General features: G+C 51.0%; 2 protein-coding genes across 3 annotated transcripts; one reads left to right on the top strand and one right to left on the bottom strand.

Moving 5' to 3' along the window:
* Positions 1-11,596: 11,596 nt before the first annotated feature.
* Positions 11,597-71,020, bottom strand: LOC147092805 (serine/threonine-protein phosphatase 2A 56 kDa regulatory subunit beta isoform-like). Its single transcript, XM_085975689.1, has 3 exons — positions 69,293-71,020; positions 27,241-27,437; positions 11,597-11,689 (listed from the first exon to the last, which is right to left on the bottom strand). Exons 1-3 carry the CDS (start codon positions 69,462-69,464, stop codon positions 11,597-11,599), a joined length of 462 nt encoding a protein of 153 aa, XP_085831815.1. The 5' UTR covers positions 69,465-71,020.
* A 14,952-nt stretch (positions 71,021-85,972) lies between these two features.
* On the top strand, positions 85,973-101,901 carry LOC147092804 (uncharacterized). 2 transcript variants are annotated; one of them, XM_085976053.1, is made up of 2 exons: positions 85,973-86,056; positions 98,074-101,901. In XM_085976053.1, exon 2 carries the CDS (start codon positions 98,094-98,096, stop codon positions 98,946-98,948), a length of 855 nt encoding a protein of 284 aa, XP_085832179.1. In that variant the 5' UTR covers positions 85,973-86,056; positions 98,074-98,093; the 3' UTR covers positions 98,949-101,901. The 2 variants fall into 2 exon arrangements, with proteins under 2 accessions (XP_085832179.1, XP_085832180.1); XM_085976054.1 differs by lacking the exon at positions 85,973-86,056 and adding an exon at positions 87,751-87,921.
* The last annotated feature ends 31,382 nt before the right edge of the window (positions 101,902-133,283 follow it).

Raw genomic sequence — 133,283 nt, 5'->3', positions numbered from 1 at the left:
CACACCCCCCCTACCCAGATCACCCCCACACCCCCCCTACCCAGATCACCCCCCACACCCCCCTACCCAGATCACCCCACACCCCCCTACCCAGATCACCCCCACACCCCCCCTACCCAGATCACCCCCACACCCCCCCTACCCAGATCACCCCACACCCCCCCTACCCAGATCACACACACACCCCTACCCAGATCACACACACACACACACAAGGTTGCAGCAAGCAAACCAAGAACCCAGCAGAATACTTGAAACATAATAAACATCGTACTTAGCATCGGCGTCCTGGTTGTTGCGAGTCTGACATGAAATAATCCTTTCACCGCTGGACCTGTGCTACACTGTAATCTCATTCCCTGCTGACTGCAAGGGGTTCTGTATGCAATGAATTAAGCAGTTGCAGAGATGGCTTCGTTATAATCAGGTTATAACAGTTCTGCGGCCTTTGACACGGTTGACAACTCCATCCTCCTCCATACGCCTCTCCACCGTTGTCCAGCTGGGTGGGACTGCACTCACCTGGTTCCATTCTTATCTATCTAATCCTAGCCAGAGAATCACCTGCAATGGCTTCTCTTCCCGCTCCCACATCGGTACCTCCGGTGTCCCCCAAGGATCTATCCTTGGCCCCCTCCCATTTCTCATCTACATGCTGCCCCTCGGCGACATCATCCAAAAACACAGCGTCAGTTTCCACATGTACGCTGACAATACCCAGCTCTACCTCACCACCACTTCTCTACGGGCTCTAAATTGTCAGACTGCTTGTCCAACATCCAGTTCTGGATGAGCAGAAATTTCCTCCAACTAAATATTGGGAAGACTGAAGCCATGGTCATCGGTCCTCGCCACAAACTCCGTTCCCCAGCCACTGACTCCATCCCTCTCCCTAACATCTGCCTGAGGCTGAACCAGACTGTTTGCAACCATGGGATCCTATTTGACCCTGATATGAGCTTCCGACCCCGTATCCGCGCCATCACCAAGAGCACCTCAGTAACATCGCCCGTCTCCGCCCTTGCCTCAGCTCATCCGCTGCTGAAACCCTCATCCATGCCTTTGTTACCTCGAGACTCGACTATTCCAACGCACTCCTGGCCGGCCTACCATCTTCCACACTCCATAAACTCTGCTGCCCCCGTGTCCTAACTCGCACCGAGTCCCGTTCACCCATCACCCACTGTGCTCGCTGACCCGTGTCCTAACTCGCACCGAGTCCCGTTCACCCATCGCCCCCTGTGCTCACTGCCCCGTGTCCTAACTCGCACCGAGTCCCGTTCACCCATCACCCCTGTGCTCACTGCCCCGTGTCCTAACTCGCACCAAGTCCCGCTCACCCATCACCCACTGTGCTCGCTGACCTATATTGGTTCCCAGTCCGGCAATGCTTCGATTTTAAAATTCTCAACCAAGTGTTCAAATCTCGACACGGCCTCGCCCCTCCCTATCTCTGTAACCTCCCCCAACCCTCGGAGATCTCTGCGCTCCTCCAATTCCGGCCTCTTGCGCATCCCCCGATTTTAATCGCTGCACCATTGGCGGCCGTGCCTCCAGCTGCCTGGGCCCTAAGCTCTGGAATTCCCTCCCTAAACCTCTCCTCCTCTCTCTCCTCCTTGAAGACGCTCCTTAAAACCCACCTCTCTGACCAAGCTTTGGGTCACCTGCCCTAATACCTCATGCGGCTCATATTAAATTTTGCTTCAAACGCTCCTGTGAAATTCATTGGAATGTCAAGGGCGCTCAATAAATGCAAGTTGTTGTACAATTTGCGAATAACAGTCATAAAGTGAGGTTATTCACAGCCCTAAATGTCAAGGTAGGGGGCGTTCGGAGGCTGGGGCAAGGCATATTATTGGGACAGTGTAGAGGGAGCTTTACTCTGTATCTAACCCGTGCTGTACCTGCCCTGGGAGTGTTTGATGGGACAGTGTAGAGGGAGCTTTACTCTGTATCTAACCCGTGCTGTACCTGCCCTGGGAGTGTTTGATGGGACAGTGCAGAGGGAGCTTTACTCTGTATCTAACCTGTGCTGTACCTGCCCTGGGAGTGTTTGATGGGACAGTGTAGAGGGAGCTTTACTCTGTATCTAACCCGTGCTGTACCTGCCCTGGGAGTGTTTGATGGGACAGTGTAGAGGGAGCTTTACTCTGTATCTAACCCGTGCTGTACCTGCCCTGGGAGTGTTTGATGGGACAGTGTAGAGGGAGCTTTACTCTGTATCTAACCCGTGTTGTACCTGCCCTGGGAGTGTTTGACGGGACAGTGTAGAGGGAGCTTTACTCTGTATCTAACACGTGCTGTACCTGCCCTGGGAGTGTTTGCTGGGACAGTGTAGAGGGAGCTTTACTCTGTATCTAACCCGTGCTGTACCTGCCCTGGGAGTGTTTGCTGGGACAGTGTAGAGGTTATGACAGGGAGCCGCTGATATAGTAATGCGATGAGCAGGCAGAGGTGCCACAGAATGACAGCGTACGAGCTCTCCCACAGGCCCCACACACATTCCCCACTAGACCCTCGGTCTCACTTGTACACCCAGCACCCCCCGGGTTCCATTGACGACCCTTCCCCCACCCCCCTTCTCCTGAGCAGGATTCCGACTACAGCTGCTTTGTGCCGAGCCGTGATGGCAGCAGGAGGAGCTGAAAATTAATATCCATTAGAAACCTCTCAGGGCCGGGGAACTCCCTGCTGACTGCCTGCGGCTGGAGTCTGGAACCGTGCTGGCGAGTCCCACCCGCTCGCTGCATTAGGAGCGACGCACCAAGACCTCAACCCCTACCTCCAGGCGTGCAGACACGTGGCCGTCTCCCCTCCCCCCAGGCATTGCTGGTACAGTGTGCACAGGCCCAGCCTCTGCTGTAACAGCTGCTCGCCCCCCTCATCCCCAGGGAGCCTTGTCGAAAGCATAGGGCACAGGAGGGGGGGGTGGGTGCAGGCCTGGGCCTAAACTCAGTGATAGCCCCCTGACCGGCTCCAGCAACACTTCTTTAAACCACAAAATGTAGCCGGTGGGATTTGAAGAACGCACCGTGTTCCTCGGCCTTTACTGCAAGGGGGATGGAGTATAAAAGCAAGGAAGTCCTGCTACTGCGTACAGTTTTGGTCTCCTTATTTAAGGAAGGATATACTTGCATTGGAGGCAGTACAGAAACGATTCACACGGTTAATTCCAGAGATGAGGGGGTTGACTTATGAAGAAAGGTTGAGCAGGTTGGGCCTATACTCATTGGAATTTAGAAGAATGAGAGGTGATCTTGTTAAAACATATAAGATACTGAGAGGGCTCGACAAGGTAGATGCAGAGAGGATGTTTCCCCTCGTGGGGAAATCTAGAACTCAGGGCACAGTCTCAGAATAAAGGGTCGCCCTTTTAGAACTGAGATGAGGAGGAATTTCTTCTCTCAGAGGGTCGGAAGTCTGTGGAATTCTCTGCCCCAGAGAGCCGTGGAGGCTGGGTCATTAAATACATTTAAGGTGGAGATAGACAGATTTTTGCAAGATAAGGGAGTGAAGGGTTATGGGGAGCGGGCAGGGAAGTGGCTTTGAGCCCAAGATCAGCCATGATCTTATTGAATGGCGGAGCAGGCTCGAGGGGCCTATTCCTGCTCCTATTTCTTATGATCCTTGTCAGAGCATTGCGGCCTTTAAAATGTAAATAAATACACCGCTTTCTATAGATTTGTTCTTGGGATGTGGGGGACACGGGCAAGGCTGACATTTATCGCCCATCCCTCGGAACTCTTGGGGCATTAAGAGTCAACCATATACAGTGGGACTGGAGTCACGTATAGGCCAAGACCAGGTCAGGACATAAATGACCCGGTTGGGGTGGTTAACAACAATTTCAAAATGAAATGGGCTTCAATAAGAGTAGATCGGGAGAAACTGTTTCCATTGGCAGGAGGGTCGGTAACCAGAGGGCACAGATTGAAGATAATTGGCAAAAGAACCAGAGGGGAGATGAGGAGAGATTTTTTTTTTTACGCAGCGGGTTGTTGTGATCTGGAACGCGCTGCCTGAAAGGGCGGTGGAAGCAGATTCAATAATAACTTTCAAAAGGGAATAACTTGAAAAGGAGAAATTTGCAGGGCTACGGGGAAAGAGCAGGGGGGAGTGGGACTAATCGGAGAGCCCTTTCAAAGAGCCGGCACAGGCACGATGGGCCAAATGGCCTCCTTCTCTGCTGTGTGATTCTATGAATTATTAAATTTAATTATATTTCTTAACTTTGCATCTCGTGACCGCTGGGCTGCTCGTCTACACGACCACACCAAGTAGAGAGAAAGGATCTCAGCTCCAAAAATCAAGTAGTAGAATCAGTTTGGGTGGAGCTAAGAAACAGCAAGGGGCAGAAAACATTGGTGGGAGTTGTTTATAGGCCCCCAAACAGTAGTTGTAATGTAGGGCAGAGTATAAATCAGGAAATTAGAGGCGCATGTAACAAGGGTAATACAGTAATCATGGGGGACTTTAATCTACACATAGACTGGGCAAACCAAATTTGCAGTAATAGTGTGGAGGACAAATTAATGGAATGTATGCAAGATAGTTTTCTAGATCAGTATGTTGAGGAACCAACTAGGGAACAGGCTATTTTATATCTAGTATTGTGCAACGAGAAAGGGTTAATTAATAACCTTGTAGTAAAGGGGCCTTTAGAGAAGAGTGACCATAATATGATAGAATTTTATATTGAGTTTGAAAGTGATTTCATTAAATCCGAAGCTAGGATCTTAAATAAAGCAAACTACGTAGGTATGAGGGGCGAGTTGGCTAAGGTAGATTGGGAAACTACATTAAAAAGGTATGACGGTAGACAAGCATTTAAAGAATACATAATTTACAACAAATATACATTCCTTTAAGGCACAAAAACCCCACAGGAAAAGTGGTCCAACCTTGGCTAACAAGAGAAGTTAAAGATAGTATTAGATCAAAGGAAGAGGCTTATAATGTTGTCAAAAAGAGTAGTAAGCCCGAGGAGTGGGAGGATTTTAGAATTCAGCAAAGGAGGACCAAGAAATTGATAAAGAAAGGGAAAATAGAATGAGAGTAAACTAGCGAGACACATAAAAACAGATTGTAAAAGCTTCTATAGGTATGTAAAAAGGAAAAGATTAGCCAAAGTAAATGTGGGTCCCTTACAGGCTGAGACAGGAGAAATTATAATGGGGAATAAGGAAATGGCAGAGAAAATAAACAAATACTTTGTATCGGTCTTCACGGAAGAAGATGCAAAAAACTTCCCAGAAATAGTGGAGAACCAAGGGTCTAGCAAGAATGAGGAACTGAAAGAAATTAGTATTAGTAAAAAAATCATACTGGAGAAATTAATGGGACTGAAAGCCAATAAATCCCCATGACCTGATGGCCTACATCCTAGGGTTTTGAAAAAGGCGGCTATAGAGATAGTGGATGTATTGGCTGTCATTTTCCAAAATTCCATAGATTCTCGAACAGTTCCCGCGGATTGAAAGGTAGCAAATGTAACCCCACTATTTAAGAATGGAGGGAGAGAGAAAACAGGGAACTACAGACCAGTTAGCCTGGCATCAGTAGTAGGGAAAGTGCTAGAATCTATTATTAAGGACATGGTAACAGGGCACTTAGAAAATAATAATGGGATTGGGCAGAGTCAACACGGATTTATGGAAGGGAAATCGTGTTTGACAAATTGTTTTTTGAGGTTTGAGGTTGTATGTTGAATGTTGAAATGTCTTAATCTAAATGTACACTCTCGGGAGCCGCAAGCCTACATTTCGTTGTACTGCACTTGTGCACTAACAATGACAATAAAGTTGATTATTATTATAACCAATGGATGTGGTGTATTTGGATTTTCAGAAGGCATTCGATAAGGTGCCACACAATAGGTAATTAAAATGAGTGCTCAGGAAATTGGGGGTAATATACTTGCATGGATTGAGGATTGGTTAATGGACAGAAAACAGAGAGAAGGAATAATCGTGTCATTTTTGGGTTGGCAGGCTGTAACTAGTTGGGTACCGCAAGGATCAGTGCTTGGACCTCAGCTATTCACAATCTACGTCACTGATTTGGATGAGGGGACCAAATGTAATATATCCAAGTTTGCCGAAGATACAAAGCGGGGTGGGAATGTAAGTTGTGAGGAGGATGCAAAGAGGCTTCAAGGGGATATAGACAGGCTAAGTGAGTGGGCAAGAACATGGCAAATGGAATATAATGTGGAGAAATGAGAAGTTATCTACTTTGGTAGGAAAAATAGAAAAGCAAAGTATTTTTCAAATGGTGAGAGATTGGGAAATGTTGGTGTTCAGAGGGACCTGGGTGTCACAGAATCACAGAAACCCCACAGTGCAGATAGAGGCCATTCGGCCCATCGAGCCTGCACCGACACATATCCCACCCGATCCCCGTAACCCCTACACCAACACATATCCCACTCTATCCCCGTAACCCCACGTATTTAATCCCCCTAACACTAAGGGTCAATTTATCATAGCCAATCAACCTAACCCGCACATCTTTGGACTGTGGGAGGAAACCGGAGCACCCGGAGGAAACCCACGCAAACACGGGGAGAATGTGCAAACTCCACACAGACAGTCACCTGAGGCCAGGTTTGAACCCGGGTCCCTGGCGCTGTGAGGCAACAGTGCTAACCACTATGCCACCGTGCTGCCCTTGTCCTTGTACACAAATCACAGAGTTAACATGCGGGTACAGCAAGCAATCAGAAAAGCGAATAAAAGAAAGACTTGCATTTCTATCGCGCCTTTCACGACCACTGGATGTCTCAAAGCGCTTTACAGCCAATGAAGTAATTTTGAAGTGTGGTCACTGTTGTAATGTGGGAAACGCGGCAGCCAATTTGCGCACAGCAAGCACCCACAAACAGCAATGTGATAATGAGCAGATAAACTGTTTTAGTGATGTTGGTTGAGGGATAAATATTGGCCCCAGGACACCGGGGAGAACTCCCCTGCTCTTCTTCGAAATAGTGCCGTGGGATCTTTTACGTACACCTGAAAGGGCAGATGGGATCTCGGTTTAACATTTCATCCGAAAGCCGGCACCTCTGACAGTGGAGTGACAGCCTAGATTTATGTGCTCAAGTCCCTGGAGTCAGACTTCAACCCACAAACTTCTGACTCCGGGACGAGTGTGCTACCCACTGAGCCACAGCTGACACTGCAAATGGTATGTTGGCCTTTATTACAAGAGGATTTGAGTATAAGAGTAAAGACGTCTTACTGCAATTATATAGGGCCCTGGTGAGACCACACCTGGAGTACTGTGTACAGTTTTAGTCTCCTTACCTAAGGAAGGATACACTTGCCATAGAGGGAGTGCAACGAAGGCTCACCAGGCTGGTTCCTGGGATGGGGGGATGGTCCTATGAGGAGAGATTGAGTAGACTAGGCCTATATTCTCTAGAGTTTAGAAGAATGAGAGGTGATCTCATTGAAACATATAAAATTCTTACAGGGCTTGACAGGGTAGATGCAGTGAAGATGTTTCCATTGGCTGAGCAGTCTAGAACCAGGGATCATAGTCTCAGAATAAGGGGTTGGCCATTTAGGACTGAGTTGAGGAGGAATTTCTTCACTCAGAGGGTGGTGAACCTGTGGAATTCTCGACCCCAGAGGGCTGTGGAGGCTCAGTCGTTGAGTATATTCAAGATAAAGATCGATAGATTTTTGGATATTAAGGGAATCAAGGGATATGGGGATAGTGCAGGAAAGTGGAGTTGAGGTAGAAGATCAGCCATGATCTCATTGAATGGTGGAGCAGGCTCGAGGGGCCGAATGGTCCTATTTCTTATGTTCTTATATTACACCCACTGTGTCAAACATAATTCTAATTTTTGATCAAATAATGATTCACAACTCATCTGATAGCCGCAGACTCCTCCCAGGTTCAAATTCCAATGGACGTCTCACTAAACCACCCAACAATGATTTTCTAAGTGTGCAATCAAAGTTTTTAAGAAGCAGTCTTTGATTTCAGATAAATTATGTGTCCATACAACAGGTTACATTCCCACCAGCTTTCATTCTATTCCTAAACCTCCCCTCAGAGACTGGTCTTCATGGTATCGCTTGCCCCAGTCAGAAGGTCGTGGGTTCGAACCCCACTCCAGAGATTTGAGCCCATAATCCAGGCTGACACTCGCAGTGCAGGACTGAGGGAGTGCTGCACTGTCGGAGGTGCCGTCTTTTGGATGAGACGTTAAACCGAGGCCCCATCTGCCCTCTCAGGTGGACGTAAATGATCCCATGGCCACTATTGGAGAACCAGTGGATGTGGTGTATTTGGATTTTCAGAAGCATTCGATAAGGTGCCACAGAAGAGGTTATTAAACAAATTTAGGACTCATGGGATTAGGGGTAATATACTAACATGGATTGAGGATTGGTTAACGGACAGAAAACAGAGAGTAGGAATAAACGGGTCATTTTCGGGTTGGCAGGCTGTAACTAGTGGGGTACGGCAAGGATCAGTGCTTGGACCGCAGCTATTCACGATCTAAATCAATGATTTGGATGATGGGACCAAAATGTAATATATCCAAGTTTCCTGATGATACAAAGCTGGGTGAGAATGTAAGTTGTGAGGAGGATGCAAAGAGGCTTCAAGGGGATATAGATAAGCTAAGTGAGTGGGCAAGAACATGGCAAATGGAATATAATGTGGAGAAATGTAAAGTTATCCACTTTGGTAGGAAAAATCGAAAAGCAGAGTATTTTTAAATGGTGAGAGATTGGGAAATGTTGGTGTTCAGAGGGACCTGGGTGTCCTTGTACACGAATCACAGAAAATTAACATGCAGGTACAGTAAGTAATTAGGAAAGCAAATGGTATGTTGGCCTTTATTACAAGAGGATTTGAGTATAAGAGTAAAGACATCTTACTGCAATTATATAGGGCCCTGGTGAGACCACACCTGGAGTATTGGGTACAGTTTTGGTCTCCTTACCTAAGGAAGGATATACTTGCCATAGAGGGAGTGCAACGAAGGTTCACCAGACTGGTTCCTGGGATGAGGGGATTGTCCTATGAGGAGAGATTGAGTAGACTAGGCCTATATTCTCTAGAGTTTAGAAGAATGAGAGGTGATCTCATTGAAACATACAAAATTCTTACAGGGCTTGACAGGGTAGATGCAGGGAGGATGTTTCCCCCTGACTGGGGAGCCTAGAACCAGGGGTCACAGTCTCAGGATAAGGGGTCAGCCATTTAGGACTGAGATGAGGAGGAATTTCTTCACTCAGAGGGTGGTGAATCTTTGGAATTCTCTACCCCAGAGGGCTGTGGAGGCTCAGTCATTGAGTATATTCAAGACAGAGATCGATAAATCTTTGAATATTAAGGGAATCAAGGGATATGGGGACAGGGCGGGAAAGTGGAGTTGAGGTAGAAGATCAGCCATGATCTTATTGAATGGCGGAACAGGCTCGAGGGGCCGAATGGCCGACTCCTGCTCCTATTTCTTATGTTCTTATGTAAGAGCAGGGCGAGGAGTTCTCCCCGGTGTCGGAGGGGCAGTACTGAGGGAGCACCGCACTGTCGGAGGGGCAGTACTGAGGGAGCGCCGCACTGTCGGAGGGGCAGTACTGAGGGAGCGCCGCACTGTCGGAGGTCCAGTGCTGAGGGAGCGCCGCACTGTCGGAGGGGCGGTGCTGAGGGAGCGCCGCACTGTCGGAGGGGCGGTACTGAGGGAGCGCCGCACTGTCGGAGGGACGGTACTGAGGGAGCTCCGCACTGTCGGAGGGGCGGTACTGAGGGAGCGCCGCACTGTCGGAGGGGCGGTACTGAGGGAGCGCCGCACTGTCGGAGGGGCAGTGCTGAGGGAGCACCGCACTGTCGGAGGGGCAGTACTGAGGGAGCGCCGCACTGTCGGAGGGGCAGTGCTGAGGGAGCACCGCACTGTCGGAGGGGCAGTACTGAGGGAGCGCCGCACTGTCGGAGGGGCAGTGCTGAGGGAGCGCCGCACTGTCGGAGGGGCAGTACTGAGGGAGCGCCACACTGTCGGAGGGGCAGTGCTGAGGGAGCGCCGCACTGTCGGAGGGGCAGTACTGAGGGAGCGCCGCACTGTCGGAGGGGCAGTGCTGAGGGAGCGCCGCACTGTCGGAGGGGCAGTACTGAGGGAGCGCCACACTGTTGGAGGGGCAGTGCTGAGGGAGCGCCGCACTGTCGGAGGGGCAGTACTGAGGGAGCGCTGCACTGTCGGAGGGGCAGTGCTGAGGGAGCGCTGCACTGTCGGAGGGGCAGTTTGTCAGAGGAGATGTTTAACCGAGGCCCCGTCTGCCCTCTGAGGTGGATGTAAAAGATCCCATGGTACTATTTTGAAGAAGAGCAGGGGGAGTTCTCCCCGGTGTCCTGGGACAAATATTCATCGCTCAACCAACATCACAAAAACAGATGATCTGGTCATTATCACATTGCTGTTTGTGGGATCTTGCTGTGCGCAAACTGGCTGCCGCGTTTCCTACATTACAACAGTGACTACACTTCCAAAAAAAACGCGCTTAATTGGCCATAAAGCGCTTTGGGATGTCCTGAGGTGGTGTAAATGAGAGTTTTCTTTCTTTCTCTGCCCCTGTACCTCAGAGTGTAGGATTCCAGCTGCTTTGGGCACCAGCTGCTCAGAAAGAAACGCAATTTATTTTTAAACTCCAAAAAAAAAAATCAGCCGTGAAATTAAAGAGTCGTGTGAAATTAAGCATATGGCAGCCTGTTTAACATAAACTTGAAGATTCACCGACGGGCGAAATGCTCCCAAGATCCACGGTGCCCGTTAGATTGAGGGGGGCTCACGGCCCAGAGCCGCGCCCACAGCATGAGACCGAGGCGAAGGAGAGAGCGGGAAGGGTGACGTCAAGCTTGGTCACCGAGGCCGATGTTAAGGAGGGTCTTAAAAGGAGACAGAAGGTGGAGGGGTTGAGGGAGGGAATGCCAGGGCGTGGGGGCCTCCCTCGGTCGGCAAAAGTGAGAAGGGAAAGGAGGAATGCCGCGTCGAAGTGGAATACAGCTCTGCGTGGGGCTTGTAGGCCTCAAAGAGGTCACAGAGATCGGGAGGGGCGAGGCCATGGAGGGATTTAAACCCGATGAGAATTTTAAATTCGAGGCATTGCCGGACTGGGACCCAATGTAGGTCAGCGAGCACAGGTGTGCCGGGTGAAGGGGGGTCGGTGCGAGTTAGGACACGGGTCAGCAGAGTTTTGGATGAGCTCAAGTTTATGGGAGGTGGGAGGCCGGCCAGGAGTGCGTTGGAATAGTTGAGGCTGGAGGTGACAAAAGCACGGATGAGGGTTTCAACAGCAGAGGGGCTGAGGCGGGGTCGGAGACGGGCGATATTATCAAGGTGGAAGTAGGCGGTCTTGGTGATGGAGAGCATATGGGTACGGAAGCTCAGGGTCGAATCGGATGCCGAGGTTTTCAGTCGGTCTGGTTCATCCCGAGACTGTGGCCAGGGAGGGGTAGGGAGGGCGGGGAGATCGAATCGGCGGTGAGGCAACAGAGTTTGCGGCGGGGACCGATGGCAATGCCTTTGGCCTTCCCAATGCTGAACTGGAGGAAATCGCAGCTCATCCAAGACTGGATGATGTCAGTCTAACATCACAGAGGCAATGGAGGCTTCGAGAAAGGTGGTGAAGTGGTAAAGTTGGGTTTTCTCCATGTACACGTGGAACCTGACCCCCTTAAGGATACGAACATACATACAAATTAGGAGCAGGAGTCGGCCACTCGGCCCCTCGAGCCTGCTCCGCCTTTCAGTAAGATCATGGCTGATCCGATTACTCCACATTCCCGCCTACCCCCGATAACCTTTCACCCCCTTGCTCACCAAGAATCTATCTACCTCTGCCTTAAAAATATTCAAAGACTCCGCTTCCACCGCCCTCTGAGGAAGAGAGTTCCAAAGACTCACGACCCTCTCCTCATCTCTCTCTTAAATGGGCGACCCCTTATTTTTAAACAGTGACCCCTAGTTCTAGATTCTCCCACAAGAGGAAACATCCTCTCCACATCCACCCTGTCAAGACTCCTCAAGATCTTATATGTTTCAATCAATCACCTCTTATTCTTCTAAACGCCAAGAAAAGAAGGGATGAGGGTGTTTTTTTTTTTTTTTGAGGGGAAGATAATGCAGATTTGAAGGGGAGGGGGCAGTACCCGAGGAGAGGAAACAGTTTACAAAATCAGCTGGCGTGGGGGGGCCAGGAAGGGAAGTTGGGTAGAACAACAGAAGACACTGGAAAAACTCAGCAGGCCAGGCAACATCCGTGGAGAGAGAAATAGAGTCAACGTGTCGGGTCGAAACCCTTCGTCAGGACTGAGAGAAAAGGCAGGAAATGAAACAAAAGGCAGTTTGGGGGCTGGGAAATGGGGGAGGGGATGAAAGAAGAGACATGAAGAGATATTCAAGGCGAGACGAGATGGTAATAGGACAGGTAAAGAAACAAACAATGGCTCTCGATGAAGTGTGAAATGCACTGGCAGAGTGAGAGACAGCTGCCATGTGGGAAGTTGGGTGGTCAGCAGTGTCGTGGGAATGGGGTCACGGAGCAGGAGGTGGGTCTCGTGGATGAGATGAGCTCGGAGAGGGCTGTGGGGGGGGGGGGGGGGGGAGAGAAACTAGGAGGTAGAGGAACTGAGGGTGGCTTGGAGGAAGGGCAATAGGAAGGGGGAGGGGAAATAGCAGAGGCTTCTGTCTTGGTGAGGAAGACGTCCGTGAGCTCGTCACGCTTGTTGTAGGGGCGAGGATGGAGAGGGCAGGTGAGACAGGTTAAGGAGATGGATGGTAGCACAGAAGAGAAGCCGAGGGTTATATTTGCTTTCCAAGGTGATAAGATCATAAGAAATAGGGGCAGGAGTAGGCCATGATACACCAGCATCATACTTAGAGTCATAGAGTTATACAGCACAGAAAGAGGCCCTTCGGCCCATCGCGTCCACGCCGGCCATCAAGCCCTGTCTATTCTAATCCCATTTTCCAGCACTTGGTCCGTAGCCTTGTATGCTATGGCCTTTCAAGTGCTCATCCAAATGCTTCTTGAATGTTGTGAGGGTTCCTGCCTCTACCACCCTTTCAGGCAGCGAGTTCCAGATTCCAACCACCCTCTGGGTGAAAAAGTTTTTCCTCAAATCCCCTCTAAACCTCCTGCCCCTTACCTTGAATCTATGCCCCCTGGTTATTGACCCCTCTACTAAGGGGAAAAGTTCCTTTCTATCTACCCTATCTATGCCCCTCATAATTTTGTACACCTCAATCAGGTCCCCCCTCAGCCTTCTCTGCTCCAAGGAAAACAACCCCAGCCTGTCCAGTCTCTCTTCATAGCTGAAGCGCTCCAGCCCAGGTAACATCCTGGTGAATCTCCTCTGCACCCTCTCCAAAGCAATCACATCCTTCCTATAGTGTGGCGACCAGAACTGCACACAGTATTCCAGCTGTGGCCTAACTAGCATTTTGTACAGCTCCATCATAACCTCCCTGCTCTTATATTCTATGCCTCGGCTAATGAAGGCAAGTATCCCATATGCCTTCTTGACCACCTTATCTACCTGTCCTGCTGCCTTCAGGGATCTATGTACATGCACACCAAGGTCCCTCTGATCCTCCCTAGGGTCCTACCATTCATTGTGTATTCCCTTGCCTCGTTAGACCTCCCAAAATGCTTCACCTCACACATACTTGGAATCATAGAATCTTACAGCACAGGAGGCCATTCGGCCCATCGTGCCTGTGCCGGCTCTTTGAAAGAGTTCTCCAATTAGTCCCACCCCCCATCCCCCCCCACCGCCCCCCTGCTCTTTCCCCGTAGCCCTGCAAACTTTTTCCCTTCAGGTATTTCTCCAATTTCCTTTGTGAAAGTTATTATTGAATCTGCTTCCACCGCCCTTTTAGGCAGCACATTCCAGATCACAACTCACTGCGTAAAAAAAATTCTCATCTCTCCCCCTCTGGTTCTTTTGCCAATTATCTTCAACCTGTGCCCTCTGGTTACCGACCCTCCTGCCACTGGAAACAGTTTCTCCTTATTTACTCGATCAAAACCCTTCATGATTTTGAACACCGCGATCAAATCTCCTCTTGTTCTTCTTAGAGCAGAGAAAGCCAACAACAATAACTTGTATTTATATAGCGTCTTCAACATAGTAAACATCTCAAGGCGCTTCACAGGAGCGTTAGAAGACAAAAAATTTGACATCGAGCCACATAAGGAGAAATTAGGGCAGATGACCAAAAGCTTGGTCAAAGAGGTAGGTTTTAAGGAGCGTCTTAAAGCAGGAAAGAGAGGTAAAGATGTGCAGAGGTTTAGGGAGGGAATTCCAGAGCTTAGGGCCCAGGCAACAGAAGGCACGGCCGCCAATGGTGGAGCGATTATAATCAGGAATGCTCAAGAGGCTGGAATTAGAGGAGCGCAGATATCTCGGGGGGGGGGGTTGTGTGGCTGAAGTAGATTACAGGGATCGGGAGGGGCGAGGGCCATGGAGGGATTTGAAAACAAGGATGAGAATTTTGAAATCGAGGTGTTGCTTAACCGGGAACCAGTGTAGGTCAGCGAGCCCAGGGGGTGAGGGGTGAACGGGACTTGGTGCGAGTTAGGACACAGGCAGCAGAGTTTTGTATGACCTCAAGTTTATGTAACAATCCCAATTCATAGAATCATAGAAATTTCCGACACCGAAGGAGGCCATTCAGCCCATCGTGTCTGTGCCGGCCGAAAAGGAGCGATCCACCCTAATCCCACTTTCCTGCTCTTGGTCCGTAGCCCTGTAGGTTACAAGTGCATATCCAAGTACTTTTTAAATGTGATGAGGGTTTCTGCCTCTCCCACCCTTTCAGGCAGTGAGTTCCAGACCCCCACCACCCACTGGGTGAAAAAAGTTCTCCTCAACTCCCCTCTAAACCTCCGACCGATTATTTTAAATCTATGCCTCCTGGTTTTTGACCCTCTCTGCCAAGGGAAATAGGTCCTTCCTATCCACTCTATCTAGGCCCCTCGTAATTTTATACACCTCAATTAGGTCTCCCCTCGGCCTCCTCTGTTCCAAAGAAAACAACCCCAGCCTCTCCAAAATAACAACAGAAAATGCTGGAAAAACTCAGCAGGCCAGGCAACATCCGTGGAGAGAAAATAGAGTCAACGTTTCGGGTCTAACCTTTCCTCAAAACTGGAAAGGAAATGAAACATCTATTTGCTCTCCACGGATGTTGCCTGGCCTGCTGAGTTTTTCCAGCATTTTCTGTTGTTATTTCGGATTTCCAGCATCCGCAGTATTTTGCTATCATCCCAGCCTATCCAATCTTTCCTCATAGCTAAAATTCTCCAGTCTTGGCAACATGCTCGTTAATCTCCTCTGCACCCTCTCTAGTGCGAACACATCTTTCCTGTAATGTGACGACCAGAACTACATGCAGTACTCTAGCTGCGGCCTAACTAGTGTTTTATACAGTTCCAGCATAACCTCCCTGCTCTTATAATCCATGCCTCGGCTAATAAAGGAAAGTATCCCGTACACCTTCTTAACCACCTTATCTACCTGTCCTGCTACCTTCAGGGATCTGTGGACACGCACTCCAAGGTCCCTCTGTTCCCCTACACTTCTCAGTATCCTACCAGTTATTGTGTATTCCCTTGCCTTGTTAGCCCTCCCCAAATGCATTACCTCACACTTCTCTGGATTGAATTCCATTTGCCACTTTTCTGCCCACCTGACCAGTCCACTGATATCTTCCTGCATTCTACAGCTTTCTTCCTCACCATCAGCCACACAGTCAATTTTTGTATTATCTGCAAACTTTTTAATTATGCCCCCTACATTGAAGTCTAAATCATTGATATACACCACAAAAAGCAAGGGACCTAGTACTGAGCCCTGCGGAACAGCCTTCCAGTCACAAAAACACCCGTCGACCATTACCCTTTGCTTCCTGCCACTGAGCCAATTTTGGATCCCATGGGCTTTTACTTTCGTGGCCAGTCTGCCATGTGGGGCCTTATCAAAAGCCTTGCTAAAATCCATGTAGACTACATCAAACGTACTACCCTCATCGACCCTCCTTGTTACCTCCTCAAAAAATTCAATCAAGTTGGCCAGACATGACCTTCCCTTAACAAATCCGTGCCGACTGTCCTTGATTAATCCGTGCCTTTCTAAACGACGATTCATACTGCCCCCTCAGAATTTTTTCCAACAATTAGACTTGGCATTCAGCCCTGCCAGATATTTGAGCCCTGGATTCCTCCTGCAGCCTGAAACAACAACAATTAACCACCACCCCCGCCCCCCCTTCCCCAGTCAACCAGCCCTAGAGCGGTGGTTGGATGCAGCCTTGCCAGACACCTACCACAGACCAAGAGAGAAAGGAGAGGAGGACAGAGGAAACAGGGAGCGAGAGCAAGCGGAAACGCTTTTGGATGGATTGCTATCTCCAATCCCCTCTCCTAGGAACATAGATTACGTCTGTGACAAGTGTCTGCTGCTACAGAAACTCCAGCTCCGTGTTGATGAGCTGGAGTCGGAGCTTCAGACACTGCGACACATCAGGGAGGTGGAGAAGTACCTGGACTCTGTGTATCAGGAGGTGGTCACACCTATGAAGTTAAGTAATTCAGATGTAGCCCATGGTCAGGGACAGGACGGTGTGACTACGAGTGAGGCAGGTATGGGGATCCAGGAGGTAGAGCTGGAGGAGCCGCAGCCCTTGCTCTTGTCCAACAGGTTCGAGGTTCTTACTCCCTGTGGGGACAGGAGCAGGGACTGCAGGGAGGATGAGCAACCTGGCCACAGCACCGTGGAACGGGGGGCCATTCAAGAGGGGGGAGTAAATAGAAATGTTGTAGTGGTAGGGGATAGTATTATTAGGGGGATAGATAGAGTTCTCTGCAGCCGAGAGCGAGAGTCCCGAAGGCTGTGTTGCCTACCCGGTGCCAGGGTTAAGGACATCTCCTCTGGGCTGGAAAGAAACTTGCAGTGGGAGGGGGTGGATCCAGTTGTCGTGGTCCATGTTGGTACAAACGACGTAGATAGGACTAGGAAGCCGGTTCTGTTAAAGGAGTATGAGCAGCTAGGGGTCAAATTAAAAAACAGAAGCTCAAGGGTAATAATCTCTGGACTATTACCTGAGCCACGAGCGAATTTGGCTAGGACAAATAAAATTAGAGAGTTAAATGCGTGGCTCAAAGACTGGTGTGGGAGAAATGGGTTTTGCTTCCTGGGACACTGGCACCAGCACTGGGGCAGGAGGGAGCTGTTCCGTTGGGACGGGCTTCACTTGGCCAGTGCTGGGACTAGAGTCCTGGCGGATCATATAACTAGGGCTGTAGAGAGGGCTTTAAACTAACTAGTGTGGGGGAGGTTCCTAGAGAGCAAATAATAAAAATGACAAGAGAGAAGGTCATAGACTTAGGTAGCAGTGGGGAAATTAAAAACCAGAGCGTGTCAGGAAGGGGCAGAAGGTATGGAGTAAAAGGTAAAGTAATAAAAAGGGCAAAAGCAGGAACTAAGTGTCACAAAACATCTTTGAAAGTTCTCTATCTGAATGCACGTAGCATTCGTAACAAAATAGACGAGTTAATGGCAGAAATAACTACATATGGGTATGATCTTGTGGCCATTACAGAAACATGGCTGCAGGGTGACAATGCCTGGGAATTAAACATACCAGGTTATTTAACGATCAGGAAGGAGAGGTGGGGTGGCTATGTTAATAAAGGAAGGAATCACTGTAATACAGAGAAATGATATTGGGTCAAAAGATCAGGATAATGAAACAGTTTGGGTGGAGGTAAGGAATAATAAGGGGAAAAAAACACTAGTGGGCGTAGTCTATAGGCCTCCGAACAGTGGCAACTCTGTTGGACGGAGTATCAATCAGGAAATAGTTGAGGCTTGTAATAAGGGAATATCTATAATTATGGGGGATTTTAACTATCATATTAATTGGACAAATCAAATTGGGCAGGGCTGCCTTGAGGATGAGTTCATTGAGTGTATTAGGGATGGGTTTCTTGAGCAGTATATAACTGAACCGACCAGGGGGCAAGCAACCTTAGATCTGGTTCTGTGTAACGAGACAGGATTAATTAAAAATGTCCTAGTAAAGGATCCCCTTGGAATGAGTGACCATAACATGGTTGAATTCCATATTCAATTAGAGGGTGAGAAGGTTGGATCTCAAACAAGCGTGCTAAGCTTGAATAAAGGAGATTATGAAGGTATGAGAGCGGAATTGAGTAGAGTGGATTGGGAAAATAGATTAAAGGGTAAGACGATACATGATCAGTGGTGTACATTTAAGGAGTTATTTTACAACTTCCAAAAAATATATATTCCACCGAGAAGAAAAGGGTGTAAAAGAAAAGACAGCCATCCGTGGCTAAGTAAAGAAATTAAGGATAGTATTCAACTAAAAACAAGGGCATATAAAGGTAGCCAAATCTAGTGGGAGGATAGAGGATTGGGAAAACTTTAAAAGACAGCAAAAAATAACAAAAAGATTGATTAAGAAAGGGAAGATAGATTATGAAAGTAAATTAGCAAAAAATATAAAAACAGATAGTAAGAGTTTTTATAGTTATATAAAAAGAAAAAGGGTGGCTAAAGTAAATGTTGGTCCCTTAGAGGATGAGACCGGGAAATTAATGGTGGGAAATATGGAGATGGCAAAAACACTGAATGGATATTTTGTATCAGTCTTTACAGTAGAGGACACTAAGAATATCCCAACACTGGACAAACAGGGGGCTATTGGGGGGGGGGGGGGGGGGGGGGGGGGGAGGAGGAGCTAAACACGATCAAAATCACTAAGGATATGGTACTCGGTAAAATAATGGGACTCAAGGCGGATAAATCACCTGGACCTGATGGCTTACATCCTAGGGGCTTGAGGGAAGTGGCGGTAGGGATTGTGGATGCATTGGTAATAATTTTCCAAAACTCCCTGGACTCAGCAAAGGTCCCGGCAGACTGGAAAACTGCTAATCTAACACCCTTATTTAAAAAGGGCAGTAGACGGAAGGCTGGTAACTATGGACTGGTTAGCCTAACATCTGTGGTAGGTAAAATTTTGGAGTCCATTATTAAGGAGACAGTAACAGGACATTTGGATAATCATAATTTAATAGGACAAAGTCAGAATGGTTTTATGAAAGGGAAGTCATGTTTGACAAATTTGCTGGAGTTCTTTGAGGAAGTAACATATAGGGTGGATAAAGGGGAACCAGTGGACGTAGTGTATTTAGACTTCCAAAAGGCATTTGACAAGGTGTCACACAAAAGATTATTGCTTAAGATAAAAAATCACAGGATTGGGGGTAATATTCTGGCATGGATAGAGGATTGGCTATCTAACAGAAGGCAGAGAGTTGGGATAAATGGTTCATTCTCAGACTGGCAATCAGTAACTAGTGGTGTTCCGCAGGGGTCAGTGCTGGGTCCCCAACTCTTTACAATCTATATTAATGATTTGGAGGAGGGGACCGAGTGTAACATATCAAAGTTTGCAGATGATACTAAGATGGGAGGGAAAGTAGTGAGTGAGGAGGACACAAAAAACCTGCAAGGGGACATAGACAGGCTAAGTAAGTGGGCAGAGATTTGGCAGATGGAATACAATACTGGAAAGTGTGAGGTTATGCACTTTGGCAGGAAAAATCGTAGAGCAAGTTATTATCTTAATGGCAAGAAACTGGAAAGTACTGAAGTACAAAGGGATCTGGGGGTCCTGGTGCACGAAACTCAAAAGGTTAGTATGCAGGTGCAGCAAGTGATTAAGAAGGCCAATGGAATGTTGGCTTTCATTGCTAGGGGGATAGAATATAAAAATAGGGAGGTATTGCTTCAGTTGTACAAGGTATTGGTGAGACCGCACCTGGAATACTGCATACAGTTTTGGTGTCCATACTTAAGAAAGGACATACTTGCTCTCGAGTCAGTACAAAGGTGGTTCACTCGGTTAATCCCGTGGATGAGGGGATGGACATATGAGGAGAGGTTGAGTAGATTGGGACTCTACTCATTGGAGTTCAGAAGAATGAGAGGCGATCTTATTGAAACATATAAGATTGTGAAGGGGTTGGATCGGGTGGATGCGGGGAGGATGTTCCCGATGATGGGTGAAACTAGAACTAGGGGGCATAGTCTTGGAATAAGGGGCTGCTCTTTCAAAACTGAGATGAGGAGGAACTACTTCACTCAGAGGGTGGTAGGTCCATGGAATATGCTGCCCCAAAAAGCTGTAGAAGCTACATCATTACATAAATTTAAAACAGAAATAGACAGTTTCCTAGAAGTAAAGAGAATTAAGGGTTACGGGGAGCGGGCAGGAATTTGGACATGAGTCTAGGTTCGGATCGGTCATGGCCCTGTGGGTAGCGGAGCGGGCCCAGGGGCCGTGTAGCCTGATCCTGCTCCTATTTCGTGTGTCTAATTCTGTTAGGTTCAGGAGATGGTTCTGTGATAGTGGATTGGCGGTTAGGATCAGATCAGCCATGATCTTATTGAATGGCGGAGCAGGCTCGACGGGCCGATTGGCCTACTCCTGCTCCTATTTCTTATGTTCTTATGTTCTTAAACAGGAGGAGGCCATTCAGCCCCTTGAGCCTGCTCCGCCATTCAATAAGATCATGGCGGATTCTTGACCTCAACTCCACTTTCCTGCCCGATCCCCATATCCCTTGATTCCCTTAATATCCAAAAATCATCCACTGAGCCTCCACAGCCCTCTGGGGTAGAGAATTCCAAAGATTCACCACCCTCTGAGTGAAGAAATTTCTCCTCCTCTCAGTCCTAAATGGCCAATCACTTATTCTGAGATTGCGACCCCTAGTTCTGGACTCTCCAGCCAGGGGAAACATCCTTCCTGCATCTGCCCTGTCAAGCCCCTTAAGAATTTTATATGTTTCAATGAGATCACCTCTCATTCTTCTAGACTCTAGGGAATAAAGCCCTAGTCTACTCCATCTCTCCTCATCTCAGCAATCGGTCTAGTGAAGCTTCGTTGCACTCCCTCTAAGGCAAGTATATCCTTCCTTAGGTAAGGAGACCAAAAGTGTGCACAATACTCCAGGTGTGGTCTCACCAGGGCCCTATATAATTGCAGTAAGACTTCTTTACTCTTGTACCCCAATCCCTTGGATTAATCAACAGGCCGCTGACTGAACCAAGCAAACACTGGGCGGCATTCTGACTTTGGGCAATAGTTGCAAAACTGTCGCGGTCGGATCAGCCGCCCATTATACATCTCCCCTGATATCAGCTCCATTGACTTCCCAATCGGGAGAAATGTGCAACGGGTGACTGGACCGAGAGAAGATGTTTCCACTTGTGGGGGGGGCGGGGTGGGGAAAGAGTCTAAAACTAGAGGCCATCAATATAAGATAGTCACCAAGGAATCCAATAGTGAATTCAGGAGAAACTTCTTTACCCAGAGAGTGGTGAGAATGTGGAACTCGCTACCACAGGGAGTGGTTGAGGCGAATAGCAGAGATGCATTTCTTCTCCTCTTCTTAGGCTGTCCCTCGGAACCGAGGATGACTTGCTTCCACACTAAAAATGAGTTCGCAGGTGACTGATGAGTCCAATGCGGGACCTACAGTCTCTGTCACAGGTGGGGCAGATGGTGGTTGAAGGGGCGGGTGGGTGGGGTGCTTGGGTTGACGTGCGCTCCTTCCGCTGCCTGCGCTTAGCTTCCGCTTGCTCCCCGGCGAAGAGACTCGAGGTGTTCGGCGCCTTCCCGGATGCTTCTCCTCCACTTTGTGCGGTCTTGGGCCAGGGATTCCCAGGTGTCGGTGGTGGGGATGTTGCACTTTTTCCAAGGAGGCTTTGAGGGTGTCCGTGAAGCGTTTCCTCTGCCCACCTGGGGCTCTCTTGCCGTGCCGGAGCGCCGAGCAGAGCGCTTGTTTTGGGGAGTCTCGTATCAGGCATGCGGACAATGTGGCCCATCCATCGGAGCTGATCGAGCGTGGTCAAAGCTTCGATGCTGGGGAAGGGGAAGCTGGATAAACACATGAGGGAGAAAGGAATAGAAGGAGATGTTGATGGGGTGAGATGAAGAGGGGCGGAGGAGGCTCGAGTGGAGCATAAACACCGGCACGGACCAGTTGGGCCGAATGGCCTGTTTCTGTGCTGTGAATTCCATGTAAGACTACGTAAGGAGATCACGTGGGACATCAATATTCTGGTGCTCGACACTGATTGGTCGCCGAGTCGACCAAGTCTCTTTCACCTTCCTCCTCTGCTATTTCAGCCCCATTCACAGAGTGTGCTGCTCGCTTCGCCTTCCTGTGCAGTAGTCGACATGTTGGTATTCGTCTAGGAATGGAGGCAGCTCCCACCCAAATACCTTCGCTCAATCAGAACGTCCAACCGTGGCAGCAAATCATTGAGCACGACACCCACCACCCGCCATTCCCCGGGCACAAATACACGCAGTGCCCCACCCAGCAGAAACTAGTTCTAAAACAGCACAGGACACCTACCCGGTTGGTTTGACTTCATTCCTTGAATACCTGTCCCAAACAACAACTCCCCATTTCTACAGCACCTTGAACGTAGTAAAACGTCCCACGGTGCTTCACAGGAGCGATTAGCAAATAAAATTTGACACCGAGCCACATAAGGAGATATTAGGGCAGGTGATCAAAAGCTTGGTCAAAGAGGTAGGTTTTAAGGAGCATCTTAAAGGAGGAGAGAGAGGGGCGGAGAGATTTAGGGAGGGAATTCCAGAGCTTAGGGCCCAGGCAGCTGATGGCACGGCCGCCAATGGTGGAGCGATTAAAATCGGGGGATGCTCAAGAGGCCGGAATTGGAGGAGCGCAGAGATCTCGGAGGGTTGCGAGGCTGGAAGAGGTTACAAGGATAGGGAGGGGCGAGGGCCATGGAGGGATTTGAAAACAAGGATGAGTATTTTAAAATCGAGGCGTTGTTGGACCGGGAGGCCAATGTAGGTCAGTAAGCACAGGGGGTGATGGGTGAACGGGACTCGTTGCGAGTTAGGACACGGGGCAGCCGAGTTTCGGATGAGCTGAAGTTTATGGAGGATGGAAGATGGGAGGCCGGTCAGGAGAGTGTTGGAATAGTCGAGTCTGGAGGGTACATGGATGAGGGTTTCAGCAGCAGATGAGCTGAGGCAGGGCGGAGATGCGTGATGTCGACAATCAAAGCTAAACTGAACATTAATCCATTCCTTCTCTGCTTAAAAAAAGTCACTGCCCACGAGTTTAATGGCTGGAGGGACGGCGTATGGAGGGCGCACATCATTCAAAGAATGAAGACAATCCTACCAGGGAGGTATCCCATCTTCTCCTACGCTCCGTACACGGCAAGAGCATGTCAGCCGTTGCTCAGTGGGTAGCAGCCTCGCCTCTGAGTCAGAAGGTTGTGGGTTCGAGTCCCATTCCAGAGACCAGAGCAGAAAATCCAGGCAGACACTCCCAGTGCAGTACTGAGGGAGCGCCGCACCGTCGGAGGGGCAGGGCTGAGGGGGCGCCGCACCGTCGGAGGGGCAGGGCTGAGGGAGCGCCGCACCGTCGGAGGGGCAGGGCTGAGGGAGCGCCGCACCGTCGGAGGGGCAGGGCTGAGGGAGCGCCGCACCGTCGGAGGGGCAGGGCTGAGGGAGCGCCGCACCGTCGGAGGGGCAGGGCTGAGGGAGCGCCGCACCGTCGGAGGGGCAGGGCTGAGGGAGCGCCGCACCGTCGGAGGGGCAGGGCTGAGGGAGCGCCGCACCGTCGGAGGGGCAGGGCTGAGGGAGCGCCGCACCGTCGGAGGGGCAGGGCTGAGGGAGCGCCGCACCGTCGGAGGGGCAGGGCTGAGGGAGCGCCGCACCGTCGGAGGGGCAGGGCTGAGGGAGCGCCGCACCGTCGGAGGGGCAGGGCTGAGGGAGCGCCGCACCGTCGGAGGGGCAGGGCTGTCGGAGGTGCCGGCTTTCGAATGAGATGTTAAACCGAGGCCCCGTCTTTCCTCTCGGGTGGACGTAAAAGATCCCAAGGCCACTATTGGAAGAAGAGCAGGCGGAGTTCTCTCCGGTATCCTGGGGCCAATATTTATCCCTCAATCAACATCACAAAAGCTGATGATTTGGCCATTATCACATTGCTATTTGTGGGAGCTTGCTGTGCGCAAATTAGCTGCCATGTTTCCTACATTACAACACTTCAAAAAAAGTACTTCATTGGCTGTAAAGCGCTTTGGGACTTCCTGAGGTGGTGAAAGGCGCAGGAGAAATGCTAGTCTTTCTTTTCTTTTATCAGTTAGAATCAGAGTGGAAGCAGCCAATGGAAAGGAAGGAATGAGCCTTTGCCCAGCTCCCGGCAGTGTTGGATGCGCTCAGCTATCCAGCGCTGGGTCACCGGTTTGCCTCAAGTCACCGCACCGTGGGAAGTCCCGTCGGGCCTGGCCTACTCTTAGTCAGGACTCGCTTGCCCACATTAATGCAGCCATCGTCCAAGGTGGGGGAGTTGGGGAACCACCCTGCCCGAATGCAAAACTGAGATACGGCTGATCCACGGTGCGGGGATGTGAGGGAAAACTTTTTTTTAAATTTTTTTTATATAAACGCAGCGAGTGGTGAGGACCTGGAACTGGCAGCCGACGGAAGTGGTGGAAGCAGAGACACTCAATGTTTCCAAGGGGAGACTGGACAGGCACTTGAGGGAAATAAACTTGCCGGGCTACGGGGATAGAGCGGGGGAATGGGACTGACTGGATCGCTCTACAGAGAGCCGGCACCGACTGGATGGGCCGAATGGCCTCCTCCTGTGCCGTTATGACTCTATGATCCATGGCGAGGGGGGTAGGGGCTGAAGTCCACCACCGCTGTCAGCCAAAATGGACACCTGCGCTACACGTTTCCATGCAAAAATAGAATCCTAGACTCATACAGCGCCAGAGGCCGCCAGAGGCCCATCGGGCCTGTGCCGGCTCTTTGCGTCAGTCCCACTCCTCCCTGCTCTTTCCCCGTAGCCCTGCAAATTTTTCCTTTTCAAGTATTTAATCAATTCCCCTTTTGAAAGTTACTATTGAATCTGCTTCCACCGCCCTTTCAGGCAGCGCGCTCCAGATCACAACAACTCGCTGCGTAAAAAATAATTCTCATCTCCCCCTCTGGTTCTTTTGCCAATTATCTTAAATCTGTGTCCTCTGGTTAACGACCCTCCTGCCAGTGGAAACAGTTTCTCCTTATTCACTCGAAACAAACCCTCAAATTTGAAGAGGTTCAAGCTCTGGGTCCTAGCTGGGATGTAGTGCGGGCCTCACCGGGCCCGGCTTCCAACAGGACACCAACGTGCTGATCATCGGGGCCACCCAGGCACAAATGGGCAGAGAAAGGCTGAACCAGGAATGTGGGGACTCTCCTAGAACTGGGAATTGGGACAGGACTCGGCGACTTACCTCATTGTACAAATGTTTAGTGACCGACGAGCAACGGGAACGAGAGGCCCCGATTGGCCAGTGCCAGTAACCATGTGACACCTTGAAGAGGACCAATGATCGACCGCTTCCTCCCATGAGGGGATCTCCCTAGCGAGGCAGTTATGACCCCGTCTGTGCGCCCAAGAGCCTCCGGCTTGCCAGCCCCAGTGAGAGGCGATTTACTTGTACTTCTTGCAATTACTCTATTCGCTGCTCACGATGCGGTCTCCTCTACACTGGGGAGACCAAACACAGATTGGGCGACCAGCATGGTGGCATAGTGGTTAGCACTGTTGCCTCACAGCGCCAGGGACCCGGGTTCGAATCCGGCCTCGGGTGACTGTCTGTGTGGAGTTTGCACATTCTCCCCGTGTTTGCGTGGGTTTCCTCCGGGTGCTCCGGTTTCCTCCCACAGTCCAAAGATGTGCGGGTTAGGTTGATTGGCTATGATAAATTGACCCTTAGTGTCAGGGGGATTAAATACGTGGGGTTACGGGGATAGGGTGGGATGTGTGTTGGTGTAGGGGTTACGGGGATCGGGTGGGATATGTGTCGGTGCAGGCTCGATGGGCCGAAATGGCCTCTATCTGCACTGTGGGGTTTCTGTGATTCTGTGAACACCTCCGGTCAGTCCGTAAGGGGGCCCCCCGAGCTTCCGGTCGCCTGTCACTTTAATTCTCCGCTCCGCTCCCACTCTGACCTCTCCGTCCTCGGCCTCTTGCATTGTTCCAATGAAGCTCACCGTAAGCTCGAGGAACAGCACCTCATCTTTCGATCAGGCGCCTTCTGGACTCAACATCGAGTTCAACACTTTCAAACTATAACCCCTGCCCCCATTTTTCATGCTGTATGATTTTGCCATCCCCATTTGCAACATTTGATCTTTCCTGCCTCTTACAAAAGCACAGTATATTCCTTCAATTCCTTCCTCCCCCCTGTCTCTGCACCTGCTTAATATCTGTTACATCTCCAGCTTTTTCCAGTTCTGATGAAGGGTCCCAGACCTGAAACGTTAACTCTGTTTCTCTCCCCACGGAAGCTGCCTGGCCTGCTGAGTATTTTTCAGCGTTTTCTGTTAATATAACTTGGGCTTTGTCCTATTTTTCGAATCGTGGAGAGAAACCTTTGCGTCCAGACTCGGGTGGTCTGTCTCCCCCAGCAGAAACCTAGGCGCTGACGGCCCATCATTTTCACCCCCCCCCCGCCCCCACCTCCCCACAATCTCAGTCTCGCTTCCTCCTACTGGCTTCTAAAACCCCTCCATCACTTCCGAATCTACCCCAGTGACGCTTGTGTGCCATAGAAACACAGAAGATAGGAGCAGGAGTCGGCCATTCGGCCCCTCAAGCCATTTAATGAGATCATGGCTGATCATCCAAATTCAGTACCCTGTCCCCGCTTTCTCCCCATATCCCTTGATTCCGTTAGCCTTAAGAAATATATCTAAGTCCTTCTTGAATATATTTAATAAGTTGGCCTCAACCACCTTCGAGAATTCCACAGGTTCACCACTCTCTGGATGAAGAAATTCCTCCTCATTTCTGTCCTAAAAGGCTTACCCCTTATCCTTAGACTGTGACCCCTGGTTCTGGACTCCCCCGCCATCAGGAACATCCTTCTGTCTAGTCCTGTTAGAATTTTATAAGTTTCAATGAGATCCCCTCTCATTCTTCTGAACTCCAGCGAATATAAAACCAATCGACCCAATCTCTCCCGGTGGGCCTCGGTTCTTCATCTGACTGACCAGGCGGCCTGCTGTTCCCCACCCCCCTCCCTCAAAACTCCCGTCCAGTGCGATCGCACGACTGGCGCCTCTCGAGACGCACTCACCATTTTCATGATCTCTGGATAGATGGGCTCGATCAGCAGCCCCCGGCCCGTGGCGATGCATTCCACCAGCTCGTTCAGGGCCGCCCGCTTGATCTCCTTGCCTTTCAAGTCAGCGACGCAGTCCATGAAATCGAAAACAACGCAACATTGTTGGAGCTTCTTGCAGAAGAGGTCGTGTAGCTCAGAGACTGGGGCATCTGGAGAGAGGCAGAGGGGCAGAAAGAGAGTGGGTGAGGAACCGGACGACCGTGCGATACAAGATACTGGCTTCTTCAAGCCCATTGGGTCTCATGAGAAACACACACACACACACCGGTGCCCCCCACCACCCCCCCCGCACCATGTACCCGATAGGTCGAGTGAGCAGAGGCCAGAAGCACCGGCGCCAAACCATTCCTCGGTCAACCCCATTGAATCCTACCAAAAACCTGAAAGTCGTGACACTGACCCAAGAAAATGGGAAGCGGGAGACGTGGAGAATTCTCGCTCCCTGCCCGCCCGATTCTCCAGCACCGACGGGCTCGCCTACCCCCCGCCCCCCCGAGTTTAGACGAGCGGTCAGCCGTTATGTTCTTGGCTAGCCGAGAACAGAAAGGACCCGTAACCATTTCAGATCTCGCCAGTTCTTGGGTGATTTGCATCCAGGAGCGCTGGTAGGAGAGAATTCTTCCCGTGTTCGATCACACTCACTGAAGTTGAGCTACAAGCCACGATCTGTGTTTAGAGCAGAGATAACGGGCCCCCCTGTATAAAAACCCTGCATCTTCAAACCTACAGCCCATCACCGGCTGCAGCTAAGTCTAGGGCAACTGCGGTGGGTTTTTTTTTTTTTTTTTACATAGAACGTATAGCACAGAAACAGGCCAGTTGGCCCAACCAGTCCATGCCGGCCTTTATGCTCCACTCTTTCTCTGACAGCACAACTGAAAGTTATTCACAAATATTTTGCCGCAAGATCTTGGCCCCTTTCTCTGTTAAAACAAGCACCTCGCAAAACAATGGGGTGCCAAATCTGCCCTCAGACCATAACTAGTTTATCAGCAGGGTCACGAGGGGGTGGAGAGAGAAAACGAGAGACCCGCCCAGAGAAATTCTAGCCCCACCTCCTTTATACCACAGCCCCGCCCCAGAGGTAATAGCTCCTCCTCTTTTATACCACAGCCCCGCCCCTAGAGGTGATGGCTCCTCCTTTATACCACAGCCCCGCCCCTAGAGGTGATAGCTCCTCCTCCTTTATACCACAGCCCCGCCCCTAGAGGTGTTAGCTCCTCCTCCTTTATACCACAGCCACGCCCCTAGAGGTGTTAGCTCCTCCTCCTTTATAACAGCCCCACCCCTAGAGGTGAGAGAGGCAAACCCAGCCCAAGGGACAGGGAAAGCCCTTCCAGCCAAGGTTTAAGTGGACCATTGCTCCTGTTGTCCAGGGTCACCGCCCCGTTTGGCCAGAGGAAGGCATGTCCTATGCTGGCCAGAGTGACCAGTGCTGTACAGCTGGCCTTCTTGGCTCTCTCCACACCTCCATCTCCACCCCCACCCCATCCCCATCCCCCTCAACCTCAGCAGCTCCTCGTGTCTGGGGTCGCGTTCCACGACGCTTGGGGAGGGGCGGAAATACAGATTCCTACATTACACAACGGATGCAGAGTTCGAGTTCCTTACTGGGATCGGGGCTATTCATGATTTCGCCGTCTGTCACTGAAACATCAGCAAAAACCCCGCAGATTTCTCCCGGAAACCTCTCATCGCTGTGGCCAACTGTCATCCGAGCAAAGAGAGTCTTTTAATCACAGGGCCGCTCCCTCTCCACACCCCTCCCTCCATCACAGCCACTCCCTCTCCACGCCCCGCCTCTCCACGCACTCCCCTTAATCAGAGCCACTCCCTCTCCACGCCCCTCCTCTCCACGCACTCCCCTTCCCTTAATGAGAGCCACTCCCTCTCCACGCCCCTCCTCTCCACGCACTCCCCTTCCCTTAATGAGAGCCACTCCCTCTCCACGCCCCTCCTCTCCACGCACTCCCCTTCCCTTAATCAGAGCCACTCCCTCTTCACACCCTTCCCCTCCCCCTCCGTTAATCACAGAGCTACTCCCTCTCCACGCACTCCCCCTCCCTTAATCAGAGCCACTCCCTCTCTATGCACTCCCCCTCCCCTTCACTCCCCCTCACCACACCCACCCTCTCCACACACTCCCCCTCACCTCCACGCACTCCCACCCACCCCCTTCACAACTCCCCCTTCCTCCCCTCACCCCCACGCTTTCCTCTCCGCACACGGCCCCTCCCTTCCCTCCCAATCTCACGGGCAATTCGCACCCCACTCTCCAAACAAACCCCCCACTCCCCCTCTTCCCCACCCAGTCCGGACAACACCGCACCTCTTCCCCCTCACAACACGACCTTCCCTCTCCCCCGAACTCATGGACAATTCCCCCCTCTCTCTCCACACTGCCCTCCCCACCCCCTCCCCCCCAATCTCACGGGCAATTCCCCCCTCCCTCTCCCCAAACTCACAGGTAACGACCCCCCTCTCTCCTCGAGGCCCCTCCCTCCCTCGACCTCTCAACTCCTGCTCCCCCACTTCTGTGACGTCACAATTTGAACCCCGGCCACACAGCCTGACTCACAGTGGGGGCAGTCACAGCTCGGGCTCACTCGCAAGGCGCTGCCACACCTCTCTTCACACACACACACATCCTGAGGCTCGCTGCAGAGAAACACTTGGCAGCACCAATAGAATTAAAGAGATCTAGACAGATTTTACAGGTGCTTCTAACAAGGAAACGAGGGATTTAGGGAGGAACGAATGAGTCAGATAATTGTGGGTGCGAGTCACACTCCAGAGAGCTGAGTCAATAATCTAGGCCGTCACTCCCAGTGCTATATGGAGGGAGCGCCGCACCGTCGGAGGGGCGGCACTGAGGGAGCGCCGCACCGTCGGAGGGGCGGCACTGAGGGAGCGCCGCACCGTCGGAGGGGCGGCACTGAGGGAGCGCCGCACCGTCGGAGGGGCGGCACTGAGGGAGCGCCGCACCGTCGGAGGGGCGGCACTGAGGGAGCGCCGCACCGTCGGAGGGGCGGCACTGAGGGAGCGCCGCACCGTCGGAGGGGCGGCACTGAGGGAGCGCCGCACCGTCGGAGGGGCGGCACTGAGGGAGCGCCGCACCGTCGGAGGGGCGGCACTGAGGGAGCGCCGCACCGTCGGAGGGGCGGCACTGAGGGAGCGCCGCACCGTCGGAGGGGCGGCACTGAGGGAGCGCCGCACCGTCGGAGGGGCGGCACTGAGGGAGCGCCGCACTGTCAGAGGTGCCGTCTTTCAAATGAGACGTTAAACTGAGGCCCCGTCTGCCCTCTCAGGTGGACGTAGAAGATCCCAGGGCCACTATTGGAAGAAGAGCAGGGGGAGTTCTCCCGGGTGTCCTGGCTTAATATTTATCCCTCAACCAACATCACTCAAACAGATGATCTGGTCATTATCACATTGCTTTTTGTGGGAGCTTGCTGTGCACAAATTGGCTGCCGTGTTTCCTACATTACAACAGTGACCGCACTTCAAAAAGTAGTTCATTGGCTGTGAAATGCGGTGGTCGCGAAAGGCGCTGTAGAAATAAGTCTTTCTTGAATGTCACTTCCTAAAACACCGATGCTGGGAAACGGGAGCCAGACCTTGTGCTTTGGTGGAAGGGGGGGGTCCCGCCCTCTGGGAACTTGGGTGGGGGGGGGGGGGGGTCCCGCCCTCTGGGAACTCGGCCAGGACCCACCCAGGACAGATTTCCCATGGAAGGGCGATGGGGGAAGGAACGCTGTGGGCACCGAGGACCCACAGGACTTGCAGGAAGTAGTACCAACCTCAACTCTCACATCCGCACACACTTCCTGCCAATTTGTCCCATTATAATTCCGTGTCACAACTTAGAATGGAGATTTCCTATGTAATCGCGTCACACTGCAATTACACCCAGTTTCCCACTTTCTCCCCACGTTGCTACATTGCCTCCGAGAGAAGCTTACCCTCTTTGTAACAATTGTCCCGAGAGACACCTTATCCACCTTCCGAAAATCCACACACACCAACACCTACTGCATTCCCTCCATCTGTCCAATTGGTCAGTCCATCAAAAAAAAAGTTGCACAGAAGGGGGCCATTCGACCTCGATAGCAGAGCTCTCCAATCAGTCCCACACCCCCGCCCCTGCTCTTTCCCCAGAGACCTGCAAACTTTTCCTCTTCGTGTGTTTATCCAATTCCCCTCTTGAAAGTTACTAGTGAATCTGCTTCCACCGCCCTTTCAGGCAGCGCGTTCCAGATCACAACAACTCGCTGCGTAAAAAAATAATTCTCCTCATCTCCCCCTCTGGTTCTTTTGCCAATTATCTTCAATCTGTGTCCTCTGGTTACCGACCCTCCTGCCACTGGAAACAGTTCCTCCCGATCTACTCTATCAAAACCCCTCATGATTTTCTCGATTAAATCTCCCCTTAACCTTCTCTGCTCCAAGGAGAACAATCCCAGCTTCTCCAGTCTCTCCACACAACTGAAGCCCCTCATCCCCCTGGAACCATTCTAGTAAATCTCCTCCGCCCCCTCTCGAAAGCAAACATGACTTGCCTTTAACAAATCCTCGATTATCCCGTACATCTCGCTAAGCTGATCTTGAATTCTGGCTTCGCAGTGTTTGTCCACAAGGAATGTTAGACTAATTGGTGCTACACTGGCTATGCTCCAGTACCAACACAAGTTTGCATAGTTAATGAAGATTGAAAGCTTGTGACCAGAGCCTGGGATTTCTCCTCTCTGACCTCGATCAACAGCCAACAACAACTTGTATTTATATAGCACCTTTAACGTAGTAAAACGTTCCAAGGCGCTTCACAGCAGTATTAGAAAACAAAAAAATGACACCGAACCACATAGGGAGAAATTAGAGCAGGTGACCAAAAGCTTGGTCAGAGGGGTCGGTTTTAAGGAGCGCCTTAAAGGAGGAGAGAGGTGGAGAGAGGTTTAGGGAGGGAATTCCAGAGCTTAGGGCCCAGGCAGCTGAAGGCACGGCCGCCAATGGTGGAGCGATTAAAATCAGGGATGCTCAAGAGGGCAGAATTAGAGCAGATATCTCAGGGGGTTGTAGGGCTGGACGGGATTACAGAGATAGGGAGGGGGGGTGGTGAGGGCCATGCAGGGATTTGAAAACAAGGATGAGAATTTTAAAATCGAGGCGTTGCTTAACCGGGCGCCAATGTTGGTCAGCGAGCCCAGGGGGTGATGGGTGAACGGGACTTGGTGCGAGTTAGGACACGGGCGGCAGAATTTTGGATTACCTCTAGTTTACGTAGGGTGGAATGTGGGAGGCCAGCCAGGAGTGCGTTGGAATAACCAAGTCCAGAGTACAGGCGTCAGGGCCCAGTGACTGATCCACCTGGAGTCTGGTTACTATTTTCAGAACCAGTTTCTTTACTCCAGTTCTCTCCATCAGTTGTTCCATTTCCTTCTCGACTACACCAACTTTCTCACTTCCAGCATCATTTGGAAACACGTAGACAGAAGATCATAGAAACACAGCACAGGAGGCCATTCGGCCCATCGTGCCTGTGCCAGCTCTTTGAAATTAGTTCCACTCCCCCCCTGCTCTTTCCCCAGAGCCCTGAAAATTTTTCCTCTTCCAAGTATTTATCCAATTACCTTTTGAAAGTTACTATTAAATCTGCTTCCACTGCCGTTTCAGGCAGCGCGTTCCAGATCACAACAACTCGCTGCGTAAATAAATTTCTCATCTCCCCGCTGGTTCTCGAGACAATTATCTTTTATCGGTGTCCTCTGGTTATCGACCCTCCTGTCACTTTCTCCTTATTTACTCTATCAATAGACTTCATGATTTTAAACACCTCTATTAAACTCACCTTGACCTCCTCTGCTCCGAGGAGAACTTAATATTTACTGGATTATATTTCTGTATCTTAGTTATTCATTTGTTTATCTGAAACATAGGAACAGCAGGAGGCCATTCAGCCCCTCGAGCCTGTTCCACCATTCAATTAGATCACGGCTGATCTGCACCTTAACTCCATCTACCGGCCTTGGTTCTGTATCCCATAATACCCTTACCCAACAAAAATCCATCAATCTCAGTCCTGAGATTTTCCATTGACCCCCCAGCCTCAACAGCTTTTTTTGGGGGGGGGGGGGGGGAAAGAGTTCCAGATTTCCACTACCCTTTGTGTGACGAAATGCTTCCCGACATCACCCCTGAACGGCCTGGCTCTAATTTTAAGGTGACGCCCCCTTGTTCTGGGTTCCCCCCACCAGAGGAAATAGTTTCCCTCTCCATCTACCCTATCGAATCCTCGATCAGATCATCCCTCAACCTTCTCTCCTCGAGGGAATACAGGCCCAGTCTGTGCATCCTGTCCTCGTAATTTTACCCTTTTAGCCCCCGGTATCATTCTGGTGAATCTGCACTGCTCCCTCTCCAAGGCCAGTATATCCTTGCTGAGGTGTGGAGCCCAGGACTGAACGCAGTGGCTCCAGACGGGCTCTGACCAGAGCTCTGTACAACTGGAACACAACCTCCTCCGCATTGTATGATTTTACAGGAACGACAGGCGACTGGAGTCCACAGGCCCAGGATTTGTCATATATGACGATTGAATGAATCAGAGGCTCATCATTCCGGCTGAGATGATGGAGCTCACCATACAGGGAATCATAGAACGATACAGCACGGAAGGGGGCCATTCGGCCCACTGCACCCATATTTTGGGTTGCTGGGCTAGTTTTCTAGTTTCTCCTCTCACCTCCTTTGATGGTTACGGCTGGTGTGCGGATCTGCAGGTTAGAAGTTGGGAGTAGACAGGGCCTGGTTCGACGGGGCCGTCCGGGTAACCGCACAAGGGCCCTCCATCGGTCACTAGCCATGACCGCTACTGCAAACCCCCTCCCTGCACAGTGCTGGTTCAATCCAAACGACGTCAGGGCAGTGGGGGGGGGGGGGGGCGATTGGCATCAATGCTACACAGCTGGGACGGTTCCAGGTGACCTCCGAACAGCCCTGGGACTGGGGGGAGGGAGGGAAGCTGGTCTCAGCTGAGGAAGCCTTCCATGCACGTTGGGCGGTATGCGATAGAAAGGAATGCAGCAGATACCCAGTAACCTCCTCGGAATAACAACAGAAAATGCTGGAAAAACTCAGCAGGCCAGGCAACATCCGTGGAGAGAAAATAGAGCCGACGTTTCGGGTCTAACCCTTTTTCAAAACTGGAAAGGAAATTAAATAGATCGAAAGGCAGGGCTGGGAGAGAACAAAAGAAATGAAGAGACATTAAGAGGTATTCAAAATGAGACGAGATGGTGATAGGACTAGTGGAGACAAAAGACGGCTCTAGATTAGGTGTGAAATGTTCTGGCAGAATGGGAGACAGCTGCCATGTGGGAGAGAGAAAAAAAGGGGTTGGGGGGGGGGGGGGGGGGCGGGGCGGAAGGGAAAAGGGCCAAAACAAAGATGTGGATAAAATATAAGCAAAAATGTAATGGGGGCCGAGGTTATGATCTGAAATTGTTGAACTCTATGTTGAGTCCGGAAGGCTGTAAAGTGCCTAATTGGAAGAGGAGGTGCTGTTCCTCGAGTTTACGCTGAGCTTCCGTGGAACAACCTCCTCGGAAACTGAGTTCACGCCAACCGGCTTCACAGCCTGACCCGAGATCGCGCTCACACTGAGCTGGCGTAGGGGGTGGAGCAGGGGGTGGGGGGAAGAGAAAGAGAGAAACCGATACCCTCAGCGCATCACAGCGGGCTCCACCAGAGAACCTGCTCACTGAGATTTAAGGGTCCCAATCCTCCCGGGTCTCTCCTCGCTGGTTGGTTATAGCACGGAGGGACGGGCGTTTCTACAAGCTCAGGACGTCCCAAAGCGTTTCACAGCCACCGAAGTACTTTTTTTGAAACGCAGTCACTGTTGATGATGTAGGAAACGCGGCCGCCCAATCCGTGCACAGCAAGATCCCACACGCAGCAATGCGATAATGACCAGATCACCTGAAATTTAAGGCACAGGAGGAGGCCATTCGGCCCATCGTGTCCGTGCCAGCCGACAAAGAGCTATCCGTCCTAATCCCACTTCCCAGCTCTTGGTCCGTAGCCCTGCAGGTTACGGCACTTCAAGTACATATCCAAGTACTTTTTAAATGTGATGAGGGTTCCTGCCTCTCCCACCCTTTCAGGCAGTGAGTTCTAGACCCCCACCACCCTCTGGGTGAAAAGATTTCTCCTCAACTCCCCTCTAATCCTTCTACCAATTACTTTAAATCTCTGCCCCCTGGTTATTGACCCTCTCTGCTAAGAGAAATAGGGCCTTCCTATCCACTCTATCTAGGCCCCTTATAATTTTATACACCTCAATTAAATCTCCCCTCAGCCTCCTCTGTTCCAAAGAAAACAACCCCAACCTGTCCAATCTTTCCTCATAGCTAAAATTCTCCAGCCCAGGCAACATCCTTGTAAATCTCCTCTGCACCCTCTCTAGTGCGATCACATCCTTCCTGTAATGTGGTGACCAGAACTGCACGCAGTACTCTAGCTGCGGCCTAACTAGTGTTTTATACAGTTCAAGCATAACCTCCCTGCTCTTATATTCTGTGCCTCAGCTGATAAAGGCAAGTTTAGCGATGATGGTTGAGGGATAAATACCCGGCCCAGGACACTGGGGCGAACTCTCCTACTCTCCTTCCAATAGTGGCCGTGGGATCTTTTACGTCCACCTCAGAGTGGCAGACGGGGGCCTCAGTTTATCCGAAAGACGGCAGCTCCGATAGTGCGGCGCTCCCCCACAGTACTACGCTGGGAGCGCCGGCCTGGAATTTTGTGCTCAAGTCTCCCTCGAATCCACACCGACCTTCTGACTCAAGAGGGGACAGCGTGATACCCACCCGAGTCACGGTAAGCCAAATGCTAACCCCCCTCGGGCTCGGGGGGTCCCACAGCCCAGGCTGCTTACAGGGAGCTGGGAGAGAGCGGAGAGAAAAGGTCACGAGTATCTGGTTCTAGTTACTGCAAGTGAACACATGCGAATAAATTTTTAAACATGAGAGAGAGAATGAGAATCTTCACTTTCCTGCCACACTGTATCTAAGGGAGAAACACACAGTGCTCCTATTTTAAGCCACAGTTCCCTCTGGAGTCATGCCTGGATCTGAAATCCAAGCTTCCTCTCTCCCCCATTTCACCGTGGGCTGTGATTAAATTCAAGCTGGTCACTGTGTACACTGGCCAATCCCAGCGAAGGCTCCTCTCACCGCTGAGACCTTCAAACTTTGACCCCCTCCCCCCTGGTCTCTCTCCCCACATGCACACACACTCTCTCTCTCATCTCTTATGATGCAGTCCCACACTAACAGTAAGGTTAACTTACAGAACGGTTCAGCATTAGGTTTCAGACATGGCCCACTGGTTCAGTGCGTAGATGCACCCGCCCCCACCCCGCCTCCAGCGTGGGACTGAGGGCACATCCAAATCTCTGCCGCCCCGTGTCCTAACTCGCACCGAGTCCCGTTCACCCATCACCCCGTGTGCTCACTGACCTACAGTGGCTCCTGGTCAAACGACGTCTCGATTTTAAAATTCTCATCCTCGTTTTCAAATCCATCAATGGCCTCGCCCCTCCCCATCTCTGTAACCTCCTCCAGCCCCACAATCCTCCGAGATCTCTGCGCCCCTCCAATTCCGGCCTCTTGAGCATCCCTGATTATAATCGCTCCACCATTGGCGGCCGTGCCTTCAGCTGCCTGGGCCCCGAGCTCTGGAATTCCCTCCCTAAACCTCTCTCCGCCTCCTTGAAGACGCTCCTTAAAAACAAGCTCTTCGACCAAGCTTTTCGTCACCTGTCCCAATATCTCCGGATGTGGCTCGGCGTCAAATTTTGTTCGATAGTCGCTCCCGTGAAGCACCTTGGCACGTTTTACTATGTTAAAGGTGCTGTATAAACAAGTTCAGACTCACGTCAACGGGACGCATTGTGCAATCAGGCCAGCTGACGTTAGAGAGAACCGCGGGATGTAGATAGTTGTATCGTCATGACCCACCCCAACAGATCCCCCCCCAACCTCCTCCCCCCCCACTCAAACAGGCCCCCTCAACCTGCTACGAGGAGCCAAATGCCAGTGTGAGGGTCTGCCCAGCTCCACCCACCGTCACATTACCTCTAGCAGCCTGCTTGGGTGCTGGACGCAGTGGGGGGGGCGGGGGTGCTGCAGGAGTGGGGCTCATCGTCCAACAGGGACAAAGGCAAACCATTCCCTCACACTCAGTACCAAGCCACTCGACTTAGAAATACTTGCTGGCCTTCTAATCGAGAATCAGACAGGACGTTAAGGATCCAGGCCTAATATTACTACAATCAGTTTCTTGCTCCACCCATTATCCTGTGACGATGGGCGGGCAGACAGACGGGAGGACACAGACAGGCCGAGGGGGGGGGGGGGGGGACACAGACAGGCCAAGGGGGGGGGGGGGGGGGACACAGACAGGCCGAGAAGGGGGGGGGGGGACACAGACAGACCGAGGGGGGTGGGGGGACACAGACAGACCGAGAGGGGGGGGGGGGGGGGGGAGACACAAACAGACCGAGGGGGGGGGGGGGGAGAAAGAGAACACAGACAGGCCGAGGGGGGGGGGGGGGGGAACACAGACAGACCGAGAGGGGGGGGGGGAGGGGAGGGACACAGACAGACCGAGAGAGGGGGGGGGGGGGGACACAGACAGACCGAGAAGGGGGGGGGGGGGACACAGACAGACCGAGAGGGGGGGGGGGGGGACACAGACAGACCGAGAGGCGGTGGGGGACACAGACCGACCGAGAAGTGGGGGGGGGGGGACACAGACAGACCGAGAGGGTGGGGTTGGGACACACAGACAGACCGATCTCGACCCATCGGCAGTCTGTGTTTTCTCATCGATTTAGCACGTGAACTGCTCCCACCCAACACACTGATGAATATTTGATGGAAGTGAATATGAATCAGGATATAAATGTTGCATAACCTCTGGGGCGTTTGAACCAAAAACAGCAATTCAGAGTCTCGCGAGGTCAGGATCTCAACTCCAATCCATCTCGAGGGATACACAACCAACTGACTTAGGCTCAGCGACACAGCTGGAGTTTGAGTTTTCAAAAACTCTTCACTTAAAATCTGGTTGGGCGCTGGAACATAACATTGCACAGTGGGTTGCGGAGTGGTCCTACGGGTGGGTGATGTAATTAACCCAGCAACGCGAGCCCGTGCAGTAAGTGCTACACCAGGCTGGACACAGAACCCTGACCCGTGCAGTCAGTGCTACACCGGGCTGGACACAGAACCCTGACCCGTGCAGTCAGTGCTACACTGGGCTGGACACAGAACCCTGACCCGTGCAGTCAGTGTGACACCGGGCTGGACACAGAACCCTGGCCTGTGCAGTCAGTGCTACACCGGGCTGGACACAGAACCCTGACCCTCTGCAGTCAGTGCTACACCGGTCCGGACACAGAACCCTGACCCTGTGCAGTCAGTGCTACACTGGGCTGGACACAGAACCCTGACCCGTGCAGTCAGTGCTACACTGGGCTGGACACAGAACCCTGACCCTCTGCAGTCAGTGCTACACCGGTCCGGACACAGAACCCTGACCCTGTGCAGTCAGTGCTACACTGGGCTGGACACAGAACCCTGACCCTGTGCAGTCAGTGCTACACTGGGCTGGACACAGAACCCTGACCCTCTGCAGTCAGTGCTACACCGGTCCGGACACAGAACCCTGACCCTGTGCAGTCAGTGCTACACTGGGCTGGACACAGAACCCTGACCCGTGCAGTCAGTGCTACACTGGGCTGGACACAGAACCCTGACCCGAGCAGTCAGTGCTACACTGGGCTGGACACAGAACCCTGACCCGTGCAGTCAGTGCTACACTGGGCTGGACACAGAACCCTGACCCTGTGCAGTCAGTGCTACAGCGGGCTGGACACAGAACCCTGACCCTGTGCAGTCAGTGCTACACCGGGCTGGACACAGAACCCTGACCCTGTGCAGTCAGTGCTGCACCGGGCTGGACACAGAACCCTGACCCGTGCAGTCAGTGCTACACTGGGCTGCACACAGAACCCTGACCCGAGCAGACAGTGCTACACCGGACTGGACACAGAACCCTGACCCGAGCAGTCAGTGCTTCACCGGGCTGGACACAGAACCCTGACCCTGTGCAGTCAGTGCTACACTGGGCTGGACACAGAACCCTGACCCTGTGCAGTCAGTGCTACACTGGGCTGGACACAGAACCCTGACCCGTGCAGTCAGTGCTACACCAGGCTGGACACAGAACCCTGACCCTGTGCAGTCAGTGCTACACCGGGCTGGACACAGAACCCTGACCCTGTGCAGTCAGTGTGACACTGGGCTGGACACAGAACCCTGACCCGTGCAGTCAGTGCGACACTGGGCTGGACACAGAACCCTGACCCTGTGCGACACCGGGCTGGACACAGAACCCTGACCCTGTGCAGTCAGTGCTACACCGTGCTGGACACAGAACCCTGACCCTGTGCAGTCAGTGCTACACTGGGCTGGACACAGAACCCTGACCCGTGCAGTCAGTGCTACACCAGGCTGGACACAGAACCCTGACCCTGTGCAGTCAGTGCTACACCGGGCTGGACACAGAACCCTGACCCTGTGCAGTCAGTGTGACACTGGGCTGGACACAGAACCCTGACCCGTACAGTCAGTGCTACACCGGGCTGGACACAGAACCCTGACCCTGTGCAGTCAGTGCTACATCGGGCTGGACGCAGAACCCTGACCCTGTGCAGTCAGTGTGACACCGGACTGGACACAGAACCCTGACCCTGTGCAGTCAGTGCTACACCGGGCTGGACACAGAACCCTGACCCTGTGCAGTCAGTGTGACACTGGGCTGGACACAGAACCCTGACCCGTACAGTCAGTGCTACACTGGGCTGGACACAGAACCCTGACCCTGTGCAGTCAGTGCTACACTGGGCTGGACACAGAACCCTGACCTGTACAGTCAGTGCTACACTGGGCTGGACACAGAACCCTGACCCTGTGCAGTCAGTGCTACACTGGGCCGGACACAGAACCCTGACCCTGTGCAGTCAGTGCTACACCGGGCTGGACACAGAACCCTGACCCTGTGCAGTCAGTGCTACACTGGGCTGGACACAGAACCCTGACCCGTGCAGTCAGTGCTACACTGGGCTGGACACAGAACCCTGACCCTGTGCAGTCAGTGCGACACCGGGCTGGACACAGAACCCTGACCCGTGCAGTCAGTGCTACACCGGGCTGGACACAGAACCCTGACCCTGTGCAGTCAGTGCTACATCGGGCTGGACGCAGAACCCTGACCCTGTGCAGTCAGTGCGACACTGGGCTGGACACAGAACCCTGACCCTGTGCAGTCAGTGCTACACCGGGCTGGACACAGAACCCTGACCCTGTGCAGTCAGTGCTACACCGGGCTGGACACAGATCCCTGACCCGTGCAGTCAGTGCTACACCGGGCTGGACACAGATCCCTGACCCGTGCAGTCAGTGCTACACCGGGCTGGACACAGAACCCTGACCCCTGCAGTCAGTGCGACACTGGGCTGGACACAGAACCCTGACCCGTGCAGTCAGTGCTACACTGGGCTGGACACAGAACCCTGACCCGTGCAGTCAGTGCTACACCGGGCTGGACACAGAACCCTGACCCGTGCAGTCAGTGCTACACTGGGCTGGACACAGAACCCTGACCCGTGCAGTCAGTGCTACACCGGGCTGGACACAGAACCCTGACCCGTGCAGTCAGTGCTACACCGGACTGGACACAGAACCCTGACCCGTGCAGTCAGTGCTACACCGGGCTGGACACAGAACCCTGACCCCTGCAGTCAGTGCGACACTGGGCTGGACACAGAACCCTGACCCGTGCAGTCAGTGCTACACTGGGCTGGACACAGAACCCTGACCCTGTGCAGTCAGTGCTACACCGGGCTGGACACAGAACCCTGACCCGTGCAGTCAGTGCTACACTGGGCTGGACACAGAACCCTGACCCGTGCAGTCAGTGCTACACCGGGCTGGACACAGAACCCTGACCCGTGCAGTCAGTGCTACACCGGACTGGACACAGAACCCTGACCCGTGCAGTCAGTGCTACACCGGGCTGGACACAGAACCCTGACCCCTGCAGTCAGTGCGACACTGGGCTGGACACAGAACCCTGACCCGTGCAGTCAGTGCTACACTGGGCTGGACACAGAACCCTGACCCTGTGCAGTCAGTGCTACACCGGGCTGGACACAGAACCCTCAGAACCAGCGGCAGTACCAGAAGAAAGGATACCGCACAGAAGGAGGCCATTCCGGTCCAACGTGCCTGTGCCGGCTCTTTGAAAGAGCTCTCCAATTACTCCCACTCCCCCCTGTTCTTTCCCCGTAGCCCTGCAAATTTCTCCCCATCAAGTATTTACCCAATTCCTCTTTTGAAAGTTACTATTGAATCTGCTTCCACCGCCCTTTCAGGCAGCGCATTCCAAATCGTAAAAGTTCTCGTCTCGCCTACGGTTCTTTTGCCAATTGAGTTGAAAGTTTATTTAAGTACAAGTCTCAGAATAGGACAATTATGAAGAATGGGAAGAGTACCAGAGGGGGAGCAGATTTATATTGTACATTATCGATCCGCAATATATTGAAAATTTAACATCTGCGGCCACTTCCCATCAACTTTTTTCCTTAACCCGCCACACGGACGATGGAAACTCCCTCTGTAAACATGTCACACATGTACAAGAGGTGATCAGAAAGGCGACTGGAATCGAGGGGCCTGGAACACAAAGGGGAGGGCGTTGTGCTCCAGTTGTACAGAGCTCTGGTTAGACCCCATGTGCGTCCAGTCCTGGGCTCCGCACCTCAGCAAGGATATACTGGCCTCGGAGAGGGTGCAGCGCAGATTCACCAGAATGATACCGGGGTCTAAAAAGGTTAAATTCCGAGGACAGGTTGCACAGACTGGGCTTGTATTCCCGAGTATAGAAGTTTAATGGGTGATCTAATCGAGGTGTTTAAAATGTTAGAAGAATTCGATAGGGTCAATAGAGAGAAACGATTTCCTCTGGTGGGGCGGGGGGGCGCGGGGGGAGTCCAGAACAAGGAGGCATCACCTTAAAATTAGAGCCAGGCCGTTCAGGGGTGATGTCAGGAAGCACTTCCTCACACAAAGGGTGGTGGAAATCTGGAACTCGCTCCCCCCAAAAAGATGTGGATGCTGGGGGGTCAATACTTCTTTGTTGGGTAAGGGTATCGAGGGATGTGGGCAAAGGGATTGGAGGTACAGATCAGCCAGGATCTGATTCAAATGAGGAACAGACTCAAGGGGCTGAGTGGCCGAGGCCTGTTCCTCAGTGGTAGCACTCGGAGTCAAGAAATAGAAGACAGACAGCATTCCTGCAGCACCTTTCATGACCTCAGGACAACCCAAAGCGCTTTATAGCCAATGAAGTACTTTTTGAATTGTAGTCACTGTTGTAATGCAGGAAACACAGCAGCCAATTGGCACACAGCAAGCTCCCACAAACAGCAATGCGATAAGGAACAGATGCTCTGTTTTTAGTGATGTTGATAGAGGGATAAATATTGGCCGAGGACACCGGGGAGAACTCCCCTGCTTTTCTTCATAATAGAAGGTTGTGGGTTCGCGCCCCACTCCAGAGACTTGAGCCCATAATCCAAGCCAACACTCCCAGTGCCACTACTATGGGAGCGCCGCACTGTCGGAGGGGGCGGCACGGAGGGAGCGCCGCACTGTCGGAGGGGGCGGCACGGAGGGAGCGCCGCACTGTCGGAGGGGGCGGCACGGAGGGAGCGCCGCACTGTCGGAGGGGGCGGCACGGAGGGAGCGCCGCACTGTCGGAGGGGGCGGCACGGAGGGAGCGCCGCACTGTCAGAGGTGTCGTCTTTCGGATGAGACGCTAAACCGAGTCTGCTCCCTCAGACCCCACGGGCACTATTGGAAGAAGAGCAGGGGAGTTCCCCCCGGTGTCCTGGGGGCCAATATTTATCCCTCAACCAACATCACTGAAAAACAGATGATCTGGTCATTATCACATTGCTGTTTGTGGGAGCTTGCTCAGCGCAAATTGGCTGCCGCGCTTCCTACATTACAACAGTGACCGCACTTCAAAATTACTTCATTGGCTGTAAAGTGCTTTGGGACGTCCTGAGGTGGTGAAAGACGCTGTAGAAATGCAAGTCTTTCTTTTTAACTTCGGGCAGCAAACTGAAGCAGTTTGTGACGACAATGGGACACTTAGCAACTCCTTTCTTGCTGGTCACAAGGTTAAAATTGGTGACTGAAGGCGGCTCCTGCAAGCTGTCGCGAATGTATACTGTGGTCTGGCTGGCTGGAGTCATGGGATATGCAGCTCCTGTGGGGCAAGGTGTATCTGAAAATGCTAACTTGTGTTGGCGCCGTGCTGCTCGAAGCAGCACCCTGGCAGGTCTCGGACTATCGCTCATTTTCTGCAATCTCAGGTGAGTCAAAGTGACTGGAACAGAACGTCAGTGAAACGGGATCAAGAGGGAAAGGGGTGGGAGGGAGGGAGGGGTAGGCCCTGGTACAAATGGGGTTGGATGGATTACATAGGATATACGGCACAAACAGGCCATTCGGCCCAACCAGTCCATGCCGGCGTTTATGCTCCACTCGAGCCTCCTCCCGTCTTTCCTCATCTAAATCTATCAGCGTAACCCTCTATTCCCTTCTCCCTCATGTACTTGTCCAGCCTCCCCTTAAATGCATCGATACTATTCACCTCAACCACTCCCTGTGGTCGCGAGTTCCACATTCTCACCACTCTCTGGGTAAAGAAGTTTCTTCTGAATTCCCTATTGGATTTCACAGAATCACAGAAACCCCACAGTGCAGATAGAGGCCATTTCGGCCCATCGAGCCTGCACCGACACATATCCCACCCGATCCCCGTAACCCCTACACCAACACATATCCCACCCTATCCCTGTAACCCCACGTATTTAATCCCCCTAACACTAAGGGTCAATTTATCATAGTCAATCAACCTAACCCGCACATCTTTGGACTGTGGGAGGAAACCGGAGCACCCGGAGGAAACCCACGCAAACATGGGGAGAATGTGCAAACTCCACACAGACAGTTGCCCGAGGCCAGATTTGAACCCGGGTCTCTGGCGCTGTGAGGCAACAGTGCTAACCACTATGCCACCATGCTTTCTTGGTGACTATCTTATATTGATGGCCCCTAGTTTTGCTCTTCCCCACGAGTGGAAACATTCTCTCTGTATCCACTCTATCAAAACCTTTCATAATTTTAAAGACCTCGATTAGGTCACCCCTCAGCCTTCTTTTTTCAAGAGAAAAGAGACCCAGCCTGTTCATCCTTTCCTGATATGTAAACCCTCGCATTTCTGGTATCATCCTTGTAAATCTTCTCTGCACCCTCTCCAGTGCCTCTATATCCTTTTTATAATATGGCGACCAGAACTGTATGCAGTACTCCAAGTGTGGTCTAACCAAGGTTCGATACAGGTTTAGCATAACTTCCCTACTTTTCAATTCTATCCCTCTAGAAAAAAACCCTAGTGCTTGGTTTGCATTTTTAATGGCCTTGCTAACCTGTGTCGCAACTTTTAGCGATCTGTGTCTTTGTACTCCGAGATCCCTTTGTTCCTCTACCCCACCTAGACTCGCACCCTCCAAGTAATAAGTGACCTCCCTATTCTTCCTACCAAAATGTAATACCTCACATTTATCTGTGTTGAACTTCATTTGCCAATTATATGCCCATTCTGGGAAGGGGTGAACAGGACACTTGTGCGGGGCATCATCGGGAGTGATTTCCACCATTGGGAGGAGATCCGACGAATTCTAGTCTTAAACTGCTCACTAGTTTAAGCATTAATGAGGTGAGGATGACGTGTTCAGCATCCAACAATCTACAAACGAGAAATAACAACAGAAAATGCTGGAAAAACTCAGCAGGTCAGGCAACATCCGTGGAGAGAAATTTGAGTTGACGTTTCGGGTCGAACCCTTCTTCAAAACTACAAACCTACAAACGAGGCTGCTTGGTCAGCAAGGGGTTAACACCCAGCACCGTCCCCTGTTTGAAGGGATTTTATTTATATAAATACAGTTCATACAATTTATGCAGTGTTCGAAAGTGGGTCACACCCAGCGAGTCTGGGCTGGAGAATTGAAGAGAATAGAATACCCTGTTCTGGGTGCACTGGTGGGCGGGATTGGGGCGCGTGGGGTTACACCCCCCTCCTGTGTCACTATCTCCCCTTTCCTTCACCCCGATCCTGGTGGGACTCCGCACTGACAGGGGAGGAGGTGAAGGGCAGCTTGCTAAACACTCATCAAGGCTCCCAGCCATCATGCAACCCCTAGGCACGGCAAGCGTCAGCATCCCTTCTGGGCTGGGGGAGCGCAGGATGGACGGAGGCCCTGTGGAAAGGCCCCGTTATTGGGGCTGGTCAGACTCATCGCACGATTGGTCGGTCCTAGACTCCCACAGGCTGTGGCGAGTCAGCTTGAACTGTTCAAATATTCACATTTTACACACGGGTTCTCTTCTAAATGAGGCGTTTGATTAGAAGCTGGAGTCTCATCTACATATTTCAGGAGAATTTGGGAGTTCGTATTGAACTGAATGTACTAATTGCTTGGACTGTGATTCAGGGCAGGTACCAAAACAGCACGGGTTATATACAGAGTAAAGCTCCCTCTACACTGCCCCATCAAACACTCCCAGGGCAGGTACAGCACGGGTTAGATACAGAGTAAAGCTCCCTCTACACTGCCCCATCAAACACTCCCAGGGCAGGTACAGCACGGGTTAGATACAGAGTAAAGCTCCCTCTACACTGTCCCATCAAACACTCCCAGGGCAGGTACAGCACGGGTTAGATACAGAGTAAAGCTCCCTCTACCCTCTGTCCCATCAAACACTCCCAGGGCAGGTACAGCACGGGTTAGATACAGAGTAAAGTTCCCTCTACACTGTCCCATCAAACACTCCCAGGGCAGGTACAGCACAGGTTAGATACAGAGTAAAGTTCCCTCTACACTGTCCCATCAAACACTCCCAGGGCAGGTACAGCACGGGCTAGATACAGAGTAAAGCTTCCTCTACACTGTCCCATCAAACACAAGCTGTACCAGGTCCATGAGTGTTTGAGGCTGAAATAGACAAGGGTTCCAGTCTTCAGCTGTACATTTTCACTATGCCTTAAATAAACCGGTCATACTATAATTACACCCCTGTGCCAGTGACGGAGTTGCGGGTTAGTCATTGGCGGGAGATCTAACTGGAGCATAACATAGGGAGCTTCCATTATAAAATGAGGACATAATTTATGATGGAAAAGGTTGACAGGAAGGGCACAGAGATGCAAGATTAAATTGTTGATCATTGATCAGCTTGGAGTCTAGACGGGAACTTGGACAGTATAAGGATACTGACCGAAGGAAATGGCAGCAGGAGTGGTCGGTTCTAACTTGGTACCCAACAGCCCGCTAACAAACTTACATTCTCAGAAATCGCACATTGCAAAGCTGTACAGCTCCGTGATTCCGTCGACTGGTTAGTCACGGGGTGGGGGAGGAGGAGGAGTAGCGGGAGATGAGCAATCCTCCAATTTTTCTTGGGGAATTTCACCCTGCCCCCTAGAAATCCTGGCGTTCCAGAGGCACTGGAGAGGGTGCAGAGAAGATTTACAAGGATGATACCAGAAATGCGAGGGTATACCTATCAGGAAAGGATGAACAGGCTGGGCCTCTTTTCTCTTGAAGAGAGAAGGCTAAGGGGTGACCTAAGAGAGGTCTTTAAAATGATGAAAGGTTTTGATAGAGTGGATACAGAGAGTGTTTCTGCTTGTGGGGAAGAGCAGAACTAGAGGCCATCAATATAAGATCGCCACCAAGAAATCCAACAGGGAATTCAGGAGAAACTTCTTTAGCCAGAGAGTGGTGAGAATGTGGAACTCGCTCCCACAGGGAGTGGTGGAGGCGAATAGCGTAGATGCATTTAAACACGAGGGAGAAAGGAATAGAAGGATATGCTGATGGGGTGAGATGAAGAGGAGTGGGAGGACGCTCGTGTGGGGCAAACACACCGGCACGGACCAGTTGGGCCGAATGGCCTGTTTCTGTGCTGTGAATTCTGTGTAAAAACATCTTTCATTCTTACACCACTCGAGTCTCACCTCCCTTCACGTCAGCTGAATCTCCCGCAAGCATCTCAGAGATGGAGAGGTGGGTAAGGGGGGGGGTGGTGGGGGGGGGAGTCTGCATCCAGTGACAGCGTGAACTGCTCTGGTCTTACTTGGTGTTTCATGGAGCAAGTGTCAATTTAAAAGGTGAGGTGGCGATGTTAACGAGACATGGTTTAGCAGCAGCCTGCTGAAGACACCAGCATTGACCCGAGCCGCAGCAGCAAGTTAACCCCGATATCAACATTTGGAGCTGATGTCAAGAGCCCTTGGCTCAGTAACGGTCTCTCCACCGACCATTCAAATCGCTGGCGGGGTCAGTAACTCCTTCAATACCCACCCACCCCCCCCCACCCCCACTGTGACATCACCAGTAATCAGCATTTAAAGAGACGGGGAGAGACAGAACAAAACCAACATAATGTGTGTCGGATATTAAAATGGTCCCTGATGGCAGGAATACCCCAGGTGTCAGCTTGGCTTGGTCAGTTGCACTCGCCTGAGTCAGAAGGCCGTGGGTTCGAGCCCCACTCCAGAGACTTGAGCCCATAATCCAGGCCGACACTCCCAGTGCAGTACTGAGGGAGCGCCGCACTGTCGGAGGGGCAGTACTGAGGGAGAACTGCACTGTCGGAGGGGCAGTACTGAGGGAGAACTGCACTGTCGGAGGGGCAGTACTGAGGGAGAACTGCACTGTCGGAGGGGCAGTACTGAGGGAGCCCCGCACTGTCGGAGGGGCAGTACTGAGGGAGAACTGCACTGTCGGAGGGGCAGTACTGAGGGAGCGCCGCACTGTCGGAGGGGCAGTACGGAGGGAGCGCCGCACTGTCAGAGGGGCAGTACTGAGGGAGCGCCGCACTGTCGGAGGGGCAGTACTGAGGGAGAACTGCACTGTCGGAGGGGCAGTACTGAGGGAGCCCCGCACTGTCGGAGGGGCAGTACTGAGGGAGAACTGCACTGTCGGAGGGGCAGTACTGAGGGAGCGCCGCACTGTCGGAGGGGCAGTACTGAGGGAGCGCCGCACTGTCGGAGGGGCAGTACGGAGGGAGCGCCGCACTGTCAGAGGGGCAGTACTGAGGGAGCGCCGCACTGTCGGAGGGGCAGTACTGAGGGAGAGCTGCACTGTTCAAAAAAAGTACTTCATTGGCTGCGAAGTGCTTTGGGATGTCCCGAGGTGGTGAAACACTGAAATGCAAGACTTTCTTTTTACCCAATTGGGGTGGGGGGGGGGGGGGAAGTCACCGCAGTCTCAGGCTCTGAACCACGAAGTCACTGCTCCTCACTGGGGCGCGAAGGTAACGTCACCACCGCGAGCGCCTGTTGGCCTGAACTTTCCCTCTCTCTCCTGGGCCGTGATTGGGACCTCCCCGCGGTGGCCCACCATCCCAGTGACTCGGTGCCCCTCCCTCTCTAAAGCTTCAATATCCTTCCTCTAGCGTGGAGCCCGAAATTGCCCACACTACTCCAACTGAGATCTTTTTAAGGGTCATCATTCCCTCAGCTTCTATTTTTTTTCAATTAGTTTATGGGATGAGGGTGTCGTTGGCAAGGCCCAGCATTTATTGCCCATCCCTAGTTGCCCTTGAGAAGGTGGTGGTGAGCCTCCTTCTTGAACCGCTGCAGTCCATGTGGTGAAGGTGCTCCCACAGTGCTATTAGGGAGGGAGTTCCAGGATTTTGACCCAGCGACGATGAAGGATCGGCCGATATATTTCTAAGTTAGGATGGTGTGTGACTGGGAGGGGAACTTGGAGGTGGTGGTGTTCCCATGCGCATGCTGCCCTTGTCCTTCCAGGTGGAAGAGATCGCAGCTTTGGGAGGTGCTGCCAAAGAAGCCTTGGCGAGTTGCTGCAGTTCCTCTTGTAGATGGTACTCACTGCAGCCACGGTACACCGGTGGTGGAGGGAATGAATGTTTAAGGTGGTGGATGGGGGGCCGATCAAGCGGGCTGCTTTGTCCTGAATGGTGTCAAGCTTCTTGAGTGTTGTTGGAGCTGCACTCATCCTGGCAAGTGGAGAGTATTCCATCACACTCCTTACTTGTGCTTTGTAGATGGTGGAAAGGCTTTGAGTCGTCGGGAGGTGAGACACTTGCCACAGAATACCCAGCCTCTGACCTGCTCTTGTTGCCACAGTATTTATGTGGCTGGTCCAGTTAAGTTTCTGGTCAATGGTGACCCCCAAGATGTTGATAGTGGGGCATTCGGCGATGGTAATGCCATTGAATGTCAAGGGGAGGTGGTTAGACTCTCGCTTGTTGGAGATAGTCATCGCCTGGCACTTCTGTGGCGCGAATGTTGCCTGCCACTTATCAGCCCAAGCCTGAACGTTGTCCAGGTCTTGTTCCATGCGGGCATGGACTGCTTCATTATCTGTGGAGTTGTGAATAGCACTGAACATTGTGCAGTCATCAGCGAACATCCCCATTGCTGACCTTATGTTGGAGGAACGGTCATTGATGAAGCAGCTGAAGATGGTTGGGCCTAGGACACTGCCCTGAGGAACTCCTGCAGCGATGTCCTGGTGCTGTGATAATTGACCTTCAACCACCACAACCATCTTCCTTTGTGCTCCAGCCAGTGGAGCATTTTCCCCCCGATTCCCATTGACTTCAGTTTTACTAGGGCTCCTTGATACCACACTCAGTCAAATGCTGCCTTGATGTCAAGGCAGTCACTCTCACCTCACCTCTGGAATTCAGCTCCTTTGTCCAAGGCTGTAATGAGGTCGGGAGCAAAGTGGTCTTGGCGGAACCCAAACTGGGCATCAATGAGCTGGTTATTGGTGAGTAAGTGCCGCTTGATAGCACTGCCGATGACACCTTCCATCACTTTGCTAATGATTGGGAGTAGACTGATGGGGCGGTAATTGGCCGGACTGGGTTTGTCCTGCTTTTTGTGGACAGGGCATACCTGGGCAGTTTTCCACATTGTCGGATAGATGCCAGTGTTATAGCTGTACTGGAACAGCTTGGCTAGAGGCGCGGCTAGTTCTGGAGCACAAGTCTTCAGCACGATAGCAGGGATGGTGTTGGGGCCCATAGCCTTGGCTGTATCCAGTGCGCTCAGCCATTTCTCGATATCACGTGCAGCGAATCGAACTGGCTGAAGGTTGGCTTCTGTGATGGTGGGGATCTCTGGAGTAGGCCGATTTGGATCATCCACTCGGCACTTCTGGCTGAAGTTGGCTGCAAACGCTTCAGCCTTGTCTTTTGCACTTACATGCTGGGCTCCACCATCATTGAAGATGCGGATATTCATGGAGCCTCCTCCTCCAGTTAGTTGTTTAATGGTCCACCACCATTCACGACTGGATGTGGCAGGACTGCAGAGCTTTGATCTGATCCGTTGATTGTGGGATCGCTTAGCCCTGTCTATAGCATGTAGTCCTGCGTTGCAGCTTCCCCAGGTTGGCACCTCATTTTTAGGCACGTCTCTTGTGATTAAACCTAGAATTCCATTAGCTTTTTTTTTATAAATATCGCCTGATCAACCCGAGATGCTGCCTTTAACATCCTTTCCCCCCAAATCTCTCTGCTTCAGAGTATAATTACTGATGTTATGTTTTACCAATATGCATCACCTCACTCTTACTGACATTGAATTCCATCTGCAACTTTCAAATCATCATCCCTTCAGTCTTCTAAAGCAGCAACCATACCTGCAAATTTTTACACCAATCCTTCTAGATCCAAATCATTGATGTATACACAGTGATGAGTATGAGGAGAGATTGGGTCGACGAGGCCTGTATTCACTAGTGTTTGGAAGAATGAGAGGGGATCTCATTGAAACGTATAAAATTCTGACAGGGCTAGACAGACTGGACGCAGGGAGGATGTTTCCCCTGGCTGGGGGGTCTGGAACAAGAGGTCACAGTCTCAGGGTACAGGGTAGGACATTTAGGACTGAGATGAGGAGAAATTTCTTCACTCAGAGGGTGGTGACCCTGTGGAATTCTCTACCACAGGAGGCTGTGGAGGCCAAGTCACTGAATATATTTAACAAGGAGATAGATAGATTTCTAGACACAAAAGGCATCAAGGGGTATGGGGAGAGAGCGGGAATATGGTATTGAGATAGAGGATCAGCCATGATCATATTGAATGGCGGAGCAGGTTCGAAGGGCTGAATGGCCGACTCCTGCTTTCTATGCTTCTAGGAACGGAAGTGGCCCCAGAACTGAACCCTGTGGGACACCACTACACACTTCCAAACACTCAAACTGCCCTCAGCTCCAACTCTCTTTCCTCTCTCTTCTAAACATTTTTTAATCTAGTTTGCTAACCTCCCCCTTAATCTTCTCTAATAATCTCCTGTGTGATACCTTGTCAAAAGCTTTCCTAAAGTCCATGTACACCACATCCACCGCATTCCCCCCATCCACCAAGTCTACTTACATCCTCAAAGAATTGAGAGAGGTTTGTTGAGCACGATCGCCCGTTTTGAAATCCGTAGTGGTTACTTCCAACTAGTTTCTCTTTATCTAGATTTCTTGGACTTGGGGGTCCAGCGCACAATTTAGAATCTGCAGACGACATGAAACTTGGAAGTGCGCTCCTCCAATTCTGGCCTCCTGTCCATCCCCCGATTATAAATCGCTCAACCATTGGCGGCCGTGCCTTCTGTTGCCTGGGCCCTAAGCTCTGGAATTCCCTCCCTAAACCTCTCCGCCTCTCTTTCCTCCTTTAAGACGCTCCTTAAAACCGACCTCTTTGGCCAAGCTTTTGGTCACCTGCCCTAATTTATCCTTATGTGGCTCGGTGTCAAATTTTTTGTCTTACAACACTCCCGTGCAGCACCTTGGGACGTTTTACTACGTTAAAGGCGCTATATAAATACAAGTTGTTGTTGTTACGAGGAAGTTAGTACAGTAATAGACTTCAAGAGAACACAGACAGGCTGGTGGAATGGGCAGACACATGGCAAATGACATTCAAAGCAGAAAAAAGTGTGAGGTGATACTTTTAGGTAGAAAGAATGAGACAATATAAGCGAAATGGTACAATTTTACAGGGGTGCTAGAACAGAGAGATCTGGGGGTGTTTGTGTACAAATCATTGAAGGTTAACAAAGCAGTTAATAAAGCAGATGGAATCTTGGGCTTTATAAATAGAGGCAGAGTACACAAAGGCCAGGAAATTATGCTAAACCTTTATAAAACACTAGTTCGGCCCCAGCTGGAGTAGTGTGTCCAATTCTGGGCACTAATCTTTAGGAAGGACATGAAGGCTTTGGAGAGGGTGCAGAAGAGATTTACTAGAATGGTTCCAGGGATGAGGAATTACACTTATGTGGATAGACTGGAGAAGCTGGGGTTGTTCTCCATGGAGCAGAGAAGGCTAAGAGGAGATTGACCAGAATGGTCCCAGGGATGAGGAACTTCAGTTACGTGGAGAGACTGGAGAAACTGGGGTTGTTCTCCATGGAGCAGAGAAGGCTAAGAGGAGATTGACCAGAATGGTCCCAGGGATGAGGGGTTTCAATTGTGTGGAGAGACTGGAGAAACGGGGGTTGTTCTCCATGGAGCAGAGAAGGCTAAGAGGAGATTGACCAGAATGGTCCCAGGGATGAGGGACTTCAGTTATGTGGATAGACTGGAGAAGCTGGGGTTGTTCTCCTTGGAGTAGAGAAGGTTAAGGGGAGATTTGATAGAGGTGTTTAAAATCATCAGGGGTTCAGATAGAGTAAATAAAGAGAAACTGTTTCTAGTGGCTGAAGGGTCGATAACCAGAGGACACAGGTTTAAAGTGATTGGAAAGAGCCAGAGGCGACATGAGGAAAAACTTATTCACGCAGCGAGTTGTTGTGATCTGGAATTCACTGCCTGATAGGGCGGTGGATACAGATTCAATAGTAGCCTTCAAAAGGGAATTGGATAAATACTTGAAGGAGAAAAAAATTGCAGGGATATGGGGAAAGAGCGGGGGAGTGGGACTGATTAGATTGCTCTTTGAAAGAGCTGGCGCAGACTCGATGGGCCGAATGACCTCCTTCTGTGCTGACTCTATACCTGGTACTCTCCTCTTTACAGACTGTAAACTTTTCCCTACCACAGATGTTAAGATAACTGGTTGGTAATGACCCAGAAATAACTCTCAGCTTATCCTCAATCACGAAGATCCAGCTCCGCGCCACCTCGCCTGCCAACCCACCATCGCCACCTCGCACGGCATCGTAGCGTCACTCTGCGGGTTCCGGAGTTCAGAGGTTGCACAGTATGCGAGTCCCGGAACTTCCAGCGCTGCCGTGCACTCCCACAGGGGGGTCTGACCGGGGCTGCGCTCACCAGGCAGTCGAGCAGACAGAAACACCTCCTAGGTTAGAGCTGAATATTCAGGGCGACACTAACCTGAATCTGACACATACGACAGCTGGGGCCTCAGCAACAGCTTCCAAAAATAAAAGAGAGTGTCACTGCGAGTGAGGCGGGAGCTGCCAGGAGGGACCTTCCTCTCACGGAATTAAAATCACAGGAAGCCACAACTTGCGCTAAAACCCACACCGACGGGGCGGAAGGGCCCCTGTCTGCAGGGTCCTGTCTTTCGGCAGTGTCGGGAAAAGGGGGAGCAAGAGCAGAGAAAAACTGCCCATAGTATTCAGCTAGGCCACAGAAAGGGGGGAAGAGAGAGAGAGCAATCACTGTTGTCTGTACCTGCCCTGGGAGTGTGTGATGGGACAGTGTAGAGGGAGCTTTACTCAGTATCTAACCCGTGCTGTACCTGCCCTGGGAGTGTTTGATGGGACAGTGTAGAGGGAGCTTTACTCTGTATCTAACCCATGCTGTACCTGCCCTGGGAGTGTTTGATGGGACAGTGCAGAGGGAGCTTTACTCAGTATCTAACCCGTGCTGTACCTGCCCTGGGAGTGTTTGATAGGACAGTGTAGAGTGTTTGATGGGACTCTTGAGAGGTGCCGAGCTCACGGAGCGCAGCCAGCACTCCGCGGGTGGGCTGCAGAGGGGGCAGGTGCTGGCAGGCGGCCAGCAACAAAAAGGAACGCCCAGCACCAACCCTTTAATTTGTGCTGCCCCAGCCGCAGGTAGGCCCCCCCCGACCCCGTTGGACATAGCGTCCGGCGGTAAGTCGGGGGTGCTACCGAAGATTGCGGCCGGGGCGATGACGTCATCGCTGGCGGCACAGCGCCACGGGGCGCTAATGGTTACCAGCGCCGCTAATCTCCCGCCAAATTTTGCGGGGGGCGTTGGCAGCGACGCGCCCAGCCAATAGTTGCTTTGCGCCCCATTAGGGCGTTAACGGGAGGCACAAATCAGCCGAATTTTTCGGCCATAGAGTCATAACGGCACAGAAGGAAGCCATTTGGCCCATCGAGTCCGTGCCGGCTCTCTGTGGAGCGATCCTGTCAGTCCCATTCCCCCGCTCTATCCCTGTAGCCCTGCAAGTTTATTTCCCTCAAGTGCCTATCCAGTCTCCCCGTGAAAACATTCAGTGTCTCCGCTTCCACCACTTCCGTCGGCAGCGAGTTCCAGGTCCTCACCACTCGCTGCGTAAAAAAGTTTTTCCTCACATCCCCCCTGTATCTCTTGCCCAAAACCTTAAATCTGTGTCCCCTAGTCCTTGTATCATTAACTAGTGGGAACAGCCTTTCCCCGTCTAGCCTATCCAAACCCAGCAGCAGAATTGTATTCCACCACAATCTGTAACCTCATGGCCCTGCATATCCCTCACTCTACCATTACCACCAAGCCAGGGGACCAACCGTGGTTCAACAAGGAGTGTAGAAGAGCATGCCAGGAGCAGCACCAGGCGTACCTAAAAATAAGGTGCCAACCTGGGGAAGCTGCAACACAGGACTACATGCATGCTAAAAAGCGGTAGCAGCATGCTATAGAGAAGGCTAAGCGACCCCACAATCAACGGATCAGATCAAAGCTCTGCAGTCCTGCCACATCCAGTCGTGAATGGTGGTGGACTATTAAACAACTAACTGGAGGAGGAGGCTCCATGAATATCCCCATCCTCAATGATGGTGGTGCCCAGCACGTGAGTGCAAAAGACAAGGCTGAAGCGTTTGCAACCAACTTCAGCCACAAGTGCAGAGTGGATGATCCATATCGGCCTACTCCCGAGGTCCCCACCATCACAGAAACCAGTCTTCAGCCAATTCTATTCACTCCACGTGATATCAAGAAACGGCTGAGCGCACTGGATACAGCAAAGGCTATGGGCCCCGACAACATCCCGACTTGTGCTCCAGAACTAGCCGCGCCTCGAGCCAAGCTGTTCCAGTGCAGCTACAACACTGGCATCTATCCGACAATGTGGAAAACTGCCCAGGTATGTTCTGTCCACAAAAAGCAGGACAAATCCAACCCGGCCAATTACCACCCCATCAGTCTACTCTCAATCATCAGCAAAGTGATGGAAGGTGTCATCGACAGTGGTATCAAGCGGCACTTACTCACCAATAACCTGCTCACTGATGCCCAGTTTGGGTTCTGCCAAGACCACTCAGCTCCCGATCTCATTACAGCCTTGGTCCAAACATGGAGCTGAATTCCAGAGGTGAGGTGAGAGTGACTGCCCTCGACATCAAGGCAGCATTTAACCGAGTCTGGCATCAAGGAGCCCTAGTACAACTGAAATCAAGGGGAATCAGGGGGAAAACGCTCCACTGGCTGGAGTCATACCTAGCACAAAGGAAGATGGTTGTGGTGGTTGAAGGTCAATCATCACAGCCCCAGGACATCGCTGCAGGAGTTCCTCAGGGCAGTGTCCTAGGCCCAACCATCTTCAGCTGCTTCATCAATGACCTTCCCTCCAACATAAAGTCAGAAATGGGGATGTTCGCTGATGACTGCACAATGTTCAGTGCTATTCACAACTCCACAGATAATGAAGCAGTCCATGTTTGCATGCAACAAGACCTGGATGACGTTCAGGCTTGGGCTGATAAGTGGCAGGTAACATTCGCGCCACAGAAGTGCCAGGCAATGACTATCTCCAACAAGCGAGAGTATAACCACCTCCCCTTGACATTCAACGGCATTACCATCGCCAAATCCCCCACCATCAACATCCTGGGGGTCACCATTAACCAGAAACTTAACTGGACCAGCCACATGAATACTGTGGCAACAAGAGCAGGCCAGAGGCTAGGTATTCTGCGGCGAGTGTCTCACCTCCTGACTCCCCAAAGCCTTTCCACCATCTACAAAGCACAAGTCAGGAGTGTGATGGAATACTCTCCACTTGCCTGGATGAGTGCAGCTCCAACAACACTCAAGAAGCTCGACACCATCCAGGACAAAGCAACCCGCTTGATTGGCACCCCATCCACCACCTTAAACATTCACTCCCTCCACCACCGGCGCACCGTGGCTGCAGTGTGTACCAGCTACAAGATGCACTGCAGCAACTCGCCAAGGCTTCTTCGGCAGCACCTCCCAAACCCGCGACCTCTTCCACCTAGGACAAAGGCAGCAGACGCATGGGAACACCACCACCTCCAAGTTCCCCTCCAAGTCACTCACCATCCTGACTTAGAAGTATATTGCCGATCCTTCATTGTCGCTGGGTCAAAATCCTGGAACTCCCTCCCTAACAGCTCTGTGGGAGTACCATCACCACACGGACTGCAGCGGTTCAAGGCGGCGGCTCACCACCACCTTCTCAAGGGCAACTAGGGATGGGCAATAAATGCTGGGCCTTGCCAGCGACGCCCTGATCCCATAAAAGAATAAAAAAAAAAAAAATCTTGTACACCTCTATTAAATCACTCCCTCAGATTTTTGTGCTCAAGTCTCGGGAGTGGGGCTCGAACCCACGACCTTCGGACTCAGAGGCGAGAGTACTCCCCACTGAGCCACACAGATGCGACAGTGTAGAGGCTGTAGGAGTGCCTGGGGTAGGGCTGGCCCCAGCCTACAGGAGATAATAGTGACACAGTCAACACATTCAACCGGAGTGGGGTCTCAGCTGGTTGCCCACAGGATCTGTGGTCACCCGCAGGAGTGTTTTAGAGATAAGAAATTGGAAGTGAGCGCGAGCTGTGCTGCACTAATGGAAAGAAGGAAGATAAATAACTCAGTAAATAATGGGAGCGCAATGTAGGTCAGCTGCACGCAGTCACCTGCTGCCCAGAAACCGCAGCTGACTGCACAACTTAGAGATAGGAAAAAGGGATCTGTGCCGGTTCCCAGCTTGACCAATCCCAAACTATTCCCACTGCCCCACTCTCTCTCAAGAGCCCTGTATCAATCCCAAAGTAATGCCACTACCCCACTCTCGTCCCATAGCCCCGTATCAATCCCAAACAAAGCCCACTGCCCCGCTCTCTCCCCATAGCCCTGTATCAATCCCAAACTAATCCCACTGCCCCGCTCTCTCCCCATAGCCCTGTATCAATCCCAAACTAATCCCACTGCCCCGCTCTCTCCCCATAGCCCTGTATCAATCCCAAACAAAGCCCACTGCCCCGCTCTCTCCCCATAGCCCTGTATCAATCCCAAAGAAATCCCACTGCCCCACCCTCTCCCCATAGTCCTGTATCAATCCCAAACTAATCCCACTGCCCCGCTCTCGCCCCATAGCAATCCCAAACAAAGCCCACTGCCCCGCTCTCTCCCCATAGCCCTGTATCAATCCCAAACTAATCCCACTGCCCCGCTCTCTCCCCATAGCCCTGTATCAATCCCAAACTAATCCCACTGCCCTGCTCTCTCCCCATAGCCCTGTATCAATCCCAAACTAATCCCACTGCCCTGCTCTCTCCCCATAGCCCTGTATCAATCCCAAACTAATCCCACTGCCCTGCTCTCTCCCCATAGATCTGTATCAATCCCAAATTAATCCCACTGCCCCGCTCTCTCCCCATAGCCCTATATCAATCCCAAACTAATCTCACTGCTTCGCTCTCTCCCCATAGCCCTGTATCAATCCCAAAGAAATCCCACTGCCCCACCCTCTCCCCATAGCCCTGTATCAATCCCAAACTAATTCCACTGCCACACTCTCCTCCCCATAGATCTGTATCAATCCCAAACCAATCCCATAGCCCTGCATCAATCCAAACTGATTCTGCTGCCGGGCTCTCCTGCCATAGCCCTGTATCAAATCCAAACTAATCCCACTGCCCCGCTCTCTCCCCTTAGCCCTGTCTCAATCTCAAACTAATCCCACTGCCCCGCTCTCTCCCCAAAGGCCTGTATCAATCCCAAACTAATCCCACTGCCCCGCTCTCTCCCCATAGCCCTGTATCAATCCCAAACAAAGCCCACTGCCCCGCTCTCTCCCCATAGCCCTGTATCAATCCCAAAGAAATCCCACTGCCCCACCCTCTCCCCATAGTCCTGTATCAATCCCAAACTAATCCCACTGCCCCGCTCTCGCCCCATAGCAATCCCAAACAAAGCCCACTGCCCCGCTCTCTCCCCATAGCCCTGTATCAATCCCAAACTAATCCCACTGCCCTGCTCTCTCCCCATAGCCCTGTATCAATCCCAAACTAATCCCACTGCCCTGCTCTCTCCCCATAGATCTGTATCAATCCCAAATTAATCCCACTGCCCCGCTCTCTCCCCATAGCCCTATATCAATCCCAAACTAATCTCACTGCTTCGCTCTCTCCCCATAGCCCTGTATCAATCCCAAAGAAATCCCACTGCCCCACCCTCTCCCCATAGCCCTGTATCAATCCCAAACTAATTCCACTGCCCCGCTCTCTCCCCTTAGCCCTGTCTCAATCTCAAACTAATCCCACTGCCCCGCTCTCTCCCCAAAGGCCTGTATCAATCCCAAACTAATCCCACTGCCCCGCTCTCTCCCCAAAGGCCTGTATCAATCCCAAACTAATCCCACTGCCCCGCTCTCTCCCCTTAGCCCTGTCTCAATCTCAAACTAAGCCCACTGCCCCGCTCTCTCCCCATAGTCCTGTATCAAATCCAAACTAATCCCACTGCCCCGCTCTCTCCCCATAGCCCTGTCTCAATCTCAAACTAATCCCACTGCCCTGCTCTCTCCCCATAGCCCTGTCTCAATCTCAAACTAAGCCCACTGCCCCGCTCTCTCCCCATAGCCCTGTATCAAATCCAAACTAATCCCACTGCCCCGCTCTCTCCCCAAAGGCCTGTATCAATCCCAAACTAATCCCACTGCCACACTCTCCTCCCCATAGATCTGTATCAATCCCAAACTAATCCCACTGCCCCGCTCTCTCTCCCACCATAGCCCTGTATCAATCCCAAACTAATCCCACTATCTGCTCTCTCCCCATAGTCCTGTATCAATCCCAAACTAATCCCACTATCTGCTCTCTCCCCATAGTCCTGTATCAATCCCAAACTAATCCCACTGCCCCGTTCTCTCCCCATAGCCCTGTATCAATCCCAAACTAATCCCACTGCCCCGCTCTCTCCCCATAGCCCTGTATCAATCCCAAACTAATCTCAGTGCCCCGCTCTCTCCTCATAGCCCTGTATCAACCCCAAACTAATCCCACTGCCCCGTTCTCTCCCCATAGCCCTGTATCAATCCCAAACTAATCTCAGTGCCCCGCTCTCTCCTCATAGCCCTGTATCAACCCCAAACTAACCCCACTGCCCCGCTCTCTCCGAAGTCCTGTATTTTCCTCTGGTAATGGTCTCTGCCTCACCCAGTGTCTGTCACAAATCATTCCGTGCTCCAACAGCCCTCTGTGTAAAGCAAGTTCCTCTAACCTCTCTCCTCACTCTCAGTGAGAATTCTAAACTGATGATCCCTCGTCACTGACTCCCCAAACTGAGGCAATAATCTTTCCCTGTTCATCCCATCAAAACCATTCATCATTTAAAAAATCTCTATTAAATCTCCTCTGAACCATCTCTGCTCTAGTGGGAACAGTCCCAGTATCTCAAGTCTCTCCTCATAACTGCAGACTCCCATCCCTGGTACTATCCTGATGAATCTACACTGTACGCTCTCTATGTCTTTAACACCCCTTTTATAATGGCGGTCAAAACTTCACCCAGTGTGCTAACTGATCAACTAATGTTTAGTACAACAATTTGTATTTATATTGCGCCTTTAATGTAGTAAAACGTCCCAAACGCTTCAGAGGAATGTTATCAAACAAAATTGACACCGAGCCACATAAGGAGATATTAGGACAGGTGACCAAAAGCTTGGTCAAAGAGGTCGGTTTTAAGGAGGATCTTAAAGAAGGAGGCGGAGAGGTTTAGGGAGGGAATTCCAGAGCTCAGGGCCCAGGCGGCTGAAGGCACAGCCGCCAATGGTGGAGCGATGGAAATCGGGGGATGCTCAAGAGGCCAGAATTAGAGGAGCGCAGAGATCTCAGGTTGGGGGGTGGGGGAGGTTTGTAGGGCTGGAGGAGATTACAAAGATAGGGAGGACACGGAGGGATTATAGGGGATAGGTCAGAGCGGTGCAGTGTGGTGTCACACGAACACAAGGCCATCAGCCGGTGGAGACCGTGCAGCAGAAACAACACCAGCATCTTCACCATGCACTGAACACGCTGCGTCTCAGAAAGACCCCAGTCCGAGAGCAGTACTGGACTGCGAGCTATACGGTCACTTATCGAAACGTATAAAATTCTGTCAGGCCTGGACAGACTAGATGCAGGAAGGATGTTTCTGATGGCCGGGGAGTCCAGAACCAGGGGTCATAGTCTAAGGATAAGGGGCAAGCCATTTAGGACTGAAATGAGGAGGAAATTCTTCACCCAGAGAGTGGTGAACCTGTGGAATTCTCTGCCACAGAGGGCGGTGGAGGCCAGTTCATTAAGTATATTCAAGAAAGAGTTGGATATATTTCTTAAGGCTAAAGGGATCAAGGGATATGGGGAGAAGGCAGGGACAGGGTACTAAATTTGGATGATCAGCCATGATCTCATTGAATGGCGGAGCAGGCTCGAAGGGCCGAATGGCCTACTCCTGCTCCTATCTTCTATGTATCTATGCACAGCATCAAGATGCCAGTGTCTGGGATCGATTTCTCCTGGGCTCGAACCGTAGATCAGTTTCATAGAATGATACAGCACAGGAGGAGGCCATTTGGCCCATCGTGCCTATGCCGGCTCTTTGAAAGAGCTCTCCAATTAGTCCCACTCCCCCCCTGCTCTTTCCCCACAGCCCTGCACATTTCTCCTTTTCAAGTATTTATCCAATTCCCCTTTTGAAAGTTACTATTGAATCTGCTCCCACCGCCCTTTCAAGTAGCGCGTTCCAGATCACAACACGCTGCGTAAAAACATTCTCCTCGTCTCTCCTCTTATTTTTGCCAATTATCTTAAATCTGTGCCCTCTGGTTACCAACCCTCCTGCCAGTGGAAACAGTCTCTCCTTATTTACTCCAAAACCCTTCACAATTTTGAACACCTCTATTAAATCTCCCCATAACCTTCTCTGCTCTAAGGAGAACGATCCCAGCTTCTCTAATCTCTCCACGTAACTGAAGTCCCTCATCCCTGGAATTATTCTGGTAAATCTCCTCTGCACCCTCTCCAAGGCCTTGACATCCTTCCTAAAGTGTGGTGCCCAGAATTGGACACAATACTTAAGCTGGGGCCCAAGCAGTGATTGATGAAGGTTGAGCATAACTTCCTTGCCTCTATTCATATAAAAATCAAACCTACGGGGGATCCTGGGATTTAACAGTTTGTTCCCGTCAGGATCTACACCACTCAACATTCCAGGAGACGGTTAATGCCAGTCACACCAGGCACTTCCAATACAGCCCACGCAACCAAACTTATTACAAGAGGATTTGAGTACAAGAGTAAAGACGTCTTGCTGCAGTTGTACAGGGTCTTGGTGAGACCACACCTTGAGTATTGTGTGCAGTTTTGGTCGCCTTATCTGAGGAAGGACGTTCTTGCCATGGAGGGAGTGCAGCGAAGATTCACCAGACCGATACCTGGGATGGCAGGAATGACGTATGAAGAGAGATTGAGTCCAGAACCAAGGGTCACAGTCTAAGGATAAGGGGTAAGCCATTTAGGACTGAGATGAGGAGGAATTTCTTCACCCAGAGAGTGGTGAACCTGTGGAATTCTCTACCACACAAGGCAGTTGAGTCCAATGCATTAAATATATTCAAGAAGGAGTTAGATATATTTCTTAAGGCTAAAGGGATCAAGGGATATGGGGAGAAAGCAGGGACAGGGTACTGAGTTTGGATGATCAGCCATGATCTCATTAAATGGCGGAGCAGGCTCCAGGGGCCGAATGGCCTACTACTGCTTCTATCTTCTCTGTTTCTAAGGAAGGATATACTTGCCATAGAGGGAGTGCAACGAAGGTTCACCAGACTGATTCCTGGGATGGGGGGATTGTCCTATGAGGAGAGATTGAGTAGACTAGGCCTATATTCTCTAGCGTTTAGAAGAATGAGAGGTGATCTCGTTGAAACATACAAAATTCTTACAGGGTAGATGCAGGGAGGATGTTTCCCCCTGGCTGGGGAGTCTAGAACCAGGGGTCACAGTCTCAGGATAAGGGGTCGGCCATTTAGGACTGAGATGAGGAGGAATTTCTTCACTCAGAGGGTGGTGAATCTTTGGAATTCTCTACCCCAGAGGGCTGTGGAGGCTCAGTCGTTGAGTATATTCAAGACTGAGATCGATAGATTTTGGGTACTAAGGGAGTCAAGGGATATGGGAATAGTGCAGGAAAGTGGAGATGAGGTAGAAGATCAACCATGATCTTACTGAATGGCGGAGCAAGCTCGAGGGGCCGAATGGCTGACTCCTGCTCCTAGTTCTTATGTTCAAACTGGTTTATTCCCAGAACCACTCACAAACAAACAGCAACAGCAATCTCTTCAACCAACACAGTGGCTGTGAACCAAATCATGGAGGAGTTTGACAAACAGGTCACACGGTCAAATTCCTGCCAATGTTTGAAAGATCTGCGAGCAATGATTAAACAACAAGCTTCTTGGAAAGGGAGTAACCGCCCGATTCTTACAGGCTAGTCATACCTAGCCTGAGTGTCACACACTTAGACTGTGCACAGTTTCCAAATTACAAAAAGGATAGAGGAACTGAAGAAGGTGCAAAAATAGATTCACAAGGATGATACCAGGACTGAGAGTTTATACCGATCAGGAAAGATTGAACAGGCTGGGGCTCTTTTCTCTAGTAAAGAGAAGGCTGAGGGGTGACCTGATAGAAGTCTTTAAAATTATGAAAGGGTTCGACAGGGTAGATGTAGGGAAGATTTTTCCACTTGTGGGATGGACCAGAACTAGGGGTCATGAATGTAAGATAGTCACTAATAAATCCAACAGGGAATTCAGGAGAAACTTCTTTACCCAGAGAGTGGTGAGAATGTGGAACTCGCTACCACAGGGAGTGGTTGAGGCGAATAGTATAGATGCATTTAGGAGGAAGCTGGATAAACACATGAGGGAGAAAGGATTAGAAGGATATGTTGATGGGGTAAGATGAAGAGGGGTGGGAGGAGGCTGGTGTGGAGCAGAAACACCGGCACGGAGCGGTTGGGCCGAATGGCCTGTTTCTGTGCCGTAGACTCGATGCAAGTCACCCTGCGAGACTGAGGAACTTGACCCGGACAACCAGCCAGCTCCACAAGACGCACACACAAGGGGCACGCCAATGGCCAGCTGTGGTGTCAGGCCAGTGTTGCCCATGCTCGAACTCTTCGGATTGGGCGACGACATTGTGGAATCGCCTGGCGTTCCAAGGCCTGGCCATGTTCAGTGATTACAAACACTGTGTATCCGGATCAACTGGCATTGGAGCGACTACCTTCCGACGTACCATACGCAGAATCAGAAGGATAGAGGCTAATCTTCCAGCACGCAGTTGCAGGAGTCACTTGAGGGTGATTTCTATTTAAAAGCAGTTTTTAATCTAAGAAACACAGAGAGGAAATCCTTAAACTTTGGCCAAAAATACTCCACTTTTTTTTTTTTTTTTAAAAACAGCAGCGTCACAACAACATCTTGTATTCATACAGCGCATTTAACGTAGCAGAACGTCCCAAGGCGCTTCACAGGAGCGTTATCAAACAAAACTGGACACCGAGCCACATAAGGAGATATTATGGTGACCAAAAGCTGGGTCAAAGAGGTCGGTTTTAAGGAGCATTTTAAAAGGAGGAGAGAGGCGGAGAGGTTTAGGGAGGGAACCACTAAATATAAGAAGAGTATATATAAAATATATGAATGTATATTTATACACTCAGGGATATATCTGTTTATACACTGTATGGATAGATCTGTATTTTTATGTACAAGCATGAATGTTTTTCGATGCTTTGGCAACATAAGATGTAACTTGTCATGCCAATAAAGCGATTTGAATTGAATTGAATTGAATTCCAGAGCTTAGGGCCCAGGCAGCTGAAGGCACGGCCGCCAATGGTGTGATGAAAGGAAATGGAGTGGATTTGCAAGAGGCCAGAATTGGAGCAACAGAGATAGGGGCGGAGGGGTTCGAAGACACGAGAAGCCATTTAAATTGGAGGCGCTCACAACCGACGTGCTCTGTGCGCTGCGCTGCCTCCTTGCGCGGCCTGCCTCCTCCAGTGCGCGGGCCCGTTCAAATCTCAGCGAATGCCCGGTAGCACCAACGTGAAAGCCGTTGAGGGGCCTGCAGATGACTTCGCGGCTACCCGGCTTAACGGGAACATTGCTCACAACATGCAATTGCCAACTGATGCCCATATTATTGGGTTAAAGACACACAGGGTACAGGCAAAGCCCCACAGGGATGGACACCCGCCCACCAGTGCTGCATCTACCAGATCAAGGCAGGACTGGCATTGCTCTTTCAGCACGTCATAAGCTATCTATTCCCACCTCGGGTCCCTACGTTCCTGTTAATATGGACCGCGCCCCCCCCCCCCCACCCCCCCTTACGATGCTCTTCTAGTGACGGTTTGACTCCGACGCCCCCGCCTCGCTTCTGAATTCATTGACCCAAAACTTGGGAGTCATCTCAGTCGCTCGCTGCATCCTTTGATTAGCACAGATTAATCAGAGTGTGCAGCGAAGATTCACCAGGCCGATACCTGGGATGGCAGGAATGACCTATGAGGAGAGATTGGGTCGATTGGGCTTATACTCGCCGGAGTTTAGAAGAATGAGAGGGGGTCTCATTGAAGCTTATAAAATTCTAACAGGACTAGACGGACTAGATGCAGGAAGGATGTTCCCGATGGCGGGGGAGTCCAGAACCAGGAGACACAGTCTAAGGATAAGGGGTAAGCCATTTAGGACTGAGATGAGGAGGGATTTCTTCACCCAGAGAGTGGTGAACCTGTGGAATTCTCTACCACACAAGGCAGTTGAGGCCAATTCATTAAATATATTCAAGAAGGAGTTAGATATATTTCTTAAGGCTAAAGGGATCAAGGGATATGGGGAGAAGGCAGGGACAGGGTACTGAATTTGGATGATCAGCCATGACCTCATTAAATGGCGGAGCAGGCTCGAGGGGCTGAATGGCCTACTCCTGCTCCTATCTTCTATGTTTCTATGGTAAGAACAGGCAAGAACATCCTTGCCCTCCCCACGACCATCAAGGCTCCGGATAGTGTGCAGCAGGGCCCAGTCACACCGCCCCATGCTGCTCTCTCTGGGCCCTTGGCCTCAGGATGTGGGACGGGAAGGTTTTGGTAGGGAGGGAGAGGGGCAGACACAAGCTCACGGTAACAACCGTCAGAACAGGTCAGGTGTGGAAGAGAAAAAGAACATGTACAGTTAATAAGAAAGAGGTGAAGAATCATAAGAAGCAGAGAGGGACAGAAAGAGAGGCCATCTCCATGGCCTCAACCTCTCCCTATCTCTGTAACCTCCTCCAGCCCCACAACCTCACAGATCGCTGCGCTCCTCCAATTAGAGTCATAGAGTTTTACAGCACAGAAAGAGGCCCTTCGGCCCATCGTGTCTGCGCCATCAATCCCTGTCCAGTCTAATCCCATTTTCCAGCATTTGGTCCATAGCTTTGTATGCAATGGCATTTCAAGTGCTCATCCAAATGCTTCTTGAATGTTGTGAGGGTTCCTGCCTCTACCACCCTTTCAGGCAGTGAGTTCCAGATTCCAACCACCCTCTGGGTGAAAAAGTTCCTCTTCAAATCCCCTCTAAATCTCCTGCCCCTTACCCTGAATCTATGCCCCCTTGTTATTGACCCCCCTACTAAGGGGAAAAGTTCCTCTTTATCTACCCTATCTATGCCCCTCATCATTTTGCACACCTCAATCAGGTCCCCCCTCAGCCTGCTTTGCTCCAAGGAAAACAACCCCAGCCTGTTTAGCCTTTCTTCATAGCTGAGGCGCTCCATCCCAGGTAACATCCTGGTGAATCTTCTCTGCACCCTCTCCAAAGCAATCACCTCCTTCCTATAGTGAGGCGACCAGAACTGCACACAGTACTCCAGCTGTGGCCTCACCAGCGTTTTGTACAGCTCCATCATAACCTCCCTGCTCTTATATTCTATGCCTCGGCTAATGAAGGCAAGTATCCCATATGCCTTTTTAACCACCTTATCTACCTGTTCCGCTGCCTTCAGGGATCTATGTACATGTACACCAAGGTCCCTCTGACCCTCTGTACTTCCTAGGGTCCTACCACTCATTGTGTATTCCCTTGCCTTATTTGTCCGTCCAAAATGCATCACCTCGCACTTTTCAGGGTTAAATTCCATTTGCCACTTTTCCGCCCATCTGACCAACCCGACCAATTCTGGCCTCTTGCGCATCCGATTTTAATCGCTGCATCATTGGCGGCCGTGCCTTCAGCTGCCTGGGCCCGAAGCTCTGGAATTCCCTCCCTAAACCTCTCCGCCTCGCTACCTCTCTTTCCTCCTTTAAGACGCTCCTTAAAACCCACCTCTGTGACCAAGCCTGCCCTAATATTTCCTTATGTGGCGCGGTGTCAAATTGTAGTCCGATTACACTCCTGTGAAGCACCTTCGGACATTAATGGCGCTGAATAAATGCACATTGTTGTTGTTGTTATTGATGGAGAGAGCGTGAGCGTCTGTGGTGGGAAAAAGTGTCATAGCTTTGCTGGATGGGTGGATGAGATGAGAAAAAAGACGTACATTTCTACAGCCCCTTTCACGACCACTGAACGTCTCAAAGCGCTTTACAGCCAATGAAGTACTTCTGAAATGTAATGTAGGAAACGCGGCAGTCAATTTGCGCACAGCAAGATCCCACAAACAGGGCAGCCCGGTGGCATAGTGGTTAGCACTGTTGCCTCACAGCGCCAGGGACCCGGGTTCGAATCCGGCCTCGGGTGACTGTCTGTGTGGAGTTTGCACATTCTCCCTGTGTTTGCGTGGGTTTCCTCCGGGTGCTCCGGTTTCCTCCCACAGTCCAAAAGATGTGCGGGTTAGGTTGATTGGCTATGATAAATTGACCCTTAGTGTTAAGGGGATTAAATACGTGGAGTTACGGGGATCGGGTGGGATGTGTGTCGGTGCAGGCTCGATGGGCCGAAATGGCCTCTATCTGCACTGTGGGGTTTCTGTGTGATTCTGTGAAACAGCAATGTGATGATGACCAGGTCATCTGTTTTTAGCGATGTTGATTGAGGGATAAATATCGGCTCCAGGACACCGGGGATAACTCCCCTACTCTTCTTCGAATTAGTGTCATGGGATCTTTAACATCCACCTGAGAGAGCAGACAGGGCCGCGGTTTAATGTCTCATCCGAAAGACGGTACCTCCGACAGTGCAGCGCTCCCTCAGTACTGCCCCTCCGACAGTGCGGCGCTCCCTCAGTACCGCCCCTCCGACAGTGCGGCGCTCCCTCAGTACCGCCCCTCCGACAGTGCGGCGCTCCCTCAGTACCGCCCCTCCGACAGTGCGGCGCTCCCTCAGTACCGCCCCTCCGACAGTGCGGCGCTCCCTCAGTACCGCCCCTCCGACAGTGCGGCGCTCCTCAGTACCGCCCCTCCGACAGTGCGGCGCTCCCTCAGTACCGCCCCTCCGACAGTGCGGCGCTCCCTCAGCACCGCCCCTCCGACAGTGCGGCGCTCCCTCAGCACCGCCCCTCCGACAGTGCGGCGCTCCCTCAGCACCGCCCCTCCGACACTCCCTCAGCACTGCCCCTCCCACAGTGCGGCGCTCCCTCAGCACTGCCCCTCCCACAGTGCGGCGCTCCCTCAGCACTGCCCCTCCCACAGTGCGGCGCTCCCTCAGCACTGCCCCTCCCACAGTGCGGCGCTCCCTCAGCACTGCCCCTCCCACAGTGCGGCGCTCCCTCAGCACTGCCCCTCCCACAGTGCGGCGCTCCCTCAGCACTGCCCCTCCCACAGTGCGGCGCTCCCTCAGCACTGCCCCTCCCACAGTGCGGCGCTCCCTCAGCACTGCCCCTCCCACAGTGCGGCGCTCCCTCAGCACTGCCCCTCCCACAGTGCGGCGCTCCCTCAGTACTGCCCCTCCCACAGTGCGGCGCTCCCTCAGCACTGCCCCCCCCGACAGTGCGGCGCTCCCTCAGTACTGCCCCTCCCACAGTGCGGCGCTCCCTCAGCACTGCCCCTCCCACAGTGCGGCGCTCCCTCAGCACTGCCCCTCCCACAGTGCGGCGCTCCCTCAGCACTGCCCCTCCCACAGTGCGGCGCTCCCTCAGCACTGCCCCTCCCACAGTGCGGCGCTCCCTCAGCACTGCACTGGGAGTGTCAGCCTAGCTTTATGTGCTCAAGTCCCTGGAGTGGGACTTGAACCCACAACCCTCTGACTCGGAGGCGAGTGTGCTACCCACTGAGCCACAGCTGACACTGTGGCATTCCAGGGAGGGAGAGACAAGAGAGACAGAGGGCGTGAGGCTGCTTGAACACACTTACCTTTCAGGAGGGGTAATGGCGTGAGCTCCACCTGGCTGCTCTGGTACCTAAACTGGGAAGAGCCGTGCGATCTCCTCTGGCGGGCCCGACGCACAGACTTGCGGCTGAAGCCGTCCACCTTCTCCGCTGCAGTCACCGGCGAGGTCACCTTGGGCTCCATGGTGAAGTGCATACAACGAGGAGGGGTGGGGGGGGGGCAGGGGGCGAGGGAAGCCGGTCAGTCTCTGCCTCTCACCGCTCTGGGGGGGGTGGGGGGCGGGGAGGAGGGAAAAGCCGGGCTTGGGGCTGGCCGCTTACTCCCTGACCGATCCCATTCCCGGCTTCAGGAGAATAAAATGGATTGGGGGCTGGGGGGGGGGTGGGGAAGGGGACGACTTTTGAAATTCCAGAACACCGGCCTCCAGTACGCCCCGCTGCCTCCTCCTCCCGCGGGAAATCACCAGCGATCTCCTGTCCTCATAAAATTACGACTTTCCCAAATTCAGAGAAATCCAAAAATTCCAAGAAATTTCTAAAATTCAGTCCTCATCCCGCAATATTCCTCATTGCCAGGGTTCTTTTTTCCTTGTTGGGATTTATTCACAGTTTGGGAATGTTTCCGTCGAGATTTCCAATCTGCCCTGGCGAGTATTCCCTGTCTGCAGCCAAAACTTTCCCCCTAGACGTTGCTCCCTTTACTTTTCCCAGGATTTGTCCCAGTATTCTTGCTGTTCCCAAGATTCGCTGCAGGATCCCTGCCTGCGACTGGAGCTCCAATACCTCCTGCGAGTCCCACTTTCCTTTCCGGTGTGCGAGTGGGGTCCCAGTCTCCACGGCTCCCGCCACCACTATTCCCTGTGGCTGGGCCTACCAATCCTGGCGCTGGGCTCGGTAACTGGGATTGGTCTGGTCTCGGGAATCGCCGTCACGATTCTCGGCAGCTGGCTGGTGCCAATCCTTGCACTGGGCTCCAGAATTGGGAATAGTCTGCTTTGTGGCTGGGGTTAGCTCGGTGTTCCAGGTCCTGTAGTTAGGATCGGCTTGGTATTCCCAGTCCTGTCGTTGGATTAGCTTGGTATTCCCAATCCTGTAGCTGGGATCAGCTCAATGCTCCCAATCCTGTAGCTGGGAATAGCTCAGTGCTCCCAAGTCCTCTAGCTGGATTAGCTCGGTATTCCCAAATCCAGCAGCTGGGAATAGCTCAGCACTCCCAGGTCCTGTAGCTGGATTAGCTCGGTATTCCCAGGTCCTGTTGCTGGGATCAGCTCAACGTTCCCAGGTCCTGTAGCTGGAATCAGCTCAACGTTCCCAAATCCTGTAGCTGGGAATAGCTCAGTGCTCCCAAGTCCTCTAGCTGGATTAGCTTGGTGTTCCCAGGTCCTGTAGCTGGGAATTTGCGGCTGTTGGCGATGCCAGAAAGGGGACTGGGGGGGGGGGGGGGCGGTTGTCCTGGGTCCAGTGGGGTAGGTTGGCGGGGGGGGATGATCCTGGAGCTGGGGTAAAGCTGGCGATCCTTCCACACCCAGGTGGAGGAGGGCAGCTCCCTCTCTCTCTGTCTGTCTGTCTGTCTCTGTCCGGCTGGTGGTGGCTGTGGTCCAGGCACACTCGGTGTCTGTGCTGAGGCTCCAGGTGTGCAGCCGCTCCAGGTGTGCGGCCACCTGCAGCAGCCCCGGGGTGCTGGAAAGCCGGGCCTCTTCTCGCTCAATGTTGCACTGCAGCCGGCCCCGCGCTGACACAATGTAACCTCTCCCCGCCCACACCACGTGACCCCCGCCGCCGCGCCCTCCCATTGGCCCGCCGCGCCCGCCGCCTGCGTCACCGCATTCGCATTACGTCATCCGCCAACGCGCAGGCGCCGGGCCCCCGCCGAGCCTGCTGGGAGTTGTAGTTTTTCTGCCTCCCACTTCCTTCTCTCAACCTGCCCCACTGGACACAGTGCTGTTCCCCATCAACACCGATTTTCTTGATATATATATATGTGTATTATTAAAGACTCCACAGATCCCTGAAGGTAGCAAGACAGAAAGAAAGAAAGAATTTGCATTTATATAGCGCCTTTCACGACCACCGGGAGTCCCAAAGCGCTTTACAGCCAATGAAGTACTTTTTGAACTGAGTCACTGTTGCAATGTAGGAAACGCGGCAGCCAATTTGTGCACAGCAAGCTCCCACAAACAGCAATGTGATAATGACCAGATCATCTGTTTTTTTGTTATGTTGGTTGAGGGATAAATATTGGGCCCCAAGACACCGGGGAGAACTCCCCTGCTCTTCTTCCAATACTAGCCGTGGGATCTTTTACGTCCACCTGAGAGGGCAGACGGGGGCCTTGGTTTAACGTCTCATCCGAAATACGACACCTCCGGCAGTGCATCGCTCCCTCAGTACTTCCCCTCCGACAGTGCATCGCTCCCTCAGTACTGCCCCTCCGACAGTGCATCGCTCCCTCAGTACTGCCCCTCCGACAGTGCAGCACGCCCTCAGTACTGCCCCTCCAACAGTGCATCGCTCTCTCAGTACTGCCCCTCCGACAGTGCATCGCTCCCTCAGTACTGCCCCTCCGACAGTGCATCGCTCCCTCAGTACTGCCCCTCCGACAGTGCAGCACGCCCTCAGTACTGCCCCTCCGACAGTGCATCGCTCCCTCAGTACTGCCCCTCCGACAGTGCATCGCTCCCTCAGTACTGCCCCTCCGACAGTGCATCGCTCCCTCAGTACTGCCCCTCCGACAGTGCATCGCTCCCTCAGTACTGCCCCTCTGACAGTGCGGCGCTCCCTCAGTACCGCCCCTCCGACAGTGCGGCGCTCCCTCAGTACCGCCCCTCCGACAGTGCAGCATGCCCTCAGTACTGCCCCTCCAACAGTGCATCGCTCTCTCAGTACTGCCCCTCCGACAGTGCATCGCTCCCTCAGTACTGCCCCTCCGACAGTGCATCGCTCCCTCAGTACTGCCCCTCCGACAGTGCATCGCTCCCTCAGTACTGCCCCTCCGACAGTGCATCGCTCCCTCAGTACTGCCCCTCTGACAGTGCGGCGCTCCCTCAGTACCGCCCCTCCGACAGTGCGGCGCTCCCTCAGTACCGCCCCTCCGACAGTGCGGCGTTCCCTCAGTACTGCCCCTCCGACAGTGCGGTGCTCCCTCAGTACTGCCCCTCCGACAGTGCGGCGCTCCCTCAGTACTGCCCCTCCGACAGTGCATCGCTCCCTCAGTACTGCCTCTCCGACAGTGCATCGCTCCCTCAGTACTGCCCCTCCGATAGTGCAGCGCTCCCTCAGTACTGCCCCTCTGACAGTGCGGCGCTCCCTCAGTACTGCCCCTCCGACAGTGCAGCACGCCCTCAGTACTGCCCCTCTGACAGTGCAGCACGCCCTCAGTACTGCCCCTCTGACAGTGCGGCGCTCCCTCAGTACCGCCCCTCCGACAGTGCGGCGCTCCCTCAGTACTGCCCCTCCGACAGTGCGGCGCTCCCTCAGTACTGCCCCTCCGACAGTGCGGCGCTCCCTCAGTACTGCCCCTCCGACAGTGCGGCGCTCCCTCAGTACTGCCCCTCCGACAGTGCGGTGCTCCCTCAGTACTGCCGCTCCAACAGTGCGGTGCTCCCCCAGTACTGCCCCTCCGACAGTGCGACACTCCCTCAGTACTGCCCCTCCAACACTGTGGCGCTCCCCCAGTACTGCCCCTCCGACAGTGCACCGCTCCCCTGCCCCTCCGATAGTGCAGCGCTCCCTCAGTACTGCCCCTCCGACAGTGCAGCGCTCCCTCAGTACTGCCCCTCCGATAGTGCAGCGCTCCCTCAGTACTGCCCCTCCGATAGTGCAGCGCTCCCTCAGTACTGCCCCTCCGACAGTGCGGCGCTCCCTCAGTACTGCCCCTCAGACAATGCAGCGCTCCCTCAGTACTGCCCCACCGACAGTGCGGCACTCCCTCAGTACTGCCCCTCCGACAGTGCGGCGCTCCCTCAGTACTGCCCCTCCGACAGTGCGGCGCTCCCTCAGTACTGCCCCTCCGACAGTGCGGCGCTCCCTCAGTACTGCCCCTCCGACAGTGCGGCGCTCCCTCAGTACTGCCCCTCCGACAGTGCGGCGCTCCCTCAGTACTGCCCCTCCGACAGTGCGGCGCTCCCTCAGTACTGCCCCTCCGACAGTGCGGCGCTCCCTCAGTACTGCCCCTCTGACAGTGCGGCGCTCCCTCAGTACTGCACTGCAGCATCAGCCTGAATTATGTGCTCGAGTCTCTGGAGTGGGACCTGAACTAACGATGTTGTGACACAGAGGCGAGAGAGACTGATACCCTTTGAACCACAGCTGAGAGTTCAGAAAGTATAAAACACCCGTCAGCCGGGCAGCTCCCAGCCAAATTTGCCAGATTTGCCAACACTCATTCATCAGGAGTGGGACCACGCATCACCTTGCAGTTTTCATAGAATGATACAATACAGAAGGCCATTCGGCCCATCGTGCCGGTGCTGGCTATTTGAAAGAGCTCTCCAATTAGTCCCACTCCCGCCTGCTCTTTCCCCATGTCAGCCGTGGCTCAGTGGGCAGCACTCTCGCCTCTGAGTTGGAGGATTGTGGGTTCGAGTCCCACTCCAGAGACTTGAGCACAAAAATCTAGGCTGACACTCCCAGTGCAGTACTGAGGGAGCGCCGCACTGTCGGAGAGGCAGTACTGAGGGAGCGCCGCACTGTCGGAGGGGCAGTACTGAGGGATCGCCGCACTGTCGGAGAGGCAGTACTGAGGGAGCGCAGTACTGAGGGAGCGCCGCACTGTCGGAGGGGCAGTACTGAGGGAGCGCCGCACTGTCGGAGGGGCAGTACTGAGGGAGCGCCGCACTGTCGGAGGGGCAGTACTGAGGGAGCGCCGCACTGTCGGAGGGGCAGGACTGAGGGAGCGCCGCACTGTCGGAGGGGCAGTACTGAGGGAACGCCGCACTGTCGGAGGGGCAGTACTGAGGGAGTGCCGCACTGTGGAAGGGGCAGTACTGAGGGAGCGCCGCACTGTCGGAGGGGCAGTACTGAGGGAGCGCTGCACTGTCAGAGGGGCAGTACTGAGGGAGCGCTGCACTGTCAGAGGGGCAGTACTGAGGGAGTGCCGCACTGTCAGAGGGGCAGTACTGAGGGAGTGCTGCACTGTCGGAGGGGCAGTACTGAGGGAGCGCCGCACTGTCGGAGGTGCCATCTTTCGGATGAGGCGTTAAACCGAGGCCCCCCCTGCCCTCTCAGGTGGATATTAAACATCTCATGTTGCTATTTCGAAGAACAGCAGGGTGTCCTTGGCCAATACTTATCCCTCAATCAACATCACTAAAAACCCTTATTATCGCATTGGTGCTTGCGGCGGTGCAAGTTGGCTGCTGCGTTTCCTAATTTACATTCAAGAAGTACTTCATTGGCTGTAAAGCGCTTTGGGACGTCTGATGGTCGTGAAAGGTGCGATAGAAATGCAAGACTTTCTTTTTCTTTGTGTAGCCCTGCAAGTATTTATACGGGACTGTGAACTAGGAAACTGGGGGCAAGGGGTCAACCAACATGAGCCGGCAGGGAAGAGATTCGGGGGCATGGCAAAAAAAGGGAGATTTTGAAGGTGGTCTTAAAGGAGGAGAGGTGGAGGAAATTCCAGAGTGTGGGGCTTAGGTGGCTGACGTTGCGGCCGCCAATGGTTGCGGCAAAGGGAGGATACGCAGAGGAATGGGGAGCTCAGCAGTGGTGGAGGAGGTTACAGAGATAAGGAAGAGCGAGACCACGGAGGGATTTCAACACAAGGAAGAGAATTTTCAATTAGAGCCATTGGGGGACCAGGAGCCAATGTAGGCTGGTGCACACAGGGGTGATGGGTGAACAGGACTTCGGTGCGGGATAGGATACGGGAATCACAATTTTGGATGAGCTGAACTTTACGGAGGTTGGAAGGTGGGAGAGCGTTGGAATAGTTGAATCTGGAGGCAATAATGGCAGGGATGAGGGTTTTAGCAGCAGATGAATCTAGAACTAGGGGGCATAATCTCAGAATAAGGGGGCACCCATTTAAGACGGAGATGAGGAGGAATTTCTTCTCCCAGAGGGTGGTGAATCTTTGGAATTCTCTTCCCCAGAGAGCTGTGGAGACTGGGTCATTGAATATATTTAAGGTGGAGATAGACAGATTTTTGAACGCTAAGGGAGTCAAGGGTTATGGGGAGCGGGCAGGGAAGTGGAGTTGAGGCCAAGATCAGACCAGCCGTGATCTTATTGAATGGCGGAGCAGGCTCGAGGGGCCAAGTGACCGACCCCTGCTCCTACGTCTTATGTGCTTATATGAACTGAAGCAGGGGCGGAGACGGGCAAAGTTAAGGAGGTGGAAGTAGGCGTTCTTTGTGATGGAGAGGGTATGGAGTCAGAAGCTCAGCTCAGGGTCAACTAGGACACCAAGATTGCAACTAATCTGGTTCAGCCTGAGACAGTGGCCAGGGAGGGGAATGGAGTCGGTGGCTGGGGAACGGAGTTTGTGGAGGGAATGGTGACAATGGCTTCAGTTTTTCCAATATTTAACTGATGAAATTGCAGCTCACCCGAGACTGGAAGTCGGGCAAGCAGCGCGGCAAGTCGGAGGCAGTGGAGCGTTTGCCAGTGAGGAAGATGGTTGTGGTGGTTGAAGGTTAATCATCACAGCCCCAGGACATCGCTGCAGGAGTTCCTCAGGGCAGTGTCCTAGGCCCAACCATCTTCAGCTGCTTCATCAATGACCTTCCCTCCAACATAAAGTCAGAAATGGGGATGTTTGCTGATGACTGCACAGTGTTCAGCGCCATTCACAACTCCACAGATAATGAAGCAGCCCATGCCCGCATGCAACAAGACCTGGACGACATTCAGGCTTGGACTGATAAGTGGCAGGTAACATTCACGCCACAGAAGTGCCAAGCAATGACTATCTCCAACAAGCGAGAGTCTAACCACCTCCCCTTGACATTCAATGGCATTACCATCGCCAAATCCCCCACCATCAACATCCTGGGGGGTCACCATTGACCAGAAACTTAACTGGACCAGCCACATAAATACTGTGGCTACAAGAGCAGGTCAGAGGCTAGGTATTCTGTGGCGAGTGTCTCACCTCCTGACTCCCCAAAGCCTTTCCACCATCTACAAGGCACAAGTAAGGAGTGTGATGGAATACTCTCCACTTGCCTGGATGAGTGCAGCTCCAACAACACTCAAGAAGCTTGACACCATCCAGGACAAAGCAGCCCGCTTGATTGGCACCCCATCCACCACCTTAAACATTCACTCCCTCCACCACCGGCGTCACGTGGCTGCAGTGTGTACCATCTACAGGATGCACTGCAGCAACTCGCCAAAGCTCCTTCAACAGCACCTTCCAAACCCGTGACCTCTTCCACCTAGTAGGACAAGGGCAGCAGGCGCATGGGAACACCACCGCCTCCAAGTTCCCCTCCAAGTCACACACCATCCTGACTTAGAAGTATATCAGCCATTCCTTCATTGTCACTGGGTCAAAATCCTGGAACTCCCTTCCTAACAGCACTGTGGGAGTACCTTCACCACACGGACTGCAGCGGTTCAAGAAGGCAGTTCACCACCACCTTCTCGAGGGCAATTAGGGATGGGCAATAAATGCTGGCCTTACCAGCGACGCCCAGATCCCATAAACGAATTTAAAAAAAGGTAGAGCTGTGTGTCGTCAGCGCGCATGTGGAAGCTGACCCCATGCCTGCAGGTTGTGACACGAATGGGAAGATCCTTGGGGAACTCCGGAGGTAATGGGGTAAGAGTAGGAAGAGCTACGAGTGGAACCAGGCGAGTGTAGTCCCACTGAACGGGACAATGGAGGAAAGGCATTGGAGGAGGATGGTGCGGTCGACCATGTCAAAGGCTGCAGACAGGTCGAGAAGGATGCGGAGGGATACTGCACCATGGTCACACGTAGCATGTCACTTGTGATTTTGATAAGGGTGGTTTCAGGAAACCTGATTGGAGAGGTTCAAACATGGAGCTGTCTGAAAGATGGGCACGGACTTGGGAGGCAACAACACGTATAAGGACTTTAGAGAGGAAATGGTATGTTGGCCTTCATAGCGAGAGGGTTCGAGTACAGGAACAAGGATGTCTTGCTGCAGTTGTACAGGGCCTTGGTGAGACCGCACCTTGAGTATTGTGTGCAGTTTTGGTCGCCTTATCTGAGGAAGGATGTTTTTGCCATGGAGGGAGTGTAGCAAATATTCACCAGACTGATACCTGGGATGGCAGGAATGAGGAGAGATTGGGTCGATTGGGCTTATATTCGCTGGAGTTTAGAAGAATGAGAGGGGATCTCATTGAAACTTATAAAATTCTAACAGGACTAGACAGACTAGATGCAGGAAGGATGTTCCCGATGGTGGGGGAGTCCAGAACCAGGGGTCACAGTCTAAGGATAAGGGGTAAGCCATTTAGGACAGAGATGAGGAGGAATTTCTTCACCCAGAGAGCGGTGAACCTGTGGAATTCTCTACCACAGAAGGCAGTTGAGGCCAATTCATTTAATATATTCAAGATGGAGTTGGATATATTTCTTAAGGCTAAAGGGATCAAGGGATATGAGGAGAAGGCAGGGACAGGGTACTGAATTTGGATGATCAGCCATGATCGCATTGAATGGCGGAGCAGGCTCGAGGGGCCGAATGGCCTACTCCTGCTCCTATCTTCTATGTTTCTATGAAAGGGAGGTTGGAGATGGGGCAGAACTTTGCAAGAAGAGAAAGGTGGGTTTATCGAGGAAGGGTTGATGACGGTGGTTATCAGAAGGAGGGGACAGTACCTGAGGAGAGGGAACCATTTACAATATCAGCTAATATGGGGGGCCAGGAAGTGAAGTTGGGTGGTCAGCAGTTTGGTGGGAATAGGGTCAAAGGAGCAGGAAGTGGGTCTCATGGACAGGATGAGCTTGGAGAGAGCATGAGGGGAGATCGGAGAGAAACTGGAAAAAGGCACGGGTTAAGGGCTAGGGCAGGGGGCGGGGGTGAGTCATGGGGGTAGTTTAGCTTGGTGGGCTAGGGGAAGGTAGGGAAGCAGCAAGGTAGCTGAACAGATGGTCTCAATCTTCATGACAATGTCCATGAGCTCCTCACACTTGTTGTTGGAGGTGAGGGTGGAAGGGGTAGGGGATAGTGGTTTAAAAAGAAAGTGCTGCATTTATATATTTATCCCTCAATCAACACCACTAAAACAGATGATCTGGTCATTATCACATTGCTGTTTGTGGGAGCTTGCTGTGCGCAAATTGGCTGCCGCATTTCCTACATTACAACAGTGACCACACTTCAAAAGTACTTAATTGGCTGTAAAGCGCTTTGGGACATCCTGACGTGCTATAGAAATGCAGGTTCTTTCTTTCTTTCAGTCCCTACCCTGGAGTTTCACTCCAGACCAGCTCACAGGCAAGCGACTGAACTCTGTCAGAGCACGATGAAGCAAAACCTCCGCGTGCATCGTTCCTCACACGAGTCGAAGTCATGCTGCCATCGCCTACAACCGTGGTTGGAAGGCTAATGATCGGTTCATGCAGTACCCCGATATCTAGCATCCTCTTGTTCTGTGTCTTCCCCTTCCTTGCTGTGCCAGAGATAAAGAGGAACACCCCGCTGACCCCAACAAAAATGCAGCGGCCGAGATCTCGGGGATCGATTTGGTCAGGCTCGCGACTTGCACCGAGATGACCCCGTGTTCTACACTGTCTGGACAGCCTTCTGCTCCTTGTACGGGACACCTCCCAGGTCCCTGCAACGTGGAGGTACTTGCTCCAAGCCTGGCTTCTGTGCGGGTGCTGCTTCTCTCTCCCGAGCTGGGTTCACGCGCACTTTCCCCAGAGATGACTGAAATGGTAAAAATCGGGTCATGCCATAACCGGCTGGCCACAGAGACGTCTAGAGTTTGGCAAAATAAAACTCACAATTCGTGTCAAAACTCAACATAGAACCACACCTGTCCTCCACACAGCTGATACACACCTGCACTAAATACAGGTACTCAACATAGGAGGGATGGTAACCCCATTAACACACGGGATGGGTAACCCCATTAACACACGGGATGGGTAACCCCATTAACACACGGGATGGGTAACCCCATTAACACACGGGATGGTAACCCCATTAACACACAGGATGGGTAACCCCATTAACACACGGGATGGTAACCCCATTAACACACGGGATGGTAACCCCATTAACACACGGGATGGGTAACCCCATTAACACACGGGATGGTAACCCCATTAACACACGGGATGGTAACCCCATTAACACATGGGATGGTAACCCCATTAACACACAGGATGGTAACCCCATTAACACACAGGATGGTAACCCCATTAACACACGGGATGGTAACCCCATTAACACACGGGATGGTAACCCCATTAACACACGGGATGGGTAACCCCATTAACACACAGGATGGTAACCCCATTAACACACGGGATGGGTAACCCCATTAACACATGGGATGGTAACCCCATTAACACACGGGATGGTAACCCCATTAACACACGGGATGGTAACCCCATTAACACACGGGATGGGTAACCCCATTAACACACAGGATGGTAACCCCATTAACACACGGGATGGGTAACCCCATTAACACATGGGATGGTAACCCCATTAACACACGGGATGGTAACCCCATTAACACACGGGATGGTAACCCCATTAACACACGGGATGGGTAACCCCATTAACACATGGGATGGTAACCCCATTAACACACGGGATGGGTAACCCCATTAACACATGGGATGGTAACCCCATTAACACACGGGATGGTAACCCCATTAACACATGGGATGGTAACCCCATTAACACACGGGATGGTAACCCCATTAACACACGGGATGGTAACCCCATTAACACACGGGATGGGTAACCCCATTAACACACGGGATGGTAACCCCATTAACACACGGGATGGGTAACCCCATTAACACATGGGATGGTAACCCCATTAACACACGGGATGGGTAACCCCATTAACACATGGGATGGTAACCCCATTAACACACGGGATGGGTAACCCCATTAACACATGGGATGGTAACCCCATTAACACACGGGATGGTAACCCCATTAACACACGGGATGGGTAACCCCATTAACACACGGGATGGGTAACCCCATTAACACACGGGATGGTAACCCCATTAACACACGGGATGGTAACCCCATTAACACACGGGATGGGTAACCCCATTAACACATGGGATGGTAACCCCATTAACACACGGGATGGGTAACCCCATTAACACATGGGATGGTAACCCCATTAACACACGGGATGGTAACCCCATTAACACATGGGATGGTAACCCCATTAACACACGGGATGGTAACCCCATTAACACACGGGATGGTAACCCCATTAACACACGGGATGGGTAACCCCATTAACACACGGGATGGTAACCCCATTAACACACGGGATGGGTAACCCCATTAACACATGGGATGGTAACCCCATTAACACACGGGATGGGTAACCCCATTAACACATGGGATGGTAACCCCATTAACACACGGGATGGTAACCCCATTAACACACGGGATGGGTAACCCCATTAACACACGGGATGGGTAACCCCATTAACACACGGGATGGTAACCCCATTAACACACGGGATGGGTAACCCCATTAACACACGGGATGGGTAACCCCATTAACACACAGGATGGTAACCCCATTAACACACGGGATGGGTAACCCCATTAACACACGGGATGGGTAACCCCATTAACACACAGGATGGTAACCCCATTAACACACGGGATGGGTAACCCCATTAACACACGGGATGGGTAACCCCATTAACACACGGGATGGTAACCCCATTAACACACGGGATGGGTAACCCCATTAACACACGGGATGGGTAACCCCATTAACACACGGGATGGTAACCCCATTAACACACGGGATGGGTAACCCCATTAACACATGGGATGGTAACCCCATTAACACACGGGATGGTAACCCCATTAACACACAGGATGGTAACCCCATTAACACAGGTGGTCTCACAGTTTCATAACAATTGGATAAACAATTAAAAAAAGGTTAAGCTCATGACAGAATCATAATCCCAGGAGCCAGAGCCCTGTATGAATATTTCTCTCCCTGGCCGAGGAACACTGAGGCCAGCTCACTCGGCATGGAGTGGCAATGGGTGCAGGGGCCTCCCTGCTCCGTACAGCTCTCTCAGCCTCAGGTTTATTTCTTGCTGTGTTTGCCTCTCCCAGTAGATGGTTGGTGAGATCTGTCCGGGTTGTACCTCAGATCCATGAGGAGATGGTTGGTGAGATCTGTCCGGACTGTACCTCAGATCCATGAGGAGATGGTTGGTGAGATCTGTCCGGACTGTACCTCAGATCCATGAGGAGATGGTTGGTGAGATCTGTCCGGACTGTACCTCAGATCCATGAGGGAATGGTTGGTGAGATCTGTCCACACTCTACCTCAGATCCATGAGGGAATGGTTGGTGAGATCTGTCCGGACTGTACCTCAGATCCATGAGGAGATGGTTGGTGAGATCTGTCCGGACTGTACCACAGATCCATGAGGGAATGGTTGGTGAGATCTGTCCGGACTGTACCTCAGATCCACAAGGGAATGGTTGGTGAGATCTGTCCAGACTCTACCTCAGATCCATGAGGGAATGGTTGGTGAGATCTGTCCGGACTGTACCTCAGATCCATGAGGGAATGGTTGGTGAGATCTGTCCGGACTGTACCTCAGATCCATGAGGGGATGGTTGGTGAGATCTGTCCAGACTCTACCTCAGATCCATGAGGGAATGGTTGGTGAGATCTGTCCGAACTGTACCTCAGATCCATGAGGGAATGGTTGGTGAGATCTGTCCAGACTCTACCTCAGATCCATGAGGGAATGGTTGGTGAGATCTGTCCGGACTGTACCTCAGATCCATGAGGGAATGGTTGGTGAGATCTGTCCGGACTGTACCTCAGATCCATGAGGGAATGGTTGGTGAGATCTGTCCGGACTGTACCTCAGATCCATGAGGGAATGGTTGGTGAGATCTGACCGGACTGTACCTCAGATCCATGAGGGAATGGTTGGTGAGATCTGTCCGGACTGTACCTCAGATCCATGAGGGAATGGTTGGTGAGATCTGTCCGGACTGTACCTCAGATCCATGAGGGAATGGTTGGTGAGATCTGTCCGGACTGTACCTCAGATCCATGAGGGAATGGTTGGTGAGATCTGTCCGGACTGTACCTCAGATCCATGAGGGAATGGTTGGTGAGATCTGCCCGGACTGTACCTCAGATCCATGAGGGGATGGTTGGTGAGATCTGTCCAGACTCTACCTCAGATCCACAAGAGAATGGTTGGTGAGATCTGTCCAGACTCTACCTCAGATCCATGAGGGAATGGTTGGTGAGATCTGTCCGAACTGTACCTCAGATCCATGAGGGAATGATTGGTGAGATCTGTCCGGACTGTACCTCAGATCCACAAGGGAATGGTTGGTGAGATCTGTCCAGACTCTACCTCAGATCCATGAGGGAATGGTTGGTGAGATCTGTCCGGACTGTACCTCAGATCCATGAGGGAATGATTGGTGAGATCTGTCCGGACTGTACCTCAGATCCATGAGAGAATGGTTGGTGAGATCTGTCCGGACTGTACCTCAGATCCATGAGGGAATGGTTGGTGAGATCTGTCCTGACTGTACCTCAGATCCACAAGGGAATGGTTGGTGAGATCTGTCCAGACTCTACCTCAGATCCATGAGGGAATGGTTGGTGAGATCTGTCCGGACTGTACCTCAGGTCCATGAGGGAATGGTTGGTGAGATCTGTCCGGACTGTACCTCAGATCCATGAGGGAATGGTTGGTGAGATCTGTCCGGACTGTACCTCAGATCCATGAGGGAATGGTTGGTGAGATCTGTCCGGACTGTACCTCAGATCCATGAGGGAATGGTTGGTGAGATCTGTCCGGACTGTACCTCAGATCCATGAGGGAATGGTTGGTGAGATCTATCCGGACTGTACCTCAGATCCATGAGAGAATGGTTGGTGAGATCTGTCCGGACTGTACCTTAGATCCATGAGGGAATGGTTGGTGAGATCTGTCCGGACTGTACCTCAGATCCATGAGGGAATGGTTGGTGAGATCTGTCCGGACTGTACCTCAGATCCATGAGGGAATGGTTGGTGAGATCTATCCGGACTGTACCTCAGATCCATGAGAGAATGGTTGGTGAGATCTGTCCGGACTGTACCTCAGATCCATGAGGGAATGGTTGGTGAGATCTGTCTGGACTGTACCTCAGATCCACAAGGGAATGGTTGGTGAGATCTGTCCAGACTCTACCTCAGATCCATGAGGGAATGGTTGGTGAGATCTGTCCGGACTGTACCTCAGATCCATGAGGGAATGGTTGGTGAGATCTGTCCGGACTGTACCTCAGATCCATGAGGGAATGGTTGGTGAGATCTGTCCGGACTGTACCTCAGATCCATGAGAGAATGGTTGGTGAGATCTGTCCGGACTGTACCTCAGATCCATGAGGGAATGGTTGGTGAGATCTGTCCGGACTGTACCTCAGATCCATGAGGGAATGGTTGGTGAGATCTGTCCGGACTGTACCTCAGATCCATGAGGGAATGGTTGGTGAGATCTGTCCGGACTGTACCTCAGATCCATGAGGGAATGGTTGGTGAGATCTGTCCTGACTCCAGCTCAGATCCATGAGGGAATGGTTGGTGAGATCTGTCCGGACTGTACCTCAGATCCATGAGGGGATGGTTGGTGAGATCTGTCCAGACTCTACCTCAGATCCATGAGGGAATGGTTGGTGAGATCTGTCTGGACTGTACCTCAGATCCATGAGGGAATGGTTGGTGAGATCTGTCATGACTGTACCTCAGATCCATGAGGGAATGGTTGGTGAGATCTGTCCGGACTGTACCTCAGATCCATGAGGGAATGGTTGGTGAGATCTGTCCGGACTGTACCTCAGATCCATGAGGGAATGGTTGGTGAGATAGAGTTATAGAGTCATAGAGTTATACAGCACAGAAAGAGGCCCTTCAGCCCATCGTGTGCACGCCGGCCATCAAACCCTGTCTATCCTAATCCCATTTTCCAGCATTTGGTCCGTAGCCTTGTATGCTATGGCGTTTCAAGTGCTCATCTAAATGCTTCTTGAATGTTGTGAGGGTTCCTGCCTCTACCCCCCTTTCAGGCAGTGAGTTCCAGATTCCAACCACCCTCTGGGTGAAAAAGTTTTTCCTCAAATCCCCTCTAAACTTCCTGCCCCTTACCTTGAAACTATGCCCCCTGGTTATTGACCCCTCTACTAAAGGGGAAAAGTTCCTTTCTATCTACCCTATCTATGCCCCTCATAATTTTGTACACCTCAATCAGGTCCCCCTCAGCCTTCTCTGCTCTAAGGAAAACAACCCCAGCCTGTCCAGTCTCTCATCATAGCTGAAGCGCTCCAGCCCAGGTAACATCCTGGTGAATCTCCTCTGCACCCTCTCCAATGCAATTACATCCTTCCTATAGTGTGGCGACCAGAACTGCACACAATATTCCAGCTGTGGCCTAACTAGCATTTTGTACAGCGCCATCATAACCTCCCTGCTCTTATATTCTATGCCTCGACTAATGAAGACAAGTATCCCATATGCCTTTTTAACCACCTTATCTACCAGTCCTGCTGCCTTCAGGGATCTATGTACATGCACACCAAGATCCCTCTGATCCTCTGTCCTTCCTAGGGTCCTACCATTCATTGTGTATTCCCTTGCCTTGTTAGTCCTCTCAAAATGCATCACCTCACACTTTTCAGGGTTAAATTCCATTTGCCACTGTTCTGCCCATCTAACCAACCCATCTATATCGTCCTGTAGCCTGAGGCTTCCTTCCTCGCTATTTACCACTCCACCAATTTTCGTGTCAAAAAAAAGATCTGTCTGGACTGTACCTCAGATCCATGTGGAGATGGTTGGTTGCAGAAGTTGGTGAGCAATGGTACAGGTCTCTGCCGGTATGAGCACTACTGCATTATTCTGCAATGGAATACATGTTGACCCTGGATGTGCGGTTTGGATCTGTGTTGTGTGCAGGGGGGCCTGTCTCTCTCACATTAACCTCGGCAGTCATCAGCGCAGTCGCCCGGACCAAATCTCTCTCCAGCAAGGCTCATCTGCACTGACGAAGGACGTTTAACATGACTCCACTGACTTGGAGGGAGAGTGCACCCAAACTGAGCCAAGCTGGCACTGGCATCCAGTGCGAATGGTGGGAGTTGGCGGGGGGGAACCAATACCAGAGCTTGTTTTAACTTTAAAAGAACACTTAGTCAGCCTGCATTTCCAGCATTTTCTGTTTTACTTAGTCAGCCTGGCCTCTCTCACAATATCTGGTTAGTTTGGGCAGAGGGTCCAAGAGGGTGAGGGGGGTGGCTTAAAAAAAGCATAAAAGTGCCTCAGCAATGATAAAGGAGGCAATGATGCTGGAGAGTAGGCCCAGCCCTGGGTCAGCAGCACCTGCAATGGGTAGCTCTGGCACTACAACTCCCAGCAGGCCCCGCGCCTCACGCATGCTCAGTACGCCCGCCCCGCAGCGAGCGGGGCAGGAGCCGGGGCGGGGCGGGGGGACTACGCCCTGTGCTGCGCCTTGATTGGTCGGCGCTCCGCGGCCGCCGATCTGTCAATGGAGCTGATTGGACGGTCGGTGGGGGTGGTTGTCTGTCAGCGGCGTCGCCAGGCGGCGGGCAGGTGAGTGAGTGAGGCCCTGGGCCTACCGGCTCGGCGGGTTCGGGACCAGGATTAGCACCAGGTCTCCCCGGTAGGACCGCGGTTAGAGAGACTGCCCTTTTACCCTCAGTTCCATTCCCTTGCCTTTTCACCCCTGCCCTCAGTTCCATTCCCCTGCCCTTTCACCTCCTGCCCTCAGTTCCATTCCCCTGTCCTTTCACCCCTGCCCTCAGTTCCATTCCCCTGCCCTTTCACCCCTGCCCTCAGTTCCATTCCCCTGCCCTTTCACCCCTGCCCTCAGTTCCATTCCCCTGCCCTTTCATCTTTCACCCTGTGACCCAGTCCCATTCCCCTGCCCTTTCACCCTCTGCCCTCAGTCCCATTCCCCTTTCACCCCGTGCCCTCAGTCCCATTCCCCTGCCCTTTCACCTCGTGCCCTCAGTCCCATTCCCCTGCCCTTTCACCTTGTGCCCTCAGTCCCATTCACCTTGTGCCCTCAGTCCCATTCACCTTGTGCCCTCAGTCCCATTCCCCTTGTGCCCTCAGTCCCATTCCCCTTGTGCCCTCAGTCCCATTCCCCTGCCCTTTCACCTCGTGCTCTCAGTCCCATTTCCCTGCCCTTTCACCCTCTGCCCTCAGTCCCATTCCCCTGCCCTGTCACCCTCTGCCCTCAGTCCCACTCCCCAGCCATAAGAACATAAGAAATAGGAGCAGGAATAGGCCACTTGGCCCCTCGAGCCTGCTCCGCCATTCAATTCAATTCAATTTTATTTGTCATATATGCAGCAGACGTGTGTACTGCACAATGAAATGTTGATTTTTACGAGTCCTCCCAACATTGGAATAAATATGGCATAGCAATAATAAAAATACTAATAGAAATACAGTAATAATAAATAAAACAACAGTAATAAATAATAAATTATTCGTTCATGGCTAATCTTGGGGGCTCAAAGCCACTTCCCTGCCCGCTCCCTATGACCCTTCACTCCCTTATCTTGCAAAAATCTGTCTATCTCCACTTTAAATGTATTTAATGACCCAGCCTCCACAGCTCTCTGCGGCAGAGAATTCCACAGATTTACGACCCTCTGAGAGAAGAAATTCCTCCTCATCTCGATTCTAAAAGGGTGACCCCTTATTCTGAAACTATGTCCCCGAGTTCTAGATTTCCCCATGAGGGAAAACATCCTCTCTGCATCTACCTTGTCGAGCCCCCTCAGTATTTTATATGTTTCAATACGATCACCTCTCATTCTTCTAAATTCATAGAAACATAGAGATAGGAACAGGAGTAGGCCATTCGGCCCTTCGAGCCTGCTCCGCCATTCAATGAGATCATGGCTGATCTTCGTCTGAGATCATAGCTGATCTTACCAGTTCAGTACCCCGTCCCCGCCTTTTCTCCGTAACCCTTAATCCCCTTAGCCTTCAGAAATATATCCAATTCTCTCTTGAAAATATTTATTGAGTTAGCCTTCACAGCCCTCTGTGGCAGGGAATTCCACAGGCTCACCACTCTTTGAGTGAAGAAATTCTTCCTCATCTCTGTTTTAAATGATTTGCCCGCTATTTTTAGACTGTGGCCCCTGGTTCTGTGCTCCCCGGCCATTGGAAACATTCTCTCTGAATTCAGCCTGTCCAGGCCTGCCATAATTTTATATGTTTCGATGAGATCCCCTCTCAATCTTCTAAACTCCAGTGAGTACAAGCCCAAACTATTTAATCTCTCTTCGTAGGTCATTCCCGCCATTCCAGGTATCAGCCTGGTGAATCGCCGTTGCACTCTTTCCATGGCAAGAACATCCTTCCGCAGATGGGGCGACCAAAACTGTACACAATACTCCAGATGCGGTCTCACCAGCACCTTGTACAGCTGTAGTAAGGTATCCCTATTCCTATACTCGAACCCCCTTGATATGAAGGCCAACATACCATTTGCCTTCTTAATCGCCTGTTGCACCTGCATGCTCTCCTTCAGTGACTGGTGCACAAGAACACCCAGGTCCCTCTGCACTTCCCCATCTCCCAATCTATTGCCATTTAGATAATAATCTACCCTCCTGTTTTTACCCCCAAAGTGGATAACCTCGCATTTATCCACATTATAGTGCATCTGCCACGTATCCGCCCATTCCCCCAACCTGTCCAAATCGCACTGTAGCCTCCTGACATCCTCATCAGAGCCCACCCCTCCTCCTAGTTTAGTGTCGTCAGCGAATTTGGAAATATTGCATCCAATTCCCTGATCCAGATCATTTATATATATTGTGAACAGCTGGGGTCCCAGGACAGATCCTTGCGGCACCCCGCTGGTCACTGCCTGCCACTCCGAAAACGAGCCGTTTATTCCAACTCTCTGTTTTCTATCCGCCAGCCAGTTCTCTATCCACGTTAATACTTTGCCCCCAATCCCATGAGCCTTAATTTTGCATGATAATCTTTTGTGTGGAACCTTATCGAAGGCTTTCTGGAAGTCAAGGTACACCACATCCACTGGCTCTCCCCCATCTATTTTACCAGTTACTTCCTCAAAAAATTCCAGCAGATTAGTCAAACACGATTTACCCTTTGTAAATCCATGTTGACTCTGTCCGATCCTTTCCCCATTTGTCAAGTGCTCCGCTATTTTATCCTTAATAATGGACTCTCGCATTTTGCCCACAACCGATGTAAGGCTTACTGGTCTATAATTCCCTGCTTTCTCTCTACCCCCCTTTTTAAATATTGGGGTAACATTAGCTACCCTCCAATCCACGGGTACTGTTCCCGAGTCAATGGAGTTCTGGAAGATGATCCTTAGAGCATCTGCTATCTCCAGGGCCACCTCCTTAAGTACCCTAGGATGTAGTTTATCAGGCCCCGGGGATTTGTCGGCCTTCAGTCCCCTCAACTTACCCAACACCATATCCCTAGAGATACTAATTTCTGTCAGCTCCTCCCTCTCATTAGTCCCTATGTTTGCCGATATTCCTGGGAGGTTATTTGTGTACTCCTTTGTGAATACAGAACCAAAGTATGAGTTTAATTGGTCTGCCATTTCCTTATTCTCCATTATATATTCTCCCGAATCGGACTGCAAGGGACCGACTTGGGATTTTACCAGTCTTTTCCTCCTGATATACCGATAAAAGCTTTTGCAGTCTGTCTTTATGTTTGCTGCAAGTTTACTTTCGTATTCTATTTTCCCCTTCCTGATTAATCCCTTTGTCCTCTTTTGCTGTATCCTGTACTGCCCCCAATCTTCCGGTCTGGTGCTTTTTTTTGCCAGTTGATATGCCCTTTTTTTTGATTTTATGCTGTCCCTAATTTCCCTCGTTATCCACGGTTGAGTCACCTTTTTAGGTTTATTTTTATGCCAAACCGGTATAAGCATGTTCTGGAATTCTTCCATTCTATCTTTGAATGCTTGCCATTGTCTATCCACTGTCAATCCCCCCAGAAACACCACCCAATCAATCTTACCCAATTCCCGTCTCATACCCTCGTAATTCCCTTTATTTAAGTTCTGGACCTTAGTCTCTGATTCAATTTCCTCACTCTCCATCTCGACTGAGAGCTCGATCATATTATGATCGCTCTGACCCAAGGGGCCTCGTACAAGAAGATTGCTGATAAGTCCCTTCTCATTGCACAATACCCAGTCTAAAATGGCCTGATCTCGAGTCGGCTCCTCGACATATTGGTCCAGATAACCGTCCCGAAAACATTCCAGGAATTCCTCCTCCTCAGAATTTTTACTAATTTGGGTAGTCCAATCAATATGTAAATTAAAGTCACCCATGATGACAGCTGTGCTCTTATCGCACGCTTCTCTAATTTCCCTTTTTATGCCTTCCCTCACCTCCATATTACTATTTGGAGGCCTATATATCACACCCACTAACGTTTTCCTCCCCTTGCTATTTCTCATTTCTACCCATACAGATTCCGTTTCATCTGAGTTAATATCCTTCCTTTCCATTGCATTAATCCCCTCCTTTACCAGCAATGCTACCCCACCTCCCCTACCTTTTTGCCGATCCTTCCTAAATATTGTATATCCCTGGATGTTAAGTTCCCAGCCTTGCCCACCCTGCAGCCACGTTTCTGTAATCCCAATCAAATCATACTTGTTTACCTCTATTTCCACAACTAATTCATCCACCTTGTTCCGAATGCTTCTAGCATTAAGATACAAAGCCTTCAGGCTTGCTTTTTCCACACTCTCATTATGAATTAGTTTGGCCCTTTGTGTTTCTCTCCTTTGCTTATTGCTTCTCACCTTTCTACCATCTATTTCTGACTTCATATGACTTCCCTCTTTTCCACTACCTAGGTTCCCATCCCCCTGCCAAATTAGTTTAAATCCTCCCGAACTGCCCTAGAAAATATTACCCTGAGGACATCAGCTCCCTCACAGTTCAGGTGTAGACCGTCCCCTTGGTACAGGTCACTCCTCCCCAAGAACTGGTTCCAATGCCTCAAGAATTTAAATCCCTCTCCCTTGCACCACTGCTCAAGCCAATGAGTATAGGCCCAACCTGCTCAACCTTTCCTCATAAGTCAACCCCCTCATCTCTGGAATTAACCTAGTGAATCGTCTCTGAACTGCCTCCAATAAGGAGACCAAAACTGTATGCAGTACTCAAGGTGTGGTCTCACCAATACCCTTAGTATTGTGTGCAGTTTTGGTCGCCTTATCTGAGGAAGGATGTTCTTGCCATGGAAGGAGTTCAGCGAAGATTCACCAGGCTGATACCTGGGATGGCAGGAATGACATATGAGGAGAGATTGGGTCGATTGGGCTTGTACTCGCTGGAGTTTAGAAGAATGAGAGGGGATCTCATTGAAACTTATAAAATTCTGACAGGACTGGACAGACTAGATGCAAGAAGGATGTTCCCGATGGTCAGGGAGTCCAGAACCAGGGGTCACAGTCTAAGGATAAGGGGTAGGCCATTTAGGACAGAAATGAGGAGGAATTTCTTCACCCAGAGAGTGGTGAACCTGTGGAATTCTCTACCACAGAAGGCAGTTGAGGCCAATTCATTAAATATATTCAAGAAGGAGTTGGATATATTTCTTAAGGCTAAAGGGATCAAGGGGTATGGGGAGAAAGCGGGGACCGGGTACTGAATTTGGATGATCAGCCATGATCACATTGAATGGCGGAGCAGGCTCGAGGGGCCAAATGGCCTACTCCTGCTCCTATCTTCTATGTTTCTATGTTTACAGTTGTAGCAGGACTTCCCTGCTTTTATACTCCAACCCCCTTGAAATAAAGGCCAACATTCCATTTGCCTTTTTGATTTCTTGCTGTACCTGCATGCTAACTTTTTGTGTTTCATGCACAAGGACCCCCAGGTCCCTCTGAACTGTAGCATTTTGTAATCTCTCTCCATTTAAATAATAATTTGCCCTTTCACCTTTCACCCTCTGCCCTCAGCCCCATTCCCCTGCCCTTTCACCCTCTGCCCTCAGTCCCACTCCCCTGCCCTTTCACCCTCTGCCCTCAGTCCCATTCCCCTGCCCTTTCACCCTCTGCCCTCAGTCCCATTCCCCTGCCCTTTCACCCCTACCCTCAGTCCCACTCCCCTACCCTTTCACCCCTGCCCTCAGTCGCATTCCCCTGCCCTTTCACCCCTGCCCTCAGTCCCATTCCCCTGCCCTTTCACCCCTACCCTCAGTCCCATTCCCCTGCCCTTTCACCCCTGCCCTCAGTCCCATTCCCCTGCCCTTTCACCCCCTGCCCTCAGCCCCATTCCCCTGCCCTTTCACCCTCTGCCCTCAGTCCCACTCCCCTACCCTTTCACCCCTGCCCTCAGTCCCATTCCCCTGCCCTTTCACCTTTCACCCACTACCCTCAGCCTCATTCCACTTGCCCTTTCCCCAGACCCTTTAAAATTGTTCTTTTTCAAATATTTATTCCCTTCCCGTTTAAAACGTACTCTGACTCTGCTTCCTCCACTGTTTCTGGTGGTGCATTCCAATTCCCTCTACAGGCAAACAAAAATTCTCCTAACCTCCCTTCGTTCTTCTGCTGATTTCTGCCCTCCGGTTACCCACGGTTACCAACCAGTGCAAATAGTATTTCCCTATTTACCAGATCAAAACCCTTCATAATTCTGACCCCTTCCATCAGAGTTCCTCTTAACCATCTCTGTTCTAGGGCTCATGGGGTTGGGGGTAATATACTAGCATGGATTGAGGATTGGTTAATGGACAGAAAACAGAGAGTAGGGATAAACGGGTCATTTTCAGGTTGTCAGGCTGTAACTAGTGGGATACCGCAAGGATCAGTGCTGGGACCTCAGCTATTCACAATCTACATCAATGATTTGGATGAGGGGACCAAATGTAATATATCCAAGTTTGCTGATGATACAAAGCTGGGTGGGAAAGTAAGCTATGAGGAGGTCGCAAGGAGGCTGCAAAGGGATATAGACAGGTTAAGTGAGTGGACAAGAACATGGCAGATGGAATATAATGTGGGGAAATGTGAAGTTATCCATTTTGGTAGGAAAAATAGAAAAGCAGAATATTTTTTAAATGGTGAGAGACTGGGAAATGTTGGTGTTCAGAGGAACCTGGGTGTCCTTGTACACGAATCACTGAAAGTTAACATACAGGTACAGCAAGCAATTAGGAAAGCAAATGGTATGTTGGTCTTTATTACAAAAGGATTTGAGTATAAGAGTACAGAAGTCTTACACAATTATATAGGGCCCTGGTGAGACCACACTTGGAGCCCCTGTGCTCGCTGACCTACATTGGCTCCCGGTTAAGCAGCGCCTCGATTTCAAAATTCTTATCTTTGTTTTCAAATCCCTCCATGGCTTCGTCCCTTGCTATCTCTAATCTCCTTCAGCCCCCACCACCACCCCCGAGATATCTGCGCTCCTCTAATTCTGGCCTTTTGAGCATCCCTGATTATAATCGCTCAACCATTGGTGGCCGTGCCTTCTGCTGCCTGGGCCCTAAGCTCTGGAATTCCCTGCCTAAACCTCCCCACCTCGCTACCTCTCTTCCCTCCTTTAAGACGCTCCTTAAAACCTACCTCTTTGACCAAGCTTTTGGTCATCTGCCCTAATTTATCCTTATGTGGATCGGTGTCCAATTTCTTTTTGTCTTAAAATACTCCTGTGCAGCGCCTTGAGACGTTTTACTACGTTAAAGGCGCTATATAAATACAAGTTGTTGTTGTTGTTTTGGTCTCCTTACCAAAGGAAGGGTATACTTGCCTTAGAGGGAGTGCTACATAGTTTTACTATGCACGGCAGCACGGTGGCATAGTGGTTAGCACTGTTGCCTCACAGCGCCAGGGACCCGGGTTCGAATCCGGCCTCGGGTGACTGTCTGTGTGGAGTTTGCACATTCTCCCCGTGTTTGCGTGGGTTTTCTCCGGGTGCTCCGGTTTCCTCCCACAGTCCAAAGATGTGCGGGTTAGGTTGATTGGCTATGATAAATTGACCCTTAGTGTTAGGGGGATTACATACGGGGATAGGGTGGAATATGTGTTGGTGTAGGGGTTACGGGGATCGGGTGGGATATGTGTCGGTGCAGGCTCGATGGGCCGAAATGGCCTCTATCTGCACTGTGGGGTTTCTGTGATTCTGTGATTCCAGGGATGAGGGGATTGTCCTATGAGGAGAGATTGAGTAGACTAGGCCTATATTCTCGAGAGTTTAGAAGAATGAGAGGTGATCTCATTGAAACGTATAAAATTCTTACAGGGCTTGACAGGGTAGATGCAGGGAGGATGTTTCCCCCTGGCTGGGGAATCTGGAACACGGGATCACAGTCTCAGGATAAAGGGTCGGCCATTTAGGACTGAGATGCGGAGGAATTTCTTCACTCAGAGGGTGGCGAATCTTTGGAATTCTCTACCCCAGAGGGCTGTGGATGCTCAGTCGTTGAGTATATTCAAGACCGAGATCGATAGATTTTTGGATACTAAGGGAATCAAGGGATATGGGGACAGGGCGGGAAAGTGGAGATGAGGTAGAAGATCAGCCATGATCTCATTGAATGGCGGAGCAGGCTCGAGGGGCTGAATGGCCGACTCCTGCTCCTATTTCTTATGTTATAAAAGAACCCCAGTTTCTCTAGACTCTCCTCATAATTAAACCCTCTCCTCCCTCGGGTCGCTGAATCCCTGCTGTACCCTCTCCACGGCTTTGACAGCCTATCTGAAGTAGGGCGCCCAAAAGTGGACATGAACTACTGATTTGTGTCTTCAGCCGCCTGGGGCCTGCGCCCTGGAATTCCCTCACTAAACCTCTCCGCCTCTCTCTCCTTCTTTAAAACGCTCCTTAAAACCGACCTCTTCGACCAAGATTGTAGCCACCCCATCTAATAGCTCCTTTGGTTCGGTTTGTCCAATTACATTCTTGTGGAGCACTGCGGGCCGATTTGGGACATAGAAGGTGCTATATAAAGGTTGCTGTAATCAGTACACTCTTATTCTCACGCACAGCTACCATTTTAGTTAAAATATTTATTATCAATATAAAGTGATAAAGCTGGAGGACAAATTTCAGATGCTTTTCTTCCAATAACTTTGAAGAATTGAGCAGAGACTGCTGGTCACAAAAGCACAGTCCAGTCGTTCAACTGATGCATTGTGGTGTGCTGGGTGCACCGCACGTGCTCGGACTGCTCAATCACTTCAGCTAATGGAGTCATAGAGTTATACAGCACAGAAAGAGGCCCTTCGGCCCATCGCGTCCGCACCGGCCATCAAGCCGTCTAATCTAATCCCATTTTCCAGCATTTGGTCCGTAGCCTTGTATGTTATGGCGTTTCAAGTGCTCATCCAAATGCTTCTTGAATGTTGTGAGGGTTCCTGCCTCTACCACCCTTTCAGGCAGTGAGTTTCAGATTCCAACCACCCTCTGGGTGGAAAAAGTTCTTCCTCAAATCCCCTCTAAACCTCCTGCCCCTTACCTTGAATCTATGCCCCCTTGTTATTGACCCCTCTACTAAGGGGAAAAGTTCCTTTCTATCTACCCTATCTATGCCCCTCATCATTATGTACACCTCAATCAGGTCCGCCCTCAGCCTTCTCTGCTCCAAGGAAAACAACCCCAGCCTGTCCAGTCTCTCTTCATAGCTGAAGCGCTCCAGCCCAAGTAACATCCTGGTGAATCTCCTCTGCACCCTCTCCAAAGGACTTGTATCTGTGGGCACAAGTATTAAAGTCCAAGCCCAGGCTTGTGAGAGAGACTGAGGCCTTTAAATAAAAACTTTAATCAAGACATGAACCGACACAAATCAATATTCAATGAATTAGTGCTTCCATATTCTAAAGAGAATACAGAGGCCCTGGAGAAGGTGCAAAGCAGATTTACAAGGATGATACGAGAACTGCGAGGTTATAACCATCAGGAAAGGACGAACAGGCCGGGGCTCTTTTCTCTAGAAAAGAGAAGGCTGAGGGGTGACCTGATAGAGGTCTTCAAAATTATGAAGGGCTTCAGTAGGGTAGACGCAGAGACGATATCTCCACTGGGTCGGCCATTTAGGACTGAGATGAGGAGAAATTGCACAACTCAAAGGGTTGTGAGCCTTTGGAATTCTCTACACTAGAAAGAAAGAAAAGACTTGCATTTATATAGCGCCTTTCATGACCACCGGATGTCCCAAAGCCAATTTACAGCCAATGAGGTACTTTTTGAAGTGTAGTCACTGCTATAATGTAGGAAACGCAACAGCCAATTTTCGCTCAGCAAGCACCCACAAACAGCAATGTGATAATAACCGGATCATCTGTTTTAGTGATGTTGGTTGAGGGATAAATATTACATAAGAACATAAGAAATAGGAGCTGCAGTCGGCCATTTGGCCCTTCGAGCCTACTCCGCCATTCAATAAGATCATGGCTGATCTTCTACCTCCACTCCACCTTCCCGCACTATCCCTATATCCCTATGTTCCCAAAAATCTATCGATCTCTGTCTTGAATATACTCAACGACTGAGCCTCCACAGCCCTCTGGGGTAGAGAATTCCAAAGATTCACCGCCCTCTGAGTGAAGAAATTTCTCCTCATCTCAGTCCTAAATGGCTGACCCCTTATTCTATGACTGTGACCCCGTGTTCTAGATTCCCCAGCCAGGGGGAAACATTTTCCCAGCATTAACCCTATCAACCTCCTTAAGAATTTATATGTTTCAATTAGATCACCTCTCATTCTTCTAAACTCTAAGGAATACAGGCCTGGTCTACTCAATCTCTCCTCATAGGGCAATCACCTCATCCCAGGAACCAGTCGAGTGAACCTTCGCTGCACTCCCTCTAAGGCAAGTATGTCTTTCCTTAGGTAAGGAAATCATGGCTGATCTTCTACCGCAACTCCACTTTCCTGCACGATCCCCATATCCCTTGATTCCCCTAGAGTCCAAAAATCTATCTCAGCCTTGAATATACTCAAAGACTCAGCATCTGCAGCTCTCTGAGTCAGAAGGTTGTGGGTTCGAGTCCCACTCCAGAGACTTGAGCCTATAATCTAGGCTGACACTCCAGTGCAGTACTGAGGGGGCGCCGCACTGTCGGAGGTGCCGTCTTTCAGATGTGACCTTAAACCGAGGCCCTGTCTGCTCTCAAGTGAATGTTAAAGATCCCACGGCCACTATTGGAAGAAGAGCAGGGGGGGGTTCTCCCCGGTGTCCTGGGGCCAATATTTATCCCTGAATCAACATCACTAAAACAGTTGATCTGGTCATTATCACATTGCTGTTTGTGGGAGCTTGCTGTGCACCTACTGGCTGCCGCGTTTCCTACATCACAACACTTCAAAAGCACGTCATTGGCTGTAAAGCGCTTTGGGACACCCGGAGTATGTGAAAGGCGCTGTAGAAATGCGAGTCTTTTCTCCCTACAGAAGAATTGGGTAAAATGACAAATGAGCAGCACTGCAAAGGGAAGGTGGGAAAACACAGACGTGAGAGAGAGGATGTAGAAAGGCCTGTAAAGTGCTTAAATGGAAAACTGGGGATGTTTAAATGGCTGAAATTATATTAACACGAGACAATAGGAAGTAGTGTAAGAGAAATTAAAGACACATAGGAGACTCAGAATGTCTGCAATGCTGAGGCCTGATTATGTACAGGAGTTAGAAACAGTATGAATATCAACATCAACTAATCTCTAATTGCCCCCAGGAATTGTGTATTTCCAACAATTTGATTTAAAGGGACAGCCCAGATTAAACACGGCTCAGGTGCCAGACTTGGCTCAGAGGGTATCTCTCTCTCTCGCCTCTGAGTCAGAAGGTTGTGGGTTCAAGTTCCCCTCCAAGTCACACACCATCCTGACTTAGAAATATATCGGCCAGTCTTTCATCGTCGCTGGGTCAAAATCCTGGAACTCCCTCCCTACACCTTCACCACACGGACGGCAGCGATTCAAGAAGGCGGCTCACCACCACCATCTCGAGGGCCATTAGGGATGGGCAGTAAATGCTGGGCCTTTCCAGCGACGCCCACATCCCATGAATGAATTAAAAAAAAATATCAACATATGAAATGACCAGCTGCTCCATCAAGCCTGCCCTACACTTATGCTGGCTGGAGCATCACGATTACACGCTCTCGCCCCACAACCCCCCCCCCCCCGCACACACAGCCATGTCATCTCCTGGCTAGAGGTTAAAAAACCAAAGCACTTAAGGAAAAAAACCACTCCGTGAAATTCCTCTCTGACCTCCTCAGGCGATGGGAACCAGTTTAGATCACACGGACCAAGTGTTCTCCATAAAGACACTTAGCTTTCTTTCCTGATGCGATCTCTGCCCCAGTCAGGAACTCTTGAAGGCAGCGAGTCAGCACCCACCGCACCAGCCCGTAACACATCCCAGAGGCTCACTGCTCTCAGGGAATCATTGAACCGCCCGACATCCAGCCTATTCCTACTCTGGCGTAGTTTAAACTCGTGTCCCCAGGCCCTCACCAATGTGTCAAACTGGAATCGATAGCCATGCTGTCCAGCCCGTTAATTATTTTTATAACCCTCTACCAGATCTGCGCCGCCGTAAAGCCAATTTGTTGTTTTGTACAGGTTGAATTGGGAAGTGAAGGATGGAGGGCGTGAGACTCAATAATGGTGTTCAGATGCCGCTGGTGGGACTGGGCACGTTCAAGGTGAGAGGGTATGAGGTTGTGCACCAGACGCTAGACGCAGCTTTGAAGCACGGCTATCGCTCCTTCGACACGGCGAGCGTCTATCAGAATGAAGCGGACATCGGCAGGGCGCTGAAGGACCTGCTCCCGAAACACGGACTGTCCCGGCAGGACATCTTCATTACCAGCAAGCTGGCGCCCAGGGATCACGGGGCGGAGGCGGGGGCGGGCTGCCTCCGGAGTTTGGAGGCGTTGGACTGCGGGTACCTGGACCTCTACCTCATCCACTGGCCTGGCAAGCAGGGCTGCAAGAGCGAGGATCCACGCAACCCAGACTGGCGGCAGCAGAGCTGGGAGGCGATGGAGAGCTTGTACAGGAGCGGGAAGTTCCGGGTTCTGGGGGTGTCCAATTACACGGTGGGGCACCTGCAGCAGCTGTTGGCCAAATGTCACGTCAAACCCGCCGTGCTCCAAGTGGAATACCACCCACATCTGGTGCAGACCGAGCTGCTCGCTTTCTGCGTAGCGAGTGGCATCCACCTACAAGCCTACTCCTCTTTGGGGACCGGATGTCTGGTCACAGAGCCAAAGGTCAAAGGCCTGGCCGACCGCTACGGCAAGACCCCCGCCCAGGTCCTGCTGCGATGGGCTCTCCAGCAGGGAGTTGGGGTCATTCCCAAATCCACAAATCCCGAACGCATCGCTCAGAACATCCAGCTCTTCGATTTCCGTCTGGCCGAGGAGGACATGGAGGTGATGAGCGGGCTGCACTCCGACACCCGGTACTGCTGGGATCCGCGTCACGTGGTCTGAGCACACTGACCATGCCGGCACCTTCATCTCTACCCCCATTTCCCAACCAGCTCCGATTATTCTTTCAGGTGGAAGACATCAAAATACAAAACTTCTGTTGTGCTCGCACTTTTACAAAGAATTACACAGAATTTACAGCACAGAAACAGGCCAGTCGGCCCATCTGGTCCGTGCCGGTGTTTATGCTGCACACGAGCCTCCTCGCACCCCTCTTCATCTCACCCCATCATATAACCTTCTATTCCCTTCTCCCTTGTGTTTATCTTGCTTCCCCTTAAATGCATCTACGCTATTCACCTCAACCACTCCCTGTGGGAGCGAGTTCCACATTCTCACCACTCTCTGAGTAAAGAAGTTTCTCCTGAATTCCCTATTGGATTTATTAGTGACTATCTTATATTTATGGGCCCTAGTTTTAGTCTCCATAATTCACGACCTAATTTTCTCCCTTTCCCGAGGCCAGCAGCTTCTGACAGGGAACAGTACCCCGGCAAGCACCCCTCTCATCCCTCACTAGGGTAGAGTACCCCAGTCACCACCCCTCTCAACCCTCGCTAGGGTAGAGTACCCCAGCCAGAATGTCCCTCACCATGGTACAGTACTCCAGCCACCAACCCTCTCAACCCTCGCTAGGGTAGAGTACCCCAGTCACCACCCCTCTCAACCCTCGCTAGGGTAGAGTACCCCAGCCAGAATGTCCCTCACCAGGGTACAGTACCCCAGCCACCAACCCTCTCAACCCTCGCTAGGGTAGAGTACCCCAGTCACCACCCCTCTCAACCCTCGCTAGGGTAGAGTACCCCAGCCAGAATGTCCCTCACCAGGGTACAGTACCCCAGCCACCAACCCTTGCTAAGGTAGAGTATCCCAGCCAGAACCCGTCTCATCTCTCGCCAGGGTGCAGTACCCCAGCCAGAATGTCCCTCACCAGGGTACAGTACTCCAGCCACCAACCCTCTCAACCCTCGCTAGGGTAGAGTACCCCAATCACCACCCCTCTCAACCCTCGCTAGGGTAGAGTACCCCAGCCAGAACCCGTCTCGTCTCTCGCCAGGGTGCAGTACCTCCACCAGCCCCCCACTTGTTTCTCGCCAGGATAGAGTACCCCAGCCAGCACCCCTCTCATCCCTCGCCAGGATAGAGTACCCCAGCCAGCACCCCTCTCATCCCTCACCAGGATAGAGTACCCCAGCCAGCACCCCTCTCATCCCTCACCAGGATAGAGTACCCCAGCCAGCACCCCTCTCATCCCTCACCAGGATAGAGTACCCCAGTCACCACCCCTCTCAACCCTCGCTAGGGTAGAGTACCCCAGCCAGAATGTCCCTCACCAGGGTACAGTACCCCAGCCACCAACCCTTGCTAAGGTAGAGTATCCCAGCCAGAACCCGTCTCATCTCTCGCCAGGGTGCAGTACCCCAGCCAGAATGTCCCTCACCAGGGTACAGTACTCCAGCCACCAACCCTCTCAACCCTCGCTAGGGTAGAGTACCCCAATCACCACCCCTCTCAACCCTCGCTAGGGTAGAGTACCCCAGCCAGAACCCGTCTCGTCTCTCGCCAGGGTGCAGTACCTCCACCAGCCCCCCACTTGTTTCTCGCCAGGATAGAGTACCCCAGCCAGCACCCCTCTCATCCCTCGCCAGGATAGAGTACCCCAGCCAGCACCCCTCTCATCCCTCACCAGGATAGAGTACCCCAGCCAGCACCCCTCTCATCCCTCACCAGGATAGAGTACCCCAGCCAGCACCCCTCTCATCCCTCACCAGGATAGAGTACCCCAGCCAGCACCCCTCTCATCCCTCGCTAGGGTATGGAGCCCTGTTTGATCAGCCAAGTAGATTCATCGAAATAAGATAGGTCCGTACACCAGAGGTAAATCAACTTGTTGGTTTTATTAATATCGACAAGAATTACAGGCAAGTTAGACATCTATATACTTACTAGCAGGATATTTATCGGGGTCTGGCAACGACAAACCAATCCAGGCCAGTTCTCAGCATGGACTACCAATGGGATACTGAATTATTAAACCTAGACGGACAATGTCAGATGACTTGCTCTAAACCTATCGATTCTGAGATTATTGTCATGTGATCTTTGTGTCACATGATACTACACCAGCCACGCCTGACATCAATGGTTTGATTGGCAGATGTGCTGAAAGTCACATAGGCTGTAGCTTTCGGAGTTCAATGGAGGGACAGTAAGCAGCATAGTGGAGTCTGCATGCCCGGGATAAGAAAGCTACAGTTAAGGTGGAATGTCTTCTGGTGCCTCTCAGAATTGGTAATTATCAATCTGTTTAGTTTATGGATACAGCTTGTTAGATGAAGCACTTTACAACTGTGATATAGGTGTCAACCGTGGCTCAGTGGGTGTCTCTCTCGCCTCTGAGACAGAAGGTCGTGGGTTCGAGCCCCACTCCAGTGACTTGGGCCCATAATCCAGGCCAATGCTCCCAGTGCAGTACTGAGAGAGCGCCGCACTGTCGGAGATGAGGCGTTAAACCGAGGCCCCGTCTGCCCCCTCAGGTGGACGTTAAAGATCCCACAGCCACTATTGGAAGAAGAGCAGGGGGAGTTCTCTCCAGTGTCCTGGGGCCAATATTTATCCCTCAACCAACATCACTAAAACAGATTATCTGGTCATCATCACATTGCTGTTTGTGGGAGCTTGCTGTGCGCAAATTGGCTGCTGCGTTTCCTACATCACAACAGTGACTACACTTCAAAAATAGGCTGTAAAGTGCTTTGGGACATTGTGAAAGGCGCTGTATAAATGCAAATTGTTCATTTTCATTTTTATTGCATGAATATGATACCACGTGACACTTTGTAGAATCTTATATATCATATATATTTTGTACTCAATTAGTTTATGAATTGTATTCCTGTGGAGTCTGTATTTAAACATTAATAAAGCCTCACTTCAGAGGGATTTAAAAAAAAAATTGTTTATGGGATGTGGGCGTCGCTGGCAAGGCCAGCATTTATTGCCCATCCCTAGTTGCCCTTGAGAAGCTGGTGGTGAGCCGCCTTCTTGAACCGCTGCAGTCCGTGTGGTGAAGGTGCTCCCACAGTGCTGTTCAGGAGGGAGTTCCAGGATTTTGACCCAGCGACAATGAAGGATCAGCGATATACTTCTAAGTCAGGATGGTGTGTAACTTGGAGGTGGTGGTGTACCCATGTGCCTGCTGCCCTTGTCCTTCTAGGTGGAAGAGGTCACGGGTTTGGGAGGTGCTGCCGAAGAAGCCTTGGCGAGTTGCTGCAGTGCATCTTGTAGATGGTACACACTGCAGCCATGGTGCGCCGGTGGTGGAGGGAGTGGATGTTTAAGGTGGCGGATGGGGTGCCGATCAAGCTTTTACGTAACTCCCTCGCCCGTGGTGAGCAGAGTGAGATCCCCCGCGTGGCGCTGGCTTCAGCACCAGGGGTCGGAGAGGGGGGAATGTGCCTTGAATACAGGTGATGCTGTGTATGAAAAACATTGAAGCTTTCGTTCCCAAGATTTCGTCCACAGGTTTGCTTTTCAGTATGTAGCTAATTGTGCTGTACAGACAAAGAACTCTTCAAGTCCCAGGTGATTTAATACTTATCCAATGAATAGTGTGCGAAGATTAACACAAGAGCGAGAAAGGTTCATCCAGAAGGCTACTTTTTTTGTAATTGGGGTTATTTCTTTCTGTAGTCTTCCTGTGCCGTGTATTTCCCTCAGCTAAGGGGTCATCATGGAGATCTGCTGTCAGCCCTCAGTCAGTGCTTCCCAGAGCTTTATGAATGAGACGGTGGAGAGAATCTCCACTTCTCAGGCTGTGTCCATATACAGAGTGAAGCTCCCTCTACACTGTCCCGTCATACACTCCTAGAGCAGGTACACCATGGGTTAGATACAGAGTAAAGCTCCTTCTACACTGTCCCATCAAACACTCCCAGGGCAGGTACAGCATGGGTTAGATACAGAGTAAAGCTCCCTCTACACTGTCCCATCAAACACTCCCAGGGCAGGTACAGCACGGGTTAGATACAGAGTAAAGCTCCCTCCATACTGTCCCATCAAACACTCCCAGGCAGGTGCAGCACGGTTTAGATACAGAATAAAGCTCCCTCTACACTGTCCCATCAAACACTCCCAGGGCAGGTACAGCATAGGTTAGATACAGAGTAAAGCTCCCTCCACAATGTCCCATCAAACACTCCCAGGGCAGGTACAGCACAGGTTAGATACAGAGTAAAGCTCCCTCTACACTGTCCTATCTAACACTCCCAGGGCAGGGACAGCATGAGGTTAGATATCGAGTAAAGCTGCCTCTACACACCCATCACACACTCCCAGGGCAGGTACAACACGGGGTTCGATATAGAGTAAAGCTTCCTCTACACTGTCCCATCAAACAATCCCAGGGCAGGTACAGCACGGGGTTAGATACAGAGTAAAGCTCCCTCTACACTGACCCATCAAACAATCCCAGGGCAGGTACAGCACGGGGTTAGATATAGAGTAAAGCTTCCTCTACACTGTCCCATCAAACACTCCTAGAGCAGGTACACCATTGGTTAGATACAGAGTAAAGCTCCTTCCACACTGTCCCATCAAACACTCCCAGGGCAGGTACAGCACGGTTTAGATACAGAGTAAAGCTCCCTCTACACTGTCCCATCAAACACTCCCAGGGCAGGTACAGCACGGTTTAGATACAGAATAAAGCTCCCTCTACACTGTCCCATCAAACACTCCCAGGGCAGGTACAGCATAGGTTAGATACAGAGTAAAGCTCCCTCCACAATGTCCCATCAAACACTCCCAGGGCAGGTACAGCACAGGTTAGATACAGAGTAAAGCTCCCTCTACACTGTCCTATCAAACACTCCCAGGGCAGGTACAGCATGAGGTTAGATATCGAGTAAAGCTGCCTCTACACACCCATCACACACTCCCAGGGCAGGTACAACACGGGGTTCGATATAGAGTAAAGCTTCCTCTACACTGTCCCATCAAACAATCCCAGGGCAGGTACAGCACGGGGTGAGATACAGAGTAAAGCTCCTTCCACAGTGTCCTATCAAACACTCCCAGGGCAGGTACAGCACGGTTTAGATACAGAGTAAAGCTCCCTCTACACTGTCCCATCAAACACTCCCAGGGCAGGTACAGCACGGTTTAGATACAGTGTAAAGCTCCCTCTACACTGTCCCATCAAACACTCCCAGGGCAGGTACAGCATGGATTAGATACAGAGTAAAGCTCCCTCTTTACTGTCCCCATCAAACACGACCAGGGCAGATACAGAATGGGATACATACAGAGTAAAGCTCCCTCTACACTGTCCCATCAAACACTCCCAGTGCAGGTACAGCACGGGGTTAGATACAGAGCAAAGCTCCCTCTACACTGTCCCATCAAACACCCGCAGGGCAGGTACGGCACGGGTTAGATACAGAGCAAAGCACCCTCAACACTGTCCCATCAAACACTCCCAGGGCAGGTACAGCACGGGGTTAGATATAGAGTAAAGCGTCCTCTACACTGTCCCATCAAACACTCCCAGGGCAGGTACAGCACGGGTTAGATACAGAGTAAAGCTCCCTCTACACTGTCCCATCAAACACTCCCAGGGCAGGTACAGCACGGGTTAGATACAGAGTAAAGCTCCCTCTACACTGTCCCATCAAACACTCCCAGGGCAGGTACAGCACGGGTTAGATACAGAGTAAAGCACCCTCTACACTGTCACATCAAACACTCCCAGGGCAGGTACAGCACGGGTTAGATACAGAGTGATGCGCTATCAATTACTCATAAAAGACTGAGAGTTAGAAGAGTAACTAAAGGCTTTTATTAACAAAAGAATGAAGGTCTGCCTCGAGTGGTCGACCGGTCCAGAAATACAAAGGGCTGGGGAGCAGCCACCTTTATACTCGGACTTGTGGGAGGAGTCAGCCGAGGCATGTCCAGGCATGTACACAATGGAATGCAAACAGTATACAAACAGTGGTTTACCACATTCACCCCTTGTTTAAAATTGAGTCCGGCGGGGTGAAGTGTATTAAAAGTTAGTGTATTGGAGTCTCTCCGGAGGTCTTGTCTGCCGCTGTGATCGGCGTGGCGACGGCAGGGGTAGTGAAGCTTCCGGCATCAAGTCCCGCGTAGGCTGTGGCGCTGGCGTATCGTCCTCGTAGATGTTGAGCGGGTCGCGGGACCTAGGCCTGCCGTCTGCTGGGGCTGGATATCGGATCGCGGGGGGGGGTGGTAGTGGGTAGTGGGTTACTGCAGCCCCCGAGGGTGCAAGGTCTCTTATGGAGACTGTCCTCCCGCCCGTCCGGGTACGCAATGTAAGCGTACTGGGGGTTGGCGTGGAGGAGGTCGACCCTCTCGACCAGGGGGTCCGTTTTATGGGTCCTCACGTGTCTTCTCAGTAGGACCGGCCCTGGGGACGTCAGCCATGGCGGTAGCGATGTCCCCGATGTGGACTTCCTTGGGAAGACAAACATTTTCTCATGAGTGGTGGCGTTAGTGGCAGTGCAGAGCAGTGACCGAATAGAGTGGAGCGCATCGGGTAGCACATCCTGCCAGCGGGAGGTTGGAAGGCCCCTAGACATTAAGGCTAGCAGGGCGGCCTTCCAAACTGTCGCATTTTCTCTTTCCACCTGTCCGTTCCCCCGGGGGTTGTAACTAGTGGTCCTGCTTGTGGCAATACCCCTAGTTAGCAGGTACTGACGGAGTTCGTCGCTCATAAACGATGAGCCCCGGTCGCTATGGATATAGCTGGGGAAACCGAACAGGGTGAAGAGGTCATTTAGGCATTTAATGACCGTGGCACTGGTCATGTCCGGGCAGGGGATGGCGAACGGGAAACGGGAGTACTCATCAATAATATTGAGGAAGTACACGTTGCGGTCGGAGGAGGGGAGAGGCCCTTTAAAATCGACGCTCAGGCGCTCGAAGGGGCGAGTGGCTTTTATCAGGTGAGCCCTGTCTGGTTTATAAAAGTGCGGTTTGCACTCAGCGCAGACTTGGCAGTTCCTGGTCATGGTCCTGACCTCCTCAATGGAGTAAGGTAGGTTGCGGGCCTTGACGAAGTGGAAGAACCTGGTGACCCCCAGGTGGCAGAGGTCATTGTGGAGGGCCCGCAGTCTATCGATCTGCGCGCTGGCACAGGTGCCACGCGATAGAGCATCCGGGGGTTCGTTGAGCTTCCCGGGCCGGTACAAGATCTCGTAATTGTAGGTGGAAAGTTCGATTCTCCACCTCAAGATCTTGTCATTTTTGATTTTGCCCCTCTGCTTGTTGTTAAACATGAAAGCGACTGAACGCTGGTCAGTGAGCAGGGTAAATCGTTTTCCGGCCAGGTAGTGCCTCCAATGACGCACAGCCTCCACAATAGCCTGGGCCTCCTTCTCAACAGCGGAGTGTCTGGTCTCCGGGCCCTGGAGGGTTCGTGAAAAGAAGGCCACGGGTCTCCCCGCCTGATTGAGGGTAGCGGCCAGGGCAAAGTCGGACGCGTCGCTTTCCACCTGGAAGGGGATGGATTCGTCCACTGCGTGCATGGTGGCTTTGGCGATGTCCTCCTTGATACGGTGGAAGGCTAAGCGGGCCTCTGCCGTCAAGGGAAAAGAGGTGGACTTGATCAGCGGACGGGCCTTGTCCGCATAGTAGGGGACCCACTGGGCGTAATAGGAGAAAAACCCTAGGCACCTCTTCAGGGCCTTGAGGCAGTGGGGCAGTGGGAGTTCCATAAGGGGACGCATTCGGTCGGGGTCGGGACCGATGACTCCGTGTTCCACAACACAGCCAAGGATGGTGAGGCGGTTTGTGCGGAATATGCACTTCTCCTTGTTATATGTCAGGTTCAGGAGTTGGGCGGTGCGGAGGAATTTTTCGAGGTTTGCGTCATGGTCCTGCAAGTCACGGCCGCAGATGGTCACATTGTCCAGGTATGGGAAATTGGCCTGCAACGCATTTTGATCTACCATCCGGTCCATCTCACTTTGGAAGACGGAGACCCCGTTGGTGACGCCAAAGGGAACCCTAAGGAAGTGATAGAGGCGGCCGTTTGCCTCAAAGGCAGTATACTGGCGGTCCTCAGGGCAGATAGGGAGCTGGTGGTACGCTGATTTCAGGTCAATGGTCGAGAAGACGCGGTACTGCGCGATCTGATTGACCATATCAGCTATGCGGGGGAGTGGGTAAGCGTCCAGTAGGGTGTAGCGATTTATTGTCTGGCTGTAGTCGATGACCAGGCGCTGCTTCTCGCCGGTCTTAACGACCACAACCTGGGCTCGCCAGGGGCTGGTGCTGCCCTCAATAATCCCTTCCTTCAGGAGCCGCTCCACTTCGGTTTTAATGAAAACCCTGTCCCCGGCGCTGTATTGCCTGCTCTTTGTGGCGATGGGCTTACAGTCGGGGGTGAGGTTAGCAAACAGTGGGGGGAGAGGTTGCACCTGGTGCGCGGCGGGCAATTTGGAAGCTGCTGGCTGCGGACTGTGAGTGGGGGGAGGGGTCCACCGTACGCCATCGTAACACTTTTAAGGTGGCACTGAAAATCTAACCCCAGTAGAACGGCAGCGCAGAGGTCGGGCAGGACCAGAAGTTTAAAATTATCGTACACAGTCCCGTCTACTATGAGTGTCACCACACAGTAGCCGCCAATGTCCGCTGACTGGGACTCAGAGGCCATAGAAATCCGCTGGTGCGCAGGCAGGACTGGGAGAGAGCAACGCCGCACCGTGTCAGGGTGGATGAAGCTCTCCGTGCTCCCAGAGTCAAAAAGGCAGATTGTATCGTGACCATTTACCTTAATGTCCATTGTGGAACTGGCCAGTTGGTGCGGTCTCGCTTGGTCCAGTGTAACGGATGCCAGCGTAGGGGTCGGTGTGTCGCTGCGGGTATCAGATGAGGCGGTGTCGGGGGACTGCTGCATCCCGGCTGTCGTCCAAGATGGCGGCGTCCATGATCCCCATGTGGCTGGAGGCGTCCAAAATGGCTGCTGTACCGGTGATTCGCACATGGCCGAGGAGGCCCAAGATGGCGGCCCGCATGGCCCACACGCGGCGCTGCTGGGGTTCGGGGTGGCTTTGGCCCTGCAGACGCTAGCGTAGTGTCCCTTCTTCCCGCAGCCCGAGCAGATCGCGTTTTTCGCCGGGCAGTGCGCTCTGGGGTGTTTTGCCTGGCCACAGAAGTAGCATTTCTGGCCTTGGGGCACTGCTGTCTGGCCTTGGGACACTGCTGCGGTAGTTGGGCCGTGGCTGGGGTGGCACGGCGCTATGAGGCGGTCCTACCGTGTCCCAGGCTGTCGTTCCCCGTGGCGTCCACGGTGCAGAGGAGTAGGCATCCATGCCCTGGTAGGCTGCATCCAATGATAGTGCGAGTTCAGAGGCCTTGTTGAGGTTGAGGTCACTCTGCTCCAACAGTCGCTGTCGGGTGTAATTGGATCTGTGGCCCGCTACAAAAGCGTCCCGGATAAGTTCCTCTGTGTACACGGCGGCCTTTACATCCTTACACCCACAGGCCCGGCCAAGCACGGACAGTGCCTGAAGATATTCCACGGTCGATTCCCCAGGTTGTTGTTTACGACTCCCCAGAAGGTGCCTGGCGTACACTTCGTTCACTGGGCGCGTGTACTGGTCCTTGAGGAGCTTGATAGCATCCGCGTACGAGGTCGCGTCTTGGATGACCGAGTACACTCGGTGGTTCACTTTGGAGGTCAGGACGTCCAGTTTGTCCTCTTCCGATTTGATTGCTTCGGAGGCGGTCAGGAATTTTTCGAAACACTTAAGCCAGTGAGTAAACTTGGTGGATGAGTCCGCCTCCCGATGATCTACGTCCAGGCATGCTGGTGTGAGGATCTTTTCCATTATAAAAATTTTGTTAATAAAATTGATGCGCTATCAATTACTCATAAAAGACTGAGAGTTAGAAGAGTAACTAAAGGCTTTTATTAACAAAAGAATGGAGGTCTGCCTCGAGTGGTCGACCAGTCCAGAAATACAAAGGGCTGGGGAGCAGTCACCTTTATACTAGGACTTGTGGGAGGAGTCAGCCAAGGCATGTCCAGGCATGTACACAATGGAATACAAACAGTGGTTTACCACACAGAGTAAAGCTCCCTCTACACTGTCCCATCAAGCACTCCCAGGGCAGGTACAGCACGGGTTAGATACAGAGTAAAGCTCCCTCTACACTGTCCCATCAAACAGTCCCAGGGCAGGTACAGCACGGGTTAGACACAGAGTAAAGCTCCCTCTGCACTGTCCCATCAAACACTCCCAGGGCAGGTACAGCACGGGGTAGATACAGAGTAAAGGTCCCTCTACACTGTCCCATCAAACACTCCCAGGGCAGGTACAGCACGGGTTAGATACAGAGTAAAGCTCCCTCTACACTCTCCCACCAAACACTCCCAGGGCAGGTAGAGCACGGGGTTAGATACAGAGTAAAGCTCCCTCTACATTGTCCCATCAAACACTCCCAGGGCAGGTACAGCACGGGTTAGATACAGAGTAAAGCTCCCTCTACACTGTCCCATCAAACACTCCCAGGGCAGGGACAGCATGGGTTAGATACAGAGTAAAGCTCGCTCTACACTGTCCCATCAAACACTCCCAGGGCAGGTACAGCACGGGTTAGATACAGAGTAAAGCTCCCTCTACACTCTCCCACCAAACACTCCCAGGGCAGGTACAGCATGGGTTAGATACAGAGTAAAGCTCCCTCTACACTGTCCCATCAAACACTCCCAGGGCAGGGACAGCACGGGGTAGATACAGAGTAAAGCTCCCTCTACACTGTCCCATCAAACACTCCCAGGGCAGGGACAGCACGGGTTAGATACAGAGTAAAGCTCCCTCTACACTGTCCCATCAAACACTCCCAGGGCAGGTACAGCACGGGGTAGATACAGAGTAAAGCACCCCCTACACTACCCCATCAAACACTCCCAGGGCAGGTACAGCACGGGTTAGATACAGAGTAAAGCTCCCTCGACACTGTCCCATCAAACACTCCCAGGGCAGGTACAGCACGGGGTAGATACAGAGTAAAGCTCCCTCTACACTGTCCCATCAAACACTCCCAGGGCAGGTACAGCACGGGTTAGATACAGAGTAAAGCTCCCTGGTGTGTATTTTGCTAATTTCTCTTATCTTTTAAAGCCCAGGAAATTTATTATCAATTGTAAGGTTTCATTAGTATTAGTAAATTTTACTAGCAGTAATAAATCTTATTGGGTGTAGTAGGGTTTATTGATTATTAATTAATAAATATAATTAAATGAAGACCCAATAAAGATGGCAGGGCAGGTGACGTGTTCTGACTGCAGTATGTGGGAGCTCCTGGACGCCAGTGTGATCCAGGACGAACACGTCTGCGGTAAGTGCAGCTCGAGGAGCTTCAGCTCAGAGTTGATGAGCTGGATGCCAAGTTGCGGACACTGCAATGCATCAGGGAGGGGGAAAGTTACCTGGACACTTTATTCCAGGAGGCAGTCACACCCCTTAGGAAAGGGTCTTCTGATTTGGTCAGTGGTCAGGGACAGGACGATGTGACTGCGAGTGAGGCAGGTATGGGGACCCAGGAGGTGGAGGAGCCTCAGCCCTTGCACTTGTCCAACAGGTTTGAGGTTCTTGTGGCATGTATGGATGAAAGCAGTGGCTGCAGGGTGGATGAGTAAACTGACCATGGCACCGAGGTACAGGAAGCCATTCAAGCGGAGGGGAGTTAATAGGAATGTAGTGGTACTAGTGGACAGCATAGTCAGGGGGATAGATACAGTTCTCTGCGGCCAAGAGCGAGAGTCCAGATGGCTGTGTTGCCTGCCCGGTGCCAGGGTTCGGGACATCTGCTCTGGGCTGGAAATGAACTTGCAGTGGGAGGGGGAGGAGCCACTGGTTGTGGTCCACATAGGTACCAACGACATAGGTAGAACTAGGAAAGAGGTTCTGCTGAGAGAGTATGAGCAGCTAGGGGCTAAATTAAAAAGCAGAACCTCAAAGGTAATAATGTTTGCATTATTACCCGAGCCACGAGCAAATTGGCATAGGGTAAAAAAAAATTAGAGAGATGAATGCGTGGCTCAAAGACTGGTGTGGAAGAAATGGGTTTCGATTCCGGGGGCACTGGCACCAGTACTGGGGAAAGTGGGATCTGTATTGTTGGGACTGTCTTCACCTGAACCGTGCTGGGACCCGTGTTCTGGTGAGTCGTATAACTAGGGCAGTAGAGAGGGCCTTAACATAGAAACATAGAAGATAGGAGCAGGAGTAGGCCATTCGGCCCTTCGAGCCTGCTCCGTCATTCAATGAGATCATGGCTGATCATCCAAATTCAGTACCCTGTCCCTGCTTTCTCCCCATATCAAGATCCCTTTAGCCTCAAGAAATATATCCAACTCTTTCTTGAATATATTTAATGAACTAGCCTCCACCGCCCTCTGTGGCAGAGAATTCCACAGGTTTACCACTCTGGGTGAAGAAATTCCTCCTCATTTCAGTCCTAAATGGCTTACCCCTTATCCTTAGACTATGACCCCTGGTTCTGGACTCCCCGGCCATCAGAAACATCCTTCCTGCACCTAGTCTGTCCAGACCTGACAGAATTTTATAGGTTTCGATGAGATCCCCTCTCAATCTTCTAAACTCCAGTGAGTATAAGCCCAATCGACACAATCTCTCCTCATACGTCATTCCTGCCATCCCAGGTATCAGCCTGGTGAATCTTCGCTGCACTCCCTCCATGGCAAGAACATCCTTCCTCAGGTAAGGTGACCAAAACTGCACACAATACTCAAGGTGCGGTCTCACCAAGGTCCTGTACAACTGTAGCAAGACATCCTTGTTCCTGTACTCAAACCCTCTTGCCAACATACCATTTGCCGCCTTAACCGCCTGCTGCACCTGCATGCTTACCTTCAGCGACTGGTGCACAATAACACCCAGGTCTCTTTGCACTTCCCCTTCTCCCTTGACAGGAAGGGATAGAGAGAACAAATCTATGAGTAAATCAACAGATAAGGCTGGAGGTTACAAAAATAATATAAGGACAAAATTAAAGGCTCTGCATCTGAATGCACGTAGCATTCGAAACAAAACAGATGAACTGATAGCGCAAATAGAAATAAATAAGTACGATCTGATAGCCATTACAGAAACATAGCTGCAGGATGACATAGATTGGGACCTGAATATTGAAGTGTACATGACATTTAGGAAGGACAGGAAGCTAGGAAAAGGTCGAGGGGTGGCTCTGTTAATTAATGATGGTATTAGCACAATAGAGAGGGATGACCTAAGTTCAGGAAACCAGGATATAGAAGCGGTTTGGGTAGAGATGAGAAATGATAAAGGCAAGAAGTCACTTGTAGGAGTGGTGTACAGGCCCCCTAACAGTAACCACATGGTAGGATGGAGTATAAAGGAAGAAATAATGGGAGCTTGTCAGAAAGGTACGGCAATAATCATGGGGGATTTTAATCTACATATAGACTGGAAAAATCAGATGGGCAAAGGTAGCCTAGATGAGGAGTTCATAGAATGTTTTCGGGATAGTTTCTTACAACAGCACGTTCTGGAGCCAACCAGAGAGCAGGCTATACTAGACCTGGTATTGTGCAACGAGATAGGATTAATTAATGACCTCATAGTGAAGGCACCCCTAGGTAGCAGCGATCATAATATGATTGAATTTTACATTCAGTTTGAGGGAGAGAAGAGTGGATCCAAGACTAGTATTTTAAACTTAAATAAGGGCAATTATGAGGGCATGAAAGCAGCATAAAGTATAATGAGGGCATAAAGTGAACTGGCAAATTAGGTTAAGGGTTAGGTCAATAGAGTTGCAGTGGCAGACATTTAAGGGGATATTTGAGAATACACAGAATATATACATTCCAACGAGAAAGAAAAATTCTGAGGGGAGGACCCACCATCCGTGGTTAACTATAAAAAAGTTAAAGATAGTATCAAACTTAAAGAAAAAGCATATAATTGCGCAAAGATGGGTGGCAGGTCAGAAGATTGGACAGAATATAAAAAACAGCAAAGAATGACTAAAAGATTAATAAGGATAGAAAAATTAGAGTACGAGAGAAAGCTAGAAATATAAAAACAGATAGTAAGAGTTTCTATAGATATTTTAAAAAGAAAAGAGTTAACAAAGTGAGCGTTGGTCCTATAAAAAGTGAGTCTGGGGAATTAATAATGGAAAATAAGGAGATGGCAGTTGAATTCAACAGGTATTTTGCATCGGTCTTCACTATAGAGGATACAAGTAACATCCCAGAAATAGCTGTAAATCAGGAAATGGAAGGGAGGGAGGAACTCAAGAAAATTACAATCACCAGGGAAGTGGTACTGAGCAAATTGTTGGAGCTGCGGGCTGACAAGTCCCCGGGTCCTGAGGGACTTCATCCTAGGGTCATAAAAGAATTGGCTAGTGAGATAGTTGATGCGTTGGTTTTAATTTTCCAAAATTCCCTAGATTCGGGGAAGGTTCCATTAGATTGGAAAATAGCAAATGGAACTCCTTTATTCAAAACGGGAGGGAGACAGAAAGCAGGAAACTACAGGCCAGTTAGCTTAACATCTGTCCTAGGGAAGATGTTAGAAGCTATTATTAAAGACGTTATAGCAGGGCACTTAGAAAAGTTCAAGGTAATCAGGCAGAGTCAACATGGTTTTGTGAAAGGGAAATCATGTTTAACCAATTTATTGGCGTTCTTTGAGGAAGTAACATGTGCTGTGGATAAAGGGGAACCGGTGGATCTTCTGTAGAAATTTCCAGAATGCATTTGATAAGGTGCCACATCAAAGGTTATTGCGGAAAATAAAAGCTCATGGTGTAGGGGGTAACATATTGGCATGGATAGAAGATTGGCTAGCTAACAGGAAACGGAGAGTAGGCATAAATGGGTCATTTTCTGATTGGCAAGATGTAACGAGTGGTGTGCCACAGGGATCAGTGCTGGGGCATCAACTTTTTACAATTTGGATGAAGGGACCGAAGGTATGGTTGCTAAATTTGCTGATGACACAAAGATAGGTAGGAAAGTAAATTGTGAAGAGGACATAAGGAGGCTACAAAGGGATATAGATAGGTTAAGTGAGTGGGCAATGATCTGGCAAATGGAGTATAATGTGGGAAAATGTGAAATTGTCCATTTTGGCAAGGAAGAATAAAAAAAAGCATATTATCTAAATGGTGAGAGATTGCAGAGCTCTGAGATGCAGAGGGATCTGGGTGTCCTAGTGCATGACTCACAAAAAGTTAGAATGCAGGTGCAGCAAGTAATTAGGAAAGCTAATAGAATGTTATCATTTATTGCGAGGGGAATTGAATACAAAAGTAGGGAGGTTATGCTTCAGGCATTGGTGAGACTACAGCTGGAGTACTGTGTACAGTATTGGTCTCCTTATTTAAGGAAGGTTGTAACTGCGTTGGAAGCAGTTCAGAGAAGGTTTACTAGACTAATACCTGGAATGGGCGGGCTGTCTTATGAGGAAAGGTTGGACAGGCTAGGCTTGTATCCGCTGGAGTTTAGAAGAGTAAAAGGTGACTTGATTGAAACATATAAGATGCTGAGGGGGTCTGGACAGGGTGGATGTGGAGAGGATGTTCCTCTTGTGGGAGAATCTAGAACTAGGGGTCACTGTTTAAAAATAAGGGGTCGCCCATTTAAGACAGAGATGAGGAGAAATTTTTTCTCACAGAAGGTGGTGAGTCTTTGGAACTCTCTTCCTCAGAGGGCGGTGGAAGCAGAGTCTTTGAATATTTTTAAGGCAGAGGTAGATAGATTCTTGGTGAGCAGGGGGGTGAAAGGTTATCGCGGGTAGGCGGGAATGTGGAGTAATCAGATCAGCCCTGATCTTATTGAATGGCGGAGCAGGCTCGAGGGGTCTACTCCTGCTCCTAATTCATATGTTTGTATGTACACTGACCCATCAAACATGCCCAGGGCAGGTACAGCAAGGGTTAGATACAGAGTAAAGCTCCCTCTACACTGTCCCATCAAACACTCCCAGGGCAGGTACAGCAAGGGTTAGATACAGAGTAAAGCTCCCTCTACACTGTCCCATCAAACACTCCCAGGGCAGGTATAGCACGGGTTAGATACAGAGTAAAGCTCCCTCTACACTGTCCCATCAAACACTCCCAGGGCAGGTACAGCACAGGTTAGATACAGAGTAAAGTTCCCTCTACACTGTCCCATCAAACACATCCAGGGCAGGTACAACACGGGTTAGATACAGAGTAAAGCTCCCTTTATACTGTCCCATCAAACACTCCCAGGGCAGATACAGAATGGAATAAAAACAGAAAATGCTGGAAATACTCAGCAAGTCAGGACCCATCAAACACTCCCAGGGCAGGTACAGCAAGGGTTAGATACAGAGTGAAGCTCCCTCCACACTGACCCATCAAACACTCCCAGGGCAGGTACAGCATGGGGTTAGATACAGAGTGAAGCTCCCTCCACACTGACCCATCAAACACTCCCAGGGCAGGTACAGCATGGGTTAGATACAGAGTAAAGCTCCCTCTACACTGTCCCATTAAACACTCCCAGGGCAGGTACAGCATGGGTTAGATACAGAGTAAAGCTCCCTCTACACTGTTCCCATGCACCTGCTGCCCTTGACCTAGTTGGAAGAAGTCGCGGGTTTGGGAGGTGCTGCCGAAGGAGCCTTGGCGAGTTGATGCAATGCATCTTGTAGATGGTACACACTGCAGCCACGGTACGCCGGTGGTGGAGGGAGTGAATGTTTAAGATGGTGGATGGGGTGCCAATCACGTGGGCTGCTTTGCCCGGGATGATGTCGAGCTTCTTGGGTGTTGTTGGAGCTGCACTCATCCAGGCAAGTGGAGGGTATTGCATCACACTCCTGACTTGTGCCTTGTAGATGGTGGAAAGTCTTTGGGACATCAGGAAGTGAGACACTCACTGCAGAATAGCCAGCCTCTGACCTGCTCTTGTAGCCACAGTATTTATGTGGCTGGTTCAGTTAAGTTTCTGGTCAATGGTGACCCCCAGGATGTTGATGGTGGGGGATTCGATGATGGTAATGCCATTGAATGTCAAGTGGAGGTAGTTGTTGCAGATTGTGGCGCGAATGTTACTTGCCACTTTTCAGCCCAAGCCTGGATGCTGTCCAGGTGTTGCTGCATGCAGGCATAGACTGCTTCATTATCTGAGGAATTGTGAATGGAACTGTGCAATCATCAGTGAACATCCCTACTTCTGACCTTGTAATGGAGGGAAGTGATGTGCCTCAATAATCCCGAGACTCGATGTTAGCGAAACAAAACAAGGCTTTTATTAACTTAGAAGATAACACGCAGTGGAGAGAGGTATCTTCCCTGGAGGTCTGCAGTACTGGCTGTGAGGCCAGACTGAGCTGGCTTACATAGAGGCCAGGTATGGGCGGAGCCCTACACACAACACATTCCATACATTCCAATACACAATACAATGGTGAGGAGAAACCTGAAACCAACCACAGTCACAGGCAATACAATGGTAAGGGGGAACCTGAAACCAACCACAGTCACAGGCAGTGATGAATGGAATATTTCATCACAGGAAGGCCATTGATGAAGCAGCTGAAGATGGTTTGGATTAATACACTGCCCTGAGGAACTCCTACAGCAATGTCCTGGGGCTGTGATGATAATTTTTAAAAGGTGAGAGACTGAGAGGGACCTGGGTGTCCTTGTACTCGAATCACAGAAAGTTAACTTGCAGGTACAAGTAATTAGGAAAGCAAATGCTATGTTAGTTTTAATTACAAAGGGATTGGAGTATAAGAGTAAAGACGTCTTACTGCAATTATATAGGGCCCTGGTGAGACCACACCTGGAGTATTGTGTACAGTTTTGGTCTCCTTACCTAAGGAAGGATATACTTACCTTAGAGGGGGTGAAACAAAGGTTCACCTGACTGATTCCTAGGATGGGGGGATTATGCTATGAGGAGAGATTGAGTAGAATAGGAATATTCTCTAGAGTTTCGAAGAATGAGAGGTGATCTCATTGAAAGATAGAAAATTCTTAAGGGGCTTGACAGGGTAGATGCAGGGAGGATCTTTCCCCTGGCTGGGGAGTCCAGAACCAGGGGTCACAGCCTCAGAATAAGGGGTCAGCCATTTAGGACTGAGATGAGTTCTGCAGGGCTCAGTACTGGGTCCCTTGCTTTTTGTGGTATATATCAATGATCTAGACTTGAATAAGAAGTTTGCAGATGATACTAAAATCAGCTGTGTGGTTGATACTGAAGAAGGAAGCTGTAGACTGCAGGAAGATATCAATAAATTGGTCAGTTGGACAGAACAGTGGCAAATGGAATTCAATCCGGAGAGGTAATGCATTTGGGGAGGGCTAACAAGGAAAGGGAATACACATTAAATGGTAGGACACTGAGTAGCGTAGAGGAACAAAGAGACCCTGGAGTGCATGTCCACAGATCCCTGAAGGTAGCAGGCCAGGTAGATAAGGTGGTTAAGAATGCATACGGAATGCTTGCCTTTATTAGCCATGGCATAGAATACAAGAGCAGGGGGGATTATGCTTCAACTGTATAAAACACTAGTTAGGCCTCAGCTAGAGTACTGCGTGCAGTTCTGGTCACCACATTACAGGAAAGATGTGATTGCACTAGAGAGGGTGCAGAGGAGATTTACAAGGATGTTGCCAGGAGTAGAGAATCTTAGCTATGAGGAAAGACTGGATAGGCTGGGTCTGTTTTCCTTGGAACAGAGGAGGCTGAGGGGAGACCTTATTGAGGTGTATAATATTATGAGGGGCCTAGATGAAGTGGATAGAAAGGACCTATTTCCCTTGGCAAATGGGTCAAAAACCAAGGGGCACAGATTTAAAGTAATTGGTAGAAGGTTTAGAGGGGATTTGAGGGGAAATTTCTTCACCCAGAGGGTGGTGGGGGTCTGGAACTCACTGCCTGAAAGGGTGGTAGAGGCAGGAACCCTCATCACATTTAAAAAGTACTTGGATGTGCACTTGGGATGCTGTAACCTGCAGGGCTACGGACTAAGAGCTGGGAAGTGGGATTAGGCCGGATAGCTCTTTGTTGGCCGGCGCGGACACGATGGGCCGAAATGGCCCCCTTCCGTGCTGGAACTTTCTATGATTCTATGATGAGGAGAAATTTCTTCACTCAGAAGGTGGTGAATCTTTGGATGCTCAGTCGTTGAGTATATTCAAGACAGAGATCGATAGATTTTTGGATACAAAGGGAATCGAGTGATATGGGGTTAGGGCGGAAAAGTGGAGTAGAGGTAGAAGATCAGCCATGATCTTATTGGATGTTGGAGCAGGCTCGAAGGGCCGAATGGCCTACTCCTGTTCCTATTTCTTATGTTCTTATTGGCCTCCAACAACCACTACCACCATCCTTTGTGCTAGGTATGACTCCAGCCAGTGAAGAGTTTTCCTCCTCATCCTCATGGACTTCAATTTTACTAGTGCTCCTTGGTGCCACATCAGTTAAATGTTAAGGGAAGTCACTTGCACCTCACCTCTGGATTTCAGCTCTTTTGTCCATGTTTAGACCAAGGCTGTAATGAGGCCTGGAGCTGAGAAAGCGTAAAACTACCGGACTGTTGTTAAAAACCCAACCGGTTCACTAATGTTCTTTAGGGAAGGAAATCTGCCGTCCTTACCCGGTCTGGCCTATATGTGACTCCAGACCCACAGTAATGTCGTTGGCTCTTAACTTCCCTCTGAAATGGCCTCGCAAGCCACTCAAACCGCTACGACAAAGTATATTAAGAATAAAACCGGAGGGACCACCCGGCTTCGATCTAGGCCTTGGATTTGGACATGACAAAGACACACCCAGCCCAGTCAACCCAGCCAGGTCCTCCTCACTAACATCTGGGGACTTGTGCCAAAATTGGGAGAGCCGTCCCACAGACTAGTCATACACACGGAATTGTACCTTTCAGCCAACGTCCCAGACTCCTCCTCCACCATCCCTGGGTATGTCCTGTCCCACCGGCAGGACAGACCCACCAGGGGTGGCGGCACAGTGGTATACAGTCGGGAAAGAGTGGCCCTGGGAGTCCTCAACATTGACTCCGGACCCCATGAATCTCATGGCATCAGGTCAAGCATGGGCAAGGAAACTTGCCTGCTGATTACCACCTACCAATATTCCCTTTAAGCTGCACGGCAATGTAGTAATGGGAAAGGTCCCACACAGACCACTCATCAGCTTCTCCATTGCAAATACCGTACATGCACGGAAATTTAAGGTGATCGCGCACTAAAAGAAACAGGCTGCGCAGAACAAAGCACAGCTTACAGTGTACATTGCCTACCGCCCTCCCTCAGCTGATGAATCAGCACTCCTCCATGTTGAACACCACTTGGAAGAAGCACTGAAGGTAGCAAGAGCACAGAATGTACAGGAAACTTTGGTTTATCCGGAGGTTGTATGTCCGGAAACCTCGATCTAACGGCAGAAATCAGCAGCCGTTTTGGTTAGGTTTTTTTTCTTCTAGCATTTTTTTTTAACAGTCAGGCTCTGGAAAGCGTCTTTGTAGCTTAGCAACAGCTTCAGAGACGCTTCCATGGTATGGGCGAGTGTTTACAAGCTGTTGCTAAGCAACAGTGTTTGTTGTCAGATACGGAGATGAACACCTCCGTATCCTTCAACATTAGCGCTGGTCTATCCAGAAGTTTTGATAGATCGGCAGCAGCTTGGTCCCGTCGGTGCCGGATATCGCGAAGTTTCCTGTACTCTGGGTGGGGGACTTCAATGTCCATCACCAAGAGTGGCTTGGTAATGCCACTACTGACCGAGCTGGCCGAGTCCTGAAGCGCATAGCTGTCAGTCTGGGTCTGCGACAGGTGGTGAGAGAACCAACGTGAGGGAAAAACCTACTTGACCTCGTCCTTACCAACCTACCTGTCGCAGATGCATCTGTCCATGACAGCATTGGTAGCAGTGACCACCGCACAGTCCTTGTGGAGACGAAGTCCCATCTTCACACTGAGGTCACCCGCCATCGTGTTGTGTGGCACTACCACCGTGCTAAATGGGATAGATTCAGAACAGACCTAGCAGCTCAAAACAGATCTAGTCGCCACACTATAAGAAGGATGTGATTGCATTGGAGAGGGTGCAGAGGAGATTCACCAGGATGTTACCTGGGCTGGAGCGCTTCAGCTATGAAGAGAGACTGGACAGGCTGGGATTGTTTTCCTTAGAGCAGAGAAGGCGGAGGGGGGACCTGATTGAGGTGTACAAAATTATGAGGGGCATAGATAGGGTAGATAGAAAGGAACTTTTCCCCTTAGTAGAGGGGTCAATAACCAGGGGGCATAGTTTCAAGATAAGGGGCAGGAGGTTTAGAGGGGATTTGAGGAGAAACTTTTTCACCCAGAGGGTGGTTGGAATCTGGAACTCACTGCCTGAAAGGGTGGTAGAGGCAGGAACCCTCACAACATTCAAGAAGCATTTAGATGAGCACTTGAAACGCCATAGCATACAAGGCTACGGACCAAGTGCTGGAAAATGGGATTAGAATGGACAGGGATTGATGGCCGGTGTGGACACGATGGGCCGAAGGGCGTCTTTCTGTGTTGTATAACTCTATGACTCTAAGGGGGAAAAATTCGGTTGGTTTGCGCCTCCCGTTAGCGCCTTAAGAGGACGCTAATGGGGCGCAAAGCAACTAGCGCCCGTGCGCGGCGATGTTTGCGCCGCTCACGAAATTAACTAGACATTTTGCGGAGGCGCTAAACACTACCGCCATGATCTCCTGCGCCGGTAGATTGTGACGTCAGTCAAGTGTGCAACGCTCCGGTAGCGCCTCGGACCGGATATTGAGTGGCGCCCCCTGCCTTGCTGCCTGCCGCTAGCAACGACAGGTTGAGGGGAGCGTTTTGCAGTCAGGAAGGGACTGGGGGAGCGCCATCTAAAGGCGACCGCTTCCTGCCTTTTTTTGTCGGCGAAATTTTTGCACCACGCATTCTGAGTGAGAGAGAGAGAGAGAGACTCCTAAAATGCGAAAAATTCAACACAGCAAGAAACATATTATTCAACAAGCTAAGCCAAACAACCCCAGATTTCAAGGAATTGGATGACCTGTCAAAATTGAGATTAGTCCTGGGAGAAGGAGACAGACCATACCTTGGGGCCAAATATGTAACAACATGTCACAACCTGAGGACTGTTTAAAATTAAGACTGTTTAAAATTAATATTGAACGTACCAAATGAAGTAGAAAGACTGTTTAAAATTAATATTGTTTAAAAGTAATATTGTATACCCAACAAATGTCAAATCGATTGACACCTACAGAATGTTGGAAAACTGTACCTTTTTGCTATGTAAGCTTTGGCAATATGGTTCTCTGTAAACTTTCATGCCAATAAAGCATTTGAATTGGAATTGGAATTGGACTTCTGGAGAGATTCAACGCTGTGTTGAGGAGTTTTGGGCACTGAGCAGCACTTTGCAGGTTCTTTCTGATTTGATCTTCCTTGTATCGATTTAGAAGAGACTATGGGGGCTGCACTCTGAGCTCTTTCCCTGGGCCTCTCCATTGTTCTTTCCAGCAGATTTGATGGACAGGTCTCTCCAGGCCGAGATTCAAGGCTGCAATGAGCAGGGTGTGTGGATGGAGAGCAAGATCGACCCTCCCCTTTAAGAACTGGCCGGCGCCAGTGTGTCTGTGTTCCATTGCTGACTGACATCACATTAGCTTCGCCAGCGCTCTGAGGTAGCGCCTTGCTCCTCGACCTTTGCACCGTAAGACAGATGTATAGCGCCTGATTTAGCGCTCCAATCACCTCCAGGGGTGATAAAAGCCAAGTTTGCAGTCAGAGGTAATAATTAGCACCAGGCACTAATCTTTGCGCCCGGCCAATAATTGTGCCCCAAATGGGGCAATACTGAATTTCTCCCCCTATGACTCTAAAACTAGGCATCTATGAGGTGCTGTGGGCCATCAGCAGCAGCAGAATTGTATTCCACCACAATCTGTAACCTCATGGTCCGGCACATCCCTCACTCTACCATTACCATCAAACACTCCGTCACTTTCTGTGACCACCCCAAGCCAACCCAGTGACAATAAAATGCAGATTCTGCAGCAGAGGACCGGAGAATTCTTATTTTTAAAGTAATACCGTAAAAACTCATCCCTGATTACACTGAAACATTATCTTAACCATTATTGCAACAAATATTAAGATGGCTTTCATAAAGTGTAAGGATGAGCAATTTTGATTTCGCAACTTAGCCACTGGAAAAGAAGCTAGTTAGACACAACTCCTAAGAAAGAATTCAAGAAGCATTCATTGGATTCAATATAAAGTCCTATTAAACATCCATTTACCAGATGAAAACACATCAAGCCATTAGTCTTGGAGAGGGTGCAGGGGAGATTTACTAGAATGGTGCCAGGGATGAGGGACTTCAGTTATGTGGAGAGACTGGAGAAGCTGGGGTTGTTCTCCTTAGAGCAGAGAAGGTTAAGGGGAGATTTGATAGAGGTGTTCAAAATCATGAGGGGGTTTTTATGGAGTAAATAAGGAGAAACTGTTTCCAGTGGCAGGAGGGTCGGTAACCAGAGGACACAGATTTAAGGTGATTGGCAAAAGAACCAGAGGGGAGACGAGGAAACATTCTTTGACAATGCGAGTTGTTGTGATCTGGAACGCGCTGCCTGAAAGGGCAATGGAAGCAGATTCAATAGTAACTTTCAAAAGGGAATGGGATAAATTCTTGAAGGGGAGAAATTTGAAGGGCTATGGGGAAAGAGCAGGGGGGAGTGGGACTAATTGGAGAGCTCTTTCAAAGAGCCGGCACAGGCACGATGGGCCGAATGGCCTCTTTCAGTGCTATATCATTCTATGATTCTCTATATAGAACTGACTTTTTCAATTCAATTTTATTTGTCATATATGCAGCAGACGTGTGTACTGCACAATGAAATGTTGATTTTTACAAGTCCTCCCAACATTGTAATAAATATGGCATAACAATGATAAAAATACTAATAGAAATACAGTAATAATAAATAAAATAACAGTAATAAATAATAATAAATTATACATTCATGAGTCTTATGGCCTGGGGGCAGAAGCTGTTTCGAAACCTGCTGGTACGAGACCGTATGCTTCGGTATCTCTTACCGGATGGGAGCAGGGCGAAGAGGTTGTGGCTGGGGTGGCTCGCGTCTTTAATGATTCTCAGGGCCTTCCCCGGCACCTCTCGGGGTAGATATCCTGGACAGCAGGTAGTTTAATTCCTATAGTATGTTGGGCGTAGGGCAGAACAGGAGCAAAGAACTGCTGTCTCAACACATGGTCGCCTGTGATTCAAAGGATTGGGGGGGTAATACCGCCGTGTGACTGTGTACAGCACAGACTAATTGTACAGCAATCATTAAAATGACTGATTGCCACTGAACTGAGCGACAGTTGCAGGAACAGAAGGAACCTGAAGAGAATCAAGCTCCATGCCCGCTCGCACTGCCACTCCTACCCGCCTCTTTTGTGCAGGCCAATCTGCGGGCGGAGACTGTAGGAACTGGATATGGAACATAAGAAATAGGAGCAGGAGTCGGCCATTTGGCCCCTCGAGCCTGCCCCGCCATTCAATGAGATCACAGCTGATCTGATCTTGGCCTCAACTCCACTTTCCCGCCTGCTCCCCATAACCCTCGACTCCTCTGTAGCTCAGAAATCTGCCTATCTCCACCGTGAATATATTCAATGACCCAGCCTCCACAGCTCTCTGGGGTAGAGAATTCCAAAGATTCACCACCCTCTGAGAGAAGAAATTCCTCCTCATCTCCGTCTTAAATGGGCGACCCCTTATCCTGAGACTGTGCCCCCTAGTTCTAGATTCCCCCACGAGGGGAAACATCCTCTCAGCATTTACCCTGTCAAGCCCCCTCAGAATCTTAGGGGGGAAAAATTAGGTTGCTTTGCGCCTCCCGTTAGCGCCTTAAGAGGACGCTAATGGGGCGCAAAGCAACTAGCGCCTGAGTGCGGTGATGTTTGCGCCGCTCGCGAAATTAACCAGACATTTTGCGGCGGCGCTAAACACTACCGCCACAATCTCCTGTGCCCGCAGATCATGACGTCAGTCGAGCGTGCAATGCCCCGGACCGGATATTGAGTGGCGCCCGCTGCCTTTTCACCTGCCGCTAGCAACGACAGGTAGAGGGGAGCGTCTTGCAATCGGGAAGGGACTGGGGGAGCGCTATTTAAAGGCGGCTGCTTCCTGCCTTTTTTTGTCGGCGACATTTTTGCACCACGCATTCTGAGAGAGAGAGAGAGAGAGAGAGACTTTTGGAGAGATTCAACGCTGTGTGAAGGAGTTTTGGGTACTGAGCAGCACTTTGCAGGTTCATTTTGATTTGACCTTCCTTGCATTGATTTAGAAATGACTATGGGGGCTGCACTCTAAGCTCTTTCCCTGGGTCTCTCCATTGTTCTTTCCAGCAGAATTGATGTACAGGTCTCTCCAGGCCAAGATTCAAGGCTGCAATGAGCAGGGTGTGGATGGAGAGCAAGATCGACCCTCCCCTTTAAGAACTGGCCAGCACCAGTGTTCCATTGCTGACTGACATCACATGAGCTTCACCAGTGTTAGCGCCTTGAGAGAGGTGTGTAGCGCCTGATTTAGCGTTCCAATCACCTCCAAGGGCGATAGAAGCCAAGTTTGCAGTCGGAGGCGATAATTAGTGGCAGGCGCTAAACTTTGCGCCCGGCCAATAATTGCGCCCCAAATGGGGCGATACCGAATTTCTCCCCCTAAATGTTTCAGTAAGATCACCTCTCATTCTTCTAAACTCCAATGAGTATAGGCCCAACCTGTTCAACCTTTCTTCATAAGACAACCCCTTCATCTCAGGAATTAACCTCTATCCATGCTAATATATTACCCCCAACTGAAAGGATTATTACTAGTCCTAGCCCCTTTCGGGCTACCCCAGATCAGGCGTATTCCCCAGACGTTCACCTTCAACTAAAGTTAGAGATAGCCGAATCCTAAGGACGCTTAATTGGGTCTAAAGGTCCAGACTATCTCTCGCTAAAGGAAAGGAACGACCTGAAGATGTTACCGTCCTCTAGATAGCACTTTTAATAAGTTTAACTAGACTGTAACCTTCCGGATATTATGAGGGTCTGGAAAACTCCCCCAGAATTCTGCAAATCCTCACCAAAGAGTGTACAGAGATTGAGTTTGCAAGTTTGATACAGAAGTACTATGTGAGACAATTCTAAAAAAAATATAGAATTATTGAAGAACTGACATGTAACTTATAGCTGGTGATTCAATCGCAACATTAACAGTTACAAATACAGAAAACTTACAATTCTATTATCAGAGATCCTTATTCTCAAATCTTAACTTCATTACATTTTTACATTTCTTAGTCTTATTCCAGGATATCCACCAAAATCAAATACAAGTACCTTTTTGATCCCCGAGATACAAAGAGTTGAAGACTTGCAGAGCTTGCCTCTGAAGCCTGAGAATCGCTTTGCCTCTTCAAGCGAATCTATCTTCCTATTTGAAAGTCCAATTTTTATACTCTTTCTCAGTGGTATATCCTTTGAAGTTTTCTGCTGATGTAAGCTAATTATCTCTAGTCATTCTTCTGTTGACCCCTGCTATTTTTACAGACAGTTCAGCTGGTAGCAAGCAGACTTGTGTCTCTACCTTTAGGTGTTCAAAGCTTATCATAAAAAACGGTTGTAACAGGTGCTTCTATTTGATGTCATTCTTACGAAGGTCTTCTGTTTGTATCTTTTGCATTTAGAACACCTCAACTGGTTGTACCATTGTCTTCTTAGCTACCTCAGTCGGTTGCAACACATAACCGTGTCTCTGTGTTTCATTTGATGTCAGGTGTTTCTTTTACTTGATGTCATTTTTACAAAGGCACATGTTTCTTTAATGTTCTGTGTTTCTTTCCGAAGTGTTGGTTTATAACACTTAAACTGGGTATGGCTATTGTGTTCTTTCCAAGGCTTCAGACTTTTAGGAACCTCCAACCTTCTGCTTCAATAAGGCTATTGTCTCAGTGTCAACAAACTCATCTCAAAAGCCTGTATGCTGTTTACAGCTTTTGATTGTTAAGGTTTCTAGACCCAGTATGTGATGTTTTAATCAGGCTTTTTCTTTCATAGGATGGTGTATTTTTCTGAATATGGCTATTCCTTCACACAACCCCGTGAGCGCTTATCCTGTGCAGTAACCTTTTATGTGGCACCTTATCGAATGCCTTCTGGAAATCAAAATACACTCCATCTACTGGTTCCCCTTTATCCACCCTGCTCATTACATCCTCAAAGAAATCTAGTAAATTTGTCAAACATAATTTCCCTTTCATAAAACCATGTCGACTCTGCTTGATTGTATTATGATTTTCTAAATGTCCTGCTACTACTCCCTTAATAATGGATTCCAGCATTTTTCCAATGACAGTATTTGTAGGGAAATGGTGTTAGGGAAATTGATGGGATTGAGGGCCGATAAATCCCCAGGGCCTGATAATCTACATCCTAGGGTGCTTAAGGAGGTGGCCCTAGAAATAGTAGATGCATTGCTGGTCATCTTCCAAAATTCGATAGACTCTGGAACAGTACCCATGGATTGGAGGGTAGCTAATGTTACCCCACTGTTCAAAAAGGGTGGTAGAGAGAAAACGGGGAATTATAGACCAGTAAGCCTGACATCGGTAGTGGGGAAAATGCTAGAGTCCATTATAAAGGATGTAATAGCAGAGCACTTGGAAAAAAATGGCTGGATTGGACAAAGTCAACATGGCTTTACAAAAGGTAAATCGTGCTTGACTAATCTACTGGAATTTTTTGAGGATGTAACTGGTAAAATAGATAAGGGAGAACTAGTGGGATGTGGTGTATTTGGATTTTCAAAAGGCTTTCGATAAGGTCCCGCATAAGAGATTAGCGTGTAAAGTTAAGGCACATGGGATTGGGGCAAGGTATTGACTTGGATAGAGAACTGGTTGGCAGACAGAAAGCAAAGAGTTGGAATAAATGGGTCTTTTTCCGAGTGGCAGGCAGTGACTAGTGGGGTACCGCAGGGATCGGTCCTTGGACCCCAGCTATTCACAATATATATTAATGATTTGGACGAGGGAACTAGATGTAATATCTCCAAGTTTGCAGACGACACGAAGCTGGGTGGGCGTGTGTGCTGTGAGGAGGATGCCGAGAAACTCCAGTATGATTTGGACAGGTTGGGTGATTGGGCAGAAGCATGGCAGATGCAATATAACGTGGATAAATGTGAGGTTATCCACTTTGGTGTTAAAAACAGGAAGGCAGATTATTAGCTAAATGGCAATAGATTGGGAGAAGGGGCAGTGCAACGAGACCTGGGCGTCCTTGTGCACCAGACGCTGAAAGTAAGCATGCAGGTGCAGCAGGCGGTTAAGAACACAAATGGTATGTTGGCCTTCGTAGCGAGAGGGTTTGAGTACAGGAACAAGGATGTCTTGCTGCAGTTGTACAGGGCCTTGGTAAGGCCACATCTTGAGTATTGTGTGCAGTTTTGGTCGCCTTATCTGAGGAAGGATGTACTTGCCATGGAAGGAGTGCAGCAAAGATTCACCAGACTGATACCTGGGATGGCAGGAATGAAGCATGAGGAGAGATTGGGTCGGTTGGGCTTGTACTCGCTGGAGTTTAGAAGAATGAGAGGGGATCTCATCGAAACTTATAAAATTCTAACAGGACTAGATGCTGGAAGGATGTTCCCGATGGTCGGGGAGTCCAGAACCAGGGGTCACAGCCTAAGGATAAGGGGTAAGCCATTTAGGACAGAGATGAGGAGGAATTTCTTCACCCAGAGAGTGGTGAACCTGTGGAATTCTCTGACAAAGAAGGCAGTATAGGCCAGTTCATTAAATATATTCAAGAAGGAGTTGGATATATTTCTTAAGGCTAAAGGGATCAAGGGGTATGGGGAGAAGGCAGGGACAGGGTACTGAATTTGGATGATCAGCCATGATCTCATTGAATGGCGGAGCAGGCTCGAGGGGCCGAATGGCCTACTCCTGCTCCTATCTTCTATGTTTCTATGACAGATGTTAGGCTAACTGGCCTATAGTTTCCTGCTTTCTGTCTCCCTTCTTTCTTGAATAGGGGTGTTACATTTGCGGTTTTCCAATCCACTGGGACCTCTCCAGAATCCAGGGAATTTTGGTAGATTATAACCAATGCATCCACTATCTCTGCAGCCACTTCTTTTAAGACCCTAGGATGCAGGCCATCAGGTCCAGGGGACTTGCCAGCCTTTAGTCCCATTAATAACAACAGAAAATGCTGGAAAAACTCAGCAGGCCAGGCAACATCCGTGGAGAGAGAAATAGAGTCAACGTTTCAGGTCGAAATCCTTCATTTAGTCCCATTAGTTTGCCTAGTACTTTTTCTCTAGTGATAGTGATTGTTTTAAATTTCTCCCTCCGCTTTGCCCCTTGATTATCTACTATTATTGGGATGCTTTTAGTGTCTTCTACCATGAAGACAGATACAAAATATTTGTTCAAAGTCACTGCCATTTCCTTGTTTTCCAGTATTAATTCCCCAGTCTCATCTTCTAAGGGACCAATGTTTACTTTAGCTACTCTCTTCTTTTTTATATACTTGTAGAAGCTCTTACTGTCTGGTTTTTATATTTCTTGCTAGTTTTTTCCCTCTTTATTATTTTTTTAGCCATCCTTTGCTGGTTTCTAAAAGTTTCCCAATCTTCTGGTCTACCACTAATCTTTGCAACATTGTGTGCCTTTGTTTTTAATTTGATACCATCCTTAACTTCCTTAGTTAGTCACAGATGGTGCATCCTTCTCGTAGATTCTTTCTTTCTCACTGGAATCTTTGCTGAGAGTTATGAAATATCTCCTTAAATGTCGACCGAGCCCCGCTCTCCACTTCATATGGAGGGGGAGGGGGTGCGGGGGGCGAGGTGGTGTAGGGGCGGTGTTGGTAAATTCGGGCAGCCATTTTAGGGACTGGGATTGGCTGGAGGACCTTTCCACCCCATTTTTCTCCGTTATTCTGCCCTCACCCCCCTCCCCCTCTGTATTTGGGAGGAAACCCATCCCTTTCTGTGCTCTAGGGCCGGGCTCCTGGCTGAGATTCACACCAAGGCATTCTCCCCAGCTGCCATTTTGTGCTTTTCTTTCTAATGGTGGGTGCTCCCTCAATTAAAAAAGACAAGGTAGGAAAGAAAGAAAGACTTGCATTTCTACAGCGCCTTTCACGACCTCAGGATGTCCCAAAGCACTTTACAGCCAATGAAGTACTTTTTGAAGTGTGGCCACTGTTGTATTGTAGGAAGCGTGGCAGCCAATTTGTGCACAGCAAGCTCCCACAAACAGCAATGTGATAATGACCAGATCATCTGTTTTTAAGTGAAGTTAGTTGAGGGATAAATATTGGAGACCAGCGCTGTGGGTTAGGGGCCTTGGCCATTGTCTCTGCTGCAGGTATATCCAAGGCCGAAGCACAGGTGGACTGAGAACAACTGTAGTGGTTTCCACCTGGAGATATTCTGGGCTGTTGAATCTTACGGCTGTCACAGAGGCACTCTCCCTCACTCCTTCCTCCCCCATTCCACGCGGACACCCTTCTCCTCTCCCGGATTCTGCTCCGGAGGTGGCACTCTGCTGTCGGCCAGAATTCTTGATCTCTCATAGCCTTCCCGAGACTTGCTACCCACTGCAGACTTCCACCCGCCAGAGAAGCACCAGGCAGAAGCTTGGAGCAGCGCCGAAGGGCGGTGTCGGGAATAACATTAAGGATGGGGTCAGGAATAACAGTGAGGGGCGGAGTCGGGAATAACAATTGAGGGGCGGAGTCAGGAATAACAGTGAGGGTGGAGTCAGGAATAACAGTGAGGGGCTGGGCCGGGAACAACATTGAGGGGCAGAGTCGGGAATAATATTGAGGGGCTGGGTCGGGAATAATATTGAGGGTCGGGAATAATATTGAGGGGCGGGGCCAGGAATAATATTGCGGGTGGGGCCGGGAATAACTGAGGAGCTGGACTGGGAATAACATTGAGGGGCGGGGCCAGGAATAACATTGAGGGGCGGGGCCAGGAATAATATTGAGGGTGGGGCCGGGAATAACATTGAGGGGCTGGGCTGGGAATAACATTGAGGGGCGGAGCTTAGAGTGACATGGAGGGGCGGAGCTTAGTGACATGGAGGGGCGGAGCTTAGTGACATGGAGGGGTGGAGCTTAGTGACATGGAGGGGCGGAGCTTAGTGACATGGAGGGGCGGAGCTTAGTGACATGGAGGGGCGGAGCTTAGTGACATGGAGGGGCGGAGCTTAGTGACATGGAGGGGCGGAGCTTAGAGTGACATGGAGGGGCGGAGCTTAGAGTGACATGGAGGGGCGGAGCTAGCAACACTGCTGATTTTCATTTACAATTGGGGACAACTGAACCCTGACCTCATGCCGTTGACTGCCCAGCGAGTGCGTCCAGTTCCACAGTCTGCAGTATCTGGTCCGTTCCATTGCCCTGCTTGTCTCCTGTTATATCCGAGGTTACCCTCCATGTTTAGGGTTAGGGTTACAGGTTTCGAGTCTGCTACAGATATGCTCTCAGCTACAGCACTGCCCGTCAGTCCCATAAGCGGTCCGAGTGTCTTCGGATCATGAAAGTGGCTGTGATGCCCACGACAGGGTATCTCCAGGGTGTAACAATAAGACCCACTTGTGATCTGAACTAGAGAGTCCATCTTTCACACACACCCTCGTGCTTCTCCAATCTTTCGGAAGGCGGTGCAAAACACATAGTGAGCCGAGACCCGATCCCAACTGTTAACCTGCTTTACTTTTGCTGATAAGTCAACATTCAGAGTAACAGATATAATCAAATCTCACCTTCATTCAATTAACTTCAGAATCTCCGAGAACAAGATAAATAATTAAAATACCTCACACTATCGCTACTAGCAGACTCGCCTAACCTTTCGCTGACCAGCTTTGAGCTGGAAATGGACGAGTTCCCCCTCAGTGTCAGCCCATGGCTCAGTGGGCAGCACCCTCACCTCCTCAGTCAGAAGGTTGTGGGTTCAAGTCCCACTCCAGAGACTTGAACACAAAAATCCAGTCTGACACTCCCAGTGTAGTGCTGAGGGAGTGCTGCACTAGCGGAGGGGCAGCACTGAGGGAGCGCCGCACTGTCGGAGGGGCAGTACTGAGGGAGCGCCGCACTGTCGGAGGGGCAGTACTGAGGGAGCACCGCACTGTAGGAGGGGCAGTACTGAGGGAGCGCCGCACTGTTGGAGGTGCAGTACTGAGGGAGCACGGCACTGTCGGAGGGGCAGTACCGAGGGAGCACCGCACTGTCGGAGGGGCAGTACTGAGGGAGCGCCGCACTGTCGGAGCAGCAGTACCGAGGGAGCACTGTCTTGTCGGAGGGGCAGTACTGAGGGAGAGCCGCACTGTCGGAGGGGCAGTACTGAGGGAGCGCCGCACTGTAGGAGCAGCAGTACTGAGGGAGCGCTGCCCTGTCGGAGGGGCAGTACTGAGGGAGCGCCGCACTGTCGGAGGGGCAGTACTGAGGGAGTGCCGCACTGTCGGAGGGGTAGTACTGAGGGAGCGCCGCACTGTCGGAGGGGCAGTACTGAGGGAGTGCCGCACTGTAGGAGGGGCAGTACTGAGGGAGCGCCGCACTGTCGGAGGGGCAGTACTGTGGGAGCGCCGCACTGTCGGAGGGGCAGTACTGAGGGAGCGCCGCACTGTCGGACGGGCAGTACTGAGGGAGCACCGCACTGTAGGAGCAGCAGTACTGAGGGAGCGCTGCCCTGTCGGAGGGGCAGTACTGAGGGAGCGCCGCACTGTCGGAGGGGCAGTACTGAGGGAGCGCCGCACTGTCGGAGCAGCAGTACTGAGGGAGCGCTGTCTTGTCGGAGGGGCAGTACTGAGGGAGAGCCGCACTGTCGGAGGGGCAGTACTGAGGGAGCACCGCACTGTCGGAGGGGCAGTACTGAGGGAGCACCGCACTGTCGGAGGGGCAGTACTGAGGGAGCACCGCACTGTCGGAGCAGCAGTACCGAGGGAGCGCTGTCTTGTCGGAGGGGCAGTACTGAGGGAGCGCCGCACTGTAGGAGCAGCAGTACTGAGGGAGCGCTGCCCTGTCGGAGGGGCAGTACTGAGGGAGCGCCGCACTGTCGGAGGGGCAGTACTGAGGGAGTGCCGCACTGTCGGAGGGGTAGTACTGAGGGAGCGCCGCACTGTCGGAGGGGCAGTACTGAGGGAGTGCCGCACTGTCGGAGGGGCAGTACTGTGGGAACGCCGCACTGTTGGAGGGGCAGTACTGAGGGAGTGCCGCACTGTTGGAGGTGTGATGAGATGTTAAACCGAGACCCCGTCTGCTCTTTCACACAAAGGATTACACGGCCTCTGTTGGAAGAAGAGCAGGGGGAGTTCTCCCTGGTGCCCTGGCCAGTATTTATAAATAACAACAACGTGCATTTATGTAGCACATTTAACGTAGTAAAAGATCCCAAGGCGCTTCACAGGAGCGATTATCAAACAAAATTTGACACCGAGCCACATGAGATATTAGGACAGGTGACCAAAAGCTTGGTCAAAGAGGTCGGTTTTATGGAGCGTCTTAAAGGAGGAGAGAGAGGCGGAGAGGTTTAGGGAGGGAATTCCAGAGCTTAGGGCCCAGGCAGCTGAAGGCATGGCCGCCAATGGTGGAGCGATGGAAATTGGGGGATGCTCAAGAGGCCAGAATTGGAGGAGCGCAGAGATCTCGGGGGTTGTCCCTCAACCAACATCACTAAAACAGATTATCTGGTCATTATCTCATTGCTGTTTGTGGGAGCTTGCTGTGCGCACATTGGCTGCCGCGTTTCCCGCATTACAACAGTGACTACACTTCAAAAAGTACTTCATTGACTGTAAAGCGCCTTGGGACGTCCTGAGGTGGTGAAAGGTGCTGTAGAAATGCAAGTCTTTCTTTCAATGGCTGATATTCCCTGCCTGCCGCGATTTGAGGGACACCCACTGCTGCCCTGGCTGAGCCTGACGCGCTCACGACAGAGAGGGGAATCTGTAAAGTCCGCGCCTCAATAATACACGGACTTCGGGAGAACAGTTTAACAGGTACTTTACTGAACAAGAGGCAGCTTGAAACTGAAACTACAGAAGCCTGCTAGGGCCTTTTATACAGGGGTGGTCACTGCCGGTACTGCAGTCTAAGACCAGTTATTCCCTTAAAGGTACATACACAACAATTCCTCCCCTTTTAGATAAACAGTACATAACATTCATTTAACAACAAAATAATAACTAATTACAATTACAATTT

Source organism: Somniosus microcephalus, unplaced genomic scaffold (genome assembly GCF_052327205.1).
Source record: "Somniosus microcephalus isolate GS21.2 unplaced genomic scaffold, FLI_Smic_1.0 unresolved_chr2, whole genome shotgun sequence".
Classification (NCBI taxonomy): domain Eukaryota; kingdom Metazoa; phylum Chordata; class Chondrichthyes; order Squaliformes; family Somniosidae; genus Somniosus; species Somniosus microcephalus.
This window is presented reverse-complemented; position numbering and strand designations above follow the sequence as displayed.

Bases quoted from the DNA above. Each gene is read 5' to 3' on its own strand.
- LOC147092805 (XM_085975689.1), bottom strand. From the start codon at position 69,464: ATGCACTTCACCATGGAGCCCAAGGTGACCTCGCCGGTGACTGCAGCG. The intron at 27,438-69,292 runs GTAAGTGTGTTC...GCCTCTCTCCAG, and splicing joins GCCATTACCCCTCCTGAAAG to ATGCCCCAGTCTCTGAGCTA. The intron at 11,690-27,240 runs GTGAGTGCGTCT...CGTATCCTTAAG, and splicing joins ATCCAGAGATCATGAAAATG to GGGGTCAGGTTCCACGTGTA.
- LOC147092804 (XM_085976053.1), top strand. From the start codon at position 98,094: ATGGAGGGCGTGAGACTCAATAATGGTGTTCAGATGCCGCTGGTGGGA.